The 144,179-nt window shown below is 43.7% G+C and overlaps 3 protein-coding genes and 1 non-coding gene across 4 annotated transcripts; all 4 read right to left on the bottom strand.

Annotated features, from left to right (window-relative positions):
- Nucleotides 1-542: 542 nt before the first annotated feature.
- ip6k2b (inositol hexakisphosphate kinase 2b) lies at nucleotides 543-6,238 on the bottom strand. Its single transcript, XM_041961298.1, has 5 exons — nucleotides 5,661-6,238; nucleotides 2,984-3,215; nucleotides 2,707-2,873; nucleotides 2,391-2,566; nucleotides 543-2,294 (listed from the first exon to the last, which is right to left on the bottom strand). The coding sequence occupies exons 1-5, from the start codon at nucleotides 5,872-5,874 to the stop codon at nucleotides 1,689-1,691; spliced, it is 1,395 nt and encodes a 464-aa protein (XP_041817232.1). The 5' UTR covers nucleotides 5,875-6,238; the 3' UTR covers nucleotides 543-1,688.
- Nucleotides 6,239-36,754: 30,516 nt separating this feature from the next.
- Nucleotides 36,755-36,827, bottom strand: trnaf-gaa. The gene has a single exon. It is a non-coding gene; the product is annotated as a tRNA-Phe (tRNA).
- A 4,447-nt stretch (nucleotides 36,828-41,274) lies between these two features.
- LOC121623841 (G-protein coupled receptor 22) lies at nucleotides 41,275-42,963 on the bottom strand. The gene has a single exon (XM_041961324.1). It carries the CDS (start codon nucleotides 42,961-42,963, stop codon nucleotides 41,275-41,277), a length of 1,689 nt encoding a protein of 562 aa, XP_041817258.1.
- A 24,548-nt stretch (nucleotides 42,964-67,511) lies between these two features.
- On the bottom strand, nucleotides 67,512-126,745 carry col7a1 (collagen, type VII, alpha 1). Its single transcript, XM_041950043.1, has 119 exons — nucleotides 126,546-126,745; nucleotides 118,705-118,777; nucleotides 118,402-118,582; nucleotides 118,150-118,306; nucleotides 117,950-118,043; nucleotides 117,688-117,846; nucleotides 117,406-117,563; nucleotides 116,915-117,044; nucleotides 116,708-116,827; nucleotides 115,512-115,667; nucleotides 114,687-114,806; nucleotides 114,430-114,579; nucleotides 112,156-112,272; nucleotides 111,711-111,857; nucleotides 111,432-111,557; nucleotides 111,177-111,323; nucleotides 110,905-111,027; nucleotides 110,178-110,444; nucleotides 109,871-110,014; nucleotides 109,626-109,757; nucleotides 109,281-109,427; nucleotides 108,281-108,418; nucleotides 108,042-108,191; nucleotides 107,813-107,949; nucleotides 107,593-107,719; nucleotides 107,292-107,435; nucleotides 106,037-106,206; nucleotides 105,798-105,836; nucleotides 105,646-105,672; nucleotides 105,509-105,553; nucleotides 105,276-105,395; nucleotides 105,121-105,192; nucleotides 104,992-105,027; nucleotides 104,852-104,905; nucleotides 104,616-104,690; nucleotides 104,400-104,513; nucleotides 102,819-102,845; nucleotides 102,666-102,719; nucleotides 102,481-102,552; nucleotides 102,340-102,399; nucleotides 100,957-100,992; nucleotides 100,835-100,879; nucleotides 100,472-100,507; nucleotides 100,318-100,362; nucleotides 100,162-100,197; nucleotides 99,985-100,020; nucleotides 99,816-99,848; nucleotides 99,653-99,724; nucleotides 99,460-99,519; nucleotides 99,229-99,264; nucleotides 99,060-99,140; nucleotides 98,652-98,687; nucleotides 98,482-98,526; nucleotides 98,329-98,400; nucleotides 98,144-98,188; nucleotides 98,019-98,054; nucleotides 97,543-97,584; nucleotides 97,270-97,350; nucleotides 97,075-97,110; nucleotides 96,912-96,947; nucleotides 96,551-96,631; nucleotides 96,400-96,435; nucleotides 95,700-95,771; nucleotides 95,532-95,576; nucleotides 95,126-95,161; nucleotides 94,685-94,720; nucleotides 94,040-94,144; nucleotides 93,883-93,948; nucleotides 93,422-93,457; nucleotides 93,295-93,330; nucleotides 93,150-93,197; nucleotides 93,005-93,040; nucleotides 91,678-91,803; nucleotides 91,387-91,596; nucleotides 91,269-91,304; nucleotides 91,111-91,155; nucleotides 90,885-91,001; nucleotides 90,722-90,793; nucleotides 90,560-90,604; nucleotides 89,718-89,753; nucleotides 88,555-88,590; nucleotides 88,408-88,452; nucleotides 88,287-88,319; nucleotides 88,096-88,158; nucleotides 87,928-87,963; nucleotides 86,688-86,768; nucleotides 86,502-86,570; nucleotides 82,427-82,462; nucleotides 82,196-82,255; nucleotides 82,054-82,098; nucleotides 81,926-81,961; nucleotides 80,889-80,924; nucleotides 80,750-80,809; nucleotides 80,544-80,669; nucleotides 80,385-80,456; nucleotides 80,117-80,152; nucleotides 79,969-80,028; nucleotides 79,818-79,862; nucleotides 79,506-79,541; nucleotides 79,325-79,360; nucleotides 78,941-78,997; nucleotides 78,772-78,843; nucleotides 78,380-78,451; nucleotides 78,220-78,255; nucleotides 78,047-78,127; nucleotides 76,870-76,923; nucleotides 76,519-76,572; nucleotides 76,343-76,405; nucleotides 76,202-76,264; nucleotides 75,967-76,083; nucleotides 74,731-74,808; nucleotides 73,500-73,553; nucleotides 73,296-73,344; nucleotides 73,073-73,081; nucleotides 72,022-72,105; nucleotides 71,576-71,701; nucleotides 70,307-70,480; nucleotides 69,750-69,932; nucleotides 67,512-69,660 (listed from the first exon to the last, which is right to left on the bottom strand). The coding sequence occupies exons 2-119, from the start codon at nucleotides 118,766-118,768 to the stop codon at nucleotides 69,632-69,634; spliced, it is 9,267 nt and encodes a 3,088-aa protein (XP_041805977.1). The 5' UTR covers nucleotides 118,769-118,777; nucleotides 126,546-126,745; the 3' UTR covers nucleotides 67,512-69,631.
- Between the last annotated feature and the right edge of the window lie 17,434 nt (nucleotides 126,746-144,179).

Genomic DNA, 144,179 nt, shown 5'->3' with positions numbered 1-144,179 from the left:
AGTATTGCTTTATACATTTTTTAAAAATCTTATTTGTGTGGTAGCATCTTGAGCCTGTGAGGAACAACATCTGTTCAGCTGTGTACTTTGTATATGGATGAACGACAATAAACAAAAAACCTGTTTGGTGTATGATGAGCTTTCCTTTTCTCGATGAAGCATTTAACTGCGCTAATTATCACATTGTGTTTTTTTACGTTTTACACAGCGTCCAAACTTTTTGGAATCAGGGTTGCAGGTCCTTCATTCCTCTTTGTGTGCACTGCGATGAAGAGATACTTGGCTCAACACAACAGAAAGTGTTGTTTTCAGTTGTACTGTGTGGAGTGAAGGATGATGAAGTCTTCTATAGTATTTAACACAAAGGATGACTCATGTTTTTGACAGCACTGCTTCTTTTTGTTACGACACTCACACATCTGGTGTCAGCATCCTGCTTGCATTTCGTTTTCCTTTCCCCACTTCACTACTTCCTGTCCAGTGAACACATATTATTCACAAATAGCACTGAATGTAAATGAACACAACATAGACGGTAGCTTTTACCACAAATGAATGCCTTTATTTTCCAAGACACTTAACACACAGGTATACAAGAGAGGTATCAGCTCTTGCAATAATAAAATAAATCAAAGTCGGTATCAGAACAGAACATTTAGAGTGGTAATATGGAATGTAGCCGTTTCCATTTTTTTAAGTTTTTAAACAATCCTTTCAAATAAATAGTCTCTATATAGTCTTTGTAGCTAGTGTTTTTAAATCAATATATTCTCTTTGTTTAGTCAAAGTTTCAGGAATGAAAAGGAGAAAATCAGACAAAAACAAAGACAGTGACAAAACAAGGATATTATCCCCTTAGCAAAGAGTCTTTCATTATAGGCAAAAGGGTACAGTTGTGAACAACTGTTGAAAAAAGGCAAATCCCTTCTTCTAGACCTAAATAATCTTGTTCTTCCACCAAAAAGTGTAAATCCGAGTGCCCGGTGGACTCACAAACCAGGTTTGTTACGAGGGTCCTAAGAAACACCAATAGAAACACAAAATGTCCTTCCCAGAAGCTGAAGTTGTCAATTGCTACAAGGCTGTTGGCCTAGCCAGCCATGGTCAGCTTGTACAGTCAACTCTCCTGAAAATAATGTGCTGTGCTGTTGTGGACCGGTAGTCCAAACTTCACCTCCCCCCCAAAAAACAAACCAAAAAACAAACAACTTATATCATATCACAGGTAAAGCACCACGTCAGGCTCCTACAACTACACTTTAGCTTCAATTACCTCTGCCTCGCTCTTTCTCTCTCAGAGAGAACATAACAATAAAAAAACTCATCTGTACCAGAGGAGGAGAGGGGGAGAAGGGTCCCAGGATGCTACAGGAGTCCCTGTGTTTGTCGAGAGACCACCGTCTCACAACAGCTCTCCTACCACGTATAACAAAGAAAAGGAGCAGTCTCAGAAAGAGAGAAGTGCAAGTAAGGGCACAGGCAGCCCTGTCCTCTGGCAGGTAAGGGAGAGCACAGCAACGACCACACAGACTCTCCCCTGACCCCGAGGTGTCTGATCTTCCCTCCAAGCAGAGGAGGGTCAGACCCCCGTCTAGGCATAAGGACGATGCACCTTATGGTAGCAGGCTTTCAGCTCAGTGAGCTTTTCCCATGCTGAAAATTTAGACCGCGTTGGCTCCAGTGCAGCCTCAATCAGTACTGTGATCCTCCAGCTGGGAGATGATAGTGATCAGGTTCTGGAGGCCGAAGATGAAGCCACTGTCCTGGCCTTCGTGCACCACGCTGTCTTCCCCATAGTGCCGACAGGTGGTGTGAGCAAAGTCAATCATGCGCACATCTACCGCGGGGCTGCTGGCCTCTCCAGCACTGTGGGAGGAGCGACTGCTGCCACTGTTGCTGCTTCCTCCGGCCACACCAGCACTGCCACCTGTCGAGGACGAACGAGGGAAACCGAAGGCCCCTTCCTCCTCCTCCTCCTCCTCTTCCTCCTCGTCAGATGGCTCATCCTCATCGCCTTCTTCCCCGCCACGGTGTCTGGGTCTGCTGGGAGGCCTGGGAGGGTCTCCGTCGTAGATGATGAGCAGGGAGCTGGAGTAAAAGCGGTAGGACTCGCAGGCCTCCAGGGCAGCTTGCATTTCTCGCAGTCGGCGCAGCACTGGAGACAGCAGCTCTCGACGCAGGCGCCGCCCGTCGTGAAAGAACTGGTAGAGAGCCTCCTTGAAGCCTGCAAGTGTCAGCTTACGTCCGTGGTACTTATTCATGAACATCAGCTGCCCCGAGTCTGACTGGTACACCTGCAGGTCACACAGAAACATGAGCGCTACAGCTCCACATGTAACCAATACATAAGAGCATTAATGCAGAGGAGCTGTGCTGCGTCTCTACCGTACCTGCATGCCACAGAGTCGCACGCCAATAGAGGCAGATGTGCTCTGTTGGCACTTGCGAATCTGATGGGCTTTCTTCTCCTCTGATGCATCATCCCCATGTTGGCGAGTTCCCATCTTCAAGTCTAAGACACATGGTACTGTGTAGCGCCATGTGAGGTTCTCCAAAAGGATAAATTCTATGAAAGGGGGTCAAGGATCACACAGCAGCAAAGGACTTATAAACTAACACATTCTTGTAAATGCGCTTATGATCATATTTAAGACCTGTCCCTCTCCACTGCGCACCAGGTACTTCTGTTAATTCATGAAAGGATACTATATTGGTTGCGATGCTTTGCATTCTCCTTCATCCTTTGTAGGTGCTGCTGGTGACATTTGAGACTCCAGGGGTTGTGTTTGATCTGTGGCACCACGTTGCCCTTCTCCAGGCTGAAGTAGAGAACCTCCGCCTGTTGCTGCTGCTGCATCTCATCACGATTATAACTGCAAAGGGGACAACAGGGAAAACATGTCAGCTTTGGTGTTACAGAACTCATTCATGAATGGTCTCGTCATTTTTTAAAACATCAAGTTGCCATGGCAAGCACCCTCACCTCATGATCTTGTCTTCTTTGCGGCTGTGTCGAGCTCTGTCTTTGCTGTAGTTGTCATTTTCCAGGAGCAACGAGGACTGCTTCTTGTTGCTCCACTTCAGCATCTTGCTCTTGGGCTCGCAGTCTGATGAGGGATCTTTGTTTTCCAGGTCCCCCGATTCGCTGTGCAGGGGGTACGCGATGAGGCACAGGTTCCCTTCCTCATCCTCTTCGAAACTGACTGACACTACACCTGAGAGAGGGTGAGAAGTATTGAGAAGTGAGGTATTGACACATTCATACAGCCATTTGCACAAACACACACACATTAATGTGCTATATGGAGCTTGAGATTAAAGATGTGACAGCAAGATGAAAGATGGAAGCATGACATTAACAAATGGAGCATTTCGCATCAAGAGCAACATCTGTCAGAGCACAATATTTATAGGACTCATTATTGAGGAAACAAGAGACACAAAATACCACGCAAGACTGAAGTGTGTCAAACTGAGCAGCGCATTTATTAAGCAACCGTGAAACACACACAAAAACTCGTAATACAGTCTCAATCAGTCGGCAATGACATGAGAATGAATGAAGTACAGTTCTGTCTATCCACATACAAAAATATACATCGAACAATAATCAGCCTGTTTACACTGCTCACAATACAGGCCTGACATGAAACAAGAGCTGAACCAGCATTTAAAGATGCAGTTTGTTTTGAGGTGCCAACCCCAAATTCACCAGAGAGGGGCAGAGGGGCTTAAAAGAAACACAGTGTACTTTAATGTCAACGCTGATCTATGGCATGATCCACAAACAGGCACTTCAGTAGACCCCCCTCCAGCCGCTACTAAAAGTCCCTAAAAGGAGCTGTGTGTTGCCCATCTCTGTGCAGGGTGGGGGAGGTGTCAAACTGAGAATAAACATCACAGCTGCAGCGGCTGATACAGATAAACGACACACAGGAAGGAGGGATGTGGTCTAAACTGATCGAGAGAGAAAGTCGCAGAGATATGGACAAACAGCATCTCAGACGACAAGCGATACATTTTGCATCCAACATCATGAGTGGCAGTAGTAGACATATTGCAAAGCAGCCACCGAACAATAGAATACAATTCACTGTGGCGACAACCTGCCCAAACACAGCAAGTGTTTAAAAATGCATTGTAGTGTCTCTGCATGTGAGACGACGGGCCTGAGGGCCCAGCATCCACGTTTCTTCCGCAGCCTGAGGCCTGGCTGATGTCATGCGCACTGACGTCACCATCCTGCAGGAAGCCCTGCCTCTGAAATCTGTCCTTATGGACTGCGCTGTCCACTCACAGCTGCACTGTCATCACACCACCTTAGTGAGTGTGGGAACTTGTGACTCACTGACTTTCTTCACAAGAAGGGCTCGTAAATCAGTCAGCCAATTAAGATTTTTTACAGCCCAATGGGCATAAATTGACCTTAATATATTAGCAGGGGTTTGGCAGGGTTGCTGATTATTATCAGCGTCTATTGTTTTATGGGTTCCGAAGTTCTGGTTGTCCAATCCTTCTTTCATTTCACGTCTTGGACTTCAAATCCTCTGTTTTAATCTTCATCTACACCTTTGTGATGGCCTTCCTAATATATTGTGCATTGAGTGTATGAGTATGAAATATGATTACAGGCCACTGCAAGGTGTCCCTGAAACCATCAGATACTGTTGAAATTTCTTTATATCTACACAAAGTTACTGAACACAAGAAATTGCTCTTTAAAAGTCAAAGCAACAATTCTTCCTCATACTACTGTGTGGAATGTAAGAGACAGAAGAGCGTCACTATTGAGGTGCATTTGAAGGCCCCAGACGTCTTCTACTATCTTATCTCTGAATCCCACTCCTCGTGTGACTCTTTTTATAGTCCCATGCTGCATTACTGAGGAGTCAGATACCACTTGTGCGTCTTACCTCCGTCATACTGCTGCATAAAGTTAAACGTATCAGTATGTACTGGTTTTATCCGTATCTGCGGGTGAAACCCTGAGAGGCTGCGGACCTGGACCCAACCAGGACACACGATATTCCAATTAAAAGCATGTGTGTGGGTGAAATGTGTATTTGCGTCCATGTTTCTGTGATGCACCTGTAACCATACCTGGAAATCTCTTCTACTGACTTGTGAATTAGTCCCCTGGTGATCTGCCTCATTTATTTTTGATCCCCTTCTCATCTTGAAACCGTAGCAGTCTTGAAAGACAGACACGGCACTTAAAAGACCTCTGGCGGCTCATCCTGGCAGGTAGACTGACCATCAGCTTGGATGCTACTTGAAACCCCACCTTGAACCCTGTGGCGCCTGCCAATTTCTTCAATATGGGGGACACTGTACTCAAGTCACATTATGAGGCCTCTGCCAACAGGAATGTATCTATCTATAGATATGGAAATCTATTTAGTGGTGTGTTATTGTGTACACCATGTTCTATGGGGCCTTGCACCAGTCTGTTACAACCACACTGTACCCAGCGCACATTATGATTAAAACAAATGTTTGAGCGTTTTTTGCAATGTAACATTAAATTTAGCAAACAGCATTATTATAGACGACGTAATGGAAAAGAAAAGGATCAAAGCTTGGTACCAACACATCATCACACATGCGCTGTTTTGACAGACAGCCTGACACTTCCTCCAGATTTGAGACGGGGGTCTTACCTTTATACTGTGGGGTGAACTTCCTCATCTCTGGAGGAAGGCTCTTGTAGAACTGGTGCTCCCGGGGGATGAGGGGCTTGCAGATTGTTTGTTCCCCAAATCGCAGCACACAGGAGTGGCCTCCCACCTGGTGCACGAAGGGCTCAAGCATCACCCCTTTTCCGGGATACGGAGTCCCGTCCGCCTGCATGAGGGCTTCCAGAGCGGGACTCATCCTCACTCCGCATCGGACAACTGAGCTGGGGGGACCCACGTCGCTCGGGAGGCAAGAAGCTCGGCCTTTCGCTTGGCTCCCTATCGTCGAGCTCTTTTCTGTTGGCTCGCACGGGGGCGCTACTGGTCGCCTGCTCGAGCGCAGCAGTGAAAAACAAAGGGCTTGACAGGAAGGACGAAGGCAGCGACAAAATCCCTTATTTCCTTTATTTCCTCCTCGTCGGAGGACAAATAACAGAACTCACCGCTGGGCTGGATAATCTCCGTGTTTGTACGTGTAATAAAAGGCGATTTATAACAGCCTTTAAATGCTAAAAACGTTTTCAAGCAACGACCGTCCTTGCCGTCGTCATCGCCTGGCTGTTACTGAGACTGACGATGAGACTGAGCCACCAGCCAGAAAAACAGCACGAGCAGCCAACAAGGCCCGCCTCTCCCCTCAACCAGCCAATCACAGAGCCGCGGCTGTCGCTGGGAGGAGACAAGGCACCTAGGAGAGGATCAAGCAGATCAAGCAAACAAAGAGGAAGGAGAGAAAACAGGGGGGAGGGGAGAGCAGGAAAAATACTAGACAGAAAAACACAACACGGGCGGCTTTTTTTTTTTCAGAAAAACGTGCAAGTTTCATCGTTCTTGTTACTCTGGAGACAGGCTGCACTTTAATTCCCATCTTGATTTGCAACATCACACATCCCTGGTAGCAACCTCAAGAAGAGAATTAAAAATGAAGGCAAGAAGGACACTGACCATGAGCCATTTGTTTTTCATTTTACAATTTTGATTCATGTTTTCATATGTCCCTCACCTTTAGGATGAAAACTTTTGTCTTATACCATTGGCACAAAAAGTGGATGGCACAGACACAAGTCCCAGGTAATGACTTGGAGGCATAGCCCACTGCACATGTTGTCATCAAGACCACTCAAACTGAGGAGGTCATGTGAGGAGCGCAACTGTGCTATGCCAAAACAACTCTATCCATTGAATAAGGTTCAATTATGCTGAACAATGAAATTTGAGGTGTGACTCGTATAGGAACGTAACCTCTCTTTCCAAGTAGGGCACTTGTTCTCATGATAATGGCCTCAGGATGAGCCGTGTTCAGACCAAAAATAGGCCTCCAGCAAGAATGCAATGGGCTGTGTTAGTGTTGCTACAGGTAATAGTGAGAAGATGGTGTACGGTCCAGGAAGTCCAGTTATAATAATACATCCATGAGTTTGAATCACTGTATAAGGTACAGAAAGGTAACTCCAGTGAAAGCTGCACACCCAAAGAATATGCCAAAGAAATTTCCTGGTAATACAGTTTGTACAAAGGATTACAAATGCACTGTATTTTTCCCTGACATGACCTTTAGACATACATCTGAAGTAATGGCGTAGGCGTCAGTAACTATTGACGCTGGTGGCGTGGCCTTCCACACGCAGGCATAAAAACTGGCGATCCATCATCTCGCCTGCCAACCAGGCTCTGGTAAAGTTTTACAAATATTAAATCTTGATGGATTAACAGTTCATAATACAAAAAACTTCCCTTTGTTTGCTGTTTGTCCTGTTAACCGTTTTAAAGACATTTCTTTTACAATGGTGGTTGGTGGGGGTGATGCATTTTGGTCCACAGGGGATTTTTGTTTTGCAGTATTGCACTTGGCCACTCAGAAAAAATGTCCACTTCCATGTATTTGCGTGACCAATGCATGTCAATGGCAATGATGTAGCATTATGCTGTGGCAATAGCTGAGCCTGGTCCAATTTTTCTAACTGAACATGATCAAATGTATTCATGTGAGTACGCTGCTTTAAGACATCGTGCTGAAGTGTGCAACACTATACACAAACAAAGCAGAGCACGGTGCTCTTTAGGCAATTTTCCTATCTTCACAGAGCATCATCACAACATCATTTTGCAACATAACACACATTCCAGTGGCTGATAGCCGAGTTCATAATCACTGATATAAATAGAGCCCTCAGAGCAATGTTTGTGGGCATCTGTTATTAAGTTTTGTTTAAAGGGACAACATTGCAAGACACTGTGAAGTGACAAGTGACTTCAACACTGGAACATTTGTCAGCAGTGTAAAGCCCTAAAGCTAGGTTTTTCCAGCATGAGTATTTTCCAGTGACAAACATCTGTGGTGTTAGCTGTGAGTAGTATCTGGAACAACACTGTACTAAGAGCAAGGATTTAAACTGCGAGTAAACAATGCAGGTTAGTGGGTAAGATAACTGTGCCTTTGCTACCTTTTCTCTGGCTCAGAGTAAAGGGTCATTGCTCACCCAGCAAACCTCAGATGTAAGACCAAACTGGATATTCTTTGTGAGTGGCATTCGACCTAATGAGTCTGACTTGTGTGCAAGGCCAGACAAAGCTGAGGTACAGTAGGCAGGCTCAGGTCACTGGACGGTTACAGCCTAATCACGCACTAATCTCTGATGTTCCAGTTCTGCACTGGGATTACAAATGGGAAGAAAGGATCCCAGACCCAGGCAGGGAGGGGATTAAATGATCAGCACTTGAACAGGGTACCCACTCTTCTCTTTCTACTGGTCTCACAGGTGGGGGCTCCCTGGTGGCCTGGTGTGAAATGTGGAACACAAGAAGAGAAGAGATGAAGAGTGTGTGCAGCGCAGTGTGTGTGCTTGTGTGTTGGGAGGTACACCCGGGGCTTCCCAGACATTCTGATCCCAGGATCAACAGAACAATACCGACTTAATCGTGCCAGTTCGTCTTTCGGGAAAGAAAACTGCGGGCGTGTCGTGTTACCGTGTGGAGGATTTACTTGTGTGATTGCAAAGGTGTAGAGTGGGCCTCAGTACTGTGATCAGGGATGAACGTACGTGTTTCTGTGTGTGCGTGTGCTCTCTAAACTATGTAACATCAAGGGCCCTCAGTCAAATAAGGAAGCGCAGAGATCTCATACTAGATATTTTCAGAATTAGACACGTGTGTCAAGCATACTGTTGGTAGGCAATAGAGAAAGTGAAACTATCACATAAAAGGCATATTAACAACTTTATTATCGTGCCACTAATATTGAAACTGAGGTAAAACATTAAACTCATTAACCTTGTTTGTTAGGACAAACCATGACTCAGCGATTCCTGTGAAACTGACAGCATGAAGGCTCCAAGAAAGCGTGTGCTCATGTGTGTGAGTTGAGGTCTTTCTAGCCTAGTCACCCTGGCCTCTGTGATGCGTCATTGTTATGTCAGCTTCGCACAGCGTCCCCTCTCATGTCATGGGTCTGTGCCCCAGGACAATAGGTCCAGGCTCTGCCACAGGGCCCTCAAGCCAGCTATGAAGCACAGCAGTGATGCAATGTCCGACAATCTTCTCCAAGCACATTGTATAATGGGTGGTCTTCTGCAAACACAGTGGGTGTTGTAAACTCCACCCACCACAGATGCAGCAGTGCAGCAGAAGTCTAGAAATCCAGCCTTGTACAAACGTATCAGCACTTACAGACAGAAGATGGAGAAACATTTTCTTTTCCAGAGGGATGCACCAGTTGTCACCAATACTGACATTTTTACTGACCGAGCCACAGTTATTAAACTGTTAAATGCAGTTTTTTGACAATGTCTTTGTAAAATTCAGTGTTCATGCCTCACTTGTGGCCCTGATCTAGTAAAAACAATTCCAATAATTTCCAATAATAATGATTTTAAATTTGGGAAAAGGAAAAAGGTGAATCAGTGCATCCCTAATTCTTGCTTTTTTGCCTTATCTCACCGATATCAGACACTACTGACACTGTGGACAGCACATGGCTGATCTGCGTCTCTAGGATCAGGCTCATACAACATTAGAAAGGTGAGGCGTATCCATTGCATAGAGGAATTTAACTGACCAAATCAAGCCCTCACGGACTCTGTATAAATGTTGTGTGACTGCTTTTGTATAAATTTGTGTTTGTACAGAGGGAACATTAAACTGTGTTCTACTGGACCATAGTGACCTAGAGAGTGCGACCCATCTTGCTCTGCCATGTTATCCCCATGACCTCAGTGATTACTCGAAAGTCGATCACTCATCTGTCTGCAGTTTAGCCCAGTTTCCCTAATGGATTATTCTGAATACTGTATGGTAACGGATGTCTGCTATTTGCCTGGCTCTGTTTTTTGTGGGAACCATAAAAAAACACTCTTCCCACACAGTGGATGAGACAGCCCCAATAGTTCCCAAAGGGAAGGTAGAGAAGACATACATGCAATTTTCTTCAGGTTTAGCGATAGTCAGAACAGCATCTACCACAGCTGATGAGGGTCTCTCTGTCTTAGAGTGGACGGGAATGATTGAAACTTGGATACAGTGATCTGCTTAAAAGAATGTGGGCTGGTGGTGTAAGGGTGGGGGGATGCATTTTTGTGATTGCACTATTGTGACGTTATCATGTTGACAAACTCTGTCCTCAGACAGACATATAAACACCCGGCTTCCAGGTGTCTCCAGGACTTCGACAAGTGACACAAAAGTGAGATTTATGTTTTCTTGCGAGTATTTTGAAACAGTATTTCTTGGTTTTATAAGAGAAAAGAGACAAAGTGGTTGCTCCCAAAAGGAGCTACTATTCTTCACGCCATGTGCTGCCATGCGTTGTAGGCAAGGTCAGGTCACGGGGACATCTACGGCCTAATCATAGACTTTTAGTGGACTCTTTTTCCACTGAGATTATGAGCGAAGGACTGTGCAGTTACAGCACAGTACAGCATCGGGGGGTAAAATTTATACTGTGAGGCAAGGAGTGCCTCGAAATTCCTGTGTGGGGGAAATCACAACAGTGTTTTTCTGCCAACTTGACATCCCATTTTCCACTGTATCCGTAAGCCCTCCCCCTCATTCCCAGACACGTGAGGAAGTGAAACATGGGTGAGGGAGCCTGTTGCAGAGAGGGGATGGGCCCGGGTGCTCGCTCCTTCATTTAGGCGACAGGCCACTCTAGCACATATAAGTGTGTTGATAGTGATGAGTGTTGCTGGTACTCTGACACCCAATGCCAAACCAAGGACAGCCTTGTTTACTCCTCTACCACCCACACTCCTCACATCATTCCCTCTGCCTTTTAGTATGTCGGCAATGGAAAAAAAGGCTGGTCTGATCATTGGACACTGACTGCTTGATGATAAAAATACAATCAAAGTGCGCGTTCGTCATCCAGTCTTTATCTGCCAACATCATAAAAAGACAGTAGTCACACCTGGCGAAAAACATTTGCCGTAACAACTTATCTAGTCTTGGTTTTACATGTGAAGTTCTCGATGCAGTTTCCTGGATTTTCTTCTAAAGACGACAGATTGCTGCACTTGTATCAAGAAAAAGAATATAATTATGATGAAATGTTTGGATTAACAGTTAATTTTGTAGCAGTCAGTGACAAACACGGATGATTCTTGGATAGCAATGAGGATGTTTGGTTTAACCATAAAAGCAACCATAAAACGTGAGTCGGGGCAATATACACAAAGCAAATAACCCTTTGCAGGGATATGACTTCCTGTATTGATGACGCACATTTTCATGTGAATATCAAAACTTGGCAATGACCCGGCTTGGCAAAAAACACTCTTACAGCCAAGGGTATGTCAGAAACCAGTCAATTATATATTGTTTACACAGGGAAGGGTTATCAAAAGCAGAGGCTGAAGAGTGAAAAAACAGACAGCAGTTTACACAGACTGATAAAAACAGGGGAAGTAGATTCATACAAACTTTACCATTTTGATGCCAGGGTTCTTCAAAGTAAGCTGACAGCACTGAAATATGAACCCAAACAAAATGCCAGTTGTGCTAAAACTCACCAACAACTGCACATCTAGTAATATGTCAACTTCATTGGTGATCGCTTTCCTTTGCCTTCTCAAACCATTGGAGAGCACCTCGGCAACCTCGCAACTTTAACCGAGTTTAACAGATTCTTCAAGTGCACTAACACCTTCCTCGAGCACATTCCTGGCTCCCATTAAATTGTAACACATACGTGTGCACAGGCATGTGCTGCAGTGGTCTGCAGCCAGAGGGGAAAAGCTGTTGGCCTGGATGATTCCTATAAACCAACTTCCTCCAGGATGCAGGCGGTGGGAGAATTGGAAACACATTTATGTAACCTAACATAAGCAAACTCAAGCTCACTTGAAGACACTGAGGAAGTGGGCTGTGGAATCTTCTGCATATCACGTGCATATGAGTGAAAGTTGAGCGCATGCTTAGCTTTATGGCGTTGTGCCAACATTAGCCATGCTTGGTGCATTGAGCAGTGGCAGGAATGCTCCTAACAAGCGGCAGAGATAAATGCAGTCGCGAGAAGTCTTAAAGCCAGATAATAACAGTGTTTAAAATCGCTGCAGGCTCCATATGTTGTCAGAGATAACACCACGCTCTCAGCCTGACAGGTCCAGCCTGTCACTGAGCAACTACCCACAGCCTGACCCACTTTGGAGGAAGCAGCTGACTGCTTCTCCTTAGTCTACAGGGGGTGGGTCTTGTTCAAGGTGTGGGCCCCATGGAATATGTGTTTGTAAACACACACGGCACACTGATTGGGCGTATTGGCAAACACATCGCTTGGAGTATGTCAGCGTTTGTTTCTGTCTATTGTGCGAGCCATCACTTCCATGCTTGTGCAGTAAATAATAAACGTGTTCAACTGTTTCGGGGTCGCGACTTAGTTTGTACTCACCGGCACCATGGGAACAGCCTTGGGAGGACGGGGTGTACTGCATGTGAGCAGTGTGGGAAGAGATATTCCAGGTTTTATTGGGTAATGGTAAGTTCGGCCAGGTTGAAAACTGGTTTAGGAAAGTAGTGTTTAGATTTCCAGTCAGAAGTGTAAAGCTAGCACTGAATATTGAACAAACTCTGTGATGCTGGATGCAAGTGTTGTACCTGTTCATAAGCCAGTCAAGCCAGCCTTTGATTTCTTCTCTGTCTTTTCTTTTACTCTTTATGTAAACATGAGCAGGACACACTATAACACGTCAGCCAGGTTATATATAGCTCCTGTGGCTCCTGTCTGGTGATCTGTTATAGCTCTGCTGACACATTTTCACACACCTACACCCTGCCAAATTAGCCACCCGCCTCCCCAGCCTTACCCAGGACTCCTTACTTCAAATAAATCACTAAAAATGGCATGCTGTGCATTGATTCTGGAAACCCCGAGCTCTTATTGTTCCAAAAATTTAGTTCTACATCCCTTGTCCAGGATCTGGGCAGCCAGGTTTTGTCTGCATGTGGCCCTGGGATACTTTCCAGGCCGCTGCACCAATTCGGTTACACGTGCTCGGTCTCAGACGGACCCCGCCGCCTCCTGCCCCACATCCTGCCCGTCTCGTTACTCTCACGTCGTCTCGGACAAGTGCACCAGAATGACTCGGCGCTTTCAGAGATTTGCTGAGCACATCTATAGCTGGTGCAGCCTTTCACACACGACACATCTGCTCAGCGGCTCATTGCAAATAACGTCCATCTTTACTGATCATGTAGCCTTAAAATCTGTCTGAAATCATGTTTTCAAGCTGAAAAGATCTCTTGTGGTTTTCCATTCACAGTAAACCCTGCAGCAAATAACTGCCTACATTTTGAAAAAAGGATATGACATTTGATCCTCTTTTGGAAAAAGATGCAGTTTTCTTTATCCGATTGCACATTATCCTACTTTTTATTTTCATGAAAATAAGATTCAAACAACCAATACTGAATCAAATTTAACTGTTTGCATGTATAATAGTACAAGATTTAAAAGGTCTGTCCATGTCTGTGTTGCTACACAGATTGGTTCTCCTTTATCCAAACAAAGTTCCCTTTCGCCCCAGTAATCCTTGTTCTGTGACTTCTCACTGTACCCGCAGTCCAATGAGCTGTCAACGCCTCCGCTATTTAGGAGCAGGGCTGCAGAGCTGCAGAGCGCTCAGACGGTTTCCTGAGGGTAACGGACACGCACAGATACGGGGATAAATCAAAGCAAGATGTAAACTCAAAATTCCCATCTTTAGAACATCTGAATACTAAACACGAGGCTAAATCCTCTCCCCTTACTGACATGTGAAGCGACTACATGTGAGCGAACATTCAGTGCACTGTGCTCATAAGTTTAAAGCCAAGAAGTCACTGCTTCAAAACATAGTCAACATTGCAAAACCAAACGGGCATAGTACAGAACAAATGAGCAAAACACAAGCTAAACTTGGTTCAGTGGTGGTGAAATAAGCATTTGGCTTATTAATAAGTGAATGGGTATAAATGTGTTTTCATGAGATGCAACTTCGTGCTGAGTTTAACTTTGGATCCAGTCCAGGCCATGCCTGAAAACCTCGGTGGGTGGAGGCTGAGAGAAAGAAAACAAACTTTCTAACCTCTGAGCATACGTCAGTGTTTTTTTTTTTTTTATCAGAGTGAAACATGACCAGCTTTATCTCTGGTATCTTCCCTGCGGCTTTCTCAAAACCTGGAGTTAATAGACAGCAACGGAGAGGCATAAATATCAAGCTGTCACCTTTGAACTAAAAGTCACTAATCTAGTTTCACGAATGCAATCTGTGGGATTTACTGTGGAGCTGAGTGAGGATTGCAATGGAATAGATCAGTGAAATGACATGATGTGAGTTATTAACTGTGAGAGTGTGTGCAGGTCTTGCAGCTCACTGTACATTAACTAGTTCCATATGACCCAAACATGCAGAGAGAGCAAAAAAAAAAAAAAAGAGCCAGATTTATATAAACAAAACCACTCCTCCTGCTCTCCACGTGTTACACAGGACGTCACGTGTCGCCTAGAGCTGCCAGAACCTAGAACCAAAATATTATGATTTTCATGCACGGACACACACACACACACCGTATATATTCTGTCTGAGCTCAGACTCACGCACGCTTAAGAATCAGCCCGAAACAGACAGAGCTGGGAGATATTTACCATTCAAGGACTTTCATGAAACTGAAGTTCATTGGGTCACATGGAGATACTCACCGTTGAGCAAACCTGAGCTTTAAGCAGTGTCTTACAATCCCCCAGTTTCTACAGTGTAGCTTAACTCCTGGAATACTCTTTCAAAGTTTGTACAAGCATTAAGACACCATGTAATGGAGTGGAAAGTGGATGAATAGCTAAGTCAGGGGGTTTGGTCTTGTATGTGGGACAGAGACTACACCTGCTTGTCCCTGCGATTCAGATTAATGAGTAAAGATGAAATGCCGGCTTTGTTTTTTTTCTTTTGTGCTCAGACACAGAATTTGCTGGCGGATGCTGAAAAGTGCAAATTTTAGGTGCAAAAGTCATGGAAGTGTGCAGCGGTCTCACTGTCAAGTGCACTTTGCTGTACACCAGTTTGCTTTTTCCAGGAAAAGTGGGATAAACATCATCTGTTAAAAGTCAGAATGAAGGCTCCTCCCCACTTGGCTGTACATAGAGAGCATGTTTTTGTTTTCAGTCTGCAGATGTAAGGGCATTTGGAGTTCCCTCACATATCAGGGGTGAGCATGTGTGTGTGTGTATGTTGCCTGGGCGTGTGTGTGCATGTCTGCATTTCTGCAGATGTGTGTGTTTGAGAGAGGGGAAGGAGTGAATATAGGTCCTGTGTTCTCCCACTGAGTTATGTAAGAGTCCAGTGAATCCAGTCTAACTGTAAACCCCATGACATTATATTGACACAAAGTACAGGCTGTTCAGAAGTGGTGGCCCTGGAGAAACCCTGACACACAGCTGTGCTTTCACAACCAAGTTCACACTGACAATCAAATTAATGAGAGTCGAGTTTAAAAATTGGGATTCAAACAAGAAGCGAACATGAAAGCTTTGGAAAGTAAATCTAACATCTAAAATACTTACATAAAATACTTTACAGTATTACAGCATAAACAAGAATGCATCTGACTCGTGGTAAATTAACATGTGGCGTGCAGCCGTGTGCATGCTCAGGATTGTATCCTCGAGGTCATGAGTCTAGCATGTAAACTACATTCACACAGACATGCAGACACAGTCCTGCACATGCTGAGTAGAACGGTTATTACCATCATACTGTGATAACCAGCGTATGGTTAGCCAGATTCCGAATCAACTAATGTCTTTAAGTATAAATTTACAGCATTTGTTGTGTTCGTCAAAGTTGTCAATCTCTGGACTAAAGTAAAGTGCTACTGGAGATGAGCTTTACTCTGCCAAAAACTTTAGTCGAAGTAAAAATAAATAAAGCCAGAGGCACTAGCCTTTTAACCACATGTTTGCATAGACAATGGGTTGCGTCAGGAATGACCGATACCACTAGAGGTCGCCAGGGGCGTTTCTGGGATTGAAGGACACCCTGTAAAGGGGTGCGGGGGATCCTACCTCACAATTTAATTTTTTTTCATAATTTCATAATTTCTTTTTAGAAACAAGCTCTATTTGGATGCTTTTTGATGCACTCTGGCACCTTATTTACATTAAGTAAATCAATCGTTGAGTTAAAATGTGTACCTCATAAACTGTGGTGATGTTAAAAATATCAGTAGTTGTTAGTAATTAATATTTGTATTTAGTAGAAATAGAATACTTCACCGCTGTTGTCATTAAACATTCATTGAATAGGTTAGAAAAATGGTTAAATGTTAACATTAGTTTACTGCACATTTTCTTTCACTCACTCATTCTTAATATAACAATAATAAAAAAAAAACATTGCGTCGGTTGGTCCCAGTGTTGTGACTTACAGGCTGCTTCGTGCCTCAGTCGGATTGGTCATAAAACTTGTGTGCTATCACTGTCTGAAGGACTACCAGACCAATAAAACTAAGTTAACGGCTAAGCTGTTAACTGTGCCTAACTTCTGCTCTGCTCATATCGTTTTCACGTCACTTGGAACTTGCACAGACATTTACACACCTTGTTTAGCTGGCTAAGCATGACAGGACGTTTGTGCTACTACTTCCCTTTTACTGGTAAAAAAGTAAAAAAAAGAGTAGCATTAATTTCACAACCAACACAAAAACAGAAACAGATGCAGGATAGGCCAGGAAGTTATCATGAACATGAAAACATATAGTTCAAAGCAAGGGTCTCTCCGGCTGAATATGCACAGCCAGGATGCTGCGAAAAAACTGTAATCTGTTTCTTGATTTTGGGGCAAGCAAACAGCTAGTGGATGACAACAGGTAAAGTAAAGCCTTAAAGCATTTCACGTGCCTTCTCTGAACAAATAAATAGAGGAATGAGACTTTTGAGATGCTAACTGGGCATACAGCTGTCTCTCTGCAGGCATGAAGGACCTCCAATGCAGATACTGCAGCACTGATCTGTGCAGACAGGCGAGGTCTGGAATACATCCAGCTTTCCGCACAACTCACAACATGCTGAACTTCACTCAGGCTGCTGTGCCATGTGGATCCCTCAATGTGGACCAACTTCGACAAGAACAAACTGACCGCAACATCAGTTTCATTGGGTTTTGATTAGCACTGGCCAGCCTCTACTTCAATACCAATAATTAGCACTATCATGGTGAGAAACCATTGATATCTCACACAGTCAGAAGCACTTTGGATGAGGCTGCTATTGATTCTGCTGCTGCATTCACTGTCTGGCCTGACAAAAAGGACGTTGGTCAACAGCAGAGAGACTGGTCGATGCTACAGCTCAGGGTCGAGAGCTTTGTTCTCAACCTGCCGCCATGTGCAGCCACTGTTCCCAAGTTGAGTCCTCAGTGAGTTCCTTAATGCACTGCCCAGATGGTTTTGTTGACTTGGACTGACTCAATGCTAGTATTATTCACATCAGCAATCTGTTTGAGAACGAGTTTTCTGGTGCGAGTTCGGAGAAAGACAGGAAGAGGTCCTGGCCTCATGTGCTCCCTAATAAACAAGAGTTATAGAAGAAGGCTTTGAGAGCTATCATGCATTTCCCAAACCATTTCCATTAATGATCCAAAAATGTAAGTAGGGTTCCTGGTATTACATTACTTAGAAGTAGATTAAGCATGTGGACGTGATCCAGAGCTACATGTTTATTAGGCTCACGTCACGGTCTCAGAGTTTATGGCCTGCACTGCACTACTAACAGGAGGGAATGTGAGAGACCTGAAGTGTTGCCCAGTCTAGTCTCCAGTCATTAATCAGAGGCCATGCAGAAACACACAGTGACATCAGTATCTATGCAACTGTTTCCCTTTCTTAAAAGACTGAGCATCTCCGAAAAAGGTGGACAGACGGACTCAGAAACTACGATTTGTTTGCCAACGTTAACTGCAACAAGAGCTTGGCTGTTTAAGTTCCAGGGCCCAACTGAACTGAATAATTCACAGCTGTAAACTCGAGGCTGAGCAGATGCAAATAAGCACACAGTTTCATACGGTTGGAGTCCATCAGGTCCTCCTGAGGTTTTTCCAAAAGGCAAAAATGGACTTGTTTGAGGTTCTAGAAGACGTTTAACCTCTCATCCAAGAGGCTTCTTCAGTTTTAACTGACTCATGAGAAGTCTCAGGTATTTATCCTCTTGCAGGGTCATGGACGCGTCTGGCTATCATGTGAATCATTAAGGTCACATGGGCCAAGGTGTTAATGGGTCAATAGACTACAACGAGTGGGTCCTGGTGTGAACGGGTGGGGTTTTTCCGCCTGTCCATCATATGAGTCAGGGTCACCTGGGTCTTGGTGTGAATGGCTGTGGAGCTGCCTGGGGAGGGATCTGAGTACAGCACTGTAAGTGGCTGAAAAGTGGTGTCTTAGGCCACCCCTGCAGTTCAGTAACGGTCTTTCCAGTTTGACATGGATGGCTTCTTTCACTCCTCTTTCAAACCATCTGTCTTCTCGTTCATTATTGTCCTCAAAAGAGTGTCCCTTGTCCCTCAGATGTAGATGGACTGCTGAGTCCGAGGTGTTGGGCTTCTGTGTAGCGCCATGCGTTTGTGGAGCGGTTGTTTTGTTTCCCCAACGTACAAGTCTGTGCACTCCTCACTGCATTGCACTGCATACACCACATTGCTCTGTTTGTGCCTGGGTGTTCTGTCCTTAGGGTGGACAAGTTTCTACCTCAGGGTGTCACTGTGCTTGAAATGCACAAGGATGTCATGTTTTTTGAGTCAGTTGCTTGAACGTCAGTCTTTCACTTTCAGTTCTTACATATTAAGTATTTTTTTTGTAGCTGAAAGTGTATTTGAAGGTGGTTTACATTCAAATGGAAAATGATAATAAACCTGAAAATATAAAGCACTGTAGCTTGAGATCAGAAACCTGCAGATGTCCTACTTTATATTTTCAGTGTGAATATGAGTCATATTTTGCTCTGTTCCTGCTGTAGCATCACAAAAACTTTATTAATTTCTCTGAACATCCTAATATAAATAATGGAATAGAATAGAATAGAATAGAATAGAATAGAATAGAATAGAATAGAATAGAATAGAAACAACAACTTTCCTGCAGCTCTAGTTGCTCTTTGCAAATTGAATCAGGCCTAAACAGCACTGCTATAAACTGTGATGAGTGGCCCTTAGGACTGAGCCTCATTATAAATAGAAGCACCCACAAATGTGGACTGAATATAATGAGCGCTAGAAGCACACCCGTCTCCTATTCACGTGTCACCATCTTCCCGAATTTTCCAGCCACTTGTCAGTCTATCTGCAAACTGCGTGATGTTGTTCAATAACCCATTAGGCCAGTTGTTTTGAATCAATCAGCATGGAACAGATCCCTAAGGGAGGTTAATTGATTTGTAACATTGTGACGTCTGTCTCATGGCACTTGTGTTTCAATGTGACATTGGTATCTAGTCTGTTTGAGTTTGTCCGCAAAACCAAATGACAATGTGAAAACAATGGGGTGATGAACATCAACATATCAGCTTCTGTAATGATATGTCAATGCACACAACTTGTTTCTGCTGCTCCCAAGTGACCAGTTATCACAGGTTAAAGTGTCTATATTAATGTAAATAAAACAATGAATTCAGTGCATTGAAAATAAAAGACCCTTGGCAGGTGGATGCAAGTCATGATATAATAACCTTTGTGCAATAAATGGACCTGCTGCATTCTCATTTGTTTCATCTAGTTGGCAATATATTTTCACTGCTAACTTGCATAAATAATCAGCAATTTTGTGTTTGAATAGACACGAGGAAGTGAAAGGCGTATATTTCCATACACCTTTGAGTACATGCAACTGTGAGTAATTCAATTCAGTTCAATTGCATTGTAATGTAAATAGTGTTAGCATAATATGTATTTCAGAACAGTACTTGCATGGTAACGTAGGTGTGCATTAAAGCTGCAGCTCTGAGTTAAGTGTTTGTGGTGCCAGCTCTGAGCAGTAGTATCTGGGTACTGCAGTGCTTTTCTGCTTATTCTCTGTGCACGTGACGATGGATGCACGTTTCTGCAGAGGTTACTTTTACCAAAGAACTGCACCTCTCCATCCCTTCATCACTCGCTCCCTTAAGATAAATACAGCTCTCCCTCCTTCCTCTTCAAACATAGCTTCTAATATCAAATAACACATCGTTATATATACGTTTGAACTCTGTCCTACAAATGTCCCTGTATTTTGACAGTATGCTGTGGACGTACAGCCATCAATAAATGTACGTTTTTCCCATTTTTGCTGTGTAACGTTTTCCCCTCCTCATCTGCATATGCACTTATTCATAATTACCGACTCACACAGGATGCACACACATCCTCGTTTTGTTTCCCTGATCTCACATATCTCACTGACAGTTTGCATCACTCGGAGTGTAAACTTGTTCCTCCCACGACAGACTGAAGATCTCACATCAACGATTAGTTCTCTCAAGCATTTTCTCATCCATTCCCTCCAGCATCCCACCTGCTCTCTCTCTCTCTCTCTCTCTCTGCCACCCCTCTCTCTCTGCTGCAGTGTGGAATTTTCCGAGTGCAGCGAGCGCTGCAGTGGTGTAGAGGAAGATGAAATGGCAGGAGGAAGGAGGCAGGAGGAAGGGTAATGGTACTTAACATACACCAAAAAAAAAAAAAAAAAAAAGCTATTGTGATGAAGGACCCGCCACCTCATCTCCCTCCACAAATTCAGTGGAAAAATACCAGACAGACATAGAGATAAAGAGGCAGCTGAGATGGAGTGCCCCGAAAACTGAGGAGGTGGTGATGATTTAAAACTGGACAACACTAAATGTTGCAGAATCAGTGTTGTTAATTCACTAATTCATTTATAAATATTATGAATCCGAGCCAAATGGCTATATTAGCATCGCTATTAGCATTATATGCATTTATTAGCATTAGCACACCTGTGTTGCCTAAACCCTGATGTTATCAAGAATTAAATATACATACACACAAAGGAAGCATCACCTGGCTGAAATATCCTTTTGCTCACTGAATGTGATAAAAACAATATACAAGCTAAAATAGTAAATATGGATGCAGTACAATCAAGTGAATAAATATATGAATGAATGAGTCTACATGCAGGACGTCGAGGGCATTTAGTCTCAGATTTGTTCCATTTTACTTGCTGCAATTACATCCAATTACATGATTCTGTCACAGTTTTAGTACCTTCTTGCTAAATTCTCACGTCCACATGTCACAACAGGGACCTTAATGCTTCCTCTTTGTCAGTCTGACCACTGGTGGGCTTATTGATTATTCCTCCTTTTGCATATTGGCTTACTCACTTCACATCATTTGAGGGAGTAAAAACGACTGTAGCTTTTAGCCTCTTTTAAAGCATTTGAAAAAGTAAGGAGTCTCTGAAGGCCAGTATAAAAAACACATCTCTCTGCCCCAAACCCCTCATGCCTCTCTTTAGTAAGTACAGTGAATGTGACCATTTACAGATTATTATGATTACATAATATACATCATCATTACAGAGAGCAACTGGAGGATGCGTGTTCGTTCTCAGCAGTTGATAGGTTGGCTGTTAAGGACGAATGGTTCCCAGCAGTTGATCTGACAAACAGTCATGCTACAGTCACAGACTGCAGCGTTTTGGTGTGAAAGTGGAGGAGGTGACTGGAAATGTGTCAGTTACATTCTGTGACGACTGTGCGGCGATGGGCTTCTGTGGTAATGTGGCGATGGCTGCAGTTGAGGTCATTCAGTGGGCAAATGACTGGGGCAGGTTTTTGCTGCAGTCTATTGGGAGAGTGTGACAGTGGTGATGCTGTGAGCGGTGCTGAGGGAGGGGGATAGTGAAGGTGCGTGTGTGTGTCACTACACCACAAATCATTGCCCTGCGTCACCGTTGATGTGTGGGACATGACATCATTTACCTGCAACCGGAACTGTTCAACATCCCTCCTCTCCAGTAACCTCAGCAGAGACTAATACAGTACACCCTGCACTTACACACAGTGAGACGTACAGTACACTCAGTGTAATTATTTATAGCACAGAACTTTTTTAGTACTCAGGTGTGAACCAGAAGTTGATGTTTGGTATCCACCTCATACATAGTGTGGTCTTAATAAATGCAATCCTCCTCACTGACCTCCTCAGTGTCTCCCTCACTGTCCTCCTCTTTAACTTCCTACATGGTAGATGATGAAGATGCACCTCCCAGCCCCTAGTAGTCTCCATCCAGAGGTTGGAAGCTGGCTTTGGGTCAAATGCCTCTGTGGTGGTTAGGCTGAGATGTGAGAATCCCCTCTCACATGGAAAAGTTGCTGTTGTTCTTTATTCAGCTTGTTCACTATGTACAAAGCGGGTGACTCAACTTTTCAGCTTGACTAGCTTGTTTGTTAACAGTAGCTCAAATACTGGACGATTGAAATTCTTTCAACTTGTAGAAAACGCACCTGTTCCATCTGCTGTTCCTGTCCATAAACCCTACACATTTAGACCAGGGTACTCATCCTAAAAAAAAAGTCCTAAAATCACCACTAGCCAGCCATTTACTTTAACATATCAGAGAAACAAGGACTGGGCTAACTCATACATTAAGTGACTACAATTAGATGACAATGACAGTTGTCACACTGGCTAATGTAACTTTTCCCTCTGTGTCATACATTAAAATCCATGTGACACAGTTTACAAAAAGCCTGGCTTTAAAGGATAACTTTCGTTTTTTACAACCTGGACCTTATTTGTAGCATTAAATACGACCATTTAGACACCCAGACAACTTTGGTGGCATTTGGAGTCGTTTTGAAGAAATTAGCCCCAGGCGAGCGGCGGGTATATCCGTATAAAGCGAGTACTCGGGGCACCCATGCGCAGCCTCTATATAACGCATAATCTACTCGTTCATATTCCAATATTTTGTTATGATATGCTGGTGCTATTCCCCTCTGAGCCCGTGGTGGCATGTTATCAATATCCAGCGTCTCTAGGCAACTACCTCTGACGTGGATGATGTAATTTCTGAAGCAGCCAGCCACAACACAGCTGACTCTGCGGCGGTCAGCTAGTTTAGCTGTAGTTTGCGGCTGTTATTTTTTACAAAATGGGTGAATATTTTTCCGACTCTGAGGTGGTGGACGATGACTTTGTTTACGATGGACGTCCTTACCGTTTGAGCCAGAGTACACGGACGAGGAGCTCGTTGAAAGGAGGATGCGGAGGCAGAGAGAGGAACAGCTGGCCAAACAACAACAAACGGCTGCGCGTCCACGACTAGACGGTAACTGGTGGTGTTCTTGTGGACAATGTTCATCGATGACAACAGAGGAGGAATGCCTCTGTTGCTCAGAGTGGGACTTGCGGCCAGGAGATACGCGTCTGGATGTGTCAATAAACGTCTGTATCACTTGAGGATTTCCACGCAATGGAAACTTTTCTCCCTCCTCTGAAATTTACTTTATTATAATCAACTCTCTCTCAAAATAAAATGTCATGTTGTTCGGACAATTTGGAAATACGCAATAACGAACCATAGCTGTGCCAAACTACAGCTAAACTAGCCGACCACCGCAGAGTTAGCCGTGTTGTGGCTGGCTGCTCGCAGCGCGCGGCATTCGGAAATTACATCATCCACGTCTGAGGTAGTTGCCTAGAGATGCTGGATATTGATAACATGCCACCACAGGCTCAGAGGGGAATAGCACCAGCATATCATAACAAAATATTGGAATATGAACGAGTTTCGCCGCAGATTATGCGTTTATAGAGGCTGCGCATGGATGCCCCGATAACTCGCTTTATACAGATATACGGGCCACTCCTCTGGGGCTAATTTCTTCAAAACGACTCCAAATGCCACCAAAGTTGTCTGGGTGAGTAAATGGTCGTATTTAATGCTACAAATAAGGTCAAGGTTGTAAAAAACGAAAATTATCCTTTAAGTACAGGTGGGCCTACTCCCATTAGCTGAGATACTTGCACAAACTCTTGATTTACTGATGGGTGCTCTTTGATTGAATGACTCCTCATCAGTAGACTACAGCTACAGATCATATAGCTACAGATGTTACAGACCAGTTCTACATACTGCCACCTGCTGTACGGGAGGGGAATGTCTGTTGTTTGTGTGGCCTCCCTCAAAATAGGCTACTTCGTTGAGTCAGCATCTGACTAAATGTGAAATATGGTCCTAATCTGCCCTTCTGTTCTGTTCTGTGTGTGAAACATTGTCGTAATTAGTGTATGAATTCTTGAGCTCTGGCCAAAAACATGCTTGCAAGGTCTTGCCACACCTTCTCCCCAAGAAAGGTGTTCCTGAGATAGCTTGTTCTCGAGAATGGAACGTACAGAAGAACAACCTGAAAGCATAATGCCTTCAGCCACGGGTATAGCTGGCACAGAGACAAAAGAAATAGGAACGACAGACTTGTTGTGGAAGTTTTTGCTGTGCAGGTACTTTGTGAATTCCGCAACATAAAGTTAAGCAAGTGGTTCAATACAGAGTAATATAAAACCCACTCAAAATTGGATTGGAAAGCCGTAGTAATGACTTGGCACCATGTCCAGCTTGTGTTATATCAGGGCGTAGGGTAAGACATGTTGGCCAACACCGCAGCTGAGTGGAACATTGGCAGCAGGTTCACATAACATTAATTAAGCGGGTTTGACATATATGAGATCCATCCATCCAGGGTAACAAGCACCAACCAGCACGGTTGTGCGTGTGAGGAGGCTCAGCCACTCCTCCCTGAACCCCCCTATCATTCGTTGCTCCCTTTCTGTCACTTTTTGGTGCCAAAGGAAACTAGACCCAGTGAGCCTTAGTGACGGGGGGTGGGGGTTTATGGGAATCCCGAAGGTCCTGGGACCTCGGCCAGAGTAGGCCATTGCCACAGATGCCACTCATCTGTCCTTGTATGCACAAGTAAAGGGGCACTGTCAAAAAAATAAAAGAGAAGAGGAGGAGAAGTTACGTAACTGGCTTAAAACAGTTATTAGGTTAATCATTTACGAGGAACAAATAAAGCATCTTTCCATCACACACACTCGCACAACTCCTCAGCCAATCAACTTCTAACAGGAACAATGTGTATATGTGCAAGTGTATCGTTGCTTCCAACCAGCTCTACAGGAATGTATCTTCAGTCTGCAGAAGTTTCAGCCTGTCTGACTCAATTTGTCCCGTGGAATAATCCAGGGTTGCATAACCCTGACCCCAGAGCCCACCCTCACGATTACCAGCGGTGAATCCCAGAGATCAAGAAGGGGATCAGACAAAAGGAGGACAGAAAGAACAATGAAGAGGCAGGATGAGACCGTGGACGTAAAGCTGTTTGACTGGCAGGCAGCAAAGGCCATTTGGCCCTCTCCTCTGAGAACACAGACTGGGTGAGAACGCTGTGGCAGCAGACGGAGGGCACTGCCAGAAAAGAGAGTGGCTTACGCTGTGAAAACAAATGCCAGCACAAACTCCCAATGAATGCCGTGTCCATTTGCCTTGCGCTGTCAGGAACACGGAGGTGGCAGGGCTCGAGGAAAGGAGTCAGTCAAGAGAAGGGTTAATTATACCAGCAGGAACTGCACTGGTATGAGATAATGAAACGAGGCAGAGGAGAAGTCAGGAGATTTTCTAAACTAATCCGTACTTCCCACCTATTCTCTCTTATGGGGCACGCAGTCTTCAAAAAGGAGTTCAGCCAAAAAAAGAGCTGGGAACTAGGGCAGGCCTCCCCGGCAAAAGGTAAAGTATAGGAGAATATTTGAAGAGGAAAAAAATGAAATTAACAGCACAGAAGTGTTCTCGCAGCATGGAGGGAGCGATTTTGGAAGTAACCTTCAGAGACAAAGCTAAAAACAGCCCAGGCAGCCTTTAGTAGGAGAGAAAGAGAGGTAAATTACAGCCTGTGCCAGAGGATAAGAGGACATATTTGCTCTTAACGAGAACAGCTTATATATAGCCAGAGGCGAAGGGGGAGCTGAGACAGAATCCTGAGGAGTTTGCCATCACTTCGCTCCATACGTCTCCTGGAACATTTCCTACCCTGGCTCCCAAGCAAGATACCTAATATGCTCTGTCAGAGAACTTACACATACACCTACATACAGCCCGACAGAAAACACTGTGAATGCAAGAAATGATACTCCACAAGGATATTATATAATGCCCACAAGAACATTACGCTCCTGTGGCCTGTTCCACCAGCTATACGTCTTCTCTCTTCTCTTGTACAAGTTATGGTACAAAGTCCACACGATACGTTGAAACTCGTTAGTTTAACACTAAAGCTGTGGGTTTTTTGGTTGCACCGTGGAGACTGAGAGTTCATCCTAACTACTCTGGAATAAAGTCCAAACTAGGACAGTGAAAAGCACTGTTCTTAGCGCAGTGCTTATTACCGGGTTGTCTCTCATGGCCAATCATCTTTCAACATTTGCTACATTATAGCGAAGAAGCCAACAGCTAAAAATAGCTAACGTTATTCACCAGCGACAACCAAAATGTACGTAAAACAACTGCTCCATTACCCTGTGTTATATTTGATGGTGCAAATATAACACAGGGTAATGGAGCAGTTCTATATAAGAGGAAATCGCAACAATGTAACAAACACATAATGATAACCTACACAGGCAAACTGTAATAAATTAGTTGTTGTTAATAAATTAATTGCTAACTCTATATATTTGCTTGCAACACTATAACAATAGTGTCCAATTTAGTCAAGATACCTATGCTAGCCTATGATATAGTGTAATGCTATCTTGACATTGGTGTTGCAGACACGAAACAGCCTCCTCTTCATCATCCAAGCAGCCCTTAAAGCACATAAACTCATAAAGTTAGACTTATGTTCAAAGCAGACTACGTTTGAACTCATGCATGACTGGTGCATCTCAGTGCTGATCATTAAGGCAGTGATCTGAAGCAAGTTGCTGATCTGTAGAACAGTGTGCTCCGAGGTTCAGGTGGTTGAACAGCATCGAAAACCCCCTCAACCCCCCCCCCCCCCCCCCCCAACATCTTTACGAAGCCTGAAGTGGAAGAGCTGCATCTGACAATTTCTGCAGCACCAGACGTGATCAATGCCAGCTTCAACAAAGTGTGTGGAGGTGAGAAAGCAAGAAAAGTTTAAAGTTTAAACAACAATTTCTCTCAGATTTCACATGAACAAATGAGCGCAACGCAATGAACAAACATGAAAATGGACGCTGGTATCCTCGTATTAAAATGATGATCGCACCTCGTCTTGTCTATTTCAGTGTGGTCATTTGAACCAGCTGTCCAATTTGTTGCCCTCCCACATGGTTGAACTAGTTTTTTCAAGCGTACCCCAGCCTGAAGACAGAGGTCAGCAAAAGTTTGGGTATTTGTACATGCATGACTCCATCTCCTCTTTCCAGTCTTTCCGTCTGTATCCCTTCCTCCTCCGTTCCCTCCATGCCATACCTCCCCCCCGCAAAGAGGACACTCAGGCCCACAGAGGCCCTCGGGGAACTCCCTCGAGCCTCTCTTACATAAGACTGAGGTGAAAAGTGAGATGTCAGATATCCTGTCACCAGCCAAAGTCAACACGCAACTTCTACTTGCTTTACAAAACACTAAATAGACTCTGTGTTGCTCTTATTCACATCATCTTGATAAATGCAACAAAAAAAGCAACGTATGAGTATGAATACACATGCATTGCTGTGAAGTAACCATGCTTGTTTGCATGCGTGCATGAACAGCTCTTTATCAGCCGTTTATCGTGTGTGGCGAGCCGGTGTATCAGCAGAGCTCAGCTGGAGCTCCTGCAAGCATCACCTGCAAGGAGCAAATGTAGGCACAAGCCAAAGGTCAGTGACACTGTCGACACGAGCTGCACGCATAGACCTTTTGCTTTCATAAGTTTAAGGGAATGTGAGCTACGTCTGCAGGGCAGAGCTGCACAACTCCCAGCAAACACGCAGAGCGAGACCACTGATTCTTTACAGGTTCAAGGAAGAAGAATGAAGAAGGAGCTTTTGCAGTGGATGAGTAATATTTTTCTACAGAGGAGGATGAGACATTCTTTGAATGGGATAATTATGTGTAAGATGTGTAAGGCTGTCTAATGCTGAAACGCTTGAAGACAATGATTATGAGCTGGGCTAGACTATTGTGCGTCAGTGGCGTGCACAGGAACAAGCTTTTAAAGAGTGCATCACATTATACACCTGTAATACACTGGGTTTGAAATCAGCCTGGGCCCCTTGTCTCATGGTCTCATGTCTTCTGTCTTCTAAGACAGTTTGTACACTATAGCTTGGCAATTCTAATGTTCTTAACTCTGTTTGGGGTCTGCAGGTAATTGTGTTACTCTGGCATGCTGTACGATGACCGTAAGACTAAAACAGCTCATTCAGGAATTTGTGCAAATTATAAATGTTTTTATACACAATGTGAAAATGTTGATATGTTTCAAGGTTCAAGGTTCAAGGAGTCTTTATTGTCCCCGTGGGGCAAATTGCTCTACAGCCAGCAGTAACAAAAACAGGCAACAATCACAAAAAAACAACAACATATTGCACAGAGAAAATAATAGATGGGACAGTACATTAGTCAGTCACTTGTTCAGAAGACCTATGGCAGCAGGGACAAAAGAGTATTTAAGTCTGTTGGTCCTGCATCTTGGCAGGTTTTCTTTGGTTTGTGAAAACATCGCAGCTGCTTTCAACACTGTGGCTAACAGGATTCTGCAGCGGCACGAGCCTCAACTAGGAGTCACTGTGTCCATGCACATACTGTGTTTCTGTACATATTTGACATATAAGATGTTGTATCTCTTCATGTACTCGACAGGCATCTGAGAATTCCTGGGCTCGTTCCTGTAAATATATTTTATCCATCAGTTACAGATTTTACAAATCAATTAATAGGGGCTAATTTACCTAAATGAATTAGTATGATCGTGCAGTAAGTTGCCTCCACCTGTCCGTGTGACTCACATCAACCTTAAAATCACAGCCGGGTACATACAGCACAAAGGCTTTTTGGACAGGCGCGGTAGATGTAGTGCTGCGCATGTTACATGATAGCGTGTGCCGGGGCTCCTCAGGGCCTGAGAGCTTCATTTATTCATCCTCGCCCGTTCCCCTTGTGTTCTGAGACACAGGGATGTGGTAATGTAACACCGGGAAACCTCTGATGTTCGATGGCTCAATGGATCCAGCGGGCCACTTAACACTGCAGCGCACCTCATACAATCAATGCGCCCTCGCACTACTGCGTCTGTCAGCCAGAGAGAGATGGAATGAGTTCAGAGAGATAATAATAACGACCCAATAGACTGTTTTTGAGCCTCCCAAGAGAAACAGTAAGAATAGAGTAAAATGATCTCATCTCACTCTGACCTCTGTTCCAACACGTGCGACAGACGAGAGGACCTCCAGGGTGTGACAACTATCCTGATAACTGGGGCATCACTGCTGTCACTGAGTTTACTTAGCAGAGGGTAGCAATTTGAAAAACGATAGATTAAGATCTAGTCCACAGATGAGATGTTTATAGAAGCAGTTGGAGAAGGAATTTTACTGTTGATGTTGAAAACAGAAGCACAAAATCCAACAACGTTTGCAGGGGAACTGAGATTTTATAAAATATTTGAAGCTGTTGCGACCTTGCAGAGTCTTCGTTCTGTGGCCGTGCTCCATTAGACGATGCTTTGCTGCAGCGGTGTACTCAAGTCCATTTGGCAGACTTAGCCAAAGTTAACTGAGCTCTCGGCCAACTCTCTCGTTCCCTGGCTCAAGAAGCTGTCTGCTCTGTGTAAACAGCGGGCAGGGCCGGTGAATATATGACATTAGGTCTACATAAACACACAGGGGGGCGGAGGATGATTGGTAGGCTCGCTAAGATGTGGCTGCTTCACCCGATGTTTATAAAACCTCATATGTGCTGCGCTGACAGTCCTGCCACACTTAATGTCACCTGGCCAAACGCCGCCAGTGACTCCCTACTGGCCACAGGTGTTGAACAGACACCCCTGTCTGCGTGAATCCCTGAAGCATCAGAGAAGGAGCATCATTGGGCTTTGGCTGGACCGGGTTCCCTATCATCAGAGGACTTAGAGGAATCATCAACCGTTTATCTACGTTCTGTCGAGCGATATGCAGCACAGCGAGGGCTTTGAAACTCATTTTCTTTTTGCTTGAGTCAGTGCTGAGTAAGACTCAGCCAACACCCTTGTTGTGTGTGCCCTCCCGATCTTAGCAACAAGCTACGAGAGGAACATGTTGATCCAGGGGTCACAGCGACAGTGACCCCCCCAACACATCGCAGCAGCCCCTCATGCCAGCCCTCTTTTAAGGTTCATTCCCAGGCTATAAATAAAGACCCTCCAGCACACTGGTCAATGGGAATTCTTAGCCTCATATAGAAGGTCTAGTAATGCAAGTCCATCTCAGCCGAGTCTGTATCACTGTGGCATGTGTCTCACTGGATCGCGTTACGCTGCTGTCCATCAACAACTGGAAAAGAAAGAGAGGAGAGCGGAGCCACCCCGAATTAATGCTTTCTACTGAAAGACATCTCTGCACTTGTACAGTCATATTTCCAAGTGCGTGACAGAAGCCGACAGCAGAGCAGTTGCTAGATTTGCTGGCTCGCATGCAAGAGAAAGTTCAGACCAAATGTTCTGGCATCTTTCCAGCTTTCCAGAGGTGTTTCAGCTATGCATTCTGCAGGGTGTGGTTTGTACATTATATTCCTAAAAGGATATTTAATGTTCTTAAAACAAGACATTGTCTAGACCACAAAAATGCAAATACACACTATCTACAGACATTACATAGGTCAAAACCCCCACATTCCTTTGATTTAAGCGGCCGTCTGTCAATCTGTTGATTGAGAAAGCGACCCCGAGGTTCAGTTAATACAGTGTGTCTAACCAGATTACACCCTTGGAGCACATATACTGTTTTTTCTTCTGGAAAATTGAATCTAATATTTATAATTTCTGTTTTATGCTGAGGTGACAACAGGAGAGTGGGAGCTGCACTTACACTGCAAACAGAACTTAACTACACCTTTCACTGCATTGTTTGTTGCTGACAGTAAACATTCAAGCTTATCTGTAATTGCAATCCTGAATGCACTGAACTTCCTGCTGTTTCCCACTTAAATTACCCTCCAGGAAATTTCGAGCATGTTTCCAAAGACACAGGTCAAACACTGAGGTGATGGAAAGAACTGCACTCTACTGAAAGTTACACTGAAACAAGTTGATGAAGGGAAATGAAAGGGAAAACAAAATGGAAAGGGAAACCTGACTGAGACTGTTTTGCCCTGATGTACCTGATGGGAAACAGTTCTGTATGTAGACAACAGATTTTTTTTCTTCTCATTTTTGTGTCTGTCTGGAATTACTGAATATAACAGACAAGAACGTTTGGAAGAACCCCAAGACCTCCCATACCACCCCCGGCTTCTCAGCCTCCTCATATATGAGTAAGAAACACGTTTTTTAACAATGAACCAACTGTAGCCACTGTTAAATTTCACGGCCCCAGAGAACCTGATAATGCTGCTTTTGTTTTTTTAAAATAAACCAAATCAACTGTTTCGCCATCTTGCCAGACAAGACTTGGGCCTCAATCAAACGGTTAAGTAACCCTCGACTTACAACTAAGTACAATGTGGCACAGGAAGAAAGTCCCGGTTAAAACAGGAAGAAGTACATCAAAAGAAACTATGGCTGAATTCCTGAAGTAAGGATTTAAATTTGAGGGTCAAACTCTTCACCTGTTGCTGCCATCATACCATGCAATGAGGAAAAGATAAGTTCTCAGTAGCAGAAGCATGTTAATCCATAAAAAGAGCTAGCGTTCTGTTCTTCAGAGCCATGTCAACTTCTCTAGTCTAAAGCCTCTTTCACACTGGACAAGAACCCACTAACATCTGGCTTTTGTCTTCTGTGGGAAAAGGTACAGTCGGCATTCATTCCCAGGTCAGATGACTCTGCAGTGGAAATGGACACGGTCGTCATATGGAGAACACAGTGAATGTGATCCCATCTGAAGGCAGGCTGAATTGTCAACTCTGGTTCAAGTTTGGAGATCGCATACAAACACATGCTCCTAGCCTGGATATATAACCCCATTAGGCGGCCTTTCAGTGACGCTTTCTGCTGTTCATGATTGTGACTTTGCATGTGTGCTATCACGACACAGGGGCTGACTGTGTGCTGTGTGGGACAGGTGGAGCTGGAACAGGTAGACAGGCTTTATTGTGTGCTGACATCAGAGAGTCACACTGGCCTTTGTGTATTTGGCACCAGGCCTGTAACTAACAGAGAGGCCACAGTCTGCACTTGATGACAGCACGTTTGAAAGCAACAGTATCTGTCTCAGGTTCTTTTTGTGTGCCGGTCTCTCACTTTCCCTGGTTTCAGTTTGAGGGCCCCAGTCGTCTTGTTTCCTACCTAAGCTCGATGGCCATCTGACTTCTTCAGGCCGGAACACTGAAGGCTACTGAGAGCTACAGAAGTGCAAGCTGAGGTCTGAAAAGAGGAAGTGCACTGGGGAGTTGGCTGGATAAATACAGGAAGTAGGCCAATTTTCAGTATCTGTACAGCAACACAAAGCACTCATCCTGTTCTCTGTCAGCAATGCTGACGTGCAAACTCAACGTAAATGCTGAGTCTACGACATGTGAGTGAGTTTCGTGTCTTAATTACAACACTGGACAAATGGACGACTCGACAAAACAGGCCTTTTGCACAGCAGAGATTTTCACATATTGTTACAGAGGGAAAAGGACAGGTGCAATTTATAACATCAATTAACAATCGCCTGCAGGTGTCCTCGTTCCATGGAGCCGAGCCACTGTTCATATAATTAGCTGCACCTGTGCTTTACCTGCAAGAACAAGTCAAAACACGTGCTGCCCCGCATTCACTCTACCCCCATCATTTTATTTATATCACTGACAGGTGACTAGACTAAGTTTTGACATCTATAAAATGTAGAGCATTGCATTGTGGGACTGTACACACAATGGAGCCTACTCTTTTTTTTTTTTTTTTTGGTTTTAGAGATTTTGGTCATTCTCCATGTTGCTCAGACATACACAATAAAAACTTTAAAGTACATAGGTGTACAAAACTTTTTGTACTACTACATTTAACAGCCTGTCAGAGTCTCTCCAAAGCATCATAAGGGTGGACTGCACATTCTCCTTTTTCAGGTTTAAAAATAAAGATGTGAATAGTTGCAGGCAGTTCAGCTCATGATGGATTATAGAGACTGTACATGTCGAATTTACGTTCACCACAGAAAACAGTTACAAAATGCAAAACAATAATCGAACTAATCAGTAACATTTGTACATTGCTTTGTAGAGGAACTATGGGCGGAAACTGAACAAGTGCAAGGGTCAACGACTAGAATGTGAATTATTAGCAAAAGCATCATAGCCAATAAATAACAGAGGCAGCTGTTCAGTGAGCTCTTCACAGGCTCTTCCACCATTAAGTAGAACAGGACATATACCCTAATCCTAATTTTGATGCTAATTTGTCAACTGGATTACCATAATTACACATGAGGAGGACGCACAAGCATTGGGTTAACACACAAACTTGCACAAAGTCTCTTCAAAATCTCTGCCTGACCACAAAGTGTCACAATGCTGCCAAAGACGTGAGCTACAACTGAATCATAAGTCCCGCCGCTGTGTCACTAAACTCAAAGGATTTGGAACTTTACATCTAAATCCACGTCACCAGATCACATGACGTTATCCTCGATTGTCAGTGCAACAATCAAATAATTATGGTAACAATGCCACAAAACATGCATGTCCTTTTTTCGTCTCATGGTTTTGGGATAACAACCAGACCTTTGCTACTACTGCCTTGTACTGTGTTCAGAGTCTGTTATGTAATAACGCTACAGGTTACAGGAGTTATACTTTCACCACAAGCAAAAATGTTCCATGCAGAAAATCTAGTCCTTCAACATTTCCTGTGTCCTCCTCCGGCTGAACGTCTGCACGCCAGCAAAACATTAACACTGAGCGCAGCATGCAAAACAAAGCTGGATGTTTCTTTTATGCAGAATGCTACTTCAACATGTTTCCTAATACACAATAATTGTGTTATGAATCAGACATTAGACAAACACGCACAAAGAAACAGAATCCTGTCTATGCAGGTTCCTTTGCCTTTTTATCATTTGATGAGAAACCCCCATAATAAAACACACCCACCCCCTTCTGTCCGCAAACACACCGCCACACGCGCAAAGTAAAGAAGCGTCACGTGTCATGTTCAGAGGGCAACGGGTTCGGTTTTCCCTGGTAAAGGTGTGTATAAATAAACTAAGGGGTGGCATCTTTACTGGTGGACTGTCACAGGCAGACAAGCAGTAGTGTAAAACCGAAAGAGAGGATGAATCGACAAGAGATGAATAAAATCTACTGTGCACGAAGGTCAGAATCCACAGACACACGTGGGCGATGGACTGCAGGCCTGGAAGAGCATTTCCTCTGAAACTGATGTTTGGTTTGTGATGAAAGATGTGTTTGCGCAATGTAGACAAATTGTTTCATGAATCAGTTTGCAAGATTCATATGACAACTTCGAAAGGCACATCAGAGTTGTGGTGCAAATCCTCACGTGTAAGGTAGTGAAGGAGAGAGAACCATTGTGCAGAGATTACAGGGGGAAGTGGAGAGAGAAGAGTTACTGGGTGCAGGTGGAGTGTCAGGTTGCTGCCGATGAGGAAGGCGTTATAGGAAATATGTGTGAATTAGGGGATATGATGGAAGTCATATAACGCAGCCCGATGTTGGTTTTTGGTCTTCATTGAGCTCTGAATACGATCACACACACACTTTCACACACCGCGGGAGTAGCTAAGCTATTTTCATGCATACATTAAATGAATTTTAAACCAGAAAGTGTCCAATAAATCAAAGTCCAGTACGTGTCTATTCTAAGATTCATAGACAAGTTGCGACTTATCCAAAAGGTTACTTCAGTCGCAGTGAATGATGGTGAATCCTCAGCATTTAACCTGTGTGAGTTATTCACACCGTGACGTCACTCAAGAGTCACAGAGGTCATGTGGTAGGGGTGCCTTGAAATGAATAAGATGATGACAGGACAAAGCAAAGGGCTGCGTAGGCGCGGGCAAGTCGCTACAGAGCAGAGGATGGCATATAGACAAGGGCGTCCGATTTGAAGGATTATTAAATACTTAGAGCAGTAGGTTCGTAGTCTTTTGAGATGAGATTGGATTGTTCTCACAGGAGAAATAATTGCTCACAAGGTAAATGGTGACTTAATTGATGTGATATGATATACATGCAATGAGACCAATTTGACGGCTTTGTAAAGTTTATTTACTGATCCACTACACCTTCCCATGTGAGGTTGCATTATACAGCAGCAAGATGAGCCAGGATCAACTGTGTTGTTGCACTATTGTACATTTTTTTGTGCCAAAGATCTATGGGACAACATCAACCCAGTATCCAAGTGTCTCAATAAACTGAATGAGAAACCCCGCTGTGGGTGTAGAAAAATCCCAGTAATGTCCCAGGAGTTACACCTCTCTCTCAGACTGGATTGGAGCAAGCTGACATATCTGAGAACTGCTGAAAACAAATCAAAGTGATGTATTTATTTAATGTTTGTTCGTACAGGGATCAGTATATAGCACGAACCAATGCCAAATACCACAGCATTTGTAGCCTAAACTGATCTGAACTGCCTGTCCCTAGATGGGCCTGTATAATACATAAAACTCAACAATAAATACAGCACAAAGCACTTCACAGTCCTCTTGTGAATTTCACGACACGTGATGTTCAATTTACCTTTTAAATGTACTAATATTTAAAATAGATGCAGGAACTAAACTCAGGAATGAGCTCTTAAACATTTTTTTCAGGACATTTGTGCTCATGTTACTGCCAAACAGCCCTATTTCAAGAACAGAGACGTCCTGTTCTCGTATCATATACAGCTTTAGGCAACAACTGCATTTGTCTTTTCATGCTCAACAGCTATTTAAACTTCCTGCCCTGAGATGAGCTGCAGACTGGATTGTTTTCATCTTTACTGAATCGCTGCAGTCCAATGTATTTTTAGGACAACATCGCCCCCTGGTGGAGAGTCATGTGAACTGGTTTTTAGTTTGAAACGCACACTTGTCAGGCGGACGTCGATGCTCGTTTCACTTTAATGCTTTCTAATGAGGATCACGCAAACTGTTACACAATGAACACGAGGAGAAGTCAACTACAAACCTAAATATGTGACAGAGGTAACAAGGTTAATTATAGAGTATTTAATCTCTCATGTACTCGGGCATTACTTGAGTATTTGATGATTTTATACTTCTACTCACCTGTTTTAGAGGGAAAGTTTTTATTCCACTATTTCTGCAGTACTTTTGTCGATTTTGTTACTTCGCAGATAAGGAATGCTTTCTTATGTTTTCCAAAAACAATTTTCTGAAACTTAAGTATACTTCTAATGTGTTGCCCCTATAATTATGTGCAAGAGTCCGTATGTACCATGTTTTGAGACGGGCAAAAGAAGTCCCACTTGCTGCCGAAACCCGGGATCGAACCAGGGACCTTTAGATCTTCAGTCTAACGCTCTCCCAACTGAGCTATTTCGGCGCATTCTTCTCTGTTTTACGTTGACGTAAAATAGTCACGTGTCTTCCCACGACAGCTAACGTTAGCCTAGCTAGTCGAACCTACCTTGCTAAACAGAGCTGGGGACATCATTGACTCTCTTCAGCAAATTGGGAAGAGACCGCATAGAGTTTCTTAGCCAGCAGGACCTTGACTTTCGCAGAAAAAAAACGATATCGATAAGTTAACTAAGCAGCGAGCGTCGCCGTTTGGCGAGAGGAGTGGAGAAATAAGAAGTCCTCCTTGTGGCCGTGTGTAGCAGCTACAGTTGCTCTAGCTGACGCTTGAACACAAGATGGCGCCATTGTTAAAAAGGTCTTGTTTGGTTGTTATTCTCTGTCCTCTGAAAATAACAATAGCTAAATAATTAGAAAACACTATAAGGCCTATTTAGAACAGAAACACGTGATGAGCTTTAGTCATTTTCTGTTTCCATCGTACCATCAATCTAAGCCTCTATCTCAACCAGTTCTAGATACTTACTTACTTTATTTAAAGACATTTTGTCGATACTAGGTTGAATTTGTATGAAATAAAAAAACACTTCATTTAAAGAAGAAGCAAACATATTTAACACATGTTGTACCATTATTTATCTATAATGTAGAGTAACAGATATGGAAAGCGTGCATTATAGTGGGTGTAACGATGCAGTGTATTTTAAATAATAACAGCCACTTCTGAAGTCTACATTTCACCATGTGAAAACACATATGCTGGACTCATCAGACCTGTATTGAAAAAACATCTCAGCATCAGATAGCATTAAAGTCTATTAAATACAGAACTGGGACCTGCAGGTACAGTAAGTCAAGTCGAAGCACTGCCAGTCTGTTGCTGTTTATTCCCATCCATAACCGAGCTCAGACTGTGGCCAAAACATTTGTCACAGTCACTACTGGCTGAATACATTGCCATAAATCACAAAAGAGGGGAGGAGGTCTATAAATATTTGTTGGCTGCTCTGACTTATGACTTGTGTGTTTTTTGTACGCCCAAATGTGAGGACATTTTCACAGTGTGGTGGCCAGGAGCAAATTTGTAAGACTCTACTGGGCCAACAGTGGCAGAAAACAATAAAGCTTGCTAATTTTATCATTCTGCACTTAGTGTTTTTCTCCTTTTCTAATGGGGCTCTGCAGTGATGCAGTGCTGTCCCTTTATTAGTCATATGGTGTCCCGATGCCAGCTTCTACCCTTCTCTTCTCTCTCTCCCCCCTAATCTCCCCTCCATATTGCCTCTTATTCTGTCCTCCCTCTCTCCCAATGTCTCTCTCACATTTTTGTTCTTCTGTCATCCCCCAAGGTGACTTTCCTTCCTTCACAGACACTGCAGCTGTTCCCCGCTTTGTTCTGGAGGGCCTTAGTGGGGATAAGAGATGAGAGATGCAGGCCGGCAGAATAAAGAGAAGGAGAACTGAGGGAGGAAATGAGGGTGTGAAAGAGGAGGGGACTGATGAGATTATCAAGCAGGATGGAGGAATCTACAATGTTGATTCACTGCACAAATCAGTAAGGCAACAAACAGTCAACAAACGTGTGCAGGCAGATTTGCTCTGGTGACATCAAGAGATTGAGCTGCCTCGACACATGCTTACCTGACTAACGAGTTTCATCTTCATTGTTACTGGTGATTAGCACAGTTGTCACATCACAGTCAGGGTTCACTACAGTCAGCACTAAATACTGCAAGTATCTGGGACGGAGTTTCTAAATTTAGGGATCAGAGAAACAGGGAGCGGAAACAGGAGATGAAGAAAGAGGAGGGACAGCTGGGAAAAAGAGAGATGGATTCCGACAGTAAGGTCCAAAGGACGAAAGATGCAGGAATTCCCAAGCTACACTGAGCCGGATGAAGCCATGCCCAGGGACAACACCTTTTTTTTAAGGCCTATTAAATACAAAGGTTGTCATATCATGAGTTCTTAAATAATGTAATGATCAGAGACATCACCATATACAGAAAGTTGTCTGACCTTCCTGACTGAACCTTTCTGTAAAATGATTCAGTGAATGATTTGTTTTTCTAGGTCTGTAATTATTGCATGTTGAGAAAATCTTGCAGGATGTTTCATTGAAAAACAACCACTTTTTCTTCTGTGCTGCTCTGTTTGTTCTCTTTTTCATTTCTGAAAACGTCATACAAACAGAAGACACCCACATGCATGTGTCTCTTCATTCCAGTATTATAACAGATCAGATGCATCCACACAGACACATATAAAAAATAAATTCCTGTGTATATCACAGTACGTACAAATCTGTATTTGAAAATCGATAACATCCAACACATTGAACATGAAACGTCTGAATGAACTGAGATGGATCACTTCTTAGATAGGTCACCTTTTTAATACAGATTCTCTTCTGTTCTATATAATAACACATAATATAAATCTTATACAATACTAATATTTCTCTATACACATGGTCAGAAATGTACAATACAGTGTACACACATACAGTATCAACACAAATACACTTATTTCTCTTTACAGTAACTTTCCAACTCACTCAGAGTTTATCACAATGGCTGATTTTCTGTCCGGCAGATGATTGTGACCAAAAAAATAATATATATTTTTTTAACTAAAACCTAAAACAGACACTTCAATATTTACATCCCTGAAAAAATGTAAATGAATACACAAGAATTATTGTCTTCTGTCTGGCTCACAAATAGTGTAAAAGAGGTGAGGATGAAGGAGATAGCCCAATGCCCAAGACTTGAGCCCATATAAAGTTTAAAGTGTACTCTATCTACTTACTGACATAAATCTTTACCTACTGTAACACCCATAATACAACAGCTGATTGAGGGCTGGTTTGTCGTTCTATGTCCAGCATGTTTGGAAATGAGACATGAAGCCCTGAGGAGAAAGAGAGACACGGATAGAGTGTAGCATGTCCAGGACTCAGTCCAGAAGCTGACAGAGGCCCGTCTGCCTCTGCAGTCATTCAAAGTGCTGTCCAAAAGCAGTGACTCTGCCCTCCAGAGCAACAAACAGCTAACACGAGGAGATGTCCCATGTCAGGTGGGGATTCTCTGCTTTAAGATGCCAGTTTACCTGCAGTGACTACAGAGACAATTTTCACAAAATGTCGCCCTTTGATTTCCACTTTAAAAATGAAGTGATATAATTTCAGTGGTATTACAGTGGCTTGTGTAGTTACGATTGCTCCACGCCATTTGCCCAGTGGCCTAATGCTCTTAATGTTAATGTTAAATCCCCTTTCTTCTCTCTCCCCCCTGTAATCTAAACCATAAATAGAAAACCAACAATTCTGTGTTCACATTCTCTTTGTTCACATCCTAGGGGTCATTGCTTTGCACATGATTTATTGCACATTATCATGGACACACACGCTCGTTTATTCATTCACGCATACATGCACACATGCAAACGCACAAACACAATCAAACATCCTCGCCGGCGTCATCATGACTGTTACTCTTACAGCTTATTAAAAAAAAGATTTAAACCAAAATAAAGTCATGCCTTAACTCGCACACATTCTTCTAAAATATGGTGCTTACTGGAGATGAAATCTGACTCAAGGGTTGTTGTTTTTTTTGCAGTTTCCTGGTAGTTGAGCCTGTAAACTTTGAATCTGAATGCTTGCATTAACCTGCCATTACTTTGCTATACTGTATACAGTATGTGCAAACAGTGTCGCTCTGATACATTGTTGTAAACATACAGCAGGACATTCAGCACCATGAGAATATAGTAATAACTCAATTAAGGCATGAAAAAAAATAAGGGAAAGAAAGAAAAACATAAACTTCTGTTAATATTTTTCTCACTGAGAATATCTGTGCAGGTAGATATTGGTGTGCTTTCACAGATAATGACTAAATATAGATCAGTGTGCATTAAGTATGTGTAAGTATGTGTGTGTGTGGGTGTGTGTGTATGTGGGTGGATGTGTGTGTATATGTCTGTCTATATGTGCATATGTACATGCACATGCAAGCTGAAAGTGCTCGAAGGAGTAATAATGTATACGTTTGCTGTTCTCTAACCCTTACCCTACACGTGGGGTGCACACTAGTATTTTCAGTAGCCATGGCTATAGTGTTGTCATAATGCTTGGCCAGAGTTGCCATGGAGACACAGTGACCACCCTGTCAGTCAGGAAGTGGACTAATGAGGGCCTGTGTAGGGACAGCAGAAAGCAGGCTCTAATTGGAGCTCAGGGCTCACCTGTCTCAACATCTGCATGGAACCAGAGGTCACAGGATTTGTCCTGACCTTTGTAAACTAACTGGTTCTCATTTTTCTCACACCCATGCACGAATATACGCACAAACCGTCTCTAGCAAATTAGTAAGATACATACAATACACACACACACACACACACACACACACACACACACACACACACACACACTCAGACATGCAAACACACTCTGAAAAGTAGCCTCATTCCCTCACAGCCTCTGTGAGGCATCGATCAGTGCCATCACTGGCCTCCACCCGTGGCTTGCGAGTCTTCCTCTGGCCGCCCCCCTCCACCCAGGAGTTATGAATAACTGTCCCCCCACTGGGAGCTGGGTCCACCTGCAGAAGGGACACAACCCTTTTCTTCACACGTGTTTTGAGGGCACGCCGCAGCTTCTGCCTGGTGAAAGCGTAGAGCAGAGGATGAAAAATAGTGGTTCCATAAGCCATGGCCAAGAAGCAGAGGCGCAGCCGCACCAGGCTGTCGCTGGGACCCAGACACAGGATCAGAACGTTGACTGCGGACAGAGGGGCCCAGCAACCCAGGAAGGTGGATATGATAATTAGGGACATTTTTAGGACCCGGCGTTGACGTTCTCGACGGTCCCTGTGCCTGCGCACCGCCCGCCTCAAGGCGATAATGGCAGAAACTGATGCCTGCACGCCCATGGAGGAGGCAGGCAGCGGTGAGGTGGCGTGGGTCTGGGTTGAGGCCGAAGCTGGGGTTGGAGAAGCAGGGGTGGCCGGGGTGGTGGCAATGGGGGTGGTGGCAGCAGTACTCACAGTAGTGACTGTTGCTCCACTGTCAGACATTCCCTGGGGCATGGAGGAGAGTGGTGGGGGTGATGTTGGTGTAGGGGTTGGGGAGGGGATAAGAGGAGGATGGTTGAGGTTCTGGTTCTGGTTGGAGGACACTACCTCTGTGGGCAGGCTCAGGTCCTTCCTCTTCTGCCTCCTGCAGCGTATCCTGCAGGTGGAGTCCTTTGCTCGTGTACCCCTCATCATGTGCGAGCCAATGCGAATGTTGAGGGCCTGCAGGATCCTGGAGTAGGTGAACAACATGACGGCCACAGCGATGAAGAAGCATGGCACTTGGAGTAACAAGTGGTAATACATAGCCAGGCCTGTGTAGTACCCCTGCCCTCCTACACACAGCAGTGTCCTGTTCTGCCATACTGGAGGCAGGTGGTGTGAAGGGGAGGAAGGATGTGTTGTGGGTAAAGAGGATGGAGAGAGGGAGGAAAAAATGGTGGTCAGTCCAGTGGTGAGCTCAGAGTCAAGGTTCTGCCCCTCCAGCTCCTCATCCTCACTGTCCTCAGCCCTCGAAGAGAAGAAGTCCCCCTCAAGGAAGGGCAGGAAGAAGACAGCCAGAGACACAGCCCACACTGCTGCCAGGAGCAGCGCTGCACGCCTGGGGGTCAGCAGACGACTGGCTGGGCGCACTGAGATGTCGTATCGGTCCAAACTGATCACCAGCACGTTGACCGCTGTGGCCACGCTGGTGAATGTGACACAAGCTTCATGAAAGCAGCACAGCGTGGCCAGGCTGCCGACTCCGCTTCCATTCGCTGGTAGCAGGATCACGGCCACAGTCAGCGGCAAACACAGCACGCAGACCAGTATGTCGAGCACGTGGAGGTTGACTGTGACCAGGTTGCTGACTGAATCCACCAGATTGGACTGAGCACAGTACAGCACAAGTACAGTCAGGTTACTGCTGAAGCCCAGCACCAGCTCCAGTATCAGCACAGTGGTCAAAGACACCTGGAAACCCAGAGGGTAGGGTGTGCTCCAGCCCTCTTCCACCCCCACCTCACCCCCTCCATCCAGCACTCCTACCCCCTGACCATCGCTGGTCTCCAGGAGGTCACGATAGCCTTCGGTCTCCATTGACGCCACAGCACTCCTTCACACATAGCAACAGCGGCGGCCACACCAGACCATGCTCTGTCTCTCCTTTTCCTCTGGCTCAAACGAGGCAGTGACGAGAATGATGGCCGGATCTGTGGTTGATTCTATGAAAAAAAAAAAAATAGAAAAGAGGCATAGAAAGGACAAGAGGGAGAGAAAGACAGACAGAGGACAGAGAATGATCAAGCAGTTATTGGTCAGCTTGTCTCATATTTACTCAAAAATAACACTGTACAACAAGTACACATCAAACTTGTCAGATTTCGCGAGTGAAGGGAAGCTATGAGTTGACACAGGAAGGTGAAAGTGATCTTGGCAGTCAGTTGGAGTCATGGGGTGCAGTTCAAGCTGCTGCTGATGGCCCATGATGTCTCACTGGGTTCAGGCAGTTAAACAACATGCCTCGCATAGACAATGGTAGCAGCTCAGACAGGAACTGGAGCAGGATGTCTCTTGGGGGATATTTGCAGGTATGAGTGCATTCAGCAGGGGCTCAGCAGAGGATCCCCGAACAGTCTGCACATTTTAACAAACCAGTGGGGATTTATTTCCTGACTGCAGGGTTCATATACTATGCTGAATTCTGTTACAAAGATGTAACCATGCTCGTCATGAGCATGAGTGGGTGGATGTTTGATTCATTATTACACAACATGCATTATATGGGTCAGAAACTAAGCTTGCAATATAAAGAATGTGGAAACATAGAGAAACCAACCACACCTGCACTGCGAAGATAGTGGTGACATACTACACATTATCTGTACTAGTAAGATCTACCTGCGTCTGTTGCTCCATGATCCACAACCCACCTTGTGGAGACAATAAACACCTTTTCAAATCCAGCAAATGACAATTTAAAAGTGCTCCAGATAAATCCTCTGTCTTGTTTATGCCACAAACAGTATAAACCTGTCAGCCCCTGCCTCCAAGAGGCGAGGTAGCAGGGACATTGGTGGGCTGGTAGAGAAACCGTGCAGTGAATGTCAACATAGCAGGCACCCAACTGAGGGTGGCAGCAGTTAATAGTTCTCACAGGGAGACGTAATGAAGACGAATGGATCAATGATCCACAGACAGTGGCACATAAACAATGCTATCAGAGAAAGACCAGCTCCCCCGGCATCCTGTCCCTACAGCCCCGCTTTCTCATCTGCTCCCCGACATCCCTCACATCCCTTCCCACTCTGTTCCCTTTTCAGTGTGCCGGCTGAGGCAGACTGCTTTGCATGTGGAGCATGTTATTCATGGCTGGCTGGATGTTCTCCTCTGCTTGGGAAGGAATCATATAAAGCGCTGGTTGATTAGATATAAGACCCCTTGCTGATATACAGTATAAAAAATCTGCTCCCCGATCCTCTGAATGAAGAGCTACAGGTGTGTTCTTACGTTGAACCCAGCCCTTGCTGTCAACCTCTCCTCTGCCACAGCTTTTGTTCTCACCCTCTTGTTTGCCCTTTTCTCTTTGTTTTATTTCACAGTTTTTCCTCCCATTTGTCATGTGGAAAGGACCTGCAGGCAGAACAGGACTCAGTGTGGAACAGTGGTCTATCTTAATCCACTAATGGGTTCCATGGGGTTTGCCGTGTTGCTGGAACATTGATTTAAAGCATCATCGATCTGCCAATTTAACAAGCCTGAGGCAGGGGAGCACAGAAACACACTCCCTATCTCATCTTCTCTCGGGTACCTGTGGGTTTCATTTTGAGTGCTGCATGAAATAGTTGTGAGTGAATTTGCTTTATTCCTTCCTTTAATTACCGACTGCAGTTTAAGTACTGGATTTATTCATTTACTCCAGCACAGCTCACAGTGTCGTGATGTGCATGGAGTGAGGGAGCAAAGTTGTGTGTTTTGTAAATTGTTAAAAAACAGTCAAAAAAGTATTGTACTGACTGTGAAAATTTGGCCTCCCTGCTACAAACCTGCAGCATAATCATGTGATTTCAAAGACCTGGTCCTGGGAGTAAAAACATATGGCATGTTTGAGACTATTCACGCTGAGTAGCACGAGAATATTAAGTGGGCTGTGACCTTATAATGTCATCAAAATCAATTGTGTTTACAGTCTTTGTTCAATATGGTTGACAACATGGTGCTACAGAGAATAATCGAGCAAACAAAGGAACACTTTATATTTAACAGTCAATCACTTACACCAATCAGAGAAGCAACGTGCATGTCAATACCGCATTGACCAAGCTGTGTCTGCATTCGCATGCAAGGGTTGTCTGAAGCACTACTGTCAATTAGTGTCTGGAAAAGCGCTGAATTGTTTGTCTCATTTAAATAAAACTGCATAATTAATGTTGTAAATCTAAGTTGATAAAATATGGACTGATATGACACAGCAATCTAAATTTTAATGTTCACAGATCACGGGAAAACAAAAGAGAGACACGTTCATTTGTCCTTCTTGACGAGTAAAATTATCCGTGGAATTCTGCAGTCACTGATTTGATCCGTCTCATCAAACATCAGGCCATCATTTGTTTCCCTTAACAGTCCTGCCAATAATTAAAGGGAGGATGATTGTGTACTGGTGAAATGAGCAGGCTGTATAGCTTTCAACAAGAGTCATATTTGCTGTTGCGTGACAAAGAGAAACAATGCGCCAAAATCAGTCCTGTAATAATGGATACTTAGTACTGTGTGATGAACTGGTAAGAGATACAAAGAGCCACAGATAAAAGAGGAGGAAAAGTCTGTGTTAGCATGTGGTTCGGGGGCAAGACAGTATGTCAGAAGTGCTTTATATGAGCAGCTGTGGCTCTGACCTGCGGTCCGGAGAAATCACAATATTCTAGTATTTACAGGGAGAGAGAGAAGAAGAAAATTAAAATGTGGAGACAGGGTGTTGAACTTCGGGGTTTTGTTCTGTTTTTCTAATAATCACTGGTGTTGGTGTAAATAGTCAGGTTCATTTGAGGTTGCAGAGCAGACTTACACAATGTATGGTCCTGGTGGGTAAAAAAACAAGCTGCAGAGAAGTCCATATCAGTGCAGTGCAATCTACTGTAATAATGTTTCACTTCTAATAACAGCACTGAGTTGCTGTGGTGCGCTTGTTGCAACCAACCAGAGCATTTGTTCGTGTGTATTTGTCTGCAAGTTAGTGCGCTTGGGTGACTTGTGGCAACAGAAAATGGCTGGAAACAAGGTGAAACTTCCGCACCACAAATTGCAGCCTGTGATTGACAAGTCAGACAGAAGGGAAAGGGGCAGAGGGAGCTTAAGGCATTCACTACACAAAATGTTATATTAAGAAATGACCCCAACCCACAAACAGGCATTAAATATAAAAAGTCTTTAGTAGTTAACCCTGAAGACATACAAATCTCAAAGCTCAATGTTTGAGTTCTGTTGCATGTTTGTCATAGGGGTTTACTTCATTTCAGTCAGTCTTGAATAGGTTTCGGTGAACCCACGTGCCCAGTGTAAATTACAACCATGTACTGAAAAGCTTAATTATGTGACTAATGGTCGCTCAGCTATGGATTAGTTTGGCTTTAAAGCAGATTTAATCAAGTATGGTGTCTCAATAACGGTAGACTCTGTGCAACAACAACAACAACAACAACAAACTGACAGTGTCCTAAACGGCACACGTTCCTGGGCCCTGCTGTCAGGGTTATTACAGGTGCTGTGTAGAAGATGACAGGTTGTCAAGCCCCCTTTTTTACAATATCAGAGGGTAAATGCTCAAGCAGATCCTGCTGTCAGTCTTAATTTTTCTAACAATCTTCGATCTTTGCACACACACACACACACACACACACACACACACACACACACAGTCTGTCTTGGTGAAATTTAACTGTATCGCACAACATTACTCCATTGGAGCACATGTCAAACGAAGAGAAAGATAACGTAACGTGTATACGCTGCAGGTCACGAGTGAGGCTCGTCTGCTAAGCAAATGAAGAAAAAGTGCACTGGCATAAAAAGATGGACTGGGATGTAGATGGCACTGATTCAGCTCAAGTCTCCCTGATCTCCAAGATAACTGCAGCAAAACACTGCCAGAGTTTTATCAAAGAGTGCCATCAACATAGTGCCGCAGCAGCTCGGTGGATGCCAAGATCAAATGAAGTCAATGCCCCCTATGTTTAGTCAGACATTGTGTTTTTGTTTATTATTACTGCCTTGTTTTTCACTCAAAGGAGCTGTTTTTTTAAAGTAAGTCAGTTTCTAAACTACAATATTCTTTTATTGATGTGCCTGCTCAAAATTGCTAATGAAACAGAGAATATTCCACACAAAAACGGTCTCTCACAAACCACATGAACTCGTAATTACACTGTATCAATGGATAGAGGCACGCTTTCCTTACAAAGCACCTCAGATGACAACAGCACTTGCAGACAGAAACGGGGAAGAAACAGTTTATTAAATGTGGCCCTCTGTGTCATGACTGCTGTCCAATGGTGCTGCCACGTGCCGAAAGTGCTGATCCTGCACCGGGCCTGAGGACACTCTCCCATTTTCACCTCAGTCCTCTGCAATCTAGATGCGACTGTGTGACGGGTACAGGTTCAGTTTGCTAATTATTTAAATGAAAGCACCGCCTGTGCCCTCTATGAAACTTTGTGTGCTCAGTTTTGCATATTTGCATGCAACAACTTTCCACAGAAGACGAGGACTGCTGAATCTCTGTCTCTGCCTTATAAATCATTTGTGTGGGGATTTCTAAGTGCAAGAGTAAGTATAGTGCAGTTTGCTTTCAGACTCTGACTGTCTTAGTTTTGCTGTAAGACAGACAATATGACAGCTTGAATAGGAAGCAGAAGCACCACAGACTTAACATAAGATGATGTTTTGGCTATCTAATGTTTACCTAAAAAGTCTTTTTTAGCAGAGCACACTCGCCTTCAGGCTCAAACAGGATTGTTTTACGTTTGTCTAGTTAGTCTGCCTCTTGGCAGGAGTGCTTATTTCTAATCAGTCTACCTGCTGCTTGGTTTATTTTCAGCAGCTGGAAATGATCCAGCTCTTCCGTGAGTCTCTGCACTTGGGTCCACCTGAGGGACGGGGATCGTCAGTGCTGTTTACACGAGGACAACAACAACCAAATTACATGCATGTCTCATTTTTTGAGATTGGAGAAAGAAAATGCCGTGGCGGTGGCTGCGGGTTTTACAAGATGGCATTGTATCTGCCTACAGACGGAAGAGTAGCTGCTATGGTTTATTTAGGCTACTATCCGTGGAGAAACTCTTATCTGCTTCTTCCTTGATGGATTTTTCCTTGTATATCTGCGAAATGTCAGTGCAGAATGGTGAGGCTAGAAAGAAGACTCTGCACTTTGATTCTATGGAACTGACACCAAAAGTTGACATTTAGGGAAGAAAAGGAAACAGATGAGAGAGACAGGAAAGAAGGGGAGCGATGGAGAAAAAGTGGGAAAAGAGAAAAGCAAGCAGGATGATGGCGCATGCAGCGCGCTGACTCATGGCTGTCTTAGGTATTCCTAACGTCCGTAGTGAGACAATCGATCAAAGGCTTAATTTTCCCACTCAATTCATCCAGCAGCGCTAACAGCAAGCAGCCACCAGCTGGGCAGCAGCATCCCTGGCAGGCTCCCAGCAAATCAGCCTGGACGGGCCAACAACACAACCCGCTCTGTAGGAGTGACAACATCCCACCCTATCTAATGTGTTTCTGATCAGGACAGCTCCAGGAACTTCAGCAGAAAGGCAGTTTTAATAAGAGAACATGCAACAACTTTAATCCTGTACATATATTACAGGTATGCAACCAACACTATTACCCGTGATGTGAGGCAAAGCAACATTCAAAAATGGGTCATCACAACTCCTGCCACCTGCCTCCTCACCGAAGACACACGAGAACACCATGTAGTGCACAATGTATCGCTAACTGCCGTCCACCCACACAGCCACCCACTGGCAGCCCACATCTCTGCACACGCCCCCCTGCCCGTATGCTCTCCGCAGATACAGCCAAAGATGGATTGCCAACTGGTGTGAATGACATCTTGTGTGCTTAAGAAACTGCTGAATCCCATCCCCATTTCTGCCTGAGACAAGTTGGGGAGACGGGGACGGGAGGTAACGGGAGGTAAGATGAAAGCGGGAGGTAGGTGCGGTGAGGTGGTGATGGATGGGAGGGAGGCTTAGGGGTGTGCAGATGGATGCTGAGTCGTGTGCTCGCTGGAGGGGAATGTTTGTTCCCTGCTCACTACCTCTATCCATCTCTCTTTTGAATAGTCCCCAGTTGCGCCGCCTCGCCTCCCCTCTTCACCATCCATCTTACAAACAGCGCATGGCTCTCTGCTCTTACGCTGTGCAATATCTTCGTGTAATCCCCACCTGATCGCCTGGATAGGCTACGCTCTGATTTTTGAGTATTAAAGCGGCGTTTCATGATGCAACAGTGCAAGCAGCCTCTCACAGACCGCTGTCACTACATCAGAGACCTTGTGGGTGACATGAAGACTCATATGTCCAGTCACTTTACATCCCACAATTCTGGCAGGCTGCTACCAGAACATCAATAAGGAAGCTAAAAGAGGCAGGTTAATTATCACAGCCTGGAATCTATAGGAACAGCTCTGTCCTGAGAGAAGACCTTGGTCTCTAGACAGCTCTGGTCCACAGCATGTGAGGCATCATTATGACCTGACAGTGTGTTCGATGGATTTCATTTAGCTCCCCCATTCATTAATGACACTCCTTGGTATCCTATATCCAGTGCTGACGTTTCAAGCCTGTAATTTTGCTATTACACACGCCACCCATCGATGAGCGCCAATCAAGGCTGCCGTGCAATCAAGGTTCTTTAAAATGAGAAGAAATCAAAATCAAGTGTGGAAGGTGGTGAAATGAAGTGAAACTGAGTCAGAGCAAGTGGAGTCTGTTACGTAAATCAGCCCTTTGGAAGGCTGTTCACTGGCCGCTTGAGCAGAATGGCAATGATTATTAAAGATGATGAAAAGACAATAAAACAGGATAAAATGGAGAGGTATAACAGCATTCATTATATTTCCATTCTACCAGTAATTACCCCTACTTTCCTTATGTGTTCTAAAGTGATTGGCTGTGATTAGTAATGTCTCCTTGCATCTCTCCGTCTCAGCAGCAAACTGGCGTCGCCTGTGCGCAGCACCCACCTCATTTCTGCCGTGCTGGAGCGTTGTGAATAAATAGTCAGGTCACAGCGTGAGGCCTGTGGTCACTGTAATGTCGCTCTGGTGACAAGGCAGCAAACCAACAGCTGTTTGTGTGATAACAGGCGGACTGACTTTGAGCAAGAAAAGGCTTTGACCCGTGCTCACATGCTCAGACCTGTGCTGAATATATCCACACACAAACACTGGAAATTTCAAAGCAGGAGATGTTGACTCAGAATCATGGTATTTCTTCACTTTATTTCTTTCCTTACATTTACACTCTGCTGATGTGACACATTAAGACGAGTTTGCTTGTCATAAGGAGTGTTACTAAGACTGTGAAAACACTTGAATACTGTCTTCTGAAGCTCCAGAGGATGATTTAATTAGAAACTGAGGTTGAGACAAGGACAATTGAACAAAATATGCTATTGCATTATGGGAAGTGTAGGATCTGGTGTTTTTGGAGCTTGACTGTCACTGTCCGCTAAAAGTCTTTTCAGATCTGCATTTTGTGCATCCTTCAACTTCACAAAAGCATGATGCTGAATCCTTTAAAATGCATCCAAATTCTACCTCTCGACTCTAAGGTGTACACCTCGACTGACTTGACTTACCTATATGGAAAGATCATTTCCAGAGTAACCACATACTAGAAGCTGCAGAATGTAAAAAACAGTTTAAGGAGAGAAATCAAAGTAGTTGCATGCACCCAATTTATTGTCAGAGCTCTCAGCTTGAGAAGCTCTGACAGTCTGTTTGACCAAACGTGTAGACGATAAATTGGGTGTTTGCAGCAGAGACGAGTGTGCAGTGGCTTTGATTTCTTTTGTTTACCATATGAAAAGATGGAAACATTGTTATTCTTAAAGGTGCCCCATGAATTTTCCTTGTGAAAACTCCAAAGGACACCATAAAGAAGGCATTGCAGTCAAACAGCTAAGAAAGAGATTCAAGCTCACGTGGTGTTCACCTTCAGCTTGAATTTTATCAAACCTTGCTGCAGCTGATCAGTGCCTGCAGAGAGAATAATCTCTATGGACTAAAATATCATGTTCTACCGTGATATGAAGCAGACTAATGCTCAGCGACCATGGAAGATCAGGAGTGCAGATGAAGAGGTCAGTAAAACTGGAAAAATGCATTTGAATGCAATGGAATAAGAGCAAAGGAATATGAGGAACTAATGGAGTGCTAAGAAAAGAAAGACTGAAGTTGTCTGCTGCAGGTTAAAATGATTGAGTTATTTCACTCCAGAAGGCAATTAGAGCTCAATTAAAGCCATTCATCTCCTGCAGACAGGACACCATTGGCTAAGAGGGGGGAGCATCGGTGCAGGCTCTACTATCACACCATAATGACAGACAGAGGTCTAACCCGAGGGAGGGAACGCACGCATAAATACGCTCACAACCCCAAAAGTCTGGGATTCATTCTCTGTTCCCACGTAAAGAGGTTTCCCACGAAAGCCAGGAGGGCCGACTTAAATGGGATGCTGTCTGTCAGCTTCCAACTAATGCAGCAGATGTGTCAGCAGCATGAAAATATTCATGTAATTGTGTGACAACATCTCTAAATGTACAATAAATATGCAAGAAAGCAGCTTTTCCTGTTTAATATCTATGGGTGGCCACACAGAGTCTATAACGTCTTTGTTTGTGGGTCTTTTCCTCCATGTTGCCTCTGTCTTTCTCCTCTTGATAGTCCATTTCACTGTGGTCACTCCACTCTGCTCTCCTAATGATTTATCGTTCCATTTCTCTCTATTTGCTCTTTGTGTGTCTCTCTTTGTCACCATTGTCGTCCTGCTTTTGTCCCATCCAGCGCAGAGATCTACTTTACCTCTTCCATCGTTTCCAGGCGCCCTTCAAGGAACGCCGTTATTTGCTGTATTAGCTCAGGGAATTAAGTGCACTGTGCTTTTAATTTCGCAAGGTGAATGTGAGTGCGCTAACAAGGGGGGGTGAGCAATCCCAGCCATCTGTAATCAATATGTCCACATGCAGGGCAGTTACTCGTGTTTATTATGGTTTGACTTTTATCGGTTCTTATGATGGATCAGAGACCGTCTGTTATTCTGAATCGTTAATGATTTCATGCAAGCATGTGTGCACTTTTATGATGAATGCTCAAAAGGAACACACAAGGTTTGACATCTTGTTCCTATTGCTTGGGTCATCTAGCTTCTAGGAACTAAGAATACAAATAAAATCACCATTTAAATTCCTTAACTACAGCTGCTATTAAAGTCTGTTATTGGAGGGTCTTACAGCAGTAAATGTCATTATTTCTAGTGACATTTTGCACACATTCATTCAACACCTGCCATGCTTGCAAACAGTCAGGCCATTTGTTACAAGGCAATTTAAAGATACTATAAAAATGAATAAACAGCCAGTTGAAGAATCTGGAATTGCCAGTGAAAAATAAACATTTGGAGCTATTTGTGCTCCAACATAACTGTTAAAAACACATTCTCGGCCCTTCAAAATGCGTGCAAATCAGCAATGGTCTGTAGCTGTGCCAACCATATATACTGTGAACATAACTGATTTTCACAAGTAAAAGCTCTTTAATTAAACCATTAATTTACATGCATAACAAACCTAACACAGACAGAAGCTTCACTGGAACTTTTTATGACAGCAGAGCAGCTCTTACATGAATCTTGAGCTCTTTTGCCACGCTGCTGCTGTCCTGTAATACCCTCAACAAGACTCGGTGTATATGAAAGGTAAATAAGACTTCTCAACAACTCGTCACATCAGGGGTCTACGGTGCTCCTTTGCTCATCGCGCAGAAAGGAAATATGACAGCTTCCCTCGCTGCGGCATGTAGCTGGAGAGTGACACGTGTGGTGGAATATTTCCCCACCAGCAGCATCAAAGCTTCTCTATAAATACATGCACAGACGCAAACACACAATGACCCACATGCAAAGCAAACGCACACGCTCCAACGATGAGAGAAAGAGTGGAGATGGGAAATATGTGAAAACAATTGTCCCTTTGGGATTTACAGCAGGGATTCTACTGTACACGGAGAAGAGACGGAAACACACACACACACACACACAGCCAGAAAACTTCACAGAAAATGTGAGATTTAACTCACTATTTTTATTCTTCTGCATGTTTGTACTCAGTCTCATCAAAGAGGTTCATTTGGAGGTGAACAGTCCTGCTGTCGGCTACTAAATATCAAGATGAGGTAGTCAGTACTTTCACAGACTCATAAGTAGCTAATTGACCGCAGTGTCACTTAACGAATGTATGGTAAGACTAATTACCAAAAGCTGCAGGACAGCTTGAATTTTTTAGGCTACATCCTCCAGATTCTGATAGTTCTTTCATTTACAAAGTCTCCATAATCTACCAGTTGTTCACCAACAAACCACACTTAGTAAGCAATAACACTGCATCAGTATTTAAGACCAAGTTAAAGGGTGTCAATGAGTTGACACATTACTGTGACAGGACTGGGTGATACAAGAGAATAAAATGAATTAAGAGGATTTTAAAATGATGACACAGCGGGAGAGTATTGCAGAGGAACACAGTGAGTACTATGAGGGAACACACAAGCAATGTGAGCGAATCAAAAAGTAAACCGTACCCAAGCCATTCAGGAAAAACAGCATCTTCCACGCCTTAAACAGTGGAGGTCATGTACACTGACTTGTGCAGCACAAAAAGCTCCGTCCTTCATTCATATTAAACCGATCAGCTTCTTTTACAGCTGCAAACACACAGCAGCTTGACATTAAACTAAGTGGAACCATAACTGGAGGGAGATGTTGCTTCAGTGTTCAAGCAGCGAGAAACCCATCACAGACACCTTCCAACCACACGTTCCCATTTCACATCCCTCAACAAGAGAGCTGTGATCGAAACAGTCCTCGCCACACATGGCAAGACAGGGCAGGATCACAAGCAGCACAGCAGCCTAGTGCGTGATTCAATACAGGTACATATCAGAGGAAACAAAGCTTTACGAACACTTTGCTACATCATATTTCACATTTAAGTTTTACTTAAAAAAGCAGGAGTCAGCTGGAGAAAATACAAATCTCCCCATTAACTTCTAATGAAATAAACATTTTGACTGGTTTTAACCGTTTTCCAGTGGAGAGTATAATAAATGCAGAGGGTCCTGATAAACAAGCCTTTGACATCAGGGTCTCAGGGGGGTTTGACAGTTCAGCACCAACTACTGCTGTGCAGTGTGGAATAATCCGGTCTGGTTAAAAACACGAAATGTCTCAACATGAGTGGGCGAGCGGAGCCAGGGCTCCAAAAAATGATCAAACGGGCCACCTTCACGTCTAGCGTGGCGCATCCATGTGACTGAAGCACATCAACAACCACCGCGGGTCCCCGCACGGCGGATCCGGATCACTCTCAGCCCGCTTGGATCACAACAAATCAGCGCAGGCCTGTCGCTTCAGACCAACATGTTTGGATGTTCTTCGCCTTTCTGGTTCAAGTGTTGTCTGGTTGTTACTGCCCAGAACGAGAAAGCCAAAATGATCAAGAGCTGCTCGAGGCTTGTTTTTCTTTTTCTTTTTTAATCGCACAGACGCCTCATATGCGCAAAAGCAAACAAGCGATTAAAATCACAAGTCCGGTTGCTGTTATGTGCCGGTCTGAAATTGAGGTGATTTGTTATTGTCACCTCAGGTCCGGAATCCAAACAGGTCTGACTGTCCCTCCACGACAGCCCACCATTTGTTTCATTTCACAGAGGACTATCCCACAGAGAGACCTCTTCCAAGTCCATCTGTCCTGATTTCAAAACATGCTCATACATTGTGTTTGCAAAGAAAGCATGCTGAGGATTTTTACTTGATTGTTTTTTTTAAACGAGTCTTTAGCAGAAGAAGTGCTGTAGTCGAGTGTTAAACTTACCAGTTTGCTGAGTGGGAATTCCCTTTACATCGTACTGCAGGTGTCGGTGCGCTGCGCTATCACCAACACTGGACCTCGATTCACTCCAGCGCTCCCCAGGACAGCCGGCTGTCAGCCAAAAACGTGACCAGAATAATTTGCCTCCGTTTTGTCATAAATATTACAGCGGGAGGGGGGGAACCCTCCACGGCTGCAGATGCACAGCGCAGCACTGGCAAATCAGCTAATATCACAGTGTTTTCACGTTTGTCTTTTAATTCCTCACTCAACACGGCGCGGCTACACCTGTCCACTTTTACGCAGGGGACTACTTGCACAGCATCCCGCACACGGACCGGCCAAACGTATGATTATGCGCTAACCGCTCGCTGGAGCGCAGCCGCTCCATCCCAGCGACCAATACGGTGATCTGCAAGAGGGGGGGGGGGGGGGGGGGGGGTTGGAAGGGGGAGGAGACAGGGATGCGAGAGGAGGATTGGTGTGTGTGTGTGTGTGTGTGTGTGTGTGTGTGTGTGTGTGTGTGTGTGTGATGGGTTGCCTTCCACAAGGACGTCCTGAGATTCCTCAAGGGTGAACGCTCCTGTTTAGTGATTGAACGAGATTTCCCGATCACTTGCGTCTCCCTCCTTCTCCCTCCCTCAAAACACATTACACACTCTTCACCTGATCCCCCTCAAAGGAAGAAGAGGCTTGACTTGATGATATCGGTCTAACCCCCCCCCCCCACACACACACACACACACACGCACAAGCACACTGTGGAGGAGGCGTTTGGAGGCTTACATGCTTTGCTGCACACTTGGGGCTGTACAGTGAGTGCCTGCCTTGCTCATGTCAGACTCTAAATTTCCATGTGGCGACTCCATTGCCGGTGGAGGATGAGCTGGTTAAAGAGCAGATTCATGAGGCTTGAAGCCATATTTTACCTGGGATTATCATCTCATATCATCTCATTGTAAGGTGCATCCTTCCACCTGCTGTGCAACGAGCACTCTGTCACTATGAGTGGTGTGCAGGGATCAAGGTCACTGCCTGTTAAATTTGTGACCTTGGACACGCAGTAAATATCAGGTCCCTGTCACTGCACTTCTCACGCTGATCCACAGGCTGTTGTTTCAGGAAGGGCCGTAAATTACTGGGCATGCGAATATGTGAGATAAACTGTGCAGAGGGAGATTTAGATAAAAGGTGTGAACACCTGTGGTCTCTGAGGAGAGCAGCTGATGTCAGCTGTTCACTGTTCATGAAGTCCCTTATGTCTGCTGAATAATAAAAAAAAGCCCTATTAAGACTTGATATATTTATTTTTAGGAAATGAATGTAGAAAACCAGCCTCTGAATATTAAATGTATTTTAAATTGGTAAATGGTTGCTAGAACCTGTTACACCTGTATCCGATATGTCTATGTTTGACCCTTGTGTGCTTCTAAACAGATGGTGGAATAATTGTTGTTTGTATAACCTTGAACAAGGAACATTTCATTCCTCTAAAACAAAATAAAGTCAGTGTAGACCCTCCTGCACCTTCATCCACTCCCCCCAGGTGTTTATTTTCCATCCTAATCTGAACTGCTAACTTTACAATCATCATCATCATCATGTATAAGTTATATGTCCTTTGCTTTTATCTGCAGAGCATGTTATGTTTTATGCAGTCGTTTGACATTTTGGAAAATGCGCTTATTTGCCTCCTTGCTGAGAGTTAGGATTGTGCAATCCATCTTCTCTATCTGTCCGCTAAATGAACAGCTACAGCCAGCAGCCGGTTATCTTAGCTTAGCATAGAGAGTGTAAACTGGATCTGTCTGAGGGGAACAAAATCCGCCTCCCAGCACCTCTGAAGCTCGCTAATTAACACATCACATCTTGTTTTTCTGATCCGTACAAAAACTGCAAAACAGAAAATTGCAGTTTTGCAGGGGTTATGTGTGCTGGACTATTTCTTGGCTGGGAAAAGCCACCACCTGAAGTATTCACTGGTTGCCAGGCAACCTCAAGACTACAACCACATAACAGCAACATTAAACTGCACCTTGTTTTTTTTTTTTACTCTTTGGTTTTTGGACAGATTGAACCAGAGAGATATAACATGTTAATTAGAGAGCTTTTGAGTAGCTGGTTGGTGGATTTTCTTACTTTTGGACGTCCAAGCTGTCTGCCTCTGCTCCCTGTTATTGCTAAACTAAGCCAACTGGCTGCTGTATGTAGCAGATACTCAGATATCCTCTGACGTAATGTCTAAAGTTGGCAAAAAATGTCAAACATTTGCTTTAAAAACTGAATACTGTAACTATATACTGCTATTTACTGCACGTTGATCTGTACCTCCGTGTGTGTGTAGAACAAAGAAATGTGTGTAAAGGGACTGTAAGTACTTTTGAGAGGATAAAATGACTTGCATGATCCTTCACAGATTGTACAAAACACCTCATGGTCTCAGTTGAAAGATTTTAGCAGTTTTTCCGCACATCCCGCCCCCTACTCCACCCCCTCCGTCACCATATTTTCTCCGTAGCCCACCTTTTCTCTTTCGCTGCGCCACACATTTTACAGGATGCCGAGGCCTCCCTGTGAGCCCGCAGCTGCATCCTCATTTTGACGAACACCAAAACACAGTGAATTGCCCTTGCTACCGATCTGAATCTCTTGTGAAAAACAGTCACATACAAATGCAAAGCTAGCCAGTGATTTGGAGCATCTGCCAAACACCCACATACCATATGCCTGTGTCACTCAGCCAAGGAAAAATCCCAAAAAACAGGAAAATAAATAGAAAAAAAACACCTAAACATGCACACACATATTAATCGAAAGCAAATAAAAACACACAAGAAGAAACAGACATGCACATGAAAACATGCATATCAAAGCTAACAGAATATTCACACAATAACCTTTTTGCACTGAGTTATACTGCAGCCTGAATAGAATCAAGAACCAATCACAGCGAGAATCTGTGCGACATGAAGGAAATTTCTCATCACTGTAATATATCATCCATTTCTATTTCAGGCACTTTCCAGCACACTTTCTTTTCTCTTGTGTACTCCATCACCTCATCTTTTTTTTTACTGATTTCCTATATTTCCCAGAATGCCTTTCAGCAACACGACAACAAGACAAAGGGCATGAACCCGCTGCAAGCAGACATGAGGTCAAGGAGCCTGATCAGTCCGGATTAGCAGAGGACACGGTTTTCAAGTCAAGAAAATCCAAATGTGACAGAGTCTGTGGAGAAGCTCATATCTCTCCTTCCTCTAGAGAGGATATCTTACCATATGGTTGTTAAATGTCAGTACAAAATGCTAAGGCTGAAAAGAAACCCCCGCTCTTTGATTTTTATGGAGTGATAAGAAAATGTGACCCTTTTCTCTGATGTGTCAGAGCAGTGAAAAGTTTTCAGTCACGCCTCACTGCAACATTTTAAGTTGTCTGCAGTCTGTGAAGTAAAAACTGAATCCCTGCCAGATCTAGCACGATTCTCTGTAGTCAGTAATGTACAGTACTGTGACCTCCCTATTCCATCTCTGAAGAGGGAATATCAATAAAGCATCAGAGCACTTTTTCTCCCTGTTGTCCCTTTCTTTACAAGGCAGTGACTGTGTGTGGTCACGTTTCCAGATCAATGGACTGAAATGGAAGTGAAGTGCAATGAAACATTTATCGGAGTAATAACATGCTTTGGTTTGCGTACTCACTGCAGCCTCTGTGTTGTGGGTTGTCCAGTACGTCCCTGTGTCCTGTCTGACAGCATGCCGGCCAGCGACGGGGTCTGTGTGCCCGTCTGTCCGGCACGGCATCAAAGACCCCGACAGAACCTCTGGCAAACCTGGACACATGTCAAGTTCTGGGGCCTAGCCTGACTCCAGCCCCGCTGGACAACAGAAGCAGAGAGGGAGGGCCTGGTCCCACCACAGCCACCTCACACAAGCTCACACAAATGCATGCTATACCCTGCACATATACATGGTGTCTTTACCCACTGGATCCCAAACAGAGGCGTACACACAGGTGTGACTAATAACACTGCCATCTTTGATGCTATTCGTTACACCTGTGCTTTTCCTGCCAAGTTCCATGACAATGTTTGAAAAAGGTCTATCTGTTGTGCTCTGATGTCAGCAATGCTTCCAAGATTCAGTATGCAAGTTTTATTAAGGAAGCAAAACAATATTTAAGAAAAACAAGATGAAAATAAGACTAAGACTCTGCAGATGTGTTGGGTCTCTGCGAGGCTCTGCTTAGGAATGCCAGTGCTTTGAGCTAAATGCTAACATCAGCATGCTAACATGCTCTGAATGACATTGGTAGCATGTTGATGTTTAGCAGGTCATAATGTTCTCCATCTTATTTAGTGTGTCAGTAGTTTAAAGTACTTTTCAATGGAACACCAATGTCAATAGGACACATTGTCTGGGAAGCATGAATGTCTGCAATTTCACGATAATCCATCTAAGATATTTCTGTCTGGATCAACATGGTGATCGCCAGACCACCATTGATCACAAACCACTCACTAAAACCTGCTGATGCTCATCATGCTCACACGCCAGTAATATCCAACATAAACTCCCGTATTTCCATGTAAAAACTCTGGCAGAAACTGAGAAGCATCCGTGAAAAGAGACAAGCTGTTTGTGCTCTTGATGTTATTCTAATAAGACTGAATTAGTCTACTTTCAGTACTGTGTTTTCCATCCAGAACACAAAGAACTTCTACCAGAGACTTGCAATAACAGCCACCAATCTGAAACTCTTACAACAGGTATTAAAAATGTTGAGAATGTCATTGGGATTTGTTTAGTCACCTATTTGTATTCAGACGTGGTTAGGCGTATCATTGACTGCGACAGAAACATGCTGTGGACACGTACCTATAGCTGACCTTATTATAGTCTAAGACAGAAAGATAGCCAGCTGGAGTGTCCCATAAAAACTGAGACAGCGCAGATTAATGTGTCACAATGCCTCGCCATGTCAACCACTGACTCAGCTCAAATGAAAGGCCCTCGGACGTTAGAGAGGAGAGATTGATCAGATAGACCTGAGAGGAGAGGCAGCAACAAGACCAACGTGAACTGGGAGTTCACTGTCTCTGAATTCCAGCTCACACAGAAGAGCAGACTGTCGCGCCTTGATCCAGACGGGCAAAATTAATGAATAAATAAGCAGAGGAGACGAGAAAATTAAACATCAAACTGTGTGACCTGATAACCCTTTTGAGTGAGATGGCACGAGGAAGAAGAGGAGGCAATGAAAGGAGAGAGGCGTTGTTAAAGAAAAAAAAATCTCCATGAAGCCATTGTGGCTTGACAAAAGTGACCTTGAGCTGAGGTTTGAGGGAGCAAACGCTGAGCCAGGGGCACGGGGCAGACAGAGGGGATTATGGGTGAGGTGGAGTAACAAAGACATCCAATGAAGAGAGTGAAAGACAGAGAGAGAGAGAGAGAGAGAGAGAGAGAGAGAGAGGGAGCAAAATAGATAAAGCCAGTGAGGGCAAGAAAGACAAAAGATCTGCAGTAGCTGTTCGATCAGAGTCCAGCCAATTACAATCCTGCATTATGAATGAGGAGAAACAAATTTACCTTTTGCCAGCATAAAGAAGGGGAAGCAGGGCAGCTGAGGCGCTTCACTAAATGCCACCTCTGAAGTGTATTTGTATAAGCTCATGGTGTCGTGCCTAAGGAGGGGGTAGAATGACAGCTTGATATACCCTCTCATTAGCGTACCCAGGAAGTAGCTCTGGCCCTGCACAGTGGGTCGAATATTGACTGTGTCACCATGACTGTGTGACCTGCCACGGCTGGCCATTCACCTTTAGCTGGTATTTGGTGGTGACTGTAAACTATAATTTTCTCGATGCGGCATGCCCCACTGTGAGTCGACTGGCTGCTGCTTTTCAAATAAGTCTAATGGCCTGTGAAATTATTTTATCTCTGCGCACAATATGGCTCCAGAACTATTCCGGACTATCTCTCCCTAAAGGCCGGAACGGAAAAAGCATTTTTGCTCTAAATTACATGCAGTGCGGCCGTTACAAAAACGCTCAGCTCCTCCATTTACATATACATGTTCAGTTCAGAATTAACACATTTGACCAGCGTGTATGGCTTTCATCTGACTGGATGATATTTTTGCCTGGTATGCATTAGTGGACACAGGTGTCCGCATGACTACGCATTCACCTGTGCTCCTGCAGTCAAACTTAGTCAAGGCATTTCTAGTTTGATTGAACCACAAAGGGACTGTGTGATGGATGGAAGATGAGACGTGCACTGACCTGTCACTTCAACCCCCCAGCTTCCACTCTGGGTTCCTTCATCCCTGACCCCTGCCTGCACGGTCCGCTCTCCCTGGGCGGCGTCTGACATCCACGTCTTCAGCATAGCCCTCCTCTTCCTCGTCCGCACGTACAGCCTGTCACTTACAGCTACACTTCACTTCTCCAGCACAGCAACAGCAGCGCTCTCCTGTACCCCACCTGCATGCACAGGCTCGTTTGTGGCCTCATCCTTAAAACATTTTAAAGGAGCGACTGCTTCTACGAACTTGCATCTGTTTTCTCTCTTCCTGTTTTTTTTACACCAGAGCCCTGGGTGCCATTTGATTCAGAGTGAAGACACTACTTGAAGCCTGCCAGAGATAATATGCTGAATAGGAGAGACAGAGCCCTGGAGCCAAGTAATCCAAACTGATACATCCTCGCAGACAGCTTCCATGCATCCATCTGCAGAGACAAGGAGGAAATAATCTTCTGTCTCACCTTTCCAGTCTTGAGCTATCTCCATTATATGACCATTTGTCTGCATCAGTGTCATCCCTTTCTCTCTGAGTTTTAATGTCAAGTTGCTCCAACATGGCAACATTCAGTCAAATTTTAATTAATCAATAGGTAATTACTTAGGGAGGCTGTTATGGTCACATGAGGCCGTTTCAGGAGCATAGACCGGAAAGGTCATTCAGGTAATGATCCCATGGGTCTGGACAACAGCTCAATTTGAGTCATTAAGGGAATGAAGGGTTAAATGGAAGATTGTAGTATTTCAAAGCCGTTAGAGATGGAGATATACAAGCCAGTTAAAAGCTGAGGACAAACCTTATTCACCTAAAATCCAAACTGAAATTTGAGCTGCGTCGCTGCAGCAGGATCTCACTGACAAGGACGTCTGGCGGCTCAGGCTCCTGGTTAAGCCGGGTCAGAGATCAACAGACTGCATCCTGAACCCTTACCCTGTCTGAGAGAGTACGCTGACGTTGCTGGTAACACAACCAAAGTGAGGAGGTTAAGGTTTGTGGAATCAGGAGTATGACGAATGTCACACAGAGTAACAGTGTACAGCCGTTCTGTGTCTGTACTAAATGAAAACAGATGCAGGCCTCCGATTCATTGTTCCTCCACCCAATACAACACAGAGCCAAAGGGCTGCTTTAACTAGCCAGTGTCAGTGGTGTCTGGCTGATCTCAGCTACATTACATTAGCATGCTAATATGAGCTAATTAGTATGAAACAAAAAGCATAACTGAGGCTGAGGTGTCATTAGTTTTGTGGGTATTTGGTCATCAACCAAAATGTGGGCACCATGAATATCTGCGCCACATTTTGAACTGAAGTTGCCCTTCCTGGCATCAGCTGCTTCTTTCATGCTTAATCATGGGCTTATTCATCAGCTGATTGGCTACCAGTTACAACCAATAATATTCATACAGGTGTACAGCGTGGCCATTATAACCTCATACTTCTCGGTATCTGTCTGCTGATGCTGTACGCTCATGGACAGTTTAGTGCTGCAGCTCCTGACACCACCTCATCCACCACCTTGTGTGTTGCTGTTTATTTCAGGTGCGTGGACTGTGTTTGTTCATGGAAGATTCGTTTTCCATCCATGCTCAGAATCTTTGAGAGCCCCCACAAAGGCACCAAATCCAAAAACGGTATAACCATTAATAAATTGTTAAATTTTTTTGACGTAAGGCATTTTTCGTTGAACTGTAAAAGACCAGTACTGAGCATGAACTACAAGTAACACAGAACCATAACAATAGGAAACGTTACGTGTTAAGAAGACGTAAGTGTTTCTGACGGACAGTCATATGAAAACTTATCTTCAGAGGTAAAAAGCTGCAGGGACACACTACGGACTCCCACGTCCTTCTTGCCATCCTGCTACACCACACTATCACGAATAGGTCTAGGTGTTGCACCGGTTCCAATGAGCAGGAAGTGCCTTACAGGATCCTATCTTACTGCCATCTCCCCATCGCTTCCAATTACCAACAATTTCCACCACTCTCTGCTTCCTAGTCAGCTGCAAAATTACAGGTCACAGATTTGCTTACAGTCGAGAGGGAAGTGGATCGCTAGAGGGGAGAAAGATTGAAGGAGAGAGGCGAGAGATGGGAGGGAGAGCGTGATGGATAGGGGGAGATGAGAAACTAAAAAATCTCAGGCCATCAGTAGTTTGAGCATAAATAGAGCACGGGCTGCTGAATGACAGCGGGGAGAGATGAGAAATGGCATATGCTAATTTAGGCTTATATCCCACGAGGGCCTTGTAATAATGCTGAGGCATTGTGACACTCAGGTGGCTCGTGCTCATCACTGCCATAATGAAGAGAATATGCTAATCGCTGACTCATCTGCTGGAGGAAAAACTCAACAAAGTAAACAACACCTTCGCTGCTTTGTGTTAGAGTACGGAGGAGATGGACGGGCGAGCAGACAAAGTGTGGGAGAGGCACAGAGATGGGTGGGATGGAGGGAAGGGGTGCTGCCTGACATTAACAATGAGTTTCTCCATGCGAACTCTCAAAAATCAGACAGTTAATGTACAGCTAATGCCTCCGTGACCTTCATTTTGCTCTTTTTAAAGGTCTCTTCAGATATTGAACATTTTTTGAATTACATCATGAAGCACAAATCTGCCACGCACAAAAATCCTGGACCCAAAGTCAGTTAAATATGACGTGAGTTGGGACTGGCGTGTCATACCTATTTCTAAGTGAAACTGCTTTGTGTGAAAGTGCTCAGTACAGCCAGGAGCCCAGAGAGGTTAACCCAAACGCTCAGATCAATAGACTGAATAAATGCTGAGGCTGGCACAACCGTGAGTGCTGAAGTGAAAGACGTGCAGGGCAGGAGCAACTCCCGAAGCCCCGTCCACGCTCGCAAACTCCGGGAGATGACACAGAGAAAGTTGGGGTCAAAGCATCGGGGGAATCTGCTGTGAACAGCACATGCAAGCTTTACAGTAATCCCACAGTGCATGTTTTTCATTTTCCCCCCGATGAGCAAGTGCATGAGCACCCACACACAAATGGCTCCTATGTTTTGCTTAATGAGCAATATGTGCAAGGAAGTCGGATAGAAATAAAGATAGAAGTGATACGGATCATATGCTAATATGGCTGAGAGGGTAAAAGTGAGCTTGAGCACATTTCTAGCATGTTTCATTGCTATAGCAACAGCCTTTGTACTTGTCGAGGGAAGTGGGTGGCAGAAAAAAAGAGCAAGAGTGAGAGGAGGAGTGATGGGGAGAGAGAGGGAGACTTTGGCTTGCTCCTCTCTCTTGGCGAGGTTCTACCAATCGAGCTCTCTGCCAACTCAAGACCCTGGGGCTTTAAACAGTCAAGGTCACTGAAGAGGAAAAATGAACAACTCCTCGACATGTTTCTGCATACTCCACATCCGAGAGGGGCAACGAAAAGTTCTGGCTCACACAGACAGAGGGCGCCACCACTGTACTCACGGCATGCGCACAATTGTCCTCCACAAGACCCACTACCAACCAGCAGAAGGATCATGGTGGCTGTGAAATACCCTTGAAGGGTCGTTGGTAAAAAAACAAAAACAAAAAAAGGCGGGGGGGATTTAATCCTTATTATACTTAATTTAATTGCCTCTATCTGGCAATGCACTTAACATTTTTCCATATTTGAAAAATCCAGACACAAGCAGCCTGGGACATTCTTCCTGTTTTGTGTGCAGATGCTCATAATCTCAATAACGTTCCATTCCGAGCTCAACTTTCCGGCCGGCTGTGCTGCTGTTATGGTGGGAATTACAATAACATCAATATGGCTCAGCACACAAATGCAGTGAGGCGTACTTCATATTAAATTACAATTCAGTTGTAGCCTAACATTCACACACACATTAGCATGTATCTGTGAAGGACAACCTTGAGTCACGAAATCAGGGTGTGTAAGTGCGTGTGTGTGTGTTTGTGTGTGTTTAGAGAGCGCCCTTAAGAACCTCAGAGGTAGCCGAGCGAATATCAAATTAGTTGAGGTTATTAAAGCTCCCCTTGTTTCATAGAAGTTTGCAGTCAGTGTACAGTATAAGCCCCCCCCACACACACACACACAAACACATATGCAGCTACTATCCTCACATGTCCTTTGACAGACTTGTGAGACTGCTCCAAAGGCTTTGGCACCTTCTGTAAAGTCGACTGTTTACGGCTGCTGGAATCAGTGATGGCCGCTATTTTTAGGGTGTGCGAAATGTATCTCTCACACACAAATCATGATGAGATATGTCTCTGCGTGTGTGTGTGTTTGTGGCAGTGAGCATTCACACACATGCACACGCATTAATACTTCTATCCTTGTAAGGACACTCAACCGCGGCAGAGCAGAAGAAAGGAACAGATTGTGAGACGGGCAGGGAGCAGAGAAGTGTGAGGAGCATATACATAAATTGTGTTTTTTGTGTGTTTTATTTCCAGGTTAGATCAGTGTTGGGGTTAAACAAGTTATTTCCCCTGCCTGTGACCTCTGACACGACAGCGTAACTCATGTTAGTTTACAGGCAGATTCAGTCACAGAAACAGCTCGTTCCATAAGTCAGCCTGGACTGGCCTCAGTGCTTCAGGCTCAGCACAGGTAGCTGGGACTGGGAGAGAGCAGCCTCACGCTGGGGGATCACCGTGGTGCCGCTGCTTTGAAATTTAAAAATTGAGTGCATTTAATCCCCAAACCAAATCCACATTTAGTGAGACAGCAACAGAATGTGTGCTTTCTAGAGGCAAATATAATATACGGCCAAAAGTATGTGGACGGGACAAGTGTAATTTTGAGGTACTTGTGCTTTACTTCCATTTTTTATGCATCTTTATATTCTGATGCACTGCATTTCAGTGGGAAAAATGTTATTTTTTTTCTCCACTACACACATTGGGCAAATGTAGGTCGTGTAGTTACTTTCCTGATAATTTTCATCCAAAATATCACCTTCTAAAATAATAAAAACTAGCTGAAAGCATATATATACTGTATATATATATATATATGTATTTTTTTAGATTTAACATAAGACTGTGAAAGGGGCCATTTCGATACATAATAATTCTATAGTAGTATTTAAGTAAAATTATGATTTTAATTTAATTGCAATGGAGTATTTTTTATATTGTGGTCTTAGTACTTTTACTTAAATAAAATAGTCAATATTTCTACCACCATTGGCCACAACATTTTCAACTTTCAGCTTCTTCCAGCAATGCAAAGTCCTCAAAGAAAAGGTTTTGCCTGCACTGAGTGGAGACCTAAACCAAATCAGACACATTTAGATGTTGGAACGCAGAGGCTCAGAAATCTTGGTGAAGAGTGGAGGCTTTTATAGCAGCGTATTAATTTGAAAAAGACAACCAGGAATAACACATGGGTGTGATGTTTGGGTGTCCACACATTTGTGGCCATGTGGTGTATGTCCTTAGTATGCATGTGTACTGAAAACCTTAATATTAAACAATGCCAGCCTTCAGCTAAAAGGCAAATGTTATTCATCACATAAAAACTCTGAGTCTAGATGGTGGCAATGTAGAGAGACACTGCTGCAGTGAGCTCAGTCTTCGTCCACCACCTGAGCAACTTGAAGCCTTTTCTACATATTTATCTTCACATCCACAATCACTGTCAGTCACCGTCCTCGCCACCGTGTGCGAAGCTGTCGCGCAGCCTCTGCCAAACACGCTCGAGCCTACAGCGTGATAAGGTGCTGACTGAGATAACTTCTGAAATGAAGTCAGGTGGAGGAAGAGGGCGAGGTGACAACGGCGACGCCGTGCGAGGCTGTGTGTCCTCCACCAGGGGAAATCAACCGAGGGCAGAGAGCATGGAAAAACCAGCGGAGGAGGAGTCGTGGCCAACAAGCAGAAAATCCTCTCATTAAGAAAATCTGCTGATGAAATTAGAACATCTAAATCAGTCATGCACACACACACTTGATGATTCCTTATCTTCTAATCTCCATTAACCCCTCCACTGAAAAACAGAGTGTATTTCCATGAATTGGAAATATTCATTTTTTTATGTGCAGACAGACACACGTCACTCAGACCTTATAATTAAATTTTTGTTGTCAAAACAGACGCGAGGAAGTTTCAGATTTAAAGGCTCTGTGTGTTTCATGTGTGCAAAAACCTGCTAAAATCTGCAAATAATCAGAGAAGGCAGCAAACTTCTTCACTGAAACATTTGGTTTATTAGAAATGCTTATAAAAATGTTCCATAATAGTACAGAACCAGGTTTGTACCACATAAAAACAAAATGCTTCCGTCTTCAATACACAGTATAAAAATACCTTTAAAAATAGCACCGTTTTCTCTGGCAGGTAAACATGCAGTCATGATCAGAAACACAACTTTCCCCAAACAATAAAAAAAACATTATGTACAAAATATTGGCAGAATATTGTGCTTGATTCTTCATATTTAATAAAAATGATAAAACTATATCCATAATAATAACCCAATATAGTTGTGCTTGCATAGTTTTCATGTAGAGAAGCATCAGGGGCTTCTGGAGATAAGAGTCCACAGACAGTCACAAGATGCCTTCAAGGCTTGGACGGGGGTAGAGATCTCCTGCTTAAATTCATTTCAGGCTGAGAAAAAGCTGCTTCTTTGACAAAAAGTCAGATTAAAAGTCTGTTGTGTGTGTTGTTAAAGGCTGAAGTCAGTTTTTGGTCTAGATTCACGTGCTGTTTGTCATGCAGTTATTGTTCTTCTAGGTTTGCATGAAAGGGAGTAAAGATTAAGGCTTTGATATGTAGAAACATTTTCACACATTTAACAGTTTAAATTGATTCACTTCTCGACTCATTTTGGATGAATTCAGCACTCATGGTGCCGCGCTTTATTTGCTATTAAAGCTCTGATTTGTGATTTTGCATTTTTGCCTCCTCCACAACACTGTGGAGGCTGCTACTGCAGTGAAAGCTGAGGTACAAACCTCAAACATTGTTAGTTTGGCCAAGTGACTCTATGTTGACATTAGAAGATGACATTCAAATGCTCATTTACAAGATGGACGATACTTCCAGAAGCCACAGCTCTGTGCACTTTGCTTCTTTACTAAGTAGTACGAACAGTCTGTACATACAAGCAGTGAGCAAAATAATAAAACACCTTATTATGCAGCATCCTTACAGTAACCACCAGTTATGTGAAGTTCAGAAATTGTGCAGTTTGTGCGTTTTGTCTGTGAACTAAATGTCCTGTTCTGTGCGTTTCAGTCAGTGTTGCTGAGGGTCTGCATGTGTTCCCTTTCTCGAATGCAGCTTTCATGCTTTTAGATGTGATGAGTTTTATACTTCAAACTGTACAAATACTGTACATCCTGATCACAAAGGCAGCAACACAAGTGAGTCATAGTGAGCTCGATACCAAGCAGCAGTATGTTCCAGCTTTAAGAGAGGTCATTCATGAGTGTCACCATTTTCACTGGGGATTTTTTAAGGCAACAAGAAGCACAGAGGTAGAAATAGGCCTCCATTGTTGTGGCTCTCATTTGACTCACATCATTAGGACATAAACCAGATACAAGAAACCTGCAATTGTATTTCCTTAATGTAAAAAAACAAGTTTAATGACTATAAAACAAAATGATCTGCACTCCACAACCAGCAAACCTTTTAAAAACAACGAAAGTGTGTCAAGTGCTTGATTTACTGCTGTGGATGTGTCATAAAGCAGAATTTATTCTTTTTTACTCAGAAAATACTGAGCTCTTTAAGCCCCTTGAGGCAAGTTGTGATTTGTGCTACTGGGCTATAGAAATAAAACTGATTTGAATTGAAAAGCATGCACCTTTCGAAAAAGTGGAACAAACTGCTTGTAAATACCAAACAATGGAAGGCAGAAAACTGAATCTTTCCGAGGGAACATCCCCGGATTCACTGAAGCGGGTAAAAAAGTGTGTTTATTTTTCAAAATGTGCATAAATTGTAAAAGATTTAACCATAGCTTCCAAACAGATAATCAGTGGAGCAATAGGCTCCATGTAAACACACATAATGACTGAACAGTGCCGAATGAATGAAACATCATGAGCTCCACCATATTGGTATTTACTGAAGGATTATTGCATTCGACTGTAAGGTGAGTCATGTAATTCTGCCTTTCTGTATGCAGATGTTGCAGAACACAGAGCAAGGAGGCAGTCTGTTATCCCCTCTCAGCCAAGGGGTAAAGTTTGCTTGGGTTTACAGAAGCAATAAATAAACAAAAACAAATCTTAACCATGGACATATGACAAAATAACGACCTATAAAAGCAATATAAAGGCTAACATTCCTGTGGCTGAGGAGGATTTGGCCACAATCACCGCGCTGTCTTCAAGGGATGAGGACCTGCACAACAGGTCAGTTGTTAGTCCACGTGCATTTGATACCTGACATAGTGTGTGTGTGTGTGTGTGCGTATGCATGTGTGTGTTTACCTTTGTCCTCTCCAAGGCAGACCTGCTCACACTCCTCCATGTGAAGGAAGCGGTTGTCATTTCCTTCGCAGCCGCTGTAGATGAAGGGCCTGCAGGCCTGAACCTGACTGTTATAGTACCAGCGCAGAGTGTATCGTCCACAGCTCCCCTCATCTATGGGCTGCAGGCACAGGTCTGCTGGAGCTGCACAACAACACACACAGACACACACTAATGAGGAGTGTGCACGCATAGATAGGCACAAAGAAGGCAAACGCGCAGTGAGGATAAAGCAGGCCAAGCAAAAAGGAGCAGATGCATTCATGACCACTGAGCTCACAACTCAATCAAAACCGTCCTGCTCAGTTATTTTATGTTTTTTTTCAGATGCAAAGCAACTCATTAGCACCGACGTGTAATTCTCTGTTTGTTTTTTATTTTACTGGATGCATAAATGCCTTTAAGTCAACAGCAAAACAGCCAATGCGGCCTAAGACATGCAGAGAGGGCCAAACAGCAGGCAGGCAGGATCAGCCCTTAATAAATGCCAAAACAGGACAGCACATGAGCTGGTTTACCTTCCCCTTTGACTCTCCTCTTGGACCTGACTGATCTGGACTCGACTGCTTTCAGAGGCGTAACTTTGACTGCTTTCTGACCAGCAACTGTTGCTGCTTTCTTAACGGCAGCACTGGCTGATTTGTTTGGTTCAACTTTGACTGTTTTGTCAGTTTCACCTCTGACAGCCTCACCTGTCAACACACACAAGAAACACAAGACATGCACGCGTAAACGCACAGGCGCGCGCACACAGACGGACACACGGCAAACACAGCATGAACACATTCGCCATAAATGGAAAAGAAAAAATATGTTAATGTGAAGACAGGGTGATCTACATGAAAGGTCACAGGCTCGGGATGGTGTGGGCTTGTAGCAGGCTGTGTGAGGAAATATGCGAGGCCAACACAGTCTCACACTATCACCAAATGAACACAAAGTGGAATGCATACGTAATATGGGACACGCTCCTCACAGCACAAATTGGATTATGTGCCGATTGAATAAACTTAATTATGGGACACGAGTACAAATTTGAAACGCCACCTTCTGTTTGTCACTTAAGTTTGTAGGATGTAAACGAACCTGGTTAATGTCGGGGTCATTGTTAGGTGACTAATATCAGTTAATTCAAGGGGAATCCCAGCATTTTACAACTTGGTTCTTATTCTCATATGCTTGTTCATTGTGAGTTTTGGTCGTTATAATATTTGAATCACTACCTTCATTGCAGAGACTTGGACAACCTGGTCTTAATGTCATAGCAGATATGAAGTCAAAAAATAGGAGCAACACTGAGGCTGAAGAAAGGCTGCTGGAGGTGAGATGTACTGTAGAAACCCATCCCAGACTTCCACTGAGTTGTTTTAATGTTAAAAAGGACTTTTTGACCACTCGTGTTCTGGAGCAATGTTTGCATGGGCGCCTTCCCATTTCTCCTGAGTCTCCTCTCTTGTGTCTATGCGCACAAGGCCGTACACACACGTGGGCTTGATGATACACAGTCCAGCTGATGGCTTCACGTTGCTGAATACATCGACTCTACTATTGGTGGCCAAAAAGACAAAAAAAAGAGGAACACTGCTGCCAAGCAAACATGGATGCAAACATATAAAGATTTCTTCTAAAAGTCTTTTTTGCAGCAAGTATTTTTGCAACTTTTGCAACTGTTTTACTGGGAGAGAAATGCATTTGAGATATTTGTTAGGCCTGAAGCGGCTCGTATTCTTCTTCAGAACTGGCTGGCGTGTGGTCGCGTAGCTTCGGACCCCAGTGAAAGACTGTACCATCGCTCTGGTTGGCAGAGGGAGAGAAGTAGAGCAGCTCGTCCATGGGGTCGTCGTAGGACTCGATGGAGTAGACGTGCTCGTAGTCCGGGTCGTTGGTGTTCACCACCACACGCAGCTCGCGGCCTGAGAGAAGAGCAACGCCACACAGGTCAGAAGATCCTTCACTTACCTCCAAGCTTCAGGCAGAGGGGAGGCCCAGCACAGTCAGTTAAACAGGCAGCCTAACGTGTATTTGACTGGAAATACTCAGGGATAAAGAATACATCATGTGGGACGACAACACAAATGGAGTCCTCTGTTTTCTTGATGAGAAAACCACCCAGCGTTCAGAAGTCTCCAGACGCAGCACCACCAAGATAAACCTGTTTGTTAGGGACAGACACGCAGACAGACAGACTGATAGATGGAGGCCGGCAGGCGGAGCCGCGGACGGACACACTCACCCTTCTCACCCTTCAGGTCCAGCTGTTGCTCTGGTGCAGGCCGAGCCCTGATCGGGGGCTGGGACCGAATTTCTGGGCCTGAACCTGAGAGGGAGAGCCGGACAGGAGAAGGAAGAGCAAACAAGGACACCGAGGGAGCGGAGGCAGGATTCAGGGAGCGAGAGGGGCCAGGTGAGTGTGACACAGGAGGGAGAAGAAGGGGGGCCAGAGAGGTCACATGATGAAAAAAAAAGAAGGACGGAACACTCTGGTAGTGAAACATTTAGACACAACAACACCCCAAAGCACCACACAAATCATCCCACCGGTCCGACGCACACACAAACACCAGCAAAAAGGACTTACAACGTTTTGCAAGACTGGTCCACATGGGGCAAAAACTGGTTGTAATCCTTTAAGGACTCAAGCCACCGCTGTTTGGACTTGTGTCGCACTCGAGTCGAACATTTTCTGACTCGAGTCAATCGATTAAACTAAAGACTGCAGGCTCTAAACATCTCTGACTTCAGCATTATGAAGCACACAACCGTCTCTTAGATAATAAGAAATAAATGAAACATGAGTAAAATGTTTGTTTTGACCTCCTTCTCAGCAACACTGAATATTTATTAACAGCCTGCCTCACCATCGCTCATCTCATGCTGCTGCTCCACAACACTGATGAAGCCTCGCATTGATTAACCGCTCACACAACAAACATTAGTTAAAACTTTGGAAAGTTGATCATTTTGCAAATTTTCTTTTTTTTATTCGTTTACTTTTAAATATTTCATGTTGCCCTTCTCACTGTGAATACACTCAGACTGGATTTATGTTTTTTTGTGTGCGTGAGGTTAAATGATGGTGCATTTCCCTCTTTTCAGCTGCACAAAAAAGCTAAACGAGGGCAAACGCACTGAAGCACATAACAAATATATAAAATATGAAACTAAGTGCTTGCACTACAGACTGCAGCAGCATATGTGGTAAAGTGTACTGCTGTGACTCATGCTACATCACAGCCCTTCTGTCCACCCGTCTCTCCTCTGCTGCAGCTGAACGGCTCACTCACCTCCACACGCTGAGGATCAGACAGATGGGCAGGAAGGAAGCAGAAAGAGAGGGAAAAACAAAAGTCAGTTGAAAGAGTCACGGAGTGGCTGCAGCTTCTTTTCTATCGTACTTTCATGGAGTTTAGCCGCGGCTGTGACTCATGTGCTGTGATTACCATCTGAAGTTCAGCTTGGGGACAACTCCGTTATAAATTAGCAATGCAAACTGTATGAAAGACTCACCACAGTGCTGACTCATCTCTGAGCGAACGTACTCTCTGACTTCATCCTCCTGAATACAAAAATCAAGGGGGGAACAGAGCAAAACACACTTACAAACACGACCCCGATATTAACTCCATCAAACAAGTGTGTGTGTGTGTGTGTGTGTGCTGCTTTGTGTCAGCGTCTTCAGACTGAGCCCTGGGGTAAGGCTCAGGCACTGACCGTCATGCCCGGCTCTCCTTTGTCTCCCTTGGCTCCATCTGGGCCCATCTCTCCCTGCAACGTGGACAGGTATTAGGACACACACGACCCACAGAGAGGCTTGCAGCACATTAATTCATTAGACTGAGACCAGGTGCAGCTCATGAACTAAATGCAAAGTCAAAGTGAAAGGTTAAATCAATAGTGACTTCTACAGATACATAAAAACACTTGATCTCAGTCTCTGAGAGTTTCTGTCCTAACCAAAAATCAATATTATTATTAAATCCAATTAATTTTATTATCAATCTAAGCTAAGGACGCTTTAACAATATGTGGCTGTCATTTTCAACAACCAGTTTTTGGTCTGCACAAATTTAACTGTCAAAGCGATGAAGTCTGTCGCCGTGGAGCAAGAAAGATCTTGATCTGGCTAATGCATGCATCTGTTTTGGACCTGACTTATGTTTATACTAATCTTTCTTTTTCAAACTGCTGTTAGCAGGATGCACAGTGATGAGGTAATGTTTCTATCTGTGGCTGTGTAAGATTCATAATTGTTATATGGCGATGGTGAAACAAAGTTACCTTTGTCCAGCACTGTTCACAGTACAGCCTACAACTAACAGATTCGGTAGCTCAGTGATGGTAATTTTGTTATAACATTCCCATCTAATGTTATGTCTTCATAATAATAAGCCAACAGCAAGATATAGCTCAGTATGTTATAAGCCAGTTATATTAGAGCCAAAGGGTCAGCTAGCTTTGTATTAGCCACCATATACTGATGTGAAACCATGTCTCACTGTGTATTTCATACAGAAAATAATATATTACATACCTGTAGATACCCAGTCAGCCATAACCACAAAATATAACGTCAAAACTAAAATTCTCCAAAGAAAAATCTCCTGCTGCTTCCTTTTAACTGGCTAACGCACTGCTCACTGGGAAACTTATGTAAACTTAGGCTCTTCTTGTCTACATGCTTGTCGTCGTGTTGTCTGATTTCGTGGGGAACTGGACCCGGTGACAGTAACTATATAGAAATAGTCTGGTTGGTGGTCTGGCTGGCTCATGTAGGTCATATAGAGGCATCAGAACTAAACTGAGACAGTTGCAACCAGTTAAAAACTTGTGTGCTTTCACACTTTCAGATGTTTTTGATAAAAATTTCCCTGACTTCAGCAAGTAGCTTCTTATTAAAGACGGCTGTCGAGACAACAGCCAGGACACTTAGTGTGACACTCACCGACTCTCCTCGCTCCCCTGGGATCCCAGGGATACCGCGTGGGCCCACTGTGGCGGGACCAATTGGACCTCTCTCCCCCTAACAAGCAGGCAGAACGACATTAGAACATACAGCATGTCTGCAGCAGACAGACGAAATGCAACACCTGCATTACAAATTTAAGTTACAAGCCTCTGTACACAGAATCCCCGCACAGGTGGAAGAAAGATATTTAGGTTTAAGTTGCACTCTATTTACAATGGTATCTTTTCTTTTCTGTAAAGTTATACTGTGCAATGTGCTCATGCTGCTTCAATGCACACACACAACATCAAAGAGTGATTTCAGGTTGAGGCAGACATCAAGGCTGCAGACAAAACAACTTTCATACTGTCAGACTGCAGTTCCGGTGCATATGGTCTCATATCTGCACTGCAACTAAGGCAACTTATAACATATCTGCATGAGTACATGACTACATGCACACAATAATAAGCTGTAAATGTCACAGTTTCTTTTAGATTCTTATACAGAAGTCCTCTCATATTTTGTACATCGAGTCAGTGTGGGTTTGCAGTTTTCTGTCTTCGTGCTTCTTCCATCCTAATAGCAGATCACATGCTCAGCCTTCCTTTCACGCTGCACCGCAGGGAAATATTTGTTCAGGAAATTAATGCAACGAGGTTGACTCAAGAGAGCGTCTTAGTTTAAATAAAAGGTGCATCCATCAGACAGATATGGCTCTGCTCTGCTGTCACCAGCTTTCTTCATTTACTTGATGATGTGGCAGACAGGCCAGTGAAACGCACGTCACCATGAAGCACTGCGCGGCAATCAAACAAAACCACCAGTCAGGTGGAGAAGAAAGAGCTGAGCAAATTAGGGAGAAATACAAAAAGACTGTATTCTTTGTGTGCATCATACTTTTAATGTCGGAACTGTCAAAAACAAAAGTTTGATGTTTGTTGCCACCTCACCACTCAGACACATGTGACCACTGCTATTTTGTGCTCTCAGAGACATAATTGACACTTATCTCTATTCTCCCTGCCATTATACCCGATTTTTCTTTGCTGGATCACCAACGAATCTGTGCGCAGCCATCGCTGATGGTGCGGCCATTCGCTGGTGTAAACAAGGGATTGTTGAAGTGTCATCATATACGTATTATCTCATCTTCTCTTTAACAGACCTCTGCCTCCACAGATAAAACATGTGAAACGTGTAGAATCACCAAGCCAAACTAAGGACAGTCACCTTCTGTCCCTGGAGACCCTCTGGGCCTTTAGCACCACCTGGTCCCTGAGGGCCGGTCAGGCCTGGGATCCCATCCACCCCTCTGGGACCGGGAGGACCAGGTACCCCAGGCGGACCCTGCATGAAGCACAGAGACAGTTATGTAGCTCAGGCGGTTGTGATGGTACATCACAGGTGCATCATGTAGCCTCAGTGCAGTTTTAAACAGGCTACTTTTACTTTTTTGTGTACTCACCCTTTCACCTTTCTCTCCCTGAGCACCTTTGGGTCCTACAAGCCCGTCAAAACCACGATCTCCCTGCACAGACAAAGAAGAGTGGGTACACTTTGCATTCGGACACAGTTTTCATACAAAGACAGGTTATACAGCACATACCTTGGGACCGACTAGTCCCTCTTTTCCGGGGGTCCCTGGTGCCCCAGAGGGTCCAAGTTCCCCCTGGAAAACACAGAGACTGTGGATTACTGTGGATGCTTGATATTAAAGAAGCACGCAGAAGCATATCCTACCCAACAGGACGCCTGTTTTTCTACCACAGATATGAGTCATACCTGTTCACCTTTTCTTCCTGGTAAGCCTGGTCGTCCATGAATACCAGCGTCCCCCTGAACACAAACCACACAGTACATGACTCACACATTTCTGACTCATTTAACTTTATTTAACATATAATCACAAGAGAGGGATACGCTGTCTATTGTTTTATTCACCAGCCTCACACGCCACCAGCCGGCAGTGAACATTAACATACTTCCGTTTATTTCTTCATTATTTGGACAGAATAAAAAGCCCAGTGGGGATGAAATTATACTGACACATTTTCTTCATTCATGCTTATTTCCTCTCCTCCTCCTCCTCCTACTCCTCCTCCTACCAAACCACACTCTGTCTGTCAATCCCACCTTCTCTCCTTTGGGTCCATCGCCTCCACAAGCCCCCTTGGGTCCTCGGTCACCCTGGAAACAAATAACTTCATCACTTTTTCTCACAGTTTTGTGAGTCACAAAGGTACCAAATCATCCAGCCAGGCCAGACAGACAGCCCATCTTTACATAGACAGTCCTCTCACCTGCCACTCAGGCTGACTCAATGTGCACGAGCACTTCCTGTACACACACAGTGGACACCATGAACCACCGTGTGCAGCAAATTCCAGACAGCAGTGGACATGGCACAAAAACTGGATGATATAATTTTCCTGATAACCCGTGTTCAAACAACAATGACAAGCGAAAGCAAGACAAGTGGCAGCTGTAGAGCACTCAGAGTGGGTCATGTTGGCAGGCTAGCTGGATCCCTGAGAGCCCAGAATTTAAACTCAGCTCACAGACTGCTGCTGCTGCCTAAAGGTAACACGATCTGCCATCCCGACCCCTCCAAATGTATTTAACACATTAGATCTTGTTTGTTTAGTCTGCACAGAAACCAAAGCATAAAACTAACTACTTGCTGTTTTATGGGGATTATGTGCCAGCCTATTTCTTGGCCAGGAAGTCTCAAGTTAGTGGTCCAGGCCAAGAAGTAGTCTGGCACATGATCTCCTGTAAAACAGTGACTCATTATTAATTAGCAAATAAGCCCATTTTTCCACAAAATGTCAAACTATTCCTTCAGAGCTCTGAGCACTGAGCGATTTTAAACTTTGGACCTTTTCAGAGATGTCTGTGATTGTTCCTGATGCTGATTGTAGGTATAAGCTTGTGTGTGTGTGAGTGTGTGGGTGTGTGTGTGTGTGCTCTCTGTACTTATTCTTCCTACATCCAGCAGGTTATTACCTCAGTGATTACCTGATTAAATAAAGGTTATAATAATGAAAATAACACACCTAGCCTGCCTCCACACCTCTGAATTGTTGCTCGCATCTCTGATTAGCTCCGTGCTTCAAACAGAATTCAAATGAATGGATTACGTGAAAGAAAGTATTAATCATCACAGGGTGAAAGCAAATAATCCACCTGGATATTTTTGACCCAATTTGCATTACTCCTCTGTAATCATATCAGTGTTATGCTAATATCGATTTGTGGCCGACTCCTGAAAGAGAACGAACAAACACTGTTTCAAGCACACTAATAATACCTTGATTCCTCTCATTCCAAGGATACCAATCTCTCCCTTATCCCCCTTTCGCCCCAGCAGCCCATCTTTTCCTGGTAAACCCTGCAAGACAAGACACAAATCATCCCTGGTTCTGTCCACCAGACAGAAAAGCGGGAACTGAAAGTGTTCGGATGGAGGCGACAATCACAGACCGATTCACCGGGTACTCCAGGAAGGCCGGCTTCTCCCTGCGGAGAGAAGGCAGAATTACAGTAATTACAGCTGCAAAATTATTACCTGTGGTGACTGGCTTTGCTATTAATCATCAGACTGATTTAATCGCAATGATCATCCACGCACGCCATCGCTCACCTTCTGTCCACCGGGGCCACGGGCCCCTGGGAATCCAGTGGATCCTCTTTCTCCCAGCTCTCCCCTCAGACCCTAACGGCAGAAATACACATATTGATTATTTATAACATCAATAGAGCGATATCTGATCCCAGCCTTTGGTTATACATTGTTTAAATGTCATCATTAAGTGATTCATATTTTTGATCTTATTTGACTTTTAAATAACCAATCGATGCCTAACATGACTAATGACAATATATCATCCACCCTGTAAATAGATGAAATACTGTTAAAAAACAAACTATCTGAAACAAGCAGTCCATTAAGCAATGAGGAAAATTCATCGGTAATAATTTTATAATTAGTATCAGCCTGAAAACATCTGTTATGGCAAGAATAAACAAATTTACCTGCTCCCCCGGAGGTCCCTCTTGACCCTTCACCCCTTTTTCTCCCTGCACACCTTTGGGTCCCCTGTCGCCCTACAGTGGAACAACAGTAAAACCAAAACATCCACCATAAGAACAGAACAAAAGCGGTATTTTGTAAACACTTTGACCCATCCAGGTGTTAACTGACTGTTTCTCCTTTGTTGCCCTTTTCTCCAGGAGGTCCTCCCACCAGCACCGTGTCCCCCTGTGAGTGACAGTGCAGCTGTAAACATCTGGCTTTGCCCCAAAGCCCAAACATCCACACACAATGTTTCATCCTGCCACCTTTTCTTAAGCTGTGTCACCACCACAGCTCATTAACATTGTGTGTATTCATATATTCCTCCTGCTCACAACAGAGCAAATCTCATGAAAGAGCTCTTTCAAAACAGCCACTGCTGACACAAATATGTCTCACTCCCCTCTTTCTCCATTTCTCTGTCGCTGTCGTTTACAAACATAAACAAACACACGAGCGGGAGACAGAGAGCGAGCGAGCGGCGGAGCTTATTGGATATTAAAATGAACACACCTTGTCTCCTTTGTCGCCTTGCGGCCCCAAGTCTCCCTGAAAGAAAAAGAAAAAAGATTGAGAGCAAAATATTTCATTCAGGCGTGACAATTGAATTCAGCACTTTGCACGAGCAGAACGCTCAGGGGACGCAGCTCGCGTGATGACACAGAAAAATGGAAAAGGCGTTGGTAGTAGTCACCTTCTCTCCCCGAGCGCCACGGATCCCTGCAGGACCCTGATGGACAGACAAACACACACAGGCCATGCCCCATTATACATCGTGTGGCTCCACAGTGAGCGCCTAATCAGTAAGTCATTTACAATGTCATGAATACGTTGTGTCCTTGTGAAGAACAGCTCGTGTAAAAACAAAGATTCATGCTTGTGTTTGAGTCTTTATGCCTCTGAACAGACTTCCTCAGGGTGAGTTAGGAGAAACACAACCCTGGAAGGGAGCTTTGATGGAGAGGCTCTGCTGGTGTACGTCATGTTAAGGAAACACTTATTTTACCGATGACCCTCTTTCCCCATCCAAGCCGGGCCGACCCTCCTCTCCCTAAAACACCAGACAGGAAAAGGAGCGAGTGTTAGTTTTATCATCCCGAGGCAAACTCATATCAGATCACATCTTCAGTGACACAGCGGCGTGACCGATGTCTTACTCTAGGCCCTGGATCTCCTCTCTCTCCTCTGGATCCCGGGACTCCAACGCCAACTTCCCCCTGGCAACGGACATAATATGTTCACCCTTCAAAAGAGTCCATTAACATGGAAGCATGTAGATGGAAATGTGTCAGCTTGGATAGTCACCTTGTCCCCTTTGACCCCGTTGGTGCCAGGAGAACCCTAGAAAACATGGTGTGCAAATCATCGGTCACATCTGTCCATTTCCATTTCTCTCTCTTTCTGTTTTACACTTGTTACTTTAAAAACTTGATTTTACACACCACAACTTCCTAAATACAAGCAGTCATCCAACAGCAATCCAGAAGTCCAGCACGATCAAAATCAAGCCCGACTATGGTTACTTTATGCTGAATCTTGCTACTAGTCACAGTGTTATAAGAACCTAACTTACAGCCTGTCCAGGAGGTCCAGCAGGGCCTTGGGCTCCAACATTTCCTGCACGGCCTGCAAAGCCTTGGAGACCCTGAAAATGAGACCTCAGTAGTTCAAAATCACACCACAGAGGTGAAAACAGAAAGCACAGTATCATATAATTAGCGGCTCCACCAACCCTCTCCCCTGGTGGTCCGGGAGGTCCAGGTTGTCCAGTTTCTCCTCTTAGTCCAGGTGGCCCAACGTCGCCTGACTTCCCCAGTGGTCCTGAAGGACCGGGTGAACCAGGAAGGCCCGGATCTCCCTGCAATCAAGTCGCAGTTAAAGTCTAAGTGGCACATCTGATGAACCACACTGAGCGATTCAGCACGCCCTGTTACCCACCTTTAAACCTTGAGGCCCGACCCGACCAGGAGGACCTGCCAGTCCGATCCCCTTCTCTCCCTGCAACACACATACGTAACTGTCGCACGGATCGGGTTTGATTTCAGGCAAAGTAATGAAATCCATGACAACAGCTCACCTTGTCTCCCTTTGGTCCAGGAGATCCTGGTGCCCCCTGCATGAAAAACAAATATGGGGGTGTGAAAATAAGAATTACTGACAGACCTTTGAAGACCCACACCAATAATGCATTAGTGGAAAGAAAACCAAAAATACTATTATTTTTATTCATATTCACAATAACAATAAAAACAAAGTGCAGTTTCGGTTTGCTTTTGCACTTCATTATTATGCTGGTGAAGACACGTTTCATCAGTGTTGGTGTGTACTGTCAGTGGCTTGCCTGTCATTACAGTTAACATGCCTCGTTAACCTCAGGGACGACAAATAATCAAAACCTGGAGCATCGGAGGAGATTACAGCTGACACTTTCAGACAGAAGGTCTGGAGGCTTTAATCACACTGCCATGGAAAGATGGCTGATTAAAGTAAGATTAAATAATTGTCTGGCTTTGGCGTGGAAGACCTTGACAAAAAGAATCCTACTTTAAAGTGTGTGGCTCAAAAAAGGCAAAAAGCTGAATACATTTCCTTGAATCGTTTTATTTTACTGCACCTTTGTGTGATTTATGGATAACAGAGAAGTTGTGCCGCTAAAACGTAAATTTGAGAGAGGATGAGAAAAACATCTGCAGCCTCCGAGCAGACGCGCGGCAAATATCAACATGATGAGATGGATGTTAAATTTAAGTAGCGGCACATCGTTAGGGTAAAAACAAGCTTGCCGTTCCTTCTTATGGCTGCAGCAGCAAATTGAGCTCACAAAAATCACTTTTCATCAAGGACGTTAAATGTAATTGTCAGGAGCAAAGCGGAAAGCAGGTAATCAATAAGCTCAACTCTTTACACACAGTTAAAAATCTACATCGGGGGATTAGTAGACATCTTTATTCACCATTAAATCCTGACTAGATTTGATCTTTCATTACACAGTTTTAATAGTGTTGTAATGGTGGCATTAAACCTCCACTGATGGATGATAGCACGAGACCTTTCAGTAAAACAACACGTGAGAGTCTGAATCTAGACAACAAGGAGTGGAAGCTGATTACTCACATCCTCTCCAGGCTCTCCCGATTCACCAGCTACTCCCTACAATGACGACAGACATACAGACAAAACTGTGCAACATGTTGCCATGTTAACATTGAGTGCATGTGTTGGTCTGCAGTGTGTGTACTCACTCTCTCTCCTTTGATGCCAGCAGGACCTTTGTCTCCCCTCACACCCTGACAGACAGCAGGTATCATGGAGTATTAATGGAAAAGCACATTTTCCCACTTGCCAAGAGCGAGCCCTCATGACTGATGGCTTGATTAGACTTACCTTTTCTCCAGGTAGACCTCTCTCTCCGGCCACGCCTGGCAGTGTTTGACCAGGAAGCCCCTGCATCAATCACAAGAAAGTTATGTCAGCTCTGTCCTGCGTCCTTCATTTCTGGACTTGGCAGTATACTATGCACATACATTCAATATGAAAATATATAAATATATATAAAATGGGAAAGAAAAGGTTAATATCGCTACTTCCACGCTGATGTCGACCATAGTGACTCACCCTCTCTCCTTTAGGTCCTGGTGGTCCAGCCACAGCCTGTAAGAGCCCAGAAAAATGGAGAAAATAATAGTAATTACCTGTGCAGCACAGCATGGGCTCTTGTTCATGAAAAGACATAAATGTGCGCTTAAAAGCCTTGATATTCAGTTATGATGTTAGCCCAAGCATTAGCGTCTACAGCTCGGTAAGATTAAGAGCCTTAATGTCTTCAGCAAGGACAGCCAACAATTACACAACTCATAGCGCTTAACTACTGCACTACACCAGACTGCACATCGGAAATGGACACTTTTCTGCTCTGCATCAGCCGGTTTGGTTAGGAAAAGTACGGCTATTCAGCTGGCAGTATTGAAAGAAACACTTAACTTTGCAGACATTGTGGTTACTTTGTGATCAGCTTTCAACCACTTTCTCTTTTTGTGTGTGTGTCCCCAAAGTTTTCCGCCGTGTATCGACAGAGTGTCAACCTCCAGAAAAGTTGTCTGGTTTGAGAAAGAGTGAATGGAGCAAAATGGAGGCCCGAGTTCTTGGATTCAGGAGGACCGAAACCTAAAAAATGCTTGCAGCTGTACTTTAGAAAGCTTTACATACATCTGCTATCAAAGTCTATCGCAACTGTGATGCTGGAAAATGTGGTGTCTCTTCATCTTTGTTTCTGTGTGTGTGTGTGTGTGTGAACAAATGGTGTGGCCGCTGAGCAGATGGACTAGTGCTTCCTGGTTATTTATCAAGCAAGCGAACTCACTGACAGTGTCAACATGGCTCTGTCCAAGGTGCTGAACCTGAGGCTGTCGGCAGTGAGCGAGCTGCTCTGGACACTCGTCATGATTCATGTCAACATCACTAACAGCAGGAATGGAAGTGAATACTGAGCGCCTGACAGGCAAGCTCCATCTCTGTGTATCTTTCGCCAAACACTTTTTAGCAATGATGGCTTCAAACTGTGCTAAAGTAATAAAACGGGACAGAGTGTCTGGTGGCCCAGTGGTTAAGACAAACCACATGCTCTGAGACCGTTATGCCGGGGACCTTTGTTACATGTCTCTACGCTCTCAGGACTCAGGACAAACATTCCCTCAGACACAATGTAAATGCTTTTAAAGCCACATATTGTGCAACTTGCCGTAACAGCTACCTGTCACCATGCATTTGATAAAACACCTGTGTTTTATAAGCAAACATCGCCAAGAAGAACAGGAGCTGGAGCAGCAAACACTACTGGAAACAAAGAAAGCTGTGAGAAACTCTTCTCAGATGACAACACACTAAAGCTAATAACGTAGAAATTAGTGGCAGGTTTTGTGTTGTTGTGGATGAAGAACCCCTCTCTGTGGTGTGAATGTGCTTTGGATGCTTAACCAAACAGCTTGAGTCTTTCTGTATACTGCCAAATGGATATTTCAACCCACACAGCTGTCCTATCGGAATGCTTAGAAAACACTGTGGTTGTGAGTTAGCAGCTAGTAAATGTGTGCGCTACTACATGTCATTATGATATCTGGCAGCAAACCTGCTGCTTTGCATTACAAAAAGCTGTGCTCCAGGCTCAAAAGCTTGATCGCTCCTGGCTCGGACGAGAGGGAATCTGTTGCAACAACAACAGCAAATGAAGAGAACAGCACACACACCGTTTTACAAAGATGAGGTCAGGTGCATGCATAGGTTACTAATAGTTTGGTAGCTGTTTGATAAATGATTACATTATTCTCACTGGTGTTGGTGTCTGCAGAGTAATGATGCTGATCTTGTTAATAAAAACAAAGATGATTTTGACTCTATGTGATAAGGCCTGCACAGAGGAACATATGAATGTATTTGACCTTCTCTGTCACTCTCAGTCTCACTGAGCTGAAATTTGGCCTAAATGAGATCCTCGTCAGCAGAATTGGCACAGGCTTCTTCAAGTCGAGCCAATCTCTATTAACAGATGTCTGCAGTCGCTCAAATGCAGACACGTTGCAGGCAATAATATTTCATTGTCAGTGCTAAGGTAGTTTCCATATGAAGTAGAGCTGACAATTCACTGTTGAACAAATGGTTGTATATCATAAGGAGAAACATTCAGTTCAAGCAATAAGACATGGAAACTCAACTCATGGGTGTCTTAGCCTGAACACAACACAGCCGCAACCAGGAACATCCAGTTCACTATGCTTTGTCAGTTCTTACCAAAAATTACAGATAAAATCCAGAATGAGGAATCCAGCCAGAGATGTTGTTCACACTACGCCGAATCTAAGATACATATCCAGAAGACAGAAGACAATCCAGACCAGCTTGTGCCACTTGCAGGCTGAAGGGCTGGTGAAGGGCTTTAATAGAATTCTTGAAGCAATTACCCTCAAATTTATGCAAGGATTTAGCTGAAATTCACATTCACGGCTGGTTATTTTTAGATTGGGCGGCGCTACAGGCCTCCACAGGGTTTACCCCCATTTAGATACAATTCTGAAAAAAAAAAACCTTCAGGGTTGTACTGCACCAGATAATATAAAACACTGTATAATAAGCAGTGGATGTAGCCACTGTGACCCCACTCATTGGTTTGTGGACTACTGTCCTGAAGCCTCGAATCTGGCTGTTGCCATCTAGGGACCATATTTGGATGACAGGGTGGAGCTGGGGAGGACACGCATTGCTACGCTTCCGTCCTGATTGGATGTGACTGAGAACCCGAGGACATGCTGTGGTAGCCACTTGTAAGTCACAAGGCAGCCACGACCTAAAGCATCCCCCGCTTTATCATTTTTTACTCTAAATGGAACCACAATTTACAAGATGAACATCATGCTGTACTGAAGACGACTTGAAACGACTGACTGAGACCATAAACTCATTAGGAAAATGTTTACTAAGGTAATAAATCAAGTGAGAAGTAGGGTCATTGTCTCCTAAGCTTCCATACAACCGGACTTCTTTTTGTAGCCAATGGAGTCGTCCCCTGCTGGTTTGAGCAACTTCCTCACTGGCTTCACTTTTGAGAGGAAGAGAAGCTCCATCCACTTATTATGCTGTCTATGGATAACAGACATGTGAGGGTGGAGTGAACACAAGAAATAGTGACTAGATACGTGTCAGACATGTCAAAATTCATTTTACTGGGTCAGAAAGTGGCAGAGAATTTGCTCTTTAAATGTCAATCAATAACAGTCGGAGATCAGAGAAATCCCACTGAGACAGCCTGGAGCTGGAAGATGAAGTTTTGGTGTTACTGCCGAGTCCCAGCATATCAATAAATAGCAAAGAGTGTTTAAGTAGGGTATTTAATATCATGGTAAGCAAGAATTTTGTAAAAGTTTGGAGAATCTTCTGCCTCTTGTTTCCGGCTTGCTCAAACATGGAGCGAAATGAATGAAGACCAAATATTCATAACAGTTGCCATGCAGCTGGGCAGTTGTCAAAAGGCCAGATAGCAGCTTGTTTCCACACGTAAACATCTCCCAGGTTAGAGGTACGTAGCCAACCCATCTTCTGCAAATGCAGGCAAACATTTGTCCAGAGGGAAATGAGCGCAGAATTTCCAAATTCAGCAACCATTAAAAACCCCAAATCTCTGGCTTGCTCATTATATTGACTTTACTGAATTCAACCACAGGCTCCTGATGGATCCCCTAATCAACAGAATCACACTGAAAATGGCTATTTTCTGTCTGTGAGCTGTTCGGAGCTCACACTGCTGCAGCTAACTCACACATAAAATATCAGAGTGTATAGCAACAGCTAGCAGCAGCACATACGTAACTAATGAACAGTGGGACTCCCAGCCAACTCTCAGAAGTGTACAAATAGCAGGGGAATATATCTGGAGCACCATTTGGATCTCAGGCAACCCCAGCCCTAGGTGCAACATGAGCATCCTGACCACGGCCCCTGAAAGACGACTCAGAATAGGACCACCTAGTGTTGTGCAGAGATGAAAATTCTTGCAGCAGAAAACTAATAATAGCACAACAGAAATGTTTTTATTACTTCAGGCAGCAGCTGGTATCACATGCAATAAAGGCAAGCACAAAAGCAATTTCATTGACTGTCCCTGCTAGCCAGAGGCTGCTCAGTAGATACTGCGTGTTCTCACCTTCCCTGGAGGGCCGCTGTCTCCCTGCTCCCCCTTTAAACCAAACTGGCCTGGAGGTCCAGCAATACCCTGAGGAACAAATTACACCACGATGACACAGAGGAGGACCTGATAAAAACAGCACAGTGCACACGACACACATACACAGTCGACCGCATGGACACAAACACCGGCACGCAGACACACCTGCTTTCCTGGCAGTCCAGGTATTCCTTCTTTGCCAGGCACCCCGTCTCTTCCAGGGACTCCTGGTTTACCTGCTTCACCCTGAGGAGCAACACATACCTCAGCATATGTGATATGTATTCAATCAAAAGCACATATTTGTTTCTCACAGATTTAAAAAAATATTTTGTTCTGTTTTTTTATGTCAGATTCTCCAAACACCAGCACAGAAGTGCATTTTCAAGTTTGTTTCTTTATAAAAACTTTTATAAGGTCTTCACTTATGATTTTAATATATTTTGCTTCATTATACTTAATTATTTTGTTATCTTAACAACATAATCCAGCCGTTATCATGAGAAAACAAAAGGTAATTTCCTCTTATTACTCAGGATGTTTATCAGAGATCAGGCGTACCAGCATGCATAGATTGCACCTTGACGGATGTAGCAGCTGATTTAAGCTTAAAATCCATAAAGGAGAACCCAGTGTAATCGATCAACACATCAGACTATACTTCAGTCTTACTTATATTTATGCATACTTTATTATACCATTCTACCATCCACCAGTGTGGGTACTTTTTTTTTCAATTTCCACGATACCAATAAGAATTCTTCTGGTTGTAGCCTAATGTAAATACCCTCAAATCAAATGACTAAGACAACATTCGTAGAGCAAATGAAAAAAGTCCAGAAACACTTGTCATGGTCCGCTCTTGTGAATCTCATGACGTTGTTTTCCTGTTACAAATTATCTCATCATCTTGAGAAATCTGCATTTTTGTTTTCTCAATGCGATAAATTAACCCGTTATCTCAAGAAATTTGGTTTTATTATCTAATAATAACGAAATAATTAACTTCTTAGCCTGTATTTTAAAAAAATTATTGCAAGCATGTAGCTTCCAAAGAAAACGAAAGCGAGAGAATAGTGTTGAAAAGTTGGTTGGTTGTGGTCACTTTAATAAAAAGTCAGGATGCTGTACATGACACGCTGAGGGGATTCCTTGTTTTTCAGCTAAAGGTACAACAAATCACACGTTGTGTGTGCTGCATTTTCAAATTACGTACACGACGCGCAGCTGAAGCCGCCATTTATCAACAAAAGCTGGCTACACATGTTTTGGCATTTTTATTTAATTACCTTCCCATTTTCAGTCAGAACGGAAACGCCTCGGGCTCAAAACATTTCTTCAATTTTACACTCCCCCACTGTGAAATGCAGCAACTGTCGCTGCCGGATCAAGACTGCATACTCACCACCTGCCCTGACAGTCCTGGGGGGCCCTGTGGACCCTGCAAGAGAGAAAAAAACACAGTGGTACGAGGGAAAACAATATGATACACACACATGAGATTTTCAATAAATGACAAGACAACAAAGCAGTTTTTTCCTGCAGAGAAGCTGTGATTTATGGGAACGCTTACAACAGCTCCTGGAGGGCCTGGTGGTCCAGGTAGACCTGTGCTCCCTTGGGCACCGGGAGGCCCCTGCAGAGAGGAGAAATACAGACACACAATGTAGACTCAAATTCCCTGTTCAGACTGTAATGCGACCATGAACTGGGGCTGCTGGATCTCTTGTCTGAAAGATGCTAAATAACTGTGGAGCTGTTTACCTGCACACCAACGCCCGGCTCTCCTTGATTTCCCTGTGAAAAACAAACTTCTTATGAATTTGGCCAGCGAGAAACTAATTTCAGCTCAAACAGGCAACACAGTGAGATTAAGTTAACTCACCTTCACACCTGGTGGACCTGGAAGCCCGTTGGGACCCATGGGGCCCTAATTGAAACACATATCACCGACATGTAAACTGCTGCTTTTAGTGTCTGAGAGTCTGTGTGTGTGTGTGTGTTCATGCTTCGTCATGTGTGTCATGCTTACAGTTGGCCCCCTGATGCCAGGCTCTCCTGGGTTTCCCTGAAAGCAAAATACAAGTCACATACAGTACATTCGCATCACAAAACACTTATTAAACTACACACAGGCCACATTTTAAAGGAATGTTTTGACGTTTTGAAAATCTTATTCACGTCCTTGCTGAGAGTTGTGAGAAGACTGACTCCAATCTTGTGTTTTTCATTAAATTTAACTTCCTGGAATCTACAGACTGCACAGCAAGCTCACGGTGACGACAAAAGTAATACCATTCACGCCACATATTTATGCATAAATATGCTCATACAAATTGAGCACATAAAAAAGTACAGTACATTTTTATGTGGCGATATTGGACGACATGGGGTTAACTTAAACAACGCACAGGCGCTATCACTGAGAGAACCTCACGTCTCTCGGGGAGACACAAATATACAACAACATAAACATCGGACTGACTCACAACAACAGGTAGGACAACGCAAACACAGGATCGACAATGTCAACACAGAGACACTCACATGGTAAGCTCTGAAAAATCAGTGCTGTGAGAGGGATGAACACACAACAGACAACAGGCACAGCTGCATGCACGATAAGCAGACTCAAGCGAATCCACAGCACCATACTTTTTGGAGAACACCCAATTTAGTACCCCCCCCCCAACTATTGTATGCAGGATCCTGGCGAGAGCTTCGGCTCAGGATGTCAGATGACTTCCTTTCATCTCCTCCAACAAATCTGTGGTGTTTTACACGCCTGAAACTCGACTTCAGAAGTCGACTCTTGAGTTTGACACGGACTCTGTGGGGACAGGTGGTCCTGATTAATATTTCATGATAAACCGATCGAGGTCTGACTCTTATCCCAGACCCCAACTCCCAGAGGGATGTTTCCAATACAAATGAATTAGGATTAAAGCGGTGAAATTTGCCTGGGAGGTACGTGGTGGTGTGTGCATCCTGATGATACGTTGTTCTAGGCTCCTGTCGTTAAATGCAGATTCAGTTCTTTGGAACTACTTGCTGTCTAAGCTAAAGCCCACTGGTATCGCTACAGCTTTGGTCCACTCTTTCTTCTCCCTCCTGAATCTGATACCACAGGGACCAGTTCTCCCAGCCCTCCCTCCTCCAGAGCCCAAGCATGCCAGCCAGCAGCAGAGCACCTACCGGTCTACCTAGAACTCCTGGGAACCCAGGCAGGCCCTGGAGAGGATGAAAGACAGAGGAAGGTGGATGACAGGAGGGTGGGGGGCACAGGTGGGTGGAGAACAGAGATGGGGAAACAAACAACAGAGACAAGGAAAAGGATAGAGATATGAGGAGAGAGAGGAAGATAGAGAGTGAGGTGTTAGCCACACAGCTGCAAAAGGTTGTCTAAGGATCTATGAAGCCTCGGCCCAAAAGGGGGAAAGGAGAGCTCCATCAGCTGAGTGCTGGCAGCCAACCCAGTGCTTTTCTCTGAAGATCAAGCCTAAGAGAAGGCCCCTTTGCTGGGTTACTGTTTACTCACTGGTTGGCCTCGAGGACCAGCGGGCCCAGTTGGGCCCTGCTCCGACATGGAGGGAAGGAAAACACAAAGTGTGAGCAAGTGCTTAATATCTCTCCTCTCTTTACATTTGCTCCTGCACCCAACCAAGCAATGAGAACATACAGTGCATATAGATGAAACCTTAACGTGTCCTCTGATGTTTGCTGAAGTCCTGCTGGTTTAATGTTTTTAGAAAGTTAAAAGCAGGTATATTTTCTGTTTCATTTGCATTAACACTCCCATATGTACAAAGCAGAGCACTGTACATTTATAAAGACAAACACACAATTAGAAACAGTATCATAAATACATTATTAACATTATTAAGTCATGTGAAAGAAAGATTCATATAATAGTTACACAAGTGTCTCTAATCCAGGAGATTACTGTATCATGCTCTTTGTGAAAATTAAAAAAACAAAAAGCACAACAGTCAGTTTCATCTTCAGATCTTAGCTCAGATCCAGTACTTCACACTTACCGGCTTCCCGTCCTGACCAGGTTTTCCTGGTTCTCCTGGTGTTCCCTGAGACGACACAGATTGTTTCTTATAAAAAAGAATGTGCAGTAACAACAGTGCAGTCACATCAAAATCTGATTGTCTCCCTTTAGGAGTTTATTATAATACTGAGATCCAGCTCACTTGTGAGCCATCACGTCCTCTTTCTCCAGACTCTCCTCTGTCTCCTTTATCTCCCCGAGGTCCCATCAAACCCTGTGAGACACATTAAAAGTAGCTCATTTGTATATAGAAACACATGACAGTGACATGTGATTGCATTATCTGTACTGCATGTGAATCGTACTCGGTCTCCTTTAGGTCCTAGCGGCCCTGCAGCACCAGGCTCTCCCTTCTGTCCTGTAACTCCTGGGGGGCCTCGGGCCCCAGGCGTACCGATCAGCACTGAGTCAGCAGATGCTCCCTGCAGTACAAACATGCACAAATGCTTATGGGCTCCGTTCTATTTGCGTCTTATATGTACGAAATGTGGAGTTTTACTGCATCAATAGCAAGGATGAGGAGGAGTTTACCTTTTGACCTGGTGGGCCGGCTGGTCCCATAAGTCCAGTTTTACCCTGAAGATCAGAACAAACTCTCAAGTGTGGAAGTGGTTACATAAAACATGAATTTCCTCTCACGACCTTGATGCAGAGGACCAAAGTAATTGTCAATGTTCATCAGCACTTACTGATTCTCCTTTGTCACCTTTCTCTCCACTCGCCCCCTGAAATATAGACACACATGATCAGAAGAATCATGTTCAGGAGCATAAAAAAATCATTTGTTTCGCCGATTCTCCTCCTCACCTTTTCTCCTGGTCTTCCAACCTCCCCCAGTTCCCCAGCTCGCCCAGGTACTCCCGGTATTCCAGGCTTGCCTGGCTCTCCAGCAGGCCCTGGGGGTCCCTCGGGCCCTCGCTCTCCAATGGCTCTACCTGGAGGCCCAATTGCTCCCACGGGTCCTCTCTCCCCTTGGTCCCCTTTTGGTCCTCTATCTCCTGGAACTCCTCGAACGCCCTGGTGCACGACAGGAAAATGGAAAGAGATCAAATACGATTTTTCAGTGTTTTTAATTATGCTTCCGTTGGTCATACTTACATCTAAACCAGACGGTCCTCTTAGTCCATGTTCACCTCTGTCTCCTTTTTCACCTTTCTGTGCCTTCTGCACTGTGGGAGCCTGTGGTGTGTCCTTCCTGTCCACAACCACCTTCAGATCGGACACCTGTGTGGAGGGCAGAGAAGGGAAATGTTTGGCAAGAGCTCTCAAACTTTCAGCCACAAGTTCCGGTCTGTGAGTCATTCAGACTGTGTCTCATCAGCTGGAAAGTTGCTTGTCATCAGTGTCTCTTCAGTCACTCCAAAAAATGTGAGATCATTTTACAATGACTTCGTACATAATCTCTGAAATATGTAGTTTCACTGTGAGAGACTGTGGTAGTTTGTCATCTGCAGTAATACTAAATGTGGGTTGTAAACTCCTCCACACTGCCTGGGCTATGTTTATTCTAAGAAGTGACAACTCAGTCACAGACCTACATCAATCTTTGGTCTACGTCTATGACATCAACCCACACATGCTGCAGTGCTTTTCAACTACTTGCAGTCCTATTTTTATAACGGCCATAAACCAAGAGCAAATCCCACATTTGACCGTGGCAACTTCATTAATCCACTTTTACTGGATGAAGACATTTTTATTTTCAAAGTAATGGAGCTGTTTGGCACAAGAGAAGCAGCTGAGCATGAGTTATAAATACAGCTGGAAGCTGTAAATGATTTGACGACATTTGCAAGAACTGATGGACAAATACACTTTCCACAAGTTCAAGAAAATCTTCCATTAGCCAGACAGTTATACTGACATATATATCCATATATCCATGCTAGGTACATGAGTACGATTTAGGCTGTTTTTGTATTTGTATTTATTATTGATTACATGGTATGGATGTTCTTGTGGGACTTTGTTCATCGTGTGTGCATGCTTTACTCTTCATCAACAACGACCAGTATTTACGCTGTAGTAATGGATGCTAATTGCTAAATGCATTCCTCCATTAACATCAACGCAAGACTCATGATAATGAACACTCTTTTTTTCCTACATGATGACGATATGCTAAATTTGAGTTGTACATTCATGTACAGTATATGTGCAGTTTGCAATACCATATTTTATGATCCTTCACTCTATTGCGGTTTCCTGAGTTCTTATTTCACAGATCAAATATATCTGCTAATATAACCTAAGATAGCCACAATCTCATCATATTCAAATCCAATGTAAAATTGCGTCTACTGCATTTAAACACATGCCCTTAAATGACGTAAAATACTGAAAACTAGAAACCTTCCTGCACCTTTGAAAGCACAACAAACAAAGATTTTATAGAAATATTAACTGCAAATCATAATCCATATACCTGAATGCCAAGGCTGGCCAGAGCCTTCTGTACATCCTGGTGAGAGAAACACACAAACATCATTCAACAGAGATGAAGAATATCGACAATAAATGTTTCCACAAGTCACAGCTGAGTCATGACAGGTGATGTGCCAACGCCGTACCACTGCGGTCCCGGGTTTGCCTGGCGCCCCGTCCTCTCCTGGATCTCCCTGCCAATAAAAAGATATTAAAGTGTCAACAGGAAACGCATGAAGCCTCACTCATGTCACACTTTCACTATGAGAGGGACGTTTCAGTTTAACTTACAGCGTCACCTTTAGTACCGGCTGAACCTTTCTCTCCCTGGAACAAAGAAAGGCAGAAGGTCAAAAAGCAGAATAAAAGGTTACTAATCTAAAGCAAACTCAGATCAATAAGGACAACCACAACTTACTCTGGCTCCAGCAGCTCCCGGGATCCCAGGGATGCCCTGAAGGACAGAGCAAGGACAATGATAAAAACATCAACAGATAAGACCGTGGGAGTCCTGCAGCAGCATACGGAGAGCGATGTAGATAAAACAGACGTCCCTGCTGCTACACGAGGGAGAGCGATGCTGCTGAGGATAAAACGGCCACACGAGAGCCACATACTGTTTCTGCAAAATTACCTTTTCTGTGATGGCATGCAAACGAAGAAACAGTTACACATTTAACATAATTACATGCACAGGGACTGCTTTGATGGTTAATGAACTTCATCTTCCACTAATGCGTAGTAGCCCTTTTTGATCCATATTATTCCTAGCACACAAAACTGCAGGAAATGCAGTAACGTGTGCGTTCGACTGTAATATGCATTTAAATAACGTAATTAACAACGACGTCTGAATGTTGCAAAGTGGTGCGCACTCACAGGGGTTCCTGGAGGTCCCTGTGGGCCTGGGATTGGTGCAACTTCCGCTCCTTTAACGTACACAACCTGAGAGATAGGAACAGTGCATAGATTGGTACAAATTGAAACTATTAGTCCCATTTATGATCTCTTCCAACTGTGTCTACATCCGCCGCACCTGTCCAGGAGGGCCGATGCTGCCAGGTACTCCAGGAAGCCCCGGAGGCCCAGCGGGTCCTACAGGCCCAGTAAGGCCCCGATCTCCTTTAAGCCCGTCACGGCCCTGGAAAACATATGTGATTACACAACTGAGACACTCTCTACACAGGGTTACTTCCTCCTGCACTATACTAGAGTGAACTATAAAATCAAAGCAGGTGGCCGCTGCCACCCCTCCACTGATGTTCAAGAGATAATTAATATGAATTTGCACATGAAAACAGCACTCTGACATTTGGTGCCTCTCTGGATTCCTCTCAGAAGTGGCTCCCCCTTAAAGGCTAAGCTTGATCATTAGAGGCTAGTGAATGTATAGAGCTGCTTTTGAGCTGCCTATTGATTCAGCAGTGAGTGAGAGTGTGATGGTAATGTCAATGTCAGAGCAAACTACAGCTGATAAATACACACTTGAGGGAGGAAAAGTGATGAGGAGAAAAGAAAGAGGAAGGCTGGTGTGTAATACAGTAATGTCAGGGAGGACAGGATCAATACAGGAAGGAGAGGGTGAAAAAGGGCAGGTTGAGCCAACCAGGACACCGTGTAGAAACAAACGACGACACAACACAAAGAGATAATAATAAAAAGGAGATTTGGCAAAACTGACATCTCTTCCAGCGGCTCCTGCTTCTCCTTTGTCCCCCTGCAGATTAAATACAGCAGAGTTGGGTTCACAGGAAAATACAGGCATGATAAGCATTATCATCATTCAGAAACCATTTTCTAGAAACTTACTGTGATAAAAAGGAACTAGTCCTACCTAGCTAAATTATGATTTGATTTCATTTGTCTGGTGCTTTTACATGAGGTTTGTCCTGCAGAATAAAAGCACTGCAAATGCTGCTCAATAACGTCCACAAATAGCTTTGTCAAAGATGCTCCACTTTAACAGACCAACGTACATGACAACAGAGGACATTTGAAAAAAGAACTGTGTCATCGATTTGTCACAATTTTTTAGGGATCAACATTCTGCTGTTGCTCAACTTAAGCTGACTTTCACTGAAAATAATCCTGAACTCGCATAAACCGATGAACAGCCACGAACCTTTCTCCCATCTTCACCTGGAACACCGTCCTCACCCTGCAAGTCGAAAGAAAATGCATTACAGGCTCCACAGGATCCAGCTGAGTAATGGCCGGTCCACTGCAGGCGCACTCAGATAATTCAGTGTCATTATGCCAAGACAGCCATTAAGCAGCAGACCCCGGAATAAACATCTGCACTGCTTTTGATCAGTCAACATCAGGCACAGGAGAGATTACGTCAATACGTGCCAATAAGAGAATGATAGAAAAAAACCTGCACTACAATCAACATTCATGTTCTGACTGAACAGAGTAAATATCAAAATACGTTCCTCACGTTACTAATATGATGTCATATTACAGCATGTCAAATCGAGTGGATAGTACATTTCAGATGCTGAGTTATACCGGCTGAGAAAAGTTACCATTTTGCCAGGAGCCCCAGGTTTGCCATCTTCACCTGCTTTACCCTGAAATACAACAGCAAGGGCCATGAGACACAACTGTGACTGATATATAAAACAAAACAGGGAAGAGAATCATGAGAAGATATGTAAATACAAAAACAAAGATTTCCATGTTCGTGTACTCACAGGTGTCCCTGGAGTGCCTGGAGGCCCAACAGGCCCCTGGGAGCCCTGTTCCCCTCTAAGTCCTGGTAAACCCTGGTAAATGAAACCAGCACACATCACAGTGAAGGGCTTAATCCCACTTTTAATCAGACTAAACACCTGGTAATGCCTGGTATTGTGAGAGGTTAAGACAACTGCTGAAGTGTAGCAACACTTAAATGTTTTTCCATTTGTGCATCTCACAAAATGAAATGTGCATAAGACTGCACACCACAGAAACGCACAGCAGCGGTCGTCATGGAGCTGTCATGTGTCTGCCCCTAAAAATAGCATTTCGGCTCTTTCTCTGAACTTTAAATTGAGCAGTTGTGGACTTTCAGAATCATTATTATGGTCAATATTACATAATAATCTCCTGTGAAACTGGACAGGGAGCATCTCTTCCCTACAGTTGGCTTATGCAACTTTCTACAGGAGTGAAGGCTGAATTTGAACACCTCCACAGTGCCCCCTGCAGCACACACACATAAAGTGCACACAGTGGGATTGCAATACAGGGGGAGACATGTCCAATGTGTCACAATGTGTGAAATACAGAATTTGAATAATATGATCAAAATAAAAATGAATAGCTTTGAATAACTTATTAAATATAAATGAATGTGATAACTACTACAAAACAGGACCAATTTTCAAAGCACACAGGAAAAAGGAACCTCACATCTCTCCCAGGATCGCCCGGTTTCCCAGGATCACCCTGTAACACAAAGAAATAGAAACAGTGCATCAGCTCAAACACATTCACCACCCAGTGAGGCTCTACATACGATGTGTTTTATTGTTTGGTGAAAAGGTGGCATAAACTGACGTACCCTCTGACCAGGTGGTCCAGAAGCACCTGGTTTACCATCAAGACCAGGACGTCCATCTAACCCGGACGCTCCCCTTTCTCCCTGATCACACAGAGGTTTAAGGTTAGAAAACTGCATTTACTTTGCAGCCTGAAACAGCGAGAGAACAGTTTCAGTGGCTCAGTTCAGCTTTTGGCCATCAAGCTTTCTGCCAGGCCTTCTGCACGTCATCCCGCTAGGAATCTACTGCATGGGATGAAGGACAGCCAGATCTGCCACTCACCTCACCAGAAAGCAGGAAATACTTCAATATTGATAAAAGTCAATGTGTCATTTCGGCAGGTGAGGGTGTGAGGAGCAGTCACGCAGATTGAGTTCAAACCTTCTCTCCAGGCGCTCCTCTCTCTCCTGAGTCACCCTGGAAATACATAATATGAAATATATTAGAAGTGAAAGTGATGTAAATGAGCAAATGATTCACATATTTTCATGATATCTAGTTATGTGAACTGAAGTAGAGGAGCAACGTCAGAAAGCAAACTCACTCTTGTGCCTGGGGGCCCCCGTTGGCCCTCGGAGCCCTTCAGAGACCGCAGGGGAAGAACAAGAAGTCACAGAGGATCATTAGTCACGCATACTTAATGAACAGGGAGAGGGGTCAGCGCATACAGATGCATATACAGCAGTTTATCAGATACTCAGAGAAGCGTTTACAATTTGCCAGGATGAGACAAACTCACTCGCAGGCCCGGGGCTCCGGGAGTCCCTGCTTCGCCTTTCTGACCTTTGCCGCCGTGCTCTCCTGGGTCGCCACTGTCGCCCTGGGAATCACAATGACGTAAGCTGTTTTAGCTGTCCTACTCTTTTTTACATTCAATTAATCATGCCATGGTGGTTTTATTCAGGGTTTTTCTATCGTGTGTCTGTCAGAGCTACAATAGCTGCAAGTAGACTTGCATTGGAATTGGGAGGAGACTTTTTGTGCAACGCACAAGCTCTGCACGGCTTCATACCTTGTCTCCTCTCACTCCTTTTAGCTGGGCCTGGATGTCAGCCTGTTAAAGAGAACAAACAGAGGAGGATGAGTGTAGTCTTTCGAATGGGTTGAACTGGGTTGAAGGAAGTACATTCAATGGTAAGAAGATGCTGAACATTACAGAAGTCTATATCCGCCATTGTCCTGTAAGTCGTTACGATTAGAAACTTTCTCAAATTAATGACAGCTCTTAAAAAAACGACCTAATGTCTCAAAATAATGAGAAACTTTCTCACAATAATGAGTTAGTTATGATCTTTTTTGAGATCCTACGTCATTATTTTGTGACACTAAATCATTATTTTCAGAACGTTTGTCATTGTCATGTACAGGATCTTTTTTTGTTATCATATTAGCAGAAATGGACCTTCATAGTGTTCTGAAGTCTAGTTTTACTTCTACTCACTACGGCTCACTTTGTTTTAAGCATACAGTACCGTGTGACACACTCACCATTTTTCCTGGTGGTCCTGGAGGTCCTTGAGGTCCCTTGAAGCAGAGAGCGAAACATGTGAATCCACTAACTTAAGACACAAAGTTATAGAAGCACTTTGTGTAAAATAAAGCAAACAACAAACCAGTCCTCCTTTTTCTCCTTTCAGTCCCGCTGGTCCAGGGCTGCCCTGTGATTGAACACAGATCAATAAAGATATTGAGCAGCTGACCTTCTTCACTGTTTCTTCTCTCAAGGCCTCAGTCAAATAGCACTGGAGCATGTTGAAAAGCTAACTCATGCAGCATAGGACAGAAACGTGGGTCTCACATTTCGTCCGTGCTCTCCTGGGTCCCCGATGTCTCCTTTCTCTCCTGGTCGTCCTGGTTGACCGGCCAGTCCCTGAGGAGAGTGGGGTCAATAAAAATGTCCATTAACTGAACTTTCCATTGATGTGCCTGTCAGAACAAAAACGTGTCCTACCCTCAGTCCTCTTTCTCCTGTCTTCCCTGGAAGGCCAGACTCCCCCTGATGAAACACAAGATAAAAAGGCAGGTGCAGTTACGCACACACACACAATAATCTTCATAAGTACACACACTTCCAGTGATGAAAGTGGATGTTGAGACGGAAGAGGAAGAGATCGTACTTACAGGTGTGCCCTCATCACCCTTCTCTCCTCGAGGTCCCTGTGTAACATACATCGAAATAATTCATTGATCGTAACTGGGAGGAAACCTTAGTGGCATTGCGTTTCAAAAATCTACAACATCAACTGAATGCAGAGAACAGATGATAAATGTATACAAAATAAACTGTTAGACCGCATGCAAGCGTATTCGTTTTTACCTCTAAAACGGCATCATTAGAAAGAGATGCATGTTGGAAGGAACAGAAGGATCAAAGGAACATTCAGCTTCAAGTTGTTAAATGATAACATTGAATAATCACCCTACTTGCAGCTGTATGTACAGAAAGCTAACAAAGAGAGCTTGATGAAGGTGTGGAGAGAAGTTAGCGTTACGTTACATTTGTAGCTAGAGCCCATACACCACCCTGACCTCTTTCCCAGGAACACCAGGCTTTCCAGGGATTCCAGGCCGTCCGTCCTCCGCTCTCTCTCCCGGTTCGCCTGGGTTTCCCTGAAGAGCAGACACAAGAGCAGCTCAACAAACAAATAAAGAGAAAACCAGAAAAACACACACAAACAGAAGGCAGCAGGCTGCTCACCTTGGCACCCGGTCTTCCGCTGATGCCAGGAAGTCCCTGAGGGAAGAGCACATGTTTTATGCATTCTCCATTTTGGGGCAAGACTTACGACTGACGGGACGCACAAGGGAATGTTTCATGAATAATGGATGCTATCGACAGGAGTGTATATCACAGCGGCTGTAAACGTTATGATTGTGCAATTTGTTGTTCTGATGAAGAAGCGTCACGATGACTCCGGCGTGAACTCACTCGCTCTCCCGGCTCCCCTTTAGGCCCAAGAACACCTGACCCTCCTGATCCTGGAGACCCCTTGTAAAATGACAAGAACAGGAAGTGTCATTTAGATAGATTCCAGATTGTAATTGTATCTCACATGCAAACAATCTGATATTTCCTAGAGCATCATCACCCCCCCAGCCCCACCCCCCCCCCGGTTGCTCACTTTCTCTCCTCTCAGTCCCTGGTCTCCTTTCGCTCCCTTTGGGCCCTCAGGACCAGCCAGGCCTTGTTCCCCCTGTTGTGGGACAATAGCAATAGCAATATGTGAGTGAACAGCGAGCTCTGTTAACATGTAAAATCAACGAGGACACAATGTGATAGCTCACCTGTTCCCCTTTCTTCCCTGGAAAACCAGGAACCTGCATGAATAATATAATAAAGACTTGTCACAGACAAAGACTGTCATGGGGATTAAGTGAATTTCTGACATGAAAGGAGAGATAAATTATAATATGTCCTGTTTTTTTTTTTTTTCTTTAATATCTGATCACTCACACTCCTGCCGGGCTCCCCTCGTGCACCTTCATTTCCCTGGGAACAGACAGGTTGACTTGTTCTTTCATCTTTGCTTGGAAATTCATTACATCAGATTATGAAACGCTCTGCGATGGAATCACGTTCCCATTGACCCGCTGCTTCTCACATGATTACACCTAATTGAATCAGTCTCACCTTTTCTCCTGCCGGTCCACTGGGTCCCGGTAAGCCCTGATGACAAATGCAAAGACTCATTCAGGAGACTCGCTGTGAATTTGTAACCTTGAGACCATGCAGCAAAAAGGCACACTGATGTCTTTAGCTAATACTAAGTAGCCGTCTGTCACTCACTCTCAAACCCTGTGTTCCTTGTAGGCCTGGCTTCCCTGGGTCCCCCTGAGAGACAACATTATTCAGATAACAGCACAAAATCCGACTGAAAGGAGAAGGTGTCGGGAGTTGAATTCATTTCAATTAATAGCTCATCGAGCACTGCTGAACTCACTCTCTCCCCAGTTTCTCCAGCCGGTCCTCTCTCCCCCTGCAAAGACACACATATTCACACTAACTGACTGCTTTCTGTGTAAAGTATCGACACATGCATGTGCAGACTGCATGATCTGTAACTGCTGGAGTCTTTCCTGAACTAGGCTCTGCAAGATTGTAAATATCATCTCATTTGGATGTTTGATACAGCATGTCCTCGTCCCTGCGGTCAAATTTACAGTAAAATCTGGTGCCATGCCTGTGCATATGGACCACATTCATTTAGACTATTAAAAACCCACACTTAAACCACACACACTTTCACACACACACAGACACAGATGTGCACATGCTTGACTAATTCACATATCATGAAACTCACCCGGTCTCCCTGTGACCCAGGCTCACCTGGCTGTCCTCGGTCACCCTATCAGAACAGAGAGACGAGGTCATTCCACTATTTACACTTTATAACTAAAGCAATTTTCTTTACCTTCATCTTACCTTGCTACCAATTTCTCCTGGAGGCCCCCGGGTACCCTGGAAGACATGAGAGAAATGCTTGAACATAACTGTATCAAGGGGGCTTTGTTTTATCCTGTTTATTCACAACCCTGATACCAACAAAGTCAGGCTGTGGAAAATGTAAAAAAAAATAAAGAATTATCGCCTTAGAGTTGTTTGTCTCTGCCAACCAATCAAGTTGCATTTACATCCATGTCTGTCCACTTAGAGACTGTTTTTCTAGAGGAGCACAGAGGACTGAGAGAGCTTCATTACATAGTTCTACAACAATCACCTAAAGCTCAGTATCAGCAGAATGTCATGTCTTGCATGTCTGTTGATGTGTCTGTTCACAGCGTCATGTCTTGGTATGCACTTCCTGTTTTATTGTGAAACCCTAACTCACCTCTTGTTTCAGAGCCTTGACTTCCTGGTGTCATTCCCGCCTGTCTGATTGTCTGCCCCGCCCGATTGTCTCCACCTGTTCATTGTTACCTCGTGTATTTTTAGTCCGCGTCTCCCTTTGTCCTGTGCCAGATTGTCTTGTATGTCATGTGCCTTTTGTGATCGCTAATCCTAGTCGTAGCTAATCCCAGAGTCTTGTCTTGCCTTTTGAACCTCAGCGCCTTTTGCTATTGCCTTTTGCCTTTCGGCCTTAGTTGCTCTTTTTGCCTAAGCACCTTTATTTGCTTGTTTTGGAAAATCTATTTTTTGTGAAAATAAACCAGCCTGTTGAGCTCGCCTTTCGTTACGTCTGTGTTCTGCTTGTGAGTCCTGAAGCCCTGGAAGACCTACAGGCTTATCACAGAGCCAGTGAGCCTGTGGTGAACTACAGTGCTTCAGATATAAAAGAAGCTACAAATTGTAAAACGTGGAGGTTCCTGACATCACAATCACTGGAATGGGATGGACATAGGTTCAGACAGACAACCCAAAAACATCATGCCTCCAACCACGGCTGTCACTGGCGCAGAGGTGTAAAAACAGAATGCAATCATGTGTTCACAAAGTGGTGAACCTCACTCCATCCTCGCTTGTGAACAACTGAGCCTTTCCAGGATGCTCCTTTCATACCCAATCATGATACTATCACCTGTTACCAATCAACCTGTTTACCTGTGGAATGTTTAGGCCTGTATGACATATATTCTGCCATTTTATGTATATACATTCACCAAATGTGATGCAAATGACTATAATTCTTCATTCATTGCCCAATTGCAAACATATTTTAGCACAGTCAAACAGCAGTTTTCTGAGATCGTGCAAAATGTGACAGTATTTTGTGTAAAGGTGGCGCTACAGCATCATGATGAATTCAGTGACTACAACTTCCTTGTATTAATTGTATTCATATCATTTATCATCATGACATCAACCCACCCTGTCCCCAGGCTCTCCTTGTCTGCCTGGAGGTCCAGGAGGCCCATCAGCACCGTCGCCCTGAAAAACATGAAAGTCATTTTTCCGAGATAAACACTTTACATGCTCAACCACTCACACACTGAATCAATCTGTAGCTACCTTGTCTCCTTTGCTACCCTGTGGTCCTGCTGGCCCTCTAGGACCCTGGGCCCCTGAAGGTCCTGTAGTACCCTGATAATGAAAAGGCAATAAGTAGACGCAAAATACATCCCCCCACACACATGCACAGAGTTCATCTGCAAAGCAAACATGTCAGCACGTCGGCAGTGATTGGCAGTGCTTACTGGGGAGCCCTTCTCGCCCTTCACAGCCACCCCGCTGCCGACTCCTGGAGGTCCCTGTCAGCAAAGAGAGATAAGAGCTGAGAATCATTATGCTCGCCTGCTCCTCGGGACATTTCTGCTGTGAGAGGACAAGCTGGTGATGATGTGACTCACCCTCTCTCCTGAGCTGCCCTTCTCTCCCTGCAGAAAGAGCCAGAAACAAAGAGAGAGGGGAGGGGATGCTCAACATTGTTGTTAGGGGAAGTATCTCTGTGATAACCAATAATCTACACACATACTCACAGGTGGGTTCACACACAAACAACACACACCTCTCTGCTGCTCCATGTAGTATCTCAACGCTAAGGCAAACTGATAGAACTGATGACAGCACAGCACCAGAAAGAAAACTAAACGACTGTAATGATAAATATGTGACTTTTTAATTCACAGGAGACCCCTGTTTCATTAATGAGGAATTAAAATCTGCTCAAATGCTAATTTGCTCAGAATGAGAATCAATAATTCTAAACAGTGTGATTTATGCGAGCTGGAAACACCATCAGTATCTGTCTCAATTATCCCGCATTAGAACTGGTTTTTGGATGCACTGAGAAACAAATAAATAAAATCTTTAACATCTCCAGCAGACATTTCAAACTAGAATTATATATTAATAATTACGATGTGCAACAAAAAATGCCTCTGAAACACAAGCTGCAGCCTCCACTGCATAAAACACACAGGTGGCTCAATGCTGCCACCTTGTGCATTAGTTTGACAATAACAGTTTCTTCTTCGAGCTGTGGTTAGAGCCAGAATTAACGTCTGTACAACACATCGAGGAACCTTCTTATCTCTCTCTCTCTCTCTCTGTCTGTATGTCTCATATGGAAAACTGAATGAGAGAATGCATTTCCAATGTATTTGACGTTAGAAAATGTTTTCTTACAAATGTCTGCGAGCAGTTCAACACACGAGCCTGAATGTTTAAGCTGCCACAGCAAGTTTGCTTGTTTTAGCACCAAATGGTGAGGGAACAGTTTCAATAATGTCATTTCTATGAAGTATCCTTACATTAGAGCACTGACCACAGCACGCACTCATGTTTACCAAGTCAACTGCTCCAGATGTCACTCCAAAACACAAAGGTGAAACGAAAGATGTTTGGATTGTGAGTTTTAATTTGTCACTTGCACTTTGTGAAGATGTGAGCAGAATTTCTGCAAGTCGAGTAAATGATTTAACCTCAGTTAAGGTGTGTGGAATGCTCTGTGTTACCTGTAGGCTAGTATTTGAGACAGGTGTATTTTCAGACTTAATATTATGAATAAAACGCTTTCAGAGCTGATACTAAAGCAACTTTCTGAAGCCCTATTCGCACCGCAGGACTAATATTACCGGGATTCTCTAGTAATTAACCTGCCAGTAAAGATTCCACTGCAAATTGCCCACAGAGGTCATGTTAGAGGTCATGATAACATTAGTGCTAATCGCCATCTCAGTGATTTGGGTTCGTGATTTTTGTTTTTTACTGTTTTCCCTGCATCTTTTTTTTCAGGAGGCTACCTGCTCTACTCAGGATGCAGAGCCTTGTCATCATATCTGGGGGACAGTGTCATAAACTCAAGTAAAATACAGACTTTGTTTGTCCTGTGTGAATGCTCTGCCCGAAACACAGACACGGAGGAATAGTCCAGTGTGAACAGGGCGTAAATTGAATGAAACGGAGAGAAGCAGCAGGAGAAGGCTAACCTTGATGGAGAGTCCTGGTGTTCCTGGTAAACCTGGGCGACCATCTTGACCTGGTGCCCCCGGAATTCCAGGGGTACCTTTGGCCCCATCAATGCCTGGCCGACCTAGAGTACCCTTAGTCCACAACAGAAACACTGGTTAGCATACAGCAATGACTTAGGACCTCCATCTCTGTCGTTGTTTAAGAACATTCAGCTTTCAAAGTTCGTTTCTTACCGGTATTCCTGGGATACCGGGCTCTCCTTTCCTGCCTGGAAGACCCCCTCCAGATACCGTTGACCCTGGTTCACCCTGAAGCATCAGCAAAGCACCGTGAACTCACACACACACATACATACACACACACACACACACAGAAACACTTCCTGTTCTCTCTTTAAAAGCAGCACAAAGAAACTGTAAACACTTGAGAGGTGGGTTAGGAAAAGGTTAGAAATGACCACTCAACTCACCCTTTCACCTTTGCTGCCCTTCGGCCCTTGTTGGCCTGTCACACCTGGATCACCCTAAAACAACAGAAAACCATTTGGTAGGCGCTTCATTTCATATTCAGCTGTCCACCAAACAGGTCAGGAGGAGGAGGGTTACTCACTGGGTCTCCTCTGATACCAGGCAGGCCCTGTGAACCCTACAGACACAAAAACATCACTTTGTCTCATCTATTTTAATATGGCAACATGAAGACATCCAATGGGCCATGAGTGGTGGCCCCTCTACTCACCGGGACGCCTGCATTTCCGGGAGAACCTGGTCGTCCTGGCAACCCTGGATTTCCATCAATGCCAGGAAAACCCTTAACAGAAAACAAGCCGCTTGTTACTTCAGTCCTAATTAGGCATGTTTGTATAGTTTTGGTCTGACTTTAGATGTACTCACTCTCTCCCCCTTTTCTCCTTTTACCCGCCCTGAGGGGTCAAAAGGGGTACTTTGGCCTGGTGGACCTTGGCGACCTTCAGGTCCTCTGGGGCCCTCCCTCCCAGGCACCCCATCACGACCCTACATCACAAACACACACACCATATTTAGTATGTACAATCCATATCATTTTGAACAATCAGCGCATTGCTGCATAGAGGAATCATCAACATCAGTGTTCATGGACGACTCACGGGCTCTCCCTTGCGTCCTTCTGCACCATCTCTGCCTCTGTCACCCTGTAGAGTTAAACAAAGTTTGGCACCATAACATCTGAAAATACAAATTACAAGAAGAGCGGTAAAACATTTAGCAGCTTTCTGCACTGTACCTTCTCTCCACGATCTCCCTTCTCACCCTAAAAGAAATGGCAAAGTTTAAATTTAGAGATCATTCAGTAGGGGGGAAAAGGAAAGAGGCAAATCTACAGTATGTTTATCTACGCTGGGCCCGAGTCTTTAATACAATTAGAGAATAATTTACCTGTGGGCACTGAAGACACCGGTCTGGACCTGGAGTCCCCTGAACAAAACGAGGACAGAAACATCAGGTCGAGATGAGAGTTTTTTGTCTTATATCCTCCTTTATTATGCTAAGTCAGCTCCATGCTATTTCCATCAAAAAGCTATTTGTCCGATAGCTGAGCTGGGAGTCACAGTATCGAACACAACAACACAACAATTGGAAAATATGTCTTGGTCTTAAGTCTGTGTAAGTCTTACCTCTGATATTCTGGCAATACCACAGAGCAAGTTTGCCAGATCAGTGTGTACAGAGTCCAGCTGTGCTGGATCACGAGTATACAGGATGTTCTGGGTGCTGCCATCCGTCACTGCACGGCGTAGCTCCTCAGTATCTGCCTGGTCCATGCCCACTGCTAACACTGTCACACCTAGCAGACACACACACACACATTTATCTCTGGGGAAGATTTGGGGATTTTTATGAATAGTTTGTGCCTTAAATGGCTTTGATGTAACTCTACACCTTTGCTTTCAATTGCTATGTGCAGGTCAAAATTGACCCCACCTCTACGCTGCTCACCTGCAGCTCCAGTGTACCTGCTCCCCTTCAACTCTGCTCATCACACACACAAACCTCTGCTTGTTTTCTGTTTAACTAGCTACTGTATACTGCACAATGGCAAGCGGTCATAAAGGAGTAATTCAGCCGTACGTGTTCGAAACTGAAGAATAATAACAACAAGAAGCAGTAGGGGGACAAGGAGGAGAAGAACAAGGAGAAGGAGCAGAAGAAGTAATAGAAGAAGAAGAGCTAGAAGAAGGAGAAGAAGAAGTAGAAGAAGATGCAGGAGGATGAGAAGTACAGGAAGAGGGAGAAGAAGAAGAAGGAGAAGATGAGAAGGAGAAGAAGATGATGAAGGAGGAGAAGGAGAGGAAGATTAAGAAATTGAAGAGAAAGAAGAATGAGAAGGAGAATACCAAGAAGATGGAGAAGGAGAGGAAATCATAATCACACAGAGTCATCTACAAGTATCAGAATGGTACTGTGTGTATTTTGTGTATCACTCTCTACAAATTGACGGGATTGGTTCCTATCTGAAACACTGGCTGCCTGAATCCAGGTTTTTGAGACTGTTGTTGGCACACTGCAGTTCCAAAGAGGAGGTGCTCAGTCATGGTGTTGTCTCCCTATTTCACTCCTGATGTCTCTTGCAGCATGTAAACAACATCCCATGGACACGTTAACAAGGTTAAAAACTTGGTTTTCATTGGATGGGTCCAAATTCCAAATGGGAGGTATCTGTCACAGAGCCAGTGACCTGAGACAATGTTTAGTAAAGTATTTCTTTAGAAAGGATTTTTTTAGAATCACTTTACATACACTTCTGAAGCTGAAATCCTGAAACTGAATTGTCTAGATGCAGCCAGCTATAGTGATGTAGTAGGTGCAGCTAGCAGGTTTCATTCTGCAGATGACTGCAGAGTGCCTGCTTGTTGTTCTGCTCCGGCACACCTGTTGCCCTGAGGCTGCTGGCTGCGACAGTGAGGTTGTCAGCAGATTTTTTGTCAGCGATGATGACAACAGCTCCGGGGACCCTCGGCCTCCGTCCAGCTGTCGGGGCCAGGAGGTACTGTCTGGTGAAAGTCACAGCCTCGCCTGCAGAGGGAGACAGACAATATCACAACTGCTGATACACACACACACCCACACACACAGATCCATGCATATGTTGAGCAGCTGCAGAGATGAAGCTCAATCAGTACAGAAAAGGACAACACCAGGAATGACATCTATCCGAGAGAATAAAACTGACCGATGTTATTCCCTGGGCTTTCATCAAAGGGGGTGGACTGGATCTCTTGAAGAAGTGTGTCAAACCTGCCATGGCGATTAAGCAGGAACCATATTTTGGGCCTGTAACCGTACACTACAACTCCCATCTGAAACAGGCAGAAAATAATCAAAATGTTGGCAGTATATGGCTAAAATCCACCCTGCGACATCCTGTGTTGAGACTTCTTCAAGAGCAGTACCTGTGAGTCGCGGGCTCCGATGGTGTTGAGCGACTCTGCCACACGGGTGAGGAGTTGCCGCAGAGGTCTCGCAAGGCCGACACGATCAGTAGATGCCGGCACCAGGAACACCACATCCAGACGCCCGCCCACACACACTGTGGGAAGACAAGTTTGCAGGAGTAGGGTATCAAAAGGTGTATATACTGCAGGTGTGGTAAGTATATAAAAGTGCTGGTTCTAGCGTTACCAGTGTGTTCTTCTACAGAGCTCTCCGCGCCCAGTCCCCTCGCAAAGGTGGGCTGCACGGTAAAGCGATATTGACGGCCCAGACGCAACCCGGTCACCTGGTAAGAGGTGGACGCAGCGGGGAGCGTGACAGACAAGCTTCGGCCAACATCTGAGAAACGTGAGCGGTTAAAATGGCAGGACTGCCCAGCAGGCACGTAAGAAGAAATAAATGATAACAAGCATAATGATATGTTTCACCTGACTCATCTCGCCAGCGTAGAATATATCCTGTGGCACCTGGTAGTGGATTCCAGCCAAGCCGCACGGAGCTCTGGGTAACCTCTGCCACTCGTAAAGTTGTGGTAGGTAGTGAGGGAGGGGGGGTGAAGACACCAGCTGTATGCAGAGTGAAATGTAACGTTTTGTATGTGGTGCAAAGTTAAACTATTACACACAACAAAGAAATCCCATGATAACTTCATCAGCATCAAGCTCAAAGGCCTTTCAGTGGCTTTCAAAGTTTAAATGCTGTGTTTTAGGGAAAGATTTGACTTTAGACAAGATATTACTGAGGCCTACAATGTATAATGCAGTTTATTTTACTGTATTCAGCATTTGTGAACTATACTGCAAAAAGTGAAATCGAAGTAAGATGAAATATATCTTAAGTCAAGGCAATATATGCTTGTTTTTGTCTTGAGAAAGATACAGCTTCTTACCGCAGTTTTTATGTTCGATCACTCACTTCTTTCAAGCTTTTTGGCATTAATTACCCTCATATGATGTTAATATCGTGGTGTTTAGTCCTGATTCTGAGTAACTTCATTCTTCAAACTAGAATTTCCAGATTTATGAAGATGTTTGATGGACACTGACAAATACAAAATTGCTTTGTCAAAGTCAGAATTTCTTTGTATCCAGACACATTTTTGTGTGGCTGCACTATTTTTCCGATAACTGTGGGTCTGTCAGACTAGATATTATATATATTTTACAACTCTTGGTAAATAAAAATTTCCTCTTCTGTTGGCAGATAATTTTGCTTATTTTAAGAAACATTTGCCCCATTTTTTTCCCCTTTTTTCTTGTTTTTGCTGGGTACATTTTAATTATAAACATAAAGTACTGTTTAATCTAATCATTCTTGAAGAGGACTTTTGATGCCTTAAGTTTATTGTATATTTTCAATCTACGCACTTTCGGGTGATATAAAAGAAAACTTTAAAATACAGTCTGAAAACAGGAAGAGAGGACTCACGTGTGGTGACTCTGACAGACACGGGGGTTCCCTCTCTGTTTTGCACTAAAGCCATGACCTGCACCTCGTACTGGGCGCCGGGGTCCAGCCGGTCTAAATCCACAGCTGTCACATCTCCCCCCACCAACTGACTCCTCTCCTCTCCGCCTACAGCAGCACACGGGAGCAACAGTGAGTTGTGCAACCAAGACCGACGGCCATACAACATCCATCACAGACCAAACATGACATGCATATTTTAAGGTTAATTTGGGGCTTTGAAAGACGTTTTCATGATTAATGAGACACACACAAGATGTGAGACAAGTGAAACTACTGTATAAAAATGACCAGCAACAGATCTACCATCCATTCTCCTCCAAGACACACGATAAGCTGTCGCTCCCTGCACACCAACCCAAGTGACTCGGACAACCTCTCCAAGGGTTTCCTGGACTTGTAGTGACGTCACCGTCCCGACCACAGTCTGATCTGACTCTGAAGATCAGGACAGGAACAATCAGGTCTCTGTCCTACTCACAGCCAAATTTCTCCCGAAAGACACGCTGGACAATAACAATAATGTGTATTTGACAGTTTCAATTTTGTACCTGTTCTGATAACCAGGGTGGAAGGACTTCCCTCTCTTGAGCCAGTCAGTGAAGAAATTAACACTCTGTAGGATGAATCTGCCTTCAGTCCATCAATGGTGTAGGAAGAGACGTCTGCAGGCACGTTACGCGTTGTTTCAGTTCCTGCACAAAGAATAACATGAATGAAATATAACACTGTCTTTACAACTACAACTACAGATGTAGGATAGAACCCACAGCCAGATGTCTCACTCACTACTCATCATACTGCCCTGTTACGTATTTGGATGTAAAACACTGAGGATAAATTCTAACCATTTCTTACCATCATCACTGCGCCAAATAATCTTATAGCCAGTTGCCCTGGGGGATGGTGACCACGCAATGCGTATCCTTTGAGACGTGACGTCGACAACGCGAAAGCCAGACACTGATCCCCCGTGGGGATTAGTACGAGAGGACAGAGTGACCACCTCTCCGATGCGCTGATCGACCACAGCTGCAACACCAATTACCAGCGCCTCATCTGGCTGCAGGCCGTCTATGGTGTAGGTCGTGGCCTCCGCTCCGAGAAGACGGGACTGCTCCGCACCTGCAAGGCAGAAATGAGGGATAAAATCATGCAAATAAAAAGTGACTAAGTCAAAGGAAAGAGAAAAATAAAGACAGGGCTTGTGCAGCTTTTCAAGAATAAAATTCAAGAATTTCTAAGCACTTTCAAGGTACCTTAACTGAACATTTCCAGAAGATATTTGGTTAACGTGAGTGATTATGTAGATGAAACACCAGATAATGTTGAAAATCAAGCATTTTTCAAGTATATGCAAATTCAATCACATTCCTAACCCTGAAAACATAAAGGTTAAATCAGGTATTTTCCAAACTTTCAAGACTTTTAACACTGTAAAGACACAAAACTTCATAGTCTTCAAAGTTTGCTGCCATCATTTTTAAAGGATCATTAAGGATGTTCTAAACATACAGCTTTTGCTCTTCAATTTGATACTAATACAGGATTCAAAATGCCTCACTCACAAACACATAAAACTTACTGTTGCCTTGTCTCCAAGTAACCCTGTACCCTGTTGCCCCAGTAACACCAGCCCAGGCGATTCGAATTCTCCGACTGTTTGCGTTTGTAACTCTGAGGTTGGTCACTCTGCCAATGCTTTGCTCTAAAATGAAGGGCAGAGGAGGGCCTCATATGGCAAAAATCAATGTGAGAAGAAAGCAAGCATGATTCGTACGGCGACAGCAGGGACAAAGAATAGGTTGCACACCAAGACGTCCAACCAACACAGCACAGTGTCTCTGCTCAGCCCACCTGGTTTGATGTAGACAGTCACTGGGTCTCCTTCATTGTCTCCCACCAGCGCTGTGACACTGACACCATATGACACTCCCACTGTCAGGTCCCTGAGGTCAAGGGTCGTCTGGTTTCCAGGGATGATCCGGATTTCCTCTGTTCCCACTGACAGGTGAAACACATAATTTTCACCAAGCATGTTGTCACTCATAACTGGGCAGCAAAATAACAGAAAATCAACAATAAACTGATGAATAAAATCAGTGAGTGTACCGTCTGTGTTCAGGATAATGATGCGGTACTGTGTGGCCCCGGCGACACCCGTCCAGCCGAGTCTGACGGTGCTGCCCAGAGACTCCACCACTCTCAGGTTGGACACCCTCCCCACAGGCTGTCCCTCTGCAACACCAGAGGATTAGGAGACGCATGAAGCTTTTTAACATACCAACATGAAAACATTTTCAGAACAACTTGGAATTCAACCCCAGCACATTCATGACCCATAAATCAATCCAAATGCAGAGTTTAGTGCCCCCTGGCTGAGTGACTGACCTCTGGATGAGGTGGACACAGGTGTGGCCTCCTCACGACCTTCGAACAGGGTGTAGAGGGTGATGATATATTCTGTGTTGGGCTGAAGGCCCGTTAGCTCATAGCTGGTAGTGCTTGTAGGAAAGGACAGGCTCTGGACGCGGCCTCCTGGGGACAGAGCAATGGTCCAAGATCAGCAGATTTATGCTCACTAAATCTAGACTGTTAGTATATACTTCGTACTATATGCCATTTTAATGCCAATTTAATACATAATGAGTCAGCGAAATCAGTTAAATCATCATGATACACTACGCATCCCATAACTGTAACACAAACAAGATCAATTCAAATCAAAGCAGTGCATATCATTACATATCATAGTAATTTCTTTTAACTTGACCATGTTTTCATTAAAACTGCAAATTACAAAGAGTACAAAATGGACAGGTGAGTGTTCTCTGACCTTCCCCCTCCCTCCACTCCAGGCGGTACCCTCGAGAGGACTGAATGATTCTCCAGGTGAGGCGAATAGAGGAGGGGCCGGTGGTCGCTGCTCTGAGGACCTGCTGCTCCTGACGCTCTGAGGGAGACACACGTTATGTAACATGAATGTCATTATGTAATATGTCAGAAGTAAAGCTTGATTGCCATAATTGTATAGATGAGAAATGTTAAAGGACAGGTTTTCTTCAGTTTTAGCATAGCTTCATGTTTCTTCAAGTCTGGTTTATTGGTGGCTTCTGTGCAAAAATGCATGCTGAAGTTCAGCTGATGCTAATATGAGGTCTCGGCTGGGTTTGTTCTTTCAAAGTTTGTCCTTTTTAGCATAAAACCCCCTCTCTGAGCTCCATGGCAGAGGGATAGTAACACAAAGACCCACTTGATTTGACCAGCTTAAACTGCTGAGGCCTTCTAATAACTAAAACAACAAAAACAGTCAGAACCCAGTATTCATACACACAATTATAGCATCAACTCATGGACTAGAGGAATGACTGCAATGACAAAGACTCAATAGCTTTCGATGTACATACAGTACAAGCAAGAGAGTATTGTAGTAAGATGGACTTGGATAGAGAACTGCATTGCTGATCCATAAACTGCAACCTGACAATGTAACCTGAAAAACAGTGGGTGTGTAGAACTGATCTATTTGTAGAAATACATTATGATTCAGACAATTACAAGACCGATGGGAAAATAGCTGCCATTATGGTGTGTGGAGTTAAAGCACACAAGCTTCTCTGTCGGGCATACCTGACTATCTCACTGGCCCCAAAGCAAAAGAACAGAACAACTACACCAAGAGTTCATGAATATGCCACCATGAAACCATTCCAAAGCCACAATTCAACGGTTCAACAGCCAGATGCCATATTTGAACATATTCACCCACAAGCTGTGCACATTCGTGCCAAAACTTTATGGTGTTCCTATCTCCACGGTTCAGGCAATCTGTTGTGAAACTACAAAAACGAAGCTGTTTTGAGGAGGAGCCAATGTTCTATCACTGACAGCTAAATAAATTATATTATGGAATTTTTCATTTCACATGAAATACCACACCTCGGCCCTCAGGCTGCTGGCGTGGTGGACCTGGTTCAGAGAAACGCTCTCTGTGGCGAAGAGCAGAAAATTACCACACAGGCCAGTCCCACGGATGATGCTTTCTCTCTACTACTGTATGTGACCACGGTCTCGATGGTGGTGACAATAAATCAACAAGAAAGTGTCAAAGAGCCAAAGTCTGCAGACCACTGACTGGGCAACAAGCGCCCACAGATGTCTCTTTTAGCCACGAGGGTCAGACTGTTGAAGTGGTTGGGAATGTGGGAGAGGATAAACACAACCAAATTCCATTAAAAGATGTAACTTGAACTTTAAATGTCACACAGACTTTATTATATTGTTTAGGCCTTAATGTCAGGAATCCTTCACGTTAAAAAGCTTGATAGTATTGAAGAATATACTGATGGCATGTTCGTAAATAAATACCAGGGCTTTATTCAATGTGGTCCTCATTAACGACCAAAAAAAAACTCCACATTTTTTCATAATGACTTGAAACAGACGTCTCATCACAGACCACAGACACAACAAACAGTTGATCTACTGCTTTAAACAGGAATAAACAAGAGGGGAACAATCAGAGGTGGAGTTTAAGTTACTGTGGTGTACAGCATGTAGAGAACTGTATGTATCTCACGTCTTTGACAGCAGAGTTAGGCCACAAGAAGGATTTCAGTCCTCCATCTCTGCCTGGCCTCTGCTCGCTGCAGTGACTCAGGCTTCATTCAAACACTGGTCCGACTGAAGTGACACCATATGGGCGCTACTCACGAGAGGAGGATGGCGTGTGTGTATAATGAGTGTGTAGGTGTGCTAGAAAGTTTCCCTAAACACAACTAAACAGTAACACATGTAGGTTTTCAGCGGTGGGACAAACAGCAGGGCAGATTGTAGGTCATCTTCTCTATCTCTGCTTCCTGTCTCTGTACTGGGCCGGACACGGCAGCAGGCCACCACCTATTCAAGAAGCGATCTTTTGCGACAATTACTGATGTAAGAAACTCAGGGACACATAAATGGAATGCAATTTAGCGCATTGTGGTAATTAACTGCTGTAGCTGTGAGTGTAACTGTGAGTTTGGAGAGGGTATAATGAACACAGAGAAAAATTCACAGAGTGCAGACAGAGACGTTTGGTGACGTGATGAACAGCTGGAACCACACCTACCTATCTTGAACCTGGCTGTGGCTACAGGGCCCTCAGTGTTGCCCTCATACAGCGGGATGACGGTGATGATGTACTCTGTGTCAGGCTGCAGGCGGGACAAAGTGTGGAACTCGCTGTCGCCAGCGACCTCCACACTCTCCACATTTCGACCTTTGTGAGCAGAGAAACAAAAATACAATGAGTGTATGGAAATTTGTTAAAAAAAATAAAAACTGCAAGAAATGCAAGATGTTGCTTGATGTTCGCTTCATCCTGACCTGTAAATGGTCCCCAGACCAGACGGTAAGCCCGCACGCCGCTGACGCCTCTCCAACGCACACGCACGCTGCCCTCTGACTGCGTCTCCACTGTTAACTGCTGCACCGCCTCAAGGCGCACTGACACACACAAAAACATGAAGACACAGACATGTCGAATAACACTTTCTGCAACCCTGTACTGTACTAGTGTACATATACTGTATCCAACACTTGTTTCAATATTACTCCATTTTGTTACTTTATTATAAAATGCACAACTGCATTGCAAACCTGACTCTAAAAAAAGTCTGGACGCTGCTTAAAATGTAAATAAAAAGAGATTCCGCAAACAAATTGTGTTTACTGACAACAGTTTAACGTGTTATGTAGTAACATCCTTTATGCAATCATGTGTTTGTGATCGACTGAGCCTTTCGAGGATGCCCCTTTCTTACCCAATCATGATACTATCACCTGTTACCAATCAGCCTGTTTACCTGTGGAATGATCCAAACAGGTGTTTCTGGAGCGTTCCACAACTTTCCCAGTTTTTTGTTGCTCCCGTCCCAATTTGTTAGAAACATGTTGCTGCATAAGCAGATATTTACAAGGATCAAAGAAGCTGATGAGGACATTAAACTTATTGTCTTTGTGCTGTTTATGTCAAAAAGGATTACCAAATGATCACATTCTGTTTTGTTTATGTTTTACACAGCGTCCTAACTTTTTGGGAGTCAGGGTTGTATATTGTGTCTACTGACTGTGACCTCTCAAATTACAAGCATTTACCATCACCATGGAGCAGTGCAAAAGGGGTAATAATGGGTCGCAGGGTGGACTCACATGTTCGCGCGTTAAGGATGGACGGGGACGCAGAGTTGCGGGGGAACAGCGGGTAGAGGCTGATGACGTACTCTGTGTCGGGCTGAAGCGACTCCAGGGTGATCGACGTGGCGTCTGCAGACAGAGACTGCTCCAACAGCTGAGCTGCTGGCTGACCTGCTCTCCCAACCACACAGCAGACAGGACACAGAGATAGAGGCCATGCAGGAGACCAGTTAATGCGATCCAATAGCAAATGATACTGCACAGTGTGTCTTCAGACAAATTAGCCGACAACAGGCTGCAAAAGTACGGGACGCGTCCTTGTGCGTTTCACTGAGTTTACGTCATTCTCGCTTCAGAGCACAGCGCTTAAGCACGGCAGCCAGCCAGCTGCAGAGAGATATTACTGGGAGGGAGCGCACAATTCGTGCGCGTGTCTGTGTTCTGTGCTCGTCCTGTGTGTGCTTGCATGCACACTTGCTAGAACGGGCTAACGCAGGAACAGGTCGAGACACTGCACCTCGTTACAGGTTACACACTGACCTCATTTAATGCTCTAAGACTCGTGCCAGCCTAAGCATTCAGAAGAGGAGCTCCATGTGAGACTGGCACTCCTGCCACATGTTGGGAGGGAGAAACTGTTTATATCAGGCCTCAGGGGCCACTTTTCTCTCCTGAATCATGGTATAAGCACCCAGACGACTTGACACTGTTATGATCCGTGCCACACCCTGTCTCCAGAAATGCAAGGACAAAATTACTGACGATCCGTGACATAAGTAAAGGTTTTCCCTGTCTAATTTCAGGATGATAAAAACGTATTTGATATTTCAGGTAATTATTGGCCAATAAAAATCTGTACTGACAGCCAGCGCCTGAGGGAGGCAAGGTGTTGGAGGAGCTCATGTCCCCACACTCAGACTTGACTGCTGTACATTCTCGACATGTTTCAAACTTGCCACAAACAGGTTAACTGTAATTGACAACTCCAGCTTCTTTTCCCCTTCATTTTCACTATAATCCTTCATTCTGCCAAGACGGTGATTCTGTCTGACAACAGAAGCACTTGGTGTCAGTTTTTAAGTCAAAAGAGGAAATGTTGTCAATATACCGTAGGTGTTAATAAGTCAGGAAGTGTTACTGAAACATGAATGCACAGATAGAAAGAAAAAAACAGACACAGAGGTGTGTATGTGGGTGTGTGTGTGCCGGACCTCGTGGTCCATAGGTGAGTCTGTAGCCCTGGACAGGAGATGAAGGCTGGTCCCAGCCCACAGAGAGTGAGAAGAAGCCTGCCTGGATGAGTCGTAGACTGGAGACCCCTGGCAAAGACCCTGTATGAGGAGGAAAAAAGGCATTGCAGGTGTATGAGTGTACCGATTTCTCTCCTTTGACATTTGCGTCCTTCACTTTTTACTCACTGGTTCGTTGCTTGGCAGAAACAGACTCTCCCACACTGTTGGGGTACTGAGCGATGACAGTCACCAGGTAGTCGATTCCTGATCTCAGCTCTCGTGCTGTGAAGGTCCTCTGATTGGCAGCGACAGTCTCCTGCAGGGGAGAGACGGAGGTCATCTTTGTAAACAAGCCTGAAACAAGTTTCTGCAACATGAATGACAGCGAGATAATGACAGGTGGTTGAGCTGTGGCGTTCTTCTGTTTTCATCATGTCTGCCAGGATACACAGGAGGGAATTTCACTCTTTGCTCTGCCAAAATTTAATTTCTACGGCATCTACATGAAGAGGATCCGCCCATTAGACAGAGTTGTACTCAACCTGAAGGCACATGTTTCTCTCGCAAACTCTCGTTGACTCTGGTTCCTAAAACTGCAATTTGCATCTTGAATCTAGGTCATAACAATGTTTATCATGCATGTGTCAGGAAAATTCTCCAATAACACTTGGACTTACCTGACGCAGCTCTGCCGTGATAGGCTGACCCAGGCCAGAGAGCGGCACATACTGCACCACATAGCCATTCACGGGGCCCCCTGCTTGACTCCAGCGAAACCTGAGAGAATCAGACGTCTGGCCTGTGAACTGAATGTTGGACGGACCAGAAAATGCCTCTGAGAGGAGAGGAGAGGGTGGAAGCAGGATGAGACACGGCATTAAATGCAGGTTTAACAGCCGGACACAATGTGTGTGTATTTTAGTAAATTGTTGTTATGCTATGTACATTAACCCACATACCGTCGCTAGCATAGACTCCTCCCGCCTTGGAACACACTCGGGGGCTCACAAGAGGAAGAAGTGTGTTCAGCAGTTTGAAGTCCCCAACAAAGGAGGTGAAATCACTGCTGGGCTGGGAGGAGATCTGGGCTAATTCATTCCTGTCTGCACTCTTTATACCTGCACAACCACAAAAGAATTGGCAGAGTAAAAAAGAAATCACATTGGCTCATAAGCAAACTACTCTGAGTAAGAGAGGTGAAACTGCAGGTGAGACACCTACCGACCGCAAACACATGCACTCCTTGACTGCGCAGCTTCTGTGCCGGGTCCTGGACATTGTCCTGAGACTTCCCATCTGTGATCAGGATGGTGATCTGAAAGATAAGAAGGGGCCACAGGTAGAATCATATCATAGGAAGTGCTAAGTTCAATATGCAGCTTAATAATCATGATACGTCACAGAACGGCTGCTCCTCGGACCTTTGGGACATCCCGACTGGACGCAGGGTTGAAGAAGTTATCAGCAACAAACTTGAGACCAGCACCAGTGCGTGTGTTTCCACCCTTGTAGTTGAGATTCTGCACAGCGTTGACGAGCTCGGTGCCATTCAGGTAATTAGTAAATGTAAATTCAACCCTGGTGGGAGAGAAATGTGCATTAACACATAAATCTGCACCTGTCACTGCATGCACAGGGGTGTAATGAGGGAAAATGTTAATCCTGTCAGTCACCTGGAGGTGTCACTGTACTGTATGGCCCCAAACCGTATCCCTGACTCGCTGACAGAGCTGGCAAACGGCTTGACGATTCCTGCCATAAAGCCCTTCACCTGTAGGAAGTTCAGTCGACCGATGCTGGAGGACCCATCGACCAGGAAAACAATATCTGCTGCTTGCACATTATTACACCTGCCTGTAAAGTGTTGGAGAACACATGAATACATACTATCTGTACATAAACTGACATGCAAACACATGAGGAGAACGGTCAGGGCTCATGGGGTAGTTAGGAGGAGAACTGGGAGTTATTTATACCCTGAGCTTCAGCCTGTTTCATGGAGGACAGGAGGACAGTCACAGTGAAAAGCCAGCGCCACATCTTCACAACCTGTGCACAAAGAGGCCAAACACATCATTTCATTATGTCTGAAACAATTAAACCTCGCTTCAAAAACAAAACAGTCTGACCAAATTACAAACTTGTGATATTGTGTCCCGTCCATTAACTGGTAATTAAAAAACAACATTTTCAGTGTGCATGCCTGCAGAAGGGCCTTGTTTTTGTTAGAACTGCTCCTGCTCCTTCCTCCTCCTTTGCTTGTGTCCCCGGGTCATATTAGTCTCTAAATTGTAACTATCTCCTGTGAGATGAAATGCTGCCATCCCAGAGCTACTTACTATTCATCCCCTTCGAATTTCCTGTTTCTGCTAGTCGGCCGGTCTTGTCACTTTCCTGTTCAGCTGCATCCCATTAGTGATCTGTTCCTCGGTATATGTTGAGGGTAGTTCAGCCCCGTGATTTGTCAGATTGTCTATGCTGCCTATGAGCTATAGCCATTGTTCCTGCCTGTGCCTGTTCCGACTCACCTCGCATCTTTGATATCCTGCCTGCCAGCCTCATCCCTTTGAACATGTTTTCTTCTCCTGAAAGTCTGCCTGCCTACCAGGTGAAGTCTCTTTTATTATAACAGTCAAGCTTGACAAGTCTGCTGAAATTCTGTTTGCATGTTGCAGTTTCAGGTTCGCTGAGCATCAGCATTGCAGCAGCACTCTGCTGGACTCTGCTGGACAACTGGAACTTGTAGTGTAACTTAAGGCAGGAATAGGAGTATGAGTGCAACCTGAACACACATTCAGCAGCGTGCTACTGCCCCCGCTATCTGCTGCACTGCGCTGTGTGTCCACTGGTGCTGCTGCACAACACCTGTCAAACAGGTGCTATTCCATCCAAATGGCAACCAATACATTCCCAGTATTTCTATGATGTACCATTCAGTCATAAGGTTGGACATCTACTATGCTGCCATATGAGCAGAAACAAAAAAAACTGTTATTTGTCTTGCACAGCTTACTCCAGTCCCATTTTGGCCATTCCCCATATGAGATGATTTCCTGCTTAGAAATTGGAGAGCTATAATGTAATGATGAGGTCTAAAGATTTTAAAAGCCCACTGGTCTAGACTAGTGTTTTTATAAAGTTGTTGCTTGCAGTTTTAATGGGTTTTACTCGTCTTTTAAATTCAATTTTGTTTGTTTTATTGCTTTTATTGTTGAGCATCTGGTTCTGTTTTATGAACTGCATTTTTATTTGCTGTTTTCATGAGTACTTTTTACTTATTACTACAGATGATGATCTCAACTTATACAAACTAAAATCAGGGAAAATTAAATATGAACTCTTCTCATAAAACTCTCAACACTAACATCAGAGAAAGATAGATAGATGGATACTTTATCTCCAAAGAGATTCTCCCTAACATGCAACCCTAAAACTCAGGTAATAAAATATGAATTATATGATGGTCTATTACAGTTATAATATGGTCTTTGTGGATTAAAAATAAATCTACAATGTCTAACCCAGATGAATACTGTCATGCTCTCTGGCTCTACACCAGACTTAGGTTTACAATAAATATATCTGTGAGTAATGAGCAGGATATCTGATATCCTTGATCTAGCTTCAAGGCTTCATTTTAATGACATCAAGATTATATTTCTCAACGGGAAAGACCGAATTACATTACAAGCACTGCCGTTACATAACTGACGGAACAAAACATCACAGTTTCCTTCTGACCCTTCAGACACTAATTCATGTATATTTGAAACACACAGAGTGATGGATATGATCTGTGTTTGCTTTACTGCACATTACTTGTAGCACTTATTGTATTGTTTGATGTGTGTTGCCTTCAAAAAACAAAATCCTGAATTTGCCATAAATGAAGGTTTCTACACAAAGCATTTCTGAACTTTTTTACTTCTGAACATCCCTCTCCACATGTCCCATGAGAACATCCTGTTTAGAGTGGAATTAAGTCGAATTATAATCAAAAGAATCAATCAAAACACTGCTTCCTCGTGGCTTATACTTAAGACGTAAGCTCATACTTAAGTCTAACACTTAAGACTTATACTTAGTCTTATACTTAAGACTTAAGTATAAGCTTTTTCACTTTAAAATAATGAAATGTCTAACATTAGCTCTCAATAATTGTGGTCCAGGAATTAAACCACAGCTGGAAGTGTTTCTCTGTGACATCACTGCTCATTGTGGCAAAAACAGAAGAAGACTGAAAAAATATAATCACAATATACTTCAATCTGTAAACAATAGCAGACTCATGTATGTTAAAGATAATGTACTTATAACGCTTATTACACTGAAGCTGAAAGCAGCCAAATGTCATTATTATCGCTGGTGAGACCTTCCCACTGTTCAGCGCCGCACATGTTTGCATTAGCGTTAACTTTTGCCAGTCCTAAAACATCAACATCTAAATCGTAACAAAAATCTTTCCATTACCGACTTGCCAGACTTGTCTTGCATGACATCTGAAACAACTGTAGCCAAGGTGATTAAATCTGCACTCATCGTTAGAAAAAGACTTCATCTCATTCCAAGACTTTGTGGATGTTTATTCATTTCCAAGCCATGAAATTACTTTTTCAATGTGTATCACTTAAGTATTTCTTTATGGCCACAAGCATCCATCCTATCTACAACTTAAAAGGACATACATGGTCCATTAAGACACGAGAAAATATAAGCAAAGACACTCAAACCAATAATACAATACTGCATATACGTTTTCTCTTCCTGTCTGTCCTCTTTGCTCTCATTAAAGCAGGTAAACAAAAGTCCTATGGTCAGATAGGATTCCCCTCTCCACAGCATGCCTCCGCACCCTCAACCTTCACTACTGTAATCAACTCAAACTCACAGATCGCGTGTTGCCTGTCTTCGGTTACTGACTGTCTGGAATGCAGACACCGGTACCTTGTGGACAATATGTACCATTTTGAAAAATGCAACAGAGACATAGATGGTGCAGGATGTTCTCACTGTGAATTTCTTTTGGCCTGTGATATCCTTACAGATCACTGTCGCCAGGCGCTGCTCACAAGTTCTGAACAAAACTATCACTTTCAGCAAATTTCAGAGGCAGCTTTCATCATGGATGGGGAGCATTTCTATTGATGACAACCTCTGCTCACGTTCACCTTCTTACAGAGGTGATGCGTGACACAGCCGCTACTGCAAATAGCTGACAGATGTTGAGCCAACGAGCAAAAACCTCTGATCTACTCTGGATGCAGAGTCTGGATGGTAGCTGAGGCAAACACTGTCAGGAGCAAAACCATGAGAAACCACTTAAGTTGACAAAGCCGAACGGATAAAGGAGAGCAACAGCAGACAGAAGTGATTTTCTGAGCCTGTATCAGAACTCAAGGAACATCAACATCATCTGGAATTGGGTCATTTTCATTTCTTGGTGTTTTGTTGGAACTTTGCCCCAAACCAGACTGACTGTCAGACCGCCTCTGTCAGAACGAGCCCACATGAAAGGCAGCTATAGCTGATACTTGCTGACAGGCTTGGTAACATCCACAGCAGAACTACATTAAAGGACACCTACTTTTATGTAGTTTTTGGTGTACCAAGGTTACTACATTTATTAGAGTTAGAGGAGATGATTGATACCACTCTCATATCTGTCTGGTAAATATAAAGCTACAGCCAGCAGTCTGTTAGTTTAGCTTAGCATAAAGACTGGAAACGGTCCAGCTTTGGACAGGTTCTGTCAAACGGTAACATAATCTGCCTACCAGCAGCTCTAAAGCTCACTAATTAAAGCTCGTTTGTTGATTCAGTAGAAAAACTACAGCATCGCTGCACCCAAACAGTGCAGCACATAACTCCTCATGAAACCACAACTTGTCATATTTACACATTGTTTTTTTGTACGGATTAAACGAACAAGATACAACACGCTAAACCCTGAGCTTTACAAGTGATGGTGGGCAGATTTTGTTCCCTTCAGGCAAAGCCAAGCTAGCTGTTACCACCTGTCTCCACTGTTTATGCTAATCTAGGCCAACTGTCTGCTGACTGACGGTGTATATTTGGTATCAAGGACCTAATTGAACTCTCAGCAGCAAAGGAAATGAGTGCATTTCCCAAATCTGTCGAGCTATCCCTAGTTTCAGGAGGACCTGTGTCTTTCTGTAATAAAAGTTGTTCATACGTTTCACGCTAAGCATGCTGCAGGTTCCAGCAGAGGTTGTGTTTGTGGCTTCTGAGATGGCTCAGAGTGTATGGGGTTGACCCGGAACTTATGCATCTGCTCTACGAGGAAGTCTTGGACAGCCTCATCCGGTTTGGGACACAGGCATGGTATGGTTTCCTCAGTTAATCGAGGATCGCCCGGCTCAGACACCCATGAAGCTCACAGGGAAGAAAGAAAGCCGGTCCTTTCAATCCACAGTATATATGAGCAGTCTGTGCTAAGACAAGCACACAGAATACTGACTGATCCATCCCATGTCCTCCACACTGATTACAGGCTTTTACCCTCTGGCAGATGATATAGAATATCCAAGTGGCGAATCAGTCAAACTCATTTGGGCTTTCCTTTACGTTTTAAACAGTAAGGAGATAGCATGAGTCATAGAGGCCATACTAGTCCCCAAAAAGACTTTGTTCAGACGGACCGGTTGTGCAATATGCTGTTTTTTAAGTTGTGCGATTCGCTGTTTTACAGCTTTTACTGGCTAACGTATGTGCATATGAATACTAGTTTGTGGTTGACTGTGTCACATAGTTATGTACTTGAAAATGTAGAATATTAAACACAGCAACACTGAGCCAAGGAAAAATGTCCCTAAGGGTACAATAAAGTATATCTAATCGTATCACAGTACATGTACAGCACACAGAGTGCAGCAATACTCAAAAGACTTGCACAGCTGAAAATAGACACTGAAATCCGTTGGCCGTTATTAATTAGTTCGAGAATGAAAACTTTCAGACACTGCCTTAAGTCAGAAGCACATAATTAACCATAAATGTTCGTTCCCCTCTCTCAGCTGCAGAGCCCACAGGCCCAACAGTTTTTGTCCCAAACACGCAGTAAACATATAAAGCTTAATATGTTCCAAATGTAATCCCACTTTCCCCTTTTCAAGATTCAAAGCACTTATTTTAAGACTTCTGCATCTATAAAATGAAATTATGTACAATTAGCTGCTGACGAGCCACATCAGCTTGATCACCTTTCATCTTATTTCTCTCTTTCTCGTATGAAATCTGACGAAACGCTGTTTATTTCTGCTTTCATTATGGCAGCCAGGTGTTAAGACCACAGCTCATACCCGCAGCCTATTCTGAGCACTTACATCTTGGCTAACTTAACAGATCATAATTCAAAGGCATTAATTATTCGAGGGCCATTAAAAAACAGCAGCTGACGACTAAAAGAAGCGGTAAATGCTGAAGGCATCAAAAAAAACCAAAACAAGTTTCTCCTCCGTCCCTCCTCTTCCTGCCACTCCTACAACACACCCACGAATCCTACTCTCTTTTCCTAGTCCCGTGTGTACATACAGTCCTGCTGGTGTACATTTTCAAGTAATTATTGAAACCGTCCTGATCACATGCCAACTGTGGGAGTGACTGACTTCCTCTGATAAACCCCTTTTTTTATTACAGCATACATGAAGATATTCATCAAGTCTTTATTAAGTACATTCCTAGGGTGGCCTCAACACCTGGAATTTTAAAAGGATGAGGTAAATGGTTTATGGGTATGACCGCGCCCACTATAGGCCACCTGGGAATTAAAGCAAACGTGAGGGTTAAAAGGTCAATGACACAGCAGCAAAGTGCTGCTAGAAGAATCGTCCTCAATCCAGTGAGGAGTTGGCATGAAAAAGAACATTTTCGCCACCAGGAGAAGAAGAAAAGGACTTTTCAGGGACAGGAAGAAACAGAGATCAGGACTCATCCCAGAGCTTCTGGTGGGAGCTGCACAGAGGCTGGGCTGTGCTTTCTGAAAGCTCAGCTCAGGCAGGATCACAGGGTTGTGGTTTAGTAGAGATGCCATTCTCCCAGGGGGGGCGCCGGGCCACAGGCCACTGCAATGTGACAGAGTGCGGGATTGTGTGAGAGCCAAGCTCCCTCAGCATAACATCAGTGCAGGGACACAAGTGGACAAGGGGATGGAGGGGTCACGGGAGAGCGGGGTGTCACAGTAAATTACCAAAGTCTCCTGCAAAATGTGCTCACACACCAGGATCTTGTGTGTTTGGTAGCCACAAGCAGCTGGTAACAAGAACAGAAGAGATCTCCTCTGAGGCTGTCTGGGGGTCAAAACCAGGGGAGACTGATCCTGTCACCTTTGACCTCGACCCTCAAGTTCAAGTACAGCATCTCTCACTTCCACCAATAATGGATTATCATTCTGTTTTTTCATCCAAACTCAAGTACTAAAAACAGCAGCTTTTGAAAATCTTCTCTGGCCCCTTGTTGTAACAAGTAGTCACTACTGTTATCCTCCCTTGGTATTTCACAACCGTGGAATTACTATTAACAAAAGCCAGATGGACTAAATCGGGGAAATTACCACATTCATCAATGGGTTATCCTTCTCACTCAAAGACAAATGGAGACTAGAAGTCAATACCTCCTAGTATATAGCCACTTTAATCCAACATAAACACAGCAAAGAGACATTTGAGCACCAGTAACATTAAAAATACACACAATCACTGAAAATCAAAGTTGTTCTGGCTGCAGAATCTTTCCACAAAATGCCCACTATTGATAAAAACTGCTAAAGCATCGCTCTTAAAAAGCTCAAGTCTGAAAATAATGTTCCCATCCTAAACCTCAAGTGAGGACAAAAGAAAATGTTCCCTCGCAAACACATCAAACGCACACAGTAATCAGCAACAGTCCTCCATAGATGACACACTTGGGATCAGTCCAGAGCAATCCAGTACCAGAGTGGCACACCAAGAACTTCGCCAAGTATGGCTGCAACAATGCAACGAAAGGATGAGAGGGGGTGAAGGTGAGGCAGAGAGGAAGAGTACGATCAGTCCTGCTGGAGGTTTTTGGCTTTATTAAAATTCCCCGTCAATAGGGGATTTCTTGCTCTTTCGTCAGCAAAACCACAGCAAAGACAGGGACGCCCTCGGAAGTGGAACAGACAGTCGAAAGCAATGAAGACACAAAGGGAGAAGAGGAAGTGCAGCATCATGGACTGTAGAAGGAGCGATGCCCTCTCACTTAATGAGTTCAGCTGAGGTCAACGTGGTTGTGAACTCCCCGCTGTCCTGAGTGACTGTAATGAAGACTAATGTAGGCAGACTGTCTGCAAGTGCAAAGGACATATACATTCTTTCATGCAAAAATTGCAGTGTTTTCTTGGTCTAATCACCCAGAGGGATCATCTGTGAGATCCCTGCAAAGCTGGTGATTTTATCACAGTTACATTTCATAAAAGGTGAAAATGAGCTGATGAAAGTTTTGCTCGGTCTTGTTCAAAGTCAAGGATTTGCTGCAGGGAAAGCAATAGGGTAAGGAGTGGTGTATTGGCTACAATTCAGATAAGTGCTCTATATAGGTACAGTGGAGTTATAGCTCACCAGTATGTACTTGCAGAGGAAATCAATGCTGAAGTGTGGAATATCACAAATATTAAGATCAGGTTGCCTTTAATGTAGAAATGCAGCAAATTGTGCACAACTGCGTGCAGCACCAGTATTCCCTTAGATCTAAATCTTCACAAGACCACTGCACATTATCTACAAGGGCTCCCGCAGAGCCCAGCGCGGAGCCCCATCTCACCGCCTCCGCCTCATCATACCTGGGGATCTCTGCTCCGTGCACCTGGCCACAGCCTGCCGCTCCCCACCTTTCCACCTGTGGCATATCCAGCCCCAGCTCTCCGTGCAGCGTCGGGACACACAGCAGTATCCGCAGTCCCCGATGTCCCGTGTCACAGCTTCAACAAGCGCAAGGCGGTTTCCACGATCATCCACTGCAGCTCAGTAACCGAACTCCTGTCGGTGCATCACTGTCAGGACTGCAAAGGCGGTTTCTGATTCCCGAGGCTGCCTCGCTTATTGTAGGCTGAACACAAGCAGCAGCAGAACAGTCCAGACTTGTTCGGATGCCTGAAGGGGAGTCCTAAGCTCTCCCTTTCTCCTTTTTTTTTCCTCCAACCTCATTCTCATTGCCGCTTGTCCCTCCCTGCTCCTGCCTGCGAGCTACTAAAGTAACCATGTGCAGCTGAGACATTAACCGAATCATTCCGTTACTTTTCCAGGTGAGACAGGGCACTCGGGGTCACGCGATTTCACGCAGATTGCCTTTTTTTTTTTTTTTTTTCATCAGCCCACGTGACTCAGTCGCGTGCGTACATTTGAAGCAAGAACTTGGATGTTGACAATAAAGAAAAAAAATGCTGTACTTCACACAGTAAAATTACAATACGTGAGGTCAGCTTAGCTTTAACAATGGAAATACTTTCTTTCCATAATTTCTTGGTACCTGATTTGTTCATTTGGTAATTTACTGACAGTTACTTCTTCAGAAAAATCGCCACCTAAGCCTCAACAGGACTTGATATGCAACTGTGACCTTCCTACCAGGGTGCAAACTTGAAAGAGATTTTATTTTTTGAGTAATTAATTAATAAGTTATCAAACCAAAATCCGCAGACATGTAAAAGGGAAAGTGCTGCAGGAGTTGAGCAGTTTCTCTGCTTTTGTGCAAATGTTGCAGCATTTTAAAGCAAATAAAATGAAAATGTTTCAAGTCAAATAACAATGCTCTTAGATAGTATTCATTAAAGCTAGTACAGTGCTAGCCTGATAGACTAAATCATTTCGCAGGACAAATCACATATGTGAGAGGTGATTCAGAGATCTGGGAACAAGCTAACGCTAACAGCAGTAACCAAATACATAAACGCACACACACGGAAATATTGTCAGGCTCCAATGAATATTCTCAGACTTTAGATAAACAAACTCTCTATTAACTTACTTAGAGACACACAAATATCACATTGGCTACATGTAAGCTTCTGGGATGTTCCACCAAAGTTAGCTAGCTAGCAATGTTTGCGTTATGAGTCATGTTAGCTTAGCTAGCTTAGTTATGTCACAGCTCATTCCCAAGCATACACCTCCAGTTGAATGTTAGCTATAAATATATGTATTAATTTGTCCCAGTAGGTCATGACGTGACATTGAGCCAACATGCACAATACCAGGAGATGAGAATCCTCAGCATCATCCACAAGGTCTGGGTTTACTGTAGCAGTAGCTGGTGGGTTTCACCTACAGTTGGTTCCAGTATGGTCTGGAAAGATGCCTAGTTATAGACTTATATGGATTGTACTAAACTGGGCCAGTTTAAGTAAAGAAACCTGCTGTGTCATGATCGCAGGATACCGTGATGGCGCATACATGATTGCATACCATAGACTGTATAAAACATGGACATATCACCCATAGGTTTCCGAGGAGCCATTGTGAAGCTCAGTGACAGTGGTCTCAGAGTGCCTGACTCGGCCAACCACCACCTCATCCAAAAATTGGTTAAGCGATGGAGCGAGGGTGTAACTGAGGTGGTCTGAGTGACACGTGTTTACTGAAACCATGCCCAAAATGATGCTGAATTTTAAGCCTTAATTCAATTTACATATTGCAGTTGTCAAGAACGGGGAAATTAGCAATAGAGACTAAAACTGCTTTTTGAACTGTAAACATGTTAATTTCTGCTGTAAAGTTGGGCCTTTTAATATGGGGGTCCATGGTGACTGACTCGCTTTTAGAGCCAGCCTCAAGTGGCACTTCAGCATTGCTTTCATTTTCCAGCCCTGGAGGTTGCCAATGCTGCATACTGAAAATAATAGCTATAAGTGGCAGCAGTTTTGGGGGATAGCGGACAAATTGTTCATCAATATCCACTGAGATATGTGCCAAAGATTGTGCAAACAGTGCCACATAATCCCTAATGTTTACCCAAATGATGAAAGAACAATACAGAATCATGAAGCCGCCAATTGTCAGGGTAAGCCTCAACATGCTCAAGCTGCTGGCATGGCTGTAGAGAGTTTCCTGGTTGTGAAAATCTATTCTTCATGAAATTGATACTGTTGTTCATAATAATTAATAGTCTAATAGAGTCAGTCAACACACACTTCTTGATTGTACTGTCTTCCTGCCAAAAACTGTCACCCCACAATCCTCTCCAAGGCTCAACCTCCATAATTTACATCATCACAAATTAGACTCCATGCCGTGCTTTACAGGGCAGCTTCAATGTGCTATTTATTGTCACCATAGCAACACCTGCACAACACTGTTCAAATCAGATACTGTATTATTCTTATGTTATGTTTTTTATTCAGAGCACTGCTACTCACTAAACTGTGCCTGAATATGCAGAGTGATAGACCACGCTATCTCAATCTGCAGTGTGTTGCGCTTCCTATACTGTGCATTGTCTTACTCTATCACTTTGCACTCTATGGGCTTTGTTGTGTGTGAGGTCCTGTTGTGTGTGCCATGAGGTCGTGTTGATAAAGTGGCTATGTTTTTGATTTAGCTCTGGCTTAGATTTTGATACGCACTGTTTTCTGAGCTCCTTTGGGCCCCTCTAGTACTAGGTTAAATCACAACTTTCTCATGTTGGCACAAGACTCCTGTAAGTTAAGCCACTGTAATAACATGCAAATTAACACCTTTCATTGGTGTTTCTCCATATTCTCCATATGGGCGTACACTTACCATTGCTATGCAGTCTTTGGAGATGAAATGATGCCATTATGACAGTAATGAACTTTTTGTCAGTCATGCATGTTTCATCCCGACTTTTTTAACATAAAAACTTCCTTGACAACACACTTGCAGTCCAGATGGATGGTGTATTTCTTTGCGTCACTTGCCTCTCAGCCACTGAATTTAAGTTCTTTTTGTACTTTTAGAAAGAGATGGGACAGAGGCTGGTGTAAACAGCGAGGCAGGAAGACTGAGGTCTAAAGAAAACTGTGCGAGGCAGATGTGTTGAGCAGCTCTGGATCTTATGAACCAGCCAACAAAGCTGAAACCGTAACCATGCTGCACTAATAAAAACACATTCCAGCACTAGAATGCATGTTCTCCTGACACTGCTTTTTGAGACTGTGCTGGTTGGGGACAATAGAGACAAGATGACTTGTGGTTTAAATTGCTTCAGTTTGCACTTTGCACACAATTACCCACCTTAAAATCTTCCCCGTCACATCGTGTCATGTGACATCCTTCTGTGCTAATCGTAACCAGGCTGCAACAGTAAACAGCCTAAAGGTTAGGGAGGCGAGTTTGTGTTGGAGGGAAGTTCACTTGAATTCCCAGACCTGCTGGAATATTCTGGCCAGTGTAACCCCACTGATGTGCCTTTGAGCAAGACACTAACCCTACAGCTGTTTGATGGATACGTTCAGTGGCCAGTTGCTGTAGACTGTGGTTATAGTGATCACCTCCTACGTATGATTTTGAAACAGGCTTTTGCATGCAAACCCACTGAGAAAAAAGAAAGAGGATATTATCTGTTGGGTGTCATATTGTGGTCACGCAACATTGCTAGATAGATGTGAAGCCAGGAGAGGATGTCAATGAAAGTTATCATAACATCTCCAACAGAGTCCTTGGCCAACAGTGAGCAATCACTGTCACTTTTCTGTCAGTGTGGAGAGGCAAGCCGCAGGATCCAGCAAACCAGATACAATAGTGGGAAAAAGATGAGTGAAGCAGGCATAAAGTGTAGTTTGTTGTTATATGTAAAATGAACTCCTACTAGCAAGCTGCTGTCAATGTACAGGTGTGAACTTGTTTTTTATGAGGGAATGGGTTGGAGTTGGATACTTAGAAAACAATAAATCTTCATTTCACTGCATCTGTCAGACACAGTAATGCATTCATTACAGTTACTCAGTAACTTCCGGATAGCTTCATTATCCCCTCATACAAATATAATCTGTGTAATGTCCTCTCACCTTTGACTTCAAAATAAAATTCCTTTGATTCCTTCCAAAAACCTTCGCTCTCATCTGCAGTCTTTATATTTTTATGAGAAAGGTGACATGATGAGTGGTTTCATTAGCCAACTTCTTTGTATTTTTCTTTCTTAAAATGTAATCTCTTTGTAATTGACAAAAGATGTGGTTTTGTTGTTTGTCTTAGAGTTCTGTTTGTTTTTCTTCCAGATGGAGAGAGGAATGTAAAGGGACTGCATGGTGACATGTGATGTCTGTCTTCTGTGCTTTCTTTTGTGATTGACGCTGATCTCCCCGCTCTCCACCACCGCCTGCTCTACATGTTGTTACTGATTTAACCGGATTTAAAGATGTGTGACGACATGGGGGATAGGGGAGATTACAGGAGAGTGTAGTGTTTTTCCTGTTTCCCTTTCAGCTTTATGCATATGCTATTGTGCGAGTGGATTTGGTGTTTTGTCTGAGTGCAGTCCGGTGACAAGAGGCAAATCCTCTCACCTTCACTTTGTGTGAGACATAAACTCAGAGTGTGTTTGCTAAGAGTTATCCTTTAGAACAGTTTTGTTCTGACCCCGGCTGTTTTTTACCTCATCTCAAGGCAGGAATTCACAGGAGGAGAGGTGGATGCACGGCTACGCTCTCTCATTTTCCTAGACGCCTGCAGCTTTCTCTGCAAATACCACCTGTCCAGGTGACAAATAGCACAATGACCTGCTCTCATACCTTCACTGCAGAAACCAGTGATTAAGATAGGGGAATGAAAGAAAGTAAAGTCAAAACAACTAAAAGAATGAATTAAAGACTGTTTTTAAGAATTTGCTCTATCAAATCTCTTAGATTAGACAGAGTAGATAATGTATATGAGTGGCAAAGGTTTGGTTGTAATGGCTGGGGTCAGCAGTTCATTTTGGTTTATCTGATATCGCCACATCATAATTAATGCTACTGCAGAACTGTCAGATTGGAAAGAGGTCATGATGAACGAATGGGTCAAGCATACGTAACGTTCACCTGAGAGACTGGAGTTCCTGTCCTGTGTGGAGCTTATTTTTACGTTGTTGACTTATTGGTTTTAGACTTAATTCACTTATTATTTATTATAGTTTCTTTTTACTTTAACTTTAGGTTAAAAAAAAAAAAGACTCTTTCACAAGGTTGACCACATGACAGAAAGGGCAACATCTGCACACTTTTCTGTGGATATGGGTAAAGCTGCAGCATCACAATAAAGTGATTGGTCAGTTGCAGTGATGGTCCCGGAGCAACATGATGATGATGTTGTAGCAACTACACCAAAGGGGTCTGTAGATATTCCATGTCTGGCCTGGGATTAATGTCTGAGTTGGAGCTCATTTTAGAAATAGAGTTTAGTAGGCTCAGTTCAGGATTTAGGTCACACTTTCGGTCAGTTGCCAGGAAACCAGTGGAAACTCAAGTAAGTTACTGATCTGGCCAAAAAGATAGTCTTGTACACAACCTCCCATGAAATGGCATTTTTTGCGATATAGCTTTTGTACGGAATAAAGATATAACATATAAGCAGTTTCAGTCTTCTCATCTAACGTTCAAGAAAGCGTGTTTCCCAAACTGTGGAACTTCTCCTTTCAGGTCGGAGTTATTAATGCATGATATGTAGCAGTGCTGTAGACATACAATACATCTGCTTTTGTATAATACAAATATTTGTTACTAATTTCAACTCTAGAAAGTCTTAGGTCTAGGATTATCTTAAGATAAGTCCTGCTCCAAAATATCTCAAATTTAATAGGTATGTGAAGAAACCACAGTGAGTAACAAACTATGTCCTACCTCAGAGCCAATAAAACCAGACACAGCAATATAAAAGCGCTAAGAGGTTGTTCTCAGCTCTGCAGCTATGGTCAGCATGTGATAGCATGGTCTGCATATGATAGCATGGCTACATGTTTGCACGCAGCCAGCACACATGGACATGAAGACAATACATATGCTGCACAGAAAAAAAAAAACAAAAAGGGGAAGAATAGAAAATCGAATACATCCTGCACGACAGTGAAGCAAACGGACAGCTGGTGGGTGACACATGCAAAGCACGTGTTGCTGGTTAGAACTGAGAAGTTAACCAGATGAACAGCTGTAAATCTGAATGTATCAGACAGAATAAAGATACACAGACATTTAGCAGAAAGTGCAGCAGTGTGAATTTCACAGTGTCTGTCATACCCTGAGACTACAGAGGGTTTCAAAGTTGGAGGTTTTTCACATTTGATTATATGGAGGCTTTAAATGTTGTGATGCGACTTTATTGCTCCATTCAGCAGGTGTCGTATTTTATTTAGGAACAGATAAGACAGTACCGAGTCGAGGTTAAGACAACGTTGGCACAAATGTCAGCTTTAAATAGATTACAAAACCTAGAGGAGACATACTTTTATAACTTCCTGTAGACATTTTACGGGAGATGTTTATGATCATCCTTGTCTACACTTATAAATCAAATTTTGTTTAAGCTATATTATCAGGATGATTGATGTTATCCTTTCTGGGAAATGGAAGAACCTGACACCTGGATCTGACTGAAACAGGTGAGGCGCTGTGATTGTCAGTGTTGCTCTCTGGGCGTAAGGCTCGTGCACACACAGGTTCAGATCAAATCATGGCATCGTACCAGTCTTCTCCTCCATGTGTAACCTCGCAGTCCAACTCTCGCCTAACTGGGGTTTAGAAATTGCACAGAAATCGCCTGGAAGAAAGTCTTGACGTGCAAGCTTGAGAGTACAAATGGTTGCATGTTTTGACTTTCAATAATACCAATAAAAGTCTGAGGTCGAGTCCCATAGTGTCCAAAATGAAGAACATATGTGCACTCGCTGATTGGGATTTAAAAATAACTTGTAAACATTTCACAGGATATAAATTCCCTCCTCATTTCATAAATTGATAACAGAGCTCACTTGTTGTTACAGGAAATGTTCTCTCAACACACAAGACATCAAAGACTGCAACTTTTTCCACTCTTCGCCTGTTCACAGCTCATTTGTTGTAATAACCTGACTCCACAACTCTCTGTGTGTGTGCCCGCTGGCTTGCCGTGGAAACAGTGTGAGAGGCAGACAGAACGCTGCAGCTGATGTTAAGACCGACTTTCTAATGACAGAGTGGAAACGTGTCTGAACAAACTGTAGACAATGGCACTGTCTGCGATGATTCACTAGTTTGGCTTGGTCGTTCATTTTCTCAGTAACAGCACTGGTGGGCATCGTTGTTCTTGGCTGGAAGATCCGACATGTTTTCAAAGATTTAAAGGCAAAACCTCAGGATTAAACAAATGTGAGAATCTTCTTCACATCCTCTGTAAAAGAAGGAGAAGAAAAAAACATGGTGGGTTTGGCACCACTTTTCTCTTTCATCTCCGAGCCTCCAGTGTAGGTGGAGCAAAACAACACTGCAACATTACTCGCGAATGTCGTCTACTCCAGACAAACATTTGCATAATTTAATCCCATTCTTTCAGGAATCACATACGTTCACATTTTGGGTGTGGTTCTGCCTTTACTGGAGCTTTGTAGCTTTTTAGAATAATACCACTTTACCTTTCAAGCTGTCCCATAACTCTCTATAACAACAGGGTTCAGAGGCTTTAAAGTCAGTGTTCACTTGCAAATACCACAGTGACTGACACTGAGAGCTATGTTGCTTTTTTCCAAGAGTTATGTACGTGTCTGCAGATGTACATCATCCCCTCTGGAAGACTCTCTGTCTTTAAGATGACAGATGAACTGATCATTTCTGTTTGCAGTTGACTGGTCACCATAAACATTTTTGTCCTTTAGGAATTTTACAGCCCACCATTGGGCCAGAAAGTAGAAGAAGAACAATTGTAAATGCACAACAACTGCTCAACATTTTAGGATAAACATTCACTTTCTTACTGAGAGTTTGATGAAAAGACTGATGCCACTCTGTTATAATTATGTTTTAAGAATTATTATTATAATTACACTTATTATTATTATTATCCATGTCTGTATGGCAAATATAAAGATACAGTCAGCTGTAGTTTATCTTAGCTTATCATAAAGACCTGAAAACAGGAAACCAGCTACTTCTCTGTAACAAAAGCTGCCTATCAGCACCTCTAAACCCCTGTCAAAACAAGTTATAGCTCTGTTTAATAGGAGTACAAAAACTACGGTATAAAATGATTTTGATACCTTCAGACCAAGCTAGTTGGTTGACCTTGTCTCTCGTCTTTATGCTAAGCTAAGCTAACCATGCCCTGGTGTAGCTGTATTCACGTGGTATCAATGTTCTAATCTCAGTCACTCTCAGTAAGAATTTCCCCCAAAACTGTCAAACTGTTCCTTTAAAAATCTCACTTCATGCAGGTAGGCTGCAGAAAGTGTAAACATTACACTTAGGTTATTGAATGCAGCACAGTGGTGCAGTGGTTAGCACTGTGGCCTCACAGCGAGATGCTTCTACATGGGTTCAAACCTGCCAGCCAGCCGGGGCCTGCATATTTGCATGTGTTTCCTCTGGGTGCTCCGCCTTCCTCCCACAAGCCACAGACATACAGGTTAATTGGTGACTATAAATTGCCTGTAGGTGTGAATGTGTCTACATATGTCAGCGCCGTCCAGGAAGCACCCCCACCTCTTTCCTAATATCAGTTATGAACAGCTGCAGCCCCCTGACACCCTGAGAAGGATAAGTGGTTAATGGGTGGAATAATGGATGGAGGAGGGTTATACAGTATCTCTCACCGTTTCTAACATGGAAACAGTTGCCAGCAGCTGAGAAGTTAGAAGGTTCAGATCCAGCTATGGCCGTTAGTGTGTGTTATACCCTTTCCCACTCTGGTTGCCTGTTGTATTACACTGTCACACTATCTAATAAAAGCAAAATGTCTTAAAATACTTTTGTTCGGTCATAGAAACTCTACCTTAATGACACTGATGGTCCGTGTTCCAGTTTCCAAAGGTTTTTCATGAATTTGAAGCACCCATACATTATGAACTGCTTCCATCTTATGCTTTAGACATTTTTCAAAACATGTGCAAGTATTTATCCTCATCAGGCCTCTTGCCACTTGTATCAACCTCTGTGTCCTTCTTTAATAAAAGATAAAATTATCTCCGTCTTCCTGCAACTGCAAATGTAAGCAAAAAAAAAAAAAAGTGAATCAGCATTTGACACTTGAAAGGAAACATGAAAGGAGTTCTACGTTGATCATCACAGGTGGGAAATGTTGAGGTTTAGCTTAAGGGGTGTGTGCAGTGACTGTATAATCCCGTCTTTGATTTTCAGACAGATGACTAAGAAAATCCTCACATCGCATCGTCTCAAACAAACATTTTGGCGGCTTCTAACTAACCCATCTGTCTCAGTTTAATGGAGCTGGGTGAGAGCCAATGGGTAAACACAGCAACTCTCTGAGGTCCTCTAGTGTTTCACAGTAGAAGCATTAAGTTATTTTTATTATTTCATGCAAACCTGCATAAGCCTGGAACATTGGTTAATATCAACTTACCTCTTCTGCAACCTCTTATGAAGGAGTCATGAGTTGATGTATGGACTGCAATCATTTGACTTAATTAATGGTGCATGTATGTGTATATATTTATATTCATACTATATATACTATACTATATATATAGTCATAAATTTAAGTAAAGCAATGAGTTGGTGTATAAGAGAAATAACACTGCCTCTACAAATGCAGGTTACATACCAATGTATAGCTTCAAAAGAATGTATGTAAGTGAATCAAAAACTTTATACTTGCATACATTACATTATCTTGCAGTATTTGAAGGGTACTTGTTAGACAATTGTGCACAGGCAGTGTTAGAGAATAGAAAACATTCATTTCCACGGCGGAAAAATTCAAATTATTGTCGAAACATTAGAGCAATAGAATTAAAATATAAAGTAAAAAGCTAACAGAAGCTGTTTACAGTGAGGTCAGCAGTTTTTAAAATACTCTTAAACTTCAATAAACTTGAACACATTTGTGATTCCTTGAATAACCGGCTGTGAAATATACTAAACCACCAGTAGAGGGAACCACAGGGCAACTACAGGTTATTTCCTTCCATCTCTGTTAATCGCTTAATCACATGGATGTTTAAACAGTCTTAAGACAGTCTTGTAGTGGAGCAGAAAGTGGAATAAAAGAAAAAACTCAGGTAATGAAAAGTACCTCAAATATGTGCTTAATACAGAACTTGAGTAATAGATTACTTTCCATTGCTGGACAAAGGTAAAGTGTTATTTTTTATTTTAAAAAATGGTTAGGGGAAAACTCTGAAGGCTTGACGTCAAACTGAGACGATGCACCGAACATACTGGAACATGAGAGGGTGTAGCATGATTTAAGAACATGTCTTTAAACTACAATAATCATCCACCAGAGAGCAGCAGAGACTTTGAGTGTCTTTGAGATCATAATTTGGTTCCCATTTCCTTGTGTTGATCAAATATCGAACAGCTTGCTGTTCCTAATAAATAATTATCGCTCAGTTCAAAATCATGGACTCACCTATTATACTGATGTTTTTCTTCTGTTCTTCAATAATGGCTATTTTAACATGGATAAAAACAGTGTAAGTCAGATACCAAATGTATTTTACAGTCAGAATAGTTTTTTTTTCACTCACCTTGCAGCACTGTGTTGCTGCATGGCTGAATACTGTTGTAACCATTTCCCCCCCAAATACTCTTCAATGTTGAATTTATTTTCCAGTCCAGAAAAGTTTAAGTGACCCTCGATCATTACTGAACCACAGCGCTGCAGCTGGGCTCTAAATATTTTGGGAACCTTTGGGCCGTCTGCAGTCTACTCAGTGGTTAGACTGAAAAGGTTTAAACTGTGATCTATGACTCCATAGTGTGTTCAGCTGATAGTCAGTGATCCAGTTCCAACTGGGCTAACCCCAGACCAAACCTCTATTTCTATATGCTCATTTTAAGAATAGCTTTGCTAAAGCAACAGGCCTGTTAATTCCAGCTTGTTATAGGCATTTTTGTGCACTTGCCACTGAAACCTGCTGGATCCTATTTGAATCAGCACAGATTTTGATGCTAAGCCTCCAACTTCTTTAACCAAGAATGGTGATTTCTTATATATTTATTTTAGCTGTTTTATTGTAACTTGTTGTACAGTTGTTTTATTCTCCATGTACAAACTCTTCATACAAAATAACATCTATTTGTAAAGCAGACTTTCTACAATCCAAAAGCATGAACGACCATTCAAAAGAGTCGTCCTCTCAGACACCCGGCTGCGCCGAATCAAACCTCTGTGACAGGTGATCCCAAACTCTTGAACGGTATTGAATGACAAGGACAGACAACAGTGGAAAGCCAAGCAGAGTGTCCAGAGGAAAAGTCACGCTGTAAATGCCAAAGTTCAGTTTACTCAGAGGAGCAGAATAACAAGCTTTTGTTGTACAACAAGGCACCGTAAAGCCAAGACACCTTGACCTTTAGTTTAAAATCAACAGACACCGTAATTGGTCCAATCACCTGAGGATGAGTATATTGTCTCACCCTGAGGCAAACAACACATTTTGACTCTGGTCACAGAATTTAAAATGATTGTAGCAGCCATTCTAATAATTTGGCATATTAAAATAAGCTGCCACATCTTGTATATGGGTGGTGTTTTCCACTGTTGAACCACTCACTCACTAGCTGTCAGTGTCATTTGCCTTCCGCCCTTCTGGCCTCTGCCCAGATTTGCCACCTTCATGTTCAGACCTGTCAGTTCGTGACACTGCAAAACGTGAAGCAATAATAGGCAAGTCGTGGATTAGAGAGTCCCCGTTCCTGCCCATCCCTGTGTTTTTGTGAAATTCAGTCTAGGCTTTAATGAGTTATTGATGCATCATTATGCTGCATGTTTACAGTGTTCAGGCATACACAGCTGGTAGCTCAGCCACTGCTGCGCTTTTATCAGTCATACATGTTGTGAGAGCAGATGAATAGACAACCATTTTTCTTACACTGATTAATAATGCACACACCCATCGAGATGTGTCCCTTTCATTCTTCTGATAAATGATTTCTGCAGTAAATAGAGCACAATGATGCATGAGAAAAAATAAAAAAAAGGCTTTGGGGATTCCTCGTAATGGGTGAGAGGTCTTTTCTATCCTCAAGAGCCTTTTGAATAGACTCCAGCCTGGTCTTTTTTTTTTTTTGGTACATAATCACATAGACGTCCCCCGACAATCCATTCAGCCCTGTTGGACACACACACACACACACACACACACACACACAAACACACACACACACACACACACACACACACACACACACACACACACACACACACACACACACAAACACACAGTGGCGCAATAGACATTTCAGTGAATGACAGCCCCCCCCCCCCCCCCCCCCCCCCCCCCCCCCCAAGTGAACTGCAGGGTGGACAAATGTACATAAAAGAGATGAGAGCTGAGCGGTGGGGGGGCTTATAGCTTTGGGGAGTGGTCTGTGACAAGGTTTATATCTTATGCCCAGATACCTGCTCAGGTTATTGATTTAATGATGTGATGTGCACTGAAATAGTTTTTTTTAGTGTAAATATTTGGATGTCTCTTAGCTCTTACCTGCATCCCTTTAGCTCTCATAGCGTGAATGAAATCATCATCATTATCAGTCATTGGTCAAATGTGTTACAAAGCTGAATTATAACTAAAACTAAAAGTACTGATTGTCATTCTACAAAGGATTTTCATATTTTATTTTATCTTATGAGTTCAAGCACTCCTTATGTGCCAAATGGCAGGATTAGACAGGATTTTATTCACAGGTCCAGTGTGTGAGGTTTAGGGGATCTATTGACAGGTTATAGGAGAAACTGAATATAATATCCATTAGTCTGTTTTCATTAGTGTATGATCGCCTGAAAATAAGAATCGTGATGTTACCTTAGAATGAGTCTTTATATGCACAGAGGGAGCAGGTCCTTTTCCTCTTGCCATGTTTCTACAGTTGCTGCAAACGCTGACTCCAGAGCGCGCCCTTCATGTTTTTCATAGGTTTCATGGCCACCTCAGGTTCTCCTACATGTTTGGAAAAAGAGGCAATCTGCAACCTCACCACTAGATGCCACAAAATCCCACACACTTGTCCTTAACCACTTTTAATTAGGCTATTAATGGGTATTGACACAGTTTTTATACAAAGCAGCTCGGTGTCCTTTTTCAGAAAGTCTACATTTGTACGTCCATCACGTGCAGCTGCTGTTTGAACCTTTTATCAATTACTTTTCACCCCTTTCAACCTTTCTGCTCAGCTGTAAACTACTTCTCATTAACTCTAAATTGCTGCACGTGATGCCAAACTGTTATAACTGACTAAGGGCTGTGCGAGGTGTGTCCTGTGTAATCAGCCTTACTGAGACAGTAAATACGCTCAATATCAGCCTCACACCAACCTGTAATCCTGTTTGTGAGTTTCTGTTTTTTCAGCAAGTAATTTTTTTCTATTCTTTCAAGTACCCCTGGTCTGAAATCACTGAAATATTTTACGCTTTCTGTGATCAGCTTTCAATTTGTATCTCAGGATATGCTATGTTATAATATATCAATATGTGAGCTTACAGTGATGCAGGATTGAAACACTGTGTGCGAGTGAAGTTTTAAGGCTGTATAACAGAATATGGATGAATAGTAGAGCTGATGGTGCATATTTTCAGAGCTTACAGTATGTGCAGCCCTGCTGCAGCAGCTGGCCTCCCTCACTGCCTCTGCCTTCACATTTAAACAACTGCCTCTTACCTTTGTGCTCATATTTTACAGCACAGATGAAGAGTCTCAGGCTGCCTCCCTGAGCTTATGCCAAACTGCACAGCACTGACATGTGATGACAGATGATTGGCGGCCTCTTTCTGTCCAGAGGCCATCCCTCTGGAGGCAGTCTGGCTAACCTATCTGTGTGTGATAGACTCACGTAACCCCGGCTTTTGGCAGACCGCCACAGACACCCATAAATCACTGTGTGTCTGATTCAGTGCATTTCAGTGCGTGTTTGTGTCCCACCAGTCATTGCAGCGTTCATATGTGTTTGTGTTCAGCTTCATGAATTTGCCTTGAGGCTTTGTTATTGGGAAATCAACGAATCAGTAAGCAAGGCCAGTAATTAAACAGTCACAACACTAACACGTCACGGCCGTGGTTGTGCAGATGCGCAGATCATCCTCAACACACACTCACACATAAAAGGTGGAGAATTCCAGGAAGGAGTCACTTAGTGCGTCACGGTTTCAGTGTGTGTGTCTGTGCTTGTCTGTGGTGAATTAACAGCTTCAGTCATGTTCACTTCATTCCCGCCTTCCTCTCCCTCGCTCTGGTTTCTCTGTCCTCTCCTCTGCCCGTCCTGCCATGTGTTCGGGGCTTTGTTTGTGTTGGTTGTGTGTTTTAGGCTTCTCTTACTGGGCAAACATGCTCCATTTTCTTGAGTGAGGTTTTGTCACTGTTCTGTCAGCTCCTGGCCTGACCCTCACACAGCACATGTACAAACACATATTTCACACAAGCTAAAGCTACTTGTCCAGACAACATTTAAGCGGCTGTAATTCATATTTTTTATTGCAGCAATGATGTATGTGAGAAACGCTGCTTGTAGAGGTGAACTCACTGGACGCCCCTCACTTCTGCAGAGCTTTCCAGCATCTCTCAGCTCATTATGTAGCTGTCCGGCCTTCCTGTGTTGGTTCGCCCAGTTTTATCAGGCTTGAGTCAATTAATTGAAAAAGCTCTAAAATCCCACTGCACATTTCCTGTTCAGTACTAAACAGCTGACAGGCAAAGTCAACAACGAGCTGGTGAACACAGTGAAGCATTTAGCTGCTTATACTCCACATTAGAAATAAGGTGGATAGTAAAACGGAGCTAAAAGAAGAGTGAATATTGCACTTGAATTCATTTGGTGGACAGAAATACAGAAAGATTAATGCCACTGTTCCTCTGTAGCTGCTGCAGGTGTGTTAGCATCTGTTTGCTACGTGTTGTTTACAGCTTCTTTTCTCAGCATCCAAACATCAGTTATTGCAGGTTTAATGTTAAATAAATGAGAAAACGTTTGATTTTTTAGGGCCAGTGTATATATCTTTTTTATTGTCCCATGATAATAATCCCATGATAATAACCACAAACAACATTTTTTAACAGACAAAGACAATAGACAAAGCCTAATTTTTCTAATTTCTCTGTGCCATTGACCAACATTGTTGTACAAAAACTACTAAAACACATCAGTGAGCCACACCACTGCACTGGGTTGTCCTTCATCTGAAGAAGTGTGGGCACTGTAGTTTGTCTGTAAATACTCACTATGGCACCCAATGTGTATTAATTCACGGCTTAAAGTAGTCCCCAACAAATCTAAGACTTATTCCTGTTTGAGTAATATTTGCTAAAAACTGCAGTGCCCAGCTGTTTTAGGAAATGACTGAAAATTTAATTATTTTTAACCCATTTTTATAGATGAATGCCTTCAGTGGATCAAAGGAAGTACAGAGAGAAGTACAAATGCATTGTTTGGTTTGGTCTTTTTATGGTATTTGTAGACAGTAATAGAAATACAGCATATCCTTTACATGGATGTGTTATTTTATGCTCCCATATTAATTTAACAAATGAAATGAAACCTAGCTGTATCGAGCCCTCCAGGCAGAGTTCTTGGGATCTCTGCCTGTTAACGATAATGACTCAGACAAAGAGAGAGAGAGAGAGAGAGAGAGAGAGAGAGAGAGAGAGAGAGAGAGAGAGAGAGAGAGAGAGAGCTTGGAGTGTATCTGTGCTCCCTGGGTCCAAAGCCAAAACCCGAACATTGGGAACATAAGAATGACCCCAAGAGCTCTACATGTTGTAAACTTTGATGCTCTGTCTCTGTATACAGAAGCCTGTGAAACTGTCCTGATGTCTGTACCGGCTGTCTGGCCTGTTACTGACATCGGTGGGCTCTCTTGGCGTGGTGTCTTTGTGTCGGGGTCCCAGGCCTGGTACCCATCACACACAGGAAACAGGCCCTGGCCCTGAGATCCACATAAAACACACAGGAAATACACACAGGAAACCGTGGCTCAACCCCTTGTGCAGGTCTCGCAAACTCCTCCATCCTGCACTCCTCTCTTCCGGATCCCAGAGGAGGGCTGGCCGCCAAAGCCCTGCTGCACACTCAGCTGACAACCTGTCTAATTTCTCTGCAGCGTGTACAGTCTCCCGTCCGCCCCCCGGCCCCCTCACCCCACATCCTCCACGTGACCCTAGTCCAGACTCTAAGCCCTGGGGCTTTCAGAAGGCAGGAGTCAGGGCAGAGTCCCCCTCTCCATCTTAAAGGCTTCATGAATTCAGTATCATTGTACTGATGTGGTTAGAAAGCCACACTCATGAGAATTTTTTCCTTGCAGTTTTCATGTACTTTAATTATTGGCAGTTCAGGAAACAGGGATTGCATGTGAAACCAAGACTATTAGAAACATTTCTGCAAAACTTTCTCCCAATTAGAGAAAGCTTATGTTCTTCCAATGACTTCACAGCGGTTAGAAAGACACATCTTTTCTATTTAGGCTGTTAAAGTCTCCATCTCTACAGCTTGAAATTGATCTCCCCTCTATTGCCTCCTCTTGTGCCCCCAGAACTTTCTTTCTCCTGGGATTACCACAAAGTCTGGGAACATCCGACTCATATTTCCACTGTGGGACACACGTTGGCCATTTGATTTAAAGCATGTAGAAGGGGGGGACATCTCAGGGTTACAGTTAGAGTTTTCTTATCAATTACAAACTGTCCTAATGTGCAATAGCATAGTTGACCTAATATGTGTGTTAAAATCATGAAATCGTGCATGATTAATCCACCAATCGTCTTGGAGTCTTGCAGTCTCTGGGCTGGGCTGCGAAGTCACACTGCCCTGTGGTACACAAAGATCAGTCAGGGTTAATAGAAACAACCAAGAAAGAGCCAGTCACAGAAATACCCTGAGAATGAGTCTCTTTCCTGCCTGCCCTCCTACGCCTGCAGAGCTCGGGTCATCATTAAGTCCTAAGAGACTAGATAATGAAGACCCTATCTGTTTACTGCTGATTAATCAATGTCATGTAGAGCTGTGCTGCAGAGGAGCTGGCTCTCCCGCTTAGCAATATCTGTTTCACTCTGGTGCCAAATGCCCAAGCCACCTATAATGGCTCTTCATCAAACCAGGATAAATGTATTGTCTTTTTATTTTCTCTTTTAACCAATGAAGCATATTCATATTGTTAGAAACAATACTGTGTATTTTCTGTCCTTCATTACTTGCATTACAACTATCTGGGTCAGTAAGTACTGTGAACGCAGACCCCGAGAACACTGTGTTTACTTTGTGAATACCTGCACTACAATAACCAATAATGATATGTGCAAAACTGCTCTGAAGTGACGCTGGTTAGTCCTTTGACCAGTGAGTGACCTC

The sequence above is a fragment of the Chelmon rostratus genome, chromosome 2 (assembly GCF_017976325.1).
Source record: "Chelmon rostratus isolate fCheRos1 chromosome 2, fCheRos1.pri, whole genome shotgun sequence".
In the NCBI taxonomy this organism is placed as follows: domain Eukaryota; kingdom Metazoa; phylum Chordata; class Actinopteri; order Chaetodontiformes; family Chaetodontidae; genus Chelmon; species Chelmon rostratus.
This window is presented reverse-complemented; position numbering and strand designations above follow the sequence as displayed.

What these genes read in the sequence shown, in the direction of transcription:
- ip6k2b (XM_041961298.1), bottom strand. Translation starts at nt 5,874, where the DNA reads ATGAGTCCCGCTCTGGAAGCCCTCATGCAGGCGGACGGGACTCCGTAT. An exon ending in AAAGCATCGCAACCAATATA is followed by an intron (nt 2,567 to 2,706) that starts GTATCCTTTCAT and finishes CCCCTTTCATAG; the next exon opens with AATTTATCCTTTTGGAGAAC. An exon ending in TGCGACTCTGTGGCATGCAG is followed by an intron (nt 2,295 to 2,390) that starts GTACGGTAGAGA and finishes TGTGACCTGCAG; the next exon opens with GTGTACCAGTCAGACTCGGG.
- LOC121623841 (XM_041961324.1), bottom strand. Translation starts at nt 42,963, where the DNA reads ATGGAGACCGAAGGCTATCGTGACCTCCTGGAGACCAGCGATGGTCAG.
- col7a1 (XM_041950043.1), bottom strand. Translation starts at nt 118,768, where the DNA reads ATGTGGCGCTGGCTTTTCACTGTGACTGTCCTCCTGTCCTCCATGAAA. An exon ending in AGGGCGAGAAGGGCTCCCCA is followed by an intron (nt 102,553 to 102,665) that starts GTAAGCACTGCC and finishes TTTCATTATCAG; the next exon opens with GGTACTACAGGACCTTCAGG. An exon ending in AAGGAGAGCCGGGCATGACG is followed by an intron (nt 73,345 to 73,499) that starts GTCAGTGCCTGA and finishes TTTTGTATTCAG; the next exon opens with GAGGATGAAGTCAGAGAGTA.